General features: G+C 39.4%; 7 protein-coding genes across 11 annotated transcripts in view; 3 read left to right on the top strand and 4 right to left on the bottom strand.

The window, feature by feature from the left end:
* Positions 1-25,525: 25,525 nt before the first annotated feature.
* Positions 25,526-27,334, top strand: LOC136666241 (rhamnose-binding lectin-like). The gene is made up of 6 exons (XM_066644328.1): positions 25,526-25,687; positions 25,944-25,979; positions 26,345-26,389; positions 26,489-26,618; positions 27,050-27,159; positions 27,261-27,334. Exons 2-6 carry the CDS (start codon positions 25,949-25,951, stop codon positions 27,332-27,334), a joined length of 390 nt encoding a protein of 129 aa, XP_066500425.1. The 5' UTR covers positions 25,526-25,687; positions 25,944-25,948.
* Positions 27,335-37,546: 10,212 nt separating this feature from the next.
* LOC136665989 (rhamnose-binding lectin-like) lies at positions 37,547-43,713 on the bottom strand. Its single transcript, XM_066643912.1, has 12 exons — positions 43,596-43,713; positions 41,877-41,911; positions 41,625-41,660; positions 40,835-40,879; positions 40,600-40,729; positions 40,190-40,299; positions 40,043-40,087; positions 39,561-39,696; positions 39,359-39,465; positions 38,706-38,750; positions 38,065-38,188; positions 37,547-37,969 (listed from the first exon to the last, which is right to left on the bottom strand). The coding sequence occupies exons 2-12, from the start codon at positions 41,905-41,907 to the stop codon at positions 37,861-37,863; spliced, it is 918 nt and encodes a 305-aa protein (XP_066500009.1). The 5' UTR covers positions 41,908-41,911; positions 43,596-43,713; the 3' UTR covers positions 37,547-37,860.
* Positions 43,714-64,211: 20,498 nt separating this feature from the next.
* Positions 64,212-71,072, bottom strand: si:ch211-218o21.4 (protein FAM107B). 2 transcript variants are annotated; one of them, XM_066644252.1, is made up of 5 exons: positions 71,011-71,072; positions 70,022-70,261; positions 69,221-69,332; positions 67,901-68,048; positions 64,212-65,842 (listed from the first exon to the last, which is right to left on the bottom strand). In XM_066644252.1, exons 2-5 carry the CDS (start codon positions 70,251-70,253, stop codon positions 65,726-65,728), a joined length of 609 nt encoding a protein of 202 aa, XP_066500349.1. In that variant the 5' UTR covers positions 70,254-70,261; positions 71,011-71,072; the 3' UTR covers positions 64,212-65,725. The 2 variants fall into 2 exon arrangements, with proteins under 2 accessions (XP_066500349.1, XP_066500350.1); XM_066644253.1 differs by having other exon boundaries at positions 67,907-68,048.
* Positions 70,867-87,984, bottom strand: LOC136666180 (5'-nucleotidase domain-containing protein 2-like). Of its 3 annotated transcripts, none has more exons than XM_066644251.1 (15): positions 87,419-87,984; positions 84,699-84,883; positions 83,710-83,784; positions 83,143-83,198; positions 82,951-83,044; positions 81,950-82,078; positions 79,445-79,505; positions 78,947-79,049; positions 78,344-78,445; positions 77,232-77,313; positions 77,041-77,127; positions 75,159-75,299; positions 74,854-74,918; positions 74,276-74,542; positions 70,867-71,216 (listed from the first exon to the last, which is right to left on the bottom strand). In XM_066644251.1, exons 1-14 carry the CDS (start codon positions 87,765-87,767, stop codon positions 74,281-74,283), a joined length of 1,791 nt encoding a protein of 596 aa, XP_066500348.1. In that variant the 5' UTR covers positions 87,768-87,984; the 3' UTR covers positions 70,867-71,216; positions 74,276-74,280. The 3 variants fall into 3 exon arrangements, with proteins under 3 accessions (XP_066500348.1, XP_066500347.1, XP_066500346.1); XM_066644250.1 differs by having other exon boundaries at positions 70,867-71,213; XM_066644249.1 differs by lacking the exon at positions 70,867-71,216 and having other exon boundaries at positions 74,020-74,542.
* A 1,418-nt stretch (positions 87,985-89,402) lies between these two features.
* Positions 89,403-108,345, bottom strand: zgc:162200 (uncharacterized protein LOC558638 homolog). Of its 2 annotated transcripts, XM_066644248.1 has the most exons (11): positions 108,154-108,345; positions 107,411-107,516; positions 105,343-105,620; positions 101,175-101,387; positions 100,428-100,580; positions 99,294-99,746; positions 97,250-98,134; positions 95,837-96,016; positions 94,340-94,491; positions 92,769-93,108; positions 89,403-91,254 (listed from the first exon to the last, which is right to left on the bottom strand). In XM_066644248.1, exons 3-11 carry the CDS (start codon positions 105,565-105,567, stop codon positions 91,249-91,251), a joined length of 2,607 nt encoding a protein of 868 aa, XP_066500345.1. In that variant the 5' UTR covers positions 105,568-105,620; positions 107,411-107,516; positions 108,154-108,345; the 3' UTR covers positions 89,403-91,248. The 2 variants fall into 2 exon arrangements, with proteins under 2 accessions (XP_066500345.1, XP_066500343.1); XM_066644246.1 differs by lacking the exon at positions 107,411-107,516.
* A 5,617-nt stretch (positions 108,346-113,962) lies between these two features.
* On the top strand, positions 113,963-121,243 carry ren (renin). Its single transcript, XM_066644121.1, has 9 exons — positions 113,963-114,024; positions 115,352-115,514; positions 115,942-116,065; positions 116,167-116,285; positions 116,511-116,707; positions 117,053-117,175; positions 117,562-117,706; positions 119,993-120,091; positions 120,209-121,243. Exons 1-9 carry the CDS (start codon positions 113,963-113,965, stop codon positions 120,368-120,370), a joined length of 1,194 nt encoding a protein of 397 aa, XP_066500218.1. The 3' UTR covers positions 120,371-121,243.
* Positions 121,244-132,605: 11,362 nt separating this feature from the next.
* The window catches only part of csf1b (colony stimulating factor 1b (macrophage)), a 6,540-nt gene continuing 453 nt past the window's right edge, over positions 132,606-138,692 (top strand). Inside the window, exons 1-5 of the mRNA XM_066644327.1 lie at positions 132,606-132,671; positions 134,317-134,379; positions 134,952-135,122; positions 136,505-136,691; positions 136,772-136,908. Coding sequence (XP_066500424.1) covers positions 132,606-132,671; positions 134,317-134,379; positions 134,952-135,122; positions 136,505-136,691; positions 136,772-136,908 — 624 coding nt within the window. The remainder of the gene's footprint in view (positions 132,672-134,316; positions 134,380-134,951; positions 135,123-136,504; positions 136,692-136,771; positions 136,909-138,692) is intronic.

The following is a 138,692-nucleotide window of genomic DNA, read 5'->3' as shown; positions in this document are numbered from 1 at the left end:
CGGCGCCGAGGACGCCCCGCAATGGCCCCCTCACCAGCTCAGTGCCCCCTGCTGGTGCCACAGATCTGGCTCTTGTCTGCACTACTGGGCCCGACCCTGCCCTGACTTCCGTTTTTTTTCTCATTTGTCTCCCCTTTTACGTGCTTCCGATCTTCCTGCTCTCTCTCTCTCCCTGCTACTACTACTTCCACCTACACTTTTTTTTCCCTTATCATCCCAACCCCCTTCCCTTATCATCCCAACCCCCTACCCTTATCATCCCAACCCCCTTCCCCTCACGGGCACGCAGTATCCCGTTGTTTATCATAATGATTCTCTCTCTGCAGGTTTTGCATGTCAACCTCTTGCTCCGGCGCCCCGAGCTCCTGACGCCACATTCTCTCTGTTCACCACTGCTCCAGCTCCTCCTCCTCATCCTCCCAATGCTCGTGTCTTCAATCCACCCCTGGTGCAGCCTACCCTTCGTCAGCAGATTCTCCAAGGTGCGGACGTTGACCTGTCCCCTCTATTGCTTCCTGTACAGCACCCCGCTCCATTGACGTGGGGGATGTGAACCTTTCACTGAAGACTTCAGAGCACAGAGCTTCCAAGCTCCTCACAACTTCCGAATTTGCACTCGCATTTTCCCTCTATCGCAATGTGGTGTGCTCCTCCTTCCCTGTCTGCAGGCAGGAATTGGACGATTACCTCTCCAACACCCTCGACCTCACAGTCCGCTTCGGAGGCTCTGGTTTTTACGACTACCATCGGCTCTTCTCCGCACAGGCCACCGCCTGCTTGCAACAGTGGAATATTCCATCCTACTGGGGTGCACTCGACTTGGAGCTCTACTGCCGCATTTTCACTGGCCGAACTGCACTTTCCTGTGGGTTATGCGGAAGTCATCCCAATATGCGTGCTCCCAGGTCACCCCGGCGCCCACTCCGGGCCCTAATTTTTCTTTCATCCCTGACCAGGCCCCCAATTAGTGTATCACCTGTTCTAGCTCCCGTGATGCCCGCGGTAGACGCTTGTTCTTTCTTAATGGCTCTATGATCTGCAATAATTTCAATTCCGCTGGCTGCTTTGTATCTTCCAGCAGGTTCATTCATGTATGCACCTCCTGCGCTCAAGCGCACACTCGGCCAAGCTGCACCAAGTGGCCGCCTAAGTTCGGTAACAGCTGACTGATCCGTTTTCTCTCCACCCCTGTCAACGTTCCTGAGCTCGCAAGCTGCCTCTCGCGCCACCCTGACCCCACATTCGTACGTTATCTCCTTGATGGTCTATTGTTTGTTTTCTCGCCAGGTTTGGTGGTTCTGCCCGTCTCCTCGTTCCATGCCTCCAACCTTCTCTCTGCTGAATCAGAGCCTGATGTGGTTACGCTTTACATCGCCTGGGCATTCCCTAGTCTTCCAAGAAAACTATTGGCCCCGCTACCTCACTTGAGTTCTTGGGCATCTTTCTGGATTCAGTTTCTTTTCGTGCTTCACTCCCACACGACAAGCTGGCCCGCATTACTGAATTCCTCCCTGAATTTTTTACTTTTCAACGTGTCACCAAACGACAACTCCTCTCCCTTTTGGGGCATCTTAATTTTGCTATGAGTGTTGTCCCACAAGGTCGTTGCTTCATCTCTCATTTGCTGCACCTAGCCTCTTCGGCCTCTTCTCTCTCTCATTTAATCTCCCTGGACCAAGCCTGCGCATCAGAGCTACAATTCTGGTTGCTCCTTCTCCACAGATGGAATGGCATCTCTTTCTTTTATAATGACGCACTAGCTAACCCAGAGGACGTTTATTTGTTCGTCGATGCAGCCGCATCCATGGGGTGTGGAGGTTTTTACATGGGACACTGGTTTGCATCTTCCTGGCCTAATCAATTCACCCGTCTAGCGCTAGACTGCGGTGACTCCATTGCGCTCCGCGAACTCTTTCCCGCTGTCATTGCTGCAGTTCTTTGGGGACATGAATGGACTGGCCGAGTCATCCTTCTCCATCCAGACAATGAATCAGTCATTCATATTATTAATAAAGGACGCTCCAGTTCACTCAGTCTCATGCCATTCGTGCGCCGCCTCACTTGGCACTCAGTCGTCCATCAATTTCTATTAAAAGCAGTTTACATTCCTGGTCACATTAACCCTATTGCTGACTCTCTGTCTCGTTTCCAATTTCACAATTCTTCTCAAATATTTCTCTTTAAACTCCCTTCCCCTATGAACCTCTAACACGCTACCTCCAGCTTAGATTATCTCAAGGTACCTACCAATCCGAACCATTGTTTACAACTAAATCAGGTTCAGTCGGCACTCGCCACTGGTTTCAGTCCCACTTATGACGAATCCTTTCATGTAGTAATCTTAACCCATCACATTTTCCGCTCACTCTTTCAGGATCGGTGCTGCCTCTACAGCTTACCATCAAGGCCTTTCAGATCATACCATTCAGACACTCGGCCGATGGACCTCCCAAGCACAAAATTTATACCTCCGCACCCATATCCGTGATCTCTTCGAAGCTCACCAACGTAATGCTTTCCTGTAACTTTTGGGGGCCTGGTTCTACACACGCTCAAAACCGCTCCGAACTCCATCCCAAATTCCTCTGAGTTTGCCCCCCCCGATCCAAACTATAGGGCATGGCCCATACTAGCAAAGTGAAGTTATACTATAACAGAATTTTGGGAGTTGGGCCACGCCCACGCTCCTCCCCCCAGGCCTATTTATACCCTTCAACCTCACGTAATCTCCGTGACAATCAAGTCGCTCCCACCTCCTCCCCATCTCATCCCTCTTCTAAATTTAATCTTCTAACAGGGGGGCCTGGTTCTACACATGCTCAAAACTGCTCCGAACTCCATCCCAAATTCCTCTGAGTTCGTCCCCCCATTCCAAACTATAGGGCGTGGCCCATACTAGCAAAATTGATGATGTCATGCTTACTTCACCGAATAAGGAAGTGCACATCAATGAACTTGTGGCATTAAAAAATTGTGGCAACACATCTCAGTGCACATGGTCACAAAGCTAGTCTGGCCAAAGCAGAGTTAGACAAACCTTCAGTGCATTATTTAGGGCAGTTAGTAACTGCTGGACAAAGGTCCATTCTTCCTGACCGTGCTTCTGCAGTTCATGCACTCCCAGTACCAACCAGCATCAAAGGGCTTAGGTCATTCTTGGGCTTGTGCAATTATTGTCGTCCATGGATTCAAAATTATGCTCAAATTGCTCAGCCATTATATGATATTTTGAAGGGAAGCCCCAAAGAAACAGACAGTGTTCAGGTTTCCAACACGGCTGAAATAGCAATTAAAGAGCTTAAGGATGCTCTGACATCTGCCCCAGCATTAGGTTTTGTTCAACCCGATCTGCCCTTTACATGTTCATGAACATGATGGTTTTATGACAGCATGCCTCATGCAAGATCATGGTGGTCAGTTACGGCCTGTAAAGTACTGTTCAGCTAAATTGGATATAAATGCAACTGGGTTTGGTCCATGTTTGCGTGCCGTGCAAGCAACATATTTAGCCATTATTATGTGTACTCCAGTGGTCTTATCACAGTCACTCACAAGGCGTTGTCCACATGCTGTTAAATCTCTATTGTCTTCGGCTCGTGAAATTACAGTTCCTACTCAGAGATGGGGTAACTGGCTCTCTGCACTCACAGCTCCTAACATTTGCCTGCAAAGGGCACAGATCACTAATCCCTTGTCATTAATGATGACTGCATTGTCTGATACTTGTAATGAGGGTGAAGATGATCATGACTGTGTTGTTTTGTCACACAGTCCACATATGGATATTTCTGAAATTCCATTGGAAAATCCTGATTTGATTTTGTTTACTGATGGTTCAGCACAGATTCTGAATGGCTGTAAACATGTTGGATGGGCTGTCTGCTCGCCACATGCAGTAATTGCTCAGGGTCGTCTTCCTGATCATTTTTCTGCCCAAGCTGCTGAATTGGTGGCCTTAGCTAATGCTTGTATGCTAGCTTCAGGTCTAACTGCAACACTTTATACGGATTCCAGGTACGCATTTGGTGTCATTCATGATTTTGGCCATATTTGGCATCGTCGTGGTTTTCTGACAGCTGCTGGTACCCCTATAAAACATGCGTCTTTGGTTTCTGATCTCATGCCAGCTAGTGAGCTTCCAACAGAACTTGCAGTTGTTAAAGTAAAAGCTCATAATTCCTCTGACACAGATGAAGCACGAGGTAATGTCATGGCTGATGCAGCAGCAAAGGCTGCAGGGAAATTACCAGCAGTGACAGTGGCTGTAACAAAAACTAATGACACTAGTTTAAAAAACTGTACGTTCATCACTAATGCATAAGCACATAAGCTTCTTCCCACATGCTATCAGACTCCTGAACACCTAGAGACTGAGACTGGACTGAAGGAGCACACACACACACACACACTTCACACAAACACTGGTCTGTTGGACTGTAAATGAGTGTACTGTTTTCACATATCCGGTTTACATCATGTTTACATCCAGTTACCGTTTACAGCACAAATACACTTTAAATTGCAGTGTCTCTCTCCCTCACCCCCTCCGTACTTATGGTTTTTGCCTTGTCTTGTATTACATTGTATTGTATTGTACTGTAGGGACATTGTTTTGTATTTTTCTTAGCCATATCTTTTGCACTTTAATGTGTATGCAGTGTTTTATGTTGCACTAGATTTGTACTAGTTGCACTTTAATGTTGTGTATTGTTTTGTCTTCTATGTCCTTTGCACTTTAATGCATGTGCACTGTTTCATGTTGCACTAGCTTTACACTAGTCGCACTTTAATGTTGTGTATTGTCTTATGTAGCACCTTGGTCCTGGAGGAACGCTATTTCGTTTCACTGTTTACTGTAAACACTGTATACTGCTGAAATGACAATAAACTTCTTGAACTTGAACTTGAACTAATGCAAATGTACTCTGATGGTCCTGCTATTGAAGTGTGGTCTTGGATGGATAAAGGTGCGTGTCTTGATTCCATTGGGTTTTGGACAAAGGGAGTGAAGTATGTAGCACCTGAGGCACTTTTACCATACTTGGCTCAGCAAATTCATAGTTTAGGACATGTGGGTGTCCACAGCATGGTTCACCGGTTCTCCTCAGTATGGTGGAGTCCCAAATTCCACTCCCATGCATCTGATGAAGTGAAGCGGTGTATATTGTGTCAGTCAAACAATACAGTGGCGGGTATATCCACACCTCCTGTGCACACAATGGCACCCCCAGGACCTTTCACACATCTGCAAGTTGATTACATCACACTACCTCCCTGTCAGGGAAAGCAAGATTTGTTGATTGTGGTTGATAAACTTTCACGCTGGATAGAAGCTTATCCAACAAAAATGGGAACTGCTTTGCACACAGCCAAGGTTCTGGTCCAAGACTATATTCCACGTTGGGGTTTGCCTGACATCATAGAGTCTGACCAGGGAACACACTTTACAGGAAAAGTAGTGCAGGAAGTGATGAAAATGTTGCAGGTTAAATGGAAGGTCCACTGTCTGTACAGACCTCAAGCATCTGGTCAGGTGGAACAACAGAACCAAAATATAAAGCAGCGTTTGTCAAAGCTACACCAAAGTGGGGTTTCTTGGGTGGATGCGCTACCTGCTGTATTGTGTAGCATCAGAGCCTCACCTACACGCAAAATTGGTTTGAGTCCATATGAAATCATTACAGGACGTGCCATGTCTCTACCAGGAAGCATTGACCTTAGACAGGCAGATGTGCATCTTACGTCAGATGCCTTATTAATGTACTGTAAGCAGCTCACCAATTCTGTACATTCTGCTCAACAACGTGTCAAAGATGCTTGGACTGAGCCTTCGAGGGGGGGACATCCAATTGTTCCAGGACAATTTGTGATGATTAAAAATCACACAGCTGGTCCACTTGAAGCAAAATGGAAAGGCCCATTCCAAGTGCTTTTAGTAACAGATGCAGCAGTATTGTGTCAAGGGAAGAAATCTTGGACACATGTGTCACATTGCAAAGTAGTGTTACCACCTAACTAGGGACAGATGGCTGAATTGGTTGGGAGAGCTTTGGGAAGAACTGTATGCATGTAGGCTACAGGGGCCACACCCAAAGTGAAGACACCCTCTTTTCACCCTACGATTAGCATTCCACACTTCCAGCCAGTATCTTAGGAGCCCAGTGTTAGGTAGGGTAAGACGTGGTAATACTCGATGCAATAGTGAAGTGATGCTCCTCAAAATGTTAAAAGTTTATATACAGCCAACATGATACTGCCAAGTCTTCTTGTTTTTTGTATTTGTACCTTCTAGGTAAAGTCAAGAACAACAGTGGATGAAATGAAACTCCCTTGAAGATTTCTGCATGGATGTGTTCATCTCACCATTCCTGATAATCATCAAGGAAGATGACAGGAATGAAAATGGAATTGTTGTTTCTTCTACTGACTCTATGGACTACATGTGCTGCTGTTCACATCTCAGATGTGAGCAGTGACAATGTCTTTCAACTACACTACACTACGCTACACTAACAATTATATCTAATGTAAGATACATTAGGAAAGAAATAAGGCCTATTCCACTTAGGAATATGAAACGGTTTTTTGTTTTGTTTTGTTTTATTTTTCTTTAATTTGTGTGTACGTTTCTTTTACGTACAAGAGGGAGGAATGTTGTATTGTTTTTTTCCTTTGGATCAGAATTGTACCATTTCTCCTATAACATTTTGGACTGTTTTAGAGATCACACATTCCCTGTTTTAAACACCTTTGATAAGAACAGCTGTTAACTTTACGACAGTGCACCAGGAACTCAGATGATGTACATGGCCTAGGTTGTTTATGGCTTGTTCACGACAGTTCCTGGTGCTTCCAGATCCTGTTTTAGGTAAAGATCAATCCATGTGTGAAGTTGTAAAATGGGTATAAATATGTGTGCCTCTAACAAACCATTAGATCAGTCTGAGATTCAGCCTGTGACCAGATCATTCTGAGATCATTCTGAGGATCAACCAGAGCACTCAATAAACAGCATTATATCCAGACTGGTCTCCTCTCTTCACTTTGAAACCACCAGAAGACAAGTTTACAACACTGCGCTTAAGGCCTTATGTTTAAATATACCTCATAATTTCCTTCCCTTCCTTCAAACAATTTAGACAGGAAAAATTCCCTCACAATCCCTCTGCCTAGGCGATCACTTACTGTACTCCAGTCCAATTAAATTTACTCTTTATGTGTAGGGAGTTGACTTAAGTAAATGTGTATAGCAATCTCAGAAAATAAAATCAAACCAATGTCCAAATTCAGGTTTCAGGTATCTTTTGCCAAAATGACAGATGCAAATTAACATCAAATACAACTTAATAATAGTAATACTAATAGATTAATACGTGTTATAAGCTACAGTCTATATTTCATCCTACAATCTTTTTAATTGATTACTAAATAATAAACCTAACAAAATAATAGAATAATGTCATAATTGAATAGTAAAAATATATAATAGTGGATATTCAAAATGGATATCTTTCTATCAGGTTGTTTTCCAAAATTTCCTCATGTTTGTCTGAGTCGGTTCTACTTAATAATGGCATCTGTACTTGATCTCCAGGCATTACAACTCCAACCCATTTCAAAATGATAGCCTTTGCACAAGTTAACAACAGTGTACAAAAACAAAACATTATACACACTGCTAAAAGAGCTGCTCCAAAAACTTGAGTCAGCGTTGCTCCTAGTGGTCCTAATTTCTCCAATAACCAAGCATTCACAGACCATCCAGCTCCTTTTGATGGACCAAATGCCTCCCTTATATGTTTCAATGCTTCTATAACACTAGTCATATTATCAGAATTATCTGGAATCAAGGTATAACAGGCATACCCTGTTAGATTGAAAGCCACACATAAACCCCCTTGCTTAGCTAAAATGTAATCCAGAGCCATGTCATGTTTTAACAATGTTAATCTGTGACTTTTTTGTGTATTTGACAAATACTGAAACCCTCTTATTGTTTCATTAGCAAACCCTTGTAAAGTGTACGTAATATTATCTATATGATCTGCTAAAAATGTCACACCATACCAAGGGAATAATCCTATACCCCATTTTTCTCCTATACGGTTTCTCCAATGGTAGGCCTCCAAACTATGAAGCTGAGCCATTTCCCTTTTCTTTCTTCTCCCAGAAATACCTTCAGAATTCCCTTCATCAGTTGCTTCACCTTTTTGGAGAGTATAAACCTCATAAGGAAGCTTTAATGTTGCCACATAACAACAGCCTGTCCACCCTTATGGTAGAAATATGTATGCTTTATATCCACAAACCCACGAAATATCCTTCAAATTTCCTATAGTCACATTTACAGGCAAAATGTCATACTGCACCATTAATGTTCTACTTTGCATGCTATCTGGTGTATGAAAATTCACTTTTAACAAAGCATCCTTAGGTTTAGGTACCTTAAAATTCATCATATAATGAGCACAATCAGATATTCCCATAAACATCCCCTGTCCATTGTGAGTATCATTGGAACAAAAAAAAAGTCTTTAGTCTGCACAGATTTTACTTCCATCGCATCAGGCAGTGCTGTCAGTATATTTTCATGCTGATCAAGGAAATTCACATACGGCAGCTTCATCAACCAAGTACAATTTAATCTAAGTCTAAACAAATGCATTGATAAAGCCATTATTCTATTTTCTTCAGAGTTTTGCTGATATAATGACCACGATAAAGCATATGATTGACACATAGCATGCAGTAGTTCTGGTACTGTCCCTAAAATTGATGGCCATGTGCTTGGTATTGGAACGTTCACCACACATGGACCAGTCATTCTTACGGAATGGGTTATTTGCTGAAACCATAAATTTCTAGCTGCCCATGGGTCTGTGATTTGTAACACTGAAGAATCAAATCCATATGCTTTCCATTTTGCTTCTCTTTTCTGTAATGCATGGTAATGGTCAGTCATTTCTTCAGAGGTCCAGTCAAAATCAAAAAAACTCTCTCTGCCCTTCTACAGTGATTTTCTGAGTGGTTACTAAACCATTTGAACAATGTCTTCCATTGGGTTTCTAGCTTCAAAAGTCACTTGACTAATATTCACTTCATGCTCTATATTTAACTATGGTCCCTGTGCTATGTTTACTTTCTTCTGCGATGGAAAGGACATTACTTCCGGAGTCTGGGTTACTTTTACAACATTATGTGATCTTGTTATTTTTTCATTTTCAACAGTTGTGATAGATTCAGATGTACCAGAAGCAGAAGTTATCATTGGCAGTGTAGTAATATTCATCTCCTTTAATGGCATATCTAAAGTAGTAATCTGAATTGTTACATTATTTCCTTTACTTAATTCTGGAGCTAAAGTAATCGCCTTAATTTGTTCTTTAGTAACCTTCAGAGTCATTGCTATAGTGGCTTGGTCCTGAACTTTTTTAGTAGATGTAAAAACTTCAATAGGACTCGGGTCCTTTATTATAACTATCACCGTACGAGTTATGTACCCTTCTCACCACACATTTTGAAATGGCACAAATTTAAGCTCTGGCTCCAAATAAGTACAAGTGTATTCTCCTTGATCTTCCCATGTAACATTACGTAAAATAATTGAACAATCATCTCTAACTTTGAACCACCTAAAGGCATTAAACAAAAGATACTTTCTCTGGTCACGAGGCAAATGATCAACTTCATGTCATGTTAACACCACTTCCTCACCTCGACTATTTTTCCACTTAGGAGGACTATTACTCCCTGTATTAAATCTTCCACATTTACAGGGAAGATGAACTGTTTTACCTAATTTAACTTTAATCACAGTCTTCAAAGGGGATGGCGTTGTTGAAATTATCAGAGGCACTAGTGTAGTTAGATGTGATGCATTTACCCCCTCAGTAACTTTTGACACTGGAAAAGTAAAATTCTCTAAAGTTTCATTCTCTTTAGTTCTCATACCATTTAGGTCTAACTTTTTTCGAACTGGTCTTGGATTCTTTTCTTGATCCAAGTCTCTGAACTGTTTTGAAATGGAATTACTGCTTTCTAGAATGGGATTGCTGTTTCTGGGACATATTGAAATTCAATTTCTCCAAACTTTTTGTCTTGTTTACAATCTGCTGTGTCATGTCTGGCATCGTCAGAAATATACCCAGAGTCATCAGCATCATCCAAATCAGGGACAATATCCTCTTCAGGAGATTTACTCTGGTTTGTTTCTTGCATGTTATTTTCAACCTGTTCTCCCTCATGTTCTTTTGGTTCTCCTGAACCTGCAACCTCTCCTCCCTTTGAGAAAGGCTTCTCTTCACTTGGTGCGAGACCCCTTAACTTGAACAGCCGTTCCAGTACTACGAACAACTTCAAAAGGTCCTTCTCTGCGTTCGTTATACCATTTTCTTCTAAATTCCTTTACAAACACCTTGTCTCCAAGCTGCACTGTATTCTTCCTTTGCTCATCCAGCCTCTCCTGCTCCTCCTCTTTTCTTTGCTTTTCTGAAACGTATGTGGATATTATTTTATGTAAATTAGCTAAGTATGAAACATATGTCCGCATGTCATCTTCTAAAAGGGCTAAACTTGGACCTTTCCCACTTGTACGTAAACATGGCGTTGGCATTTGTCTGCCTGTCATTAACTCATGAGGAGTCATGTGTAAATCACGCAGCTCACTTGAGCGACACACCATTAATGCTAATGGAAGTGCTGCTATCCAATTTAAACCTTTGTGCTGACGGATTTTAACAATCCTTTTTTTCAAGACACCATTCATTTTTTCACAAATCCCTTGGCTTTGCAGATGGTACACAACTCCCAGACGCTGTTTAATTCCCAATTTTTGCAAAATTAATTTCACTGTTTCATCCACAAACTCTTTTCCATTATCTGAGGATATTCGATCTGGAAGTCCCCACCTGCTTATGACTTCTCTACACAAAAACTTGGCAACAGTTTGTGCATCTTTACACATAGTTTATGGCATGTTTCCTCATCTGGTGCACTAAGAAGAATATCATCCATGTATTGAATGACAGTACTTTTTAACTTCTGATCTACCCCAACTAGATCATCTTTCAATACTTTATTGAAAATGTGAGGACTATGTTTATATCCCTGTGGTAATCTCTTATACTCATATACTGAGAATATACTCAGATAACAATTTGGTTTGGAACAAGACCTTCAATTTCTGGTTCAATCCCTTTGATTGCTTCTTCATTCAAAGGATACTGAGGTTTCCGATTGTAGCAGGATGGAGTTCTGCCATTGGTTTTACCTCCTATACTCCCCAGTCTGAGGATTTTGGGGTGGGACTTTCAAATTAATGAGGGGGGCGGGCCTTCCTTGCGCTATATGTATCGGCAGTGGTGGGTTGCTTGCCAAGGCATTTCCTGTTTCTCTTCCGGCGTCTGATCCCTGTATTGGCAGTGTTTAACGTCGCTGAAGTTTGTGGCTTGCTCCGTGACGATCGGAAACCGTTGGCTTGTGCTTGGATTGCCGGTGTCGGCTGGTTGGATTCCGGTGTTTGCATCATAGCGAGGGTATGTTAACGCTAGTTGACCCGTTGTTTTATTAATGATCAGACTGGGAGATACTAATATTTCTTTTAATCTGGTGGGTGATAGTAGCAATCGTGCTGCATGGTTGGGTCGTTACTGCTGCTGTACTCTCTGATTTTGACCGCAGTGGGGAACGCTGTGCTACTGTCTGTTGGTATGTATGCCGATTATCTTACTTTTAAAAATGAGATTTTAGTCGAATGTATTGTTTAGTGTTTGTGTTTTTTTTAGGTTCCTGAGCCTGGGTGGTCCTGGCTTTTGTCCAGTTCCTGCGGTGCTGCTGTTTTGTCTTGGGTTTTTTTGTTTCAAAGACTACATTGTTTTGCCTTCGTTTTGTTTCAAATACTACATTGTTTTGCCTTCGTTTTGTTTCAAGGACTACATTGTTTTGCCTTGGTTTTGTTTTAGTTTGTTTTGTTTCTGTGATTTCTTCTGTATTTTTTTCATTTGAATTTGTTAGTTATCACCATTACCCGCAAGCGCTCGGTGTGTGTGTGTGTGTGTGTGTGTGTGTTTGATGTGAAGAGTGGTGTTTTTTTTGAAGTGAATTGAGTTTTCTTTTATTATTTTCTACATTTGTGTCCTCTGATCTTCTCTCTCTCTCTCTCTCTCTCTCTCCTGTTTAGACAGGAGCTGTGGGTCACGGCAGGAGGTTATAGGGTTGGTTTGTGGAGTCCCGGTCATTCGTCCTGCAGTGTAGAGCACTGGGTGTGTAACCTGTGTGGTGTGATTACATATGGTGGTGGTATAGGGGACTCCCTCTGAGCTCAGTCTCTGCCGTGGTAAGCCCAGCCCTGTTCTACTACTTAGTCTTGTCTAGTAATTATTTTACTGCTGATAGTTCTCCCAGTCCTGTTGGTTACATGAAACTGTTTTAAAACCTATTGTTAATAAATTTGGAAGTGTTGGAAATACGTCTCTGGCCTCTTGGTGTGAACGAACCTGAGTGTCTTTCTCATTTCTTTTCTTTCCTCTGGGCCTTAACGCCCCCTTTTTTATTTCCTAGGGGTGAAAGTCCCTTAGGTGGCGTAGTCGTGCTACATCACTTTAGTGTATATTCCTCCTGACCACTACCACCTCGCCACATCTTGGCGTAGTCGGCAGGATCACACTCTGAGAGCAAGAGACGTACTTCCTTCCTGTTAATTTTGGGTTTGATAAGTATTTAATATATAGTTTTATTTAAGGCAAAGCAGCAGCATTTGTTGAGGAACTGAGAGGAAAGTGTATAAATATATTGTTTTTTTTTCTTTCTTGACCTGAGACTTGGTGCAGATTTCCCTAGGTGGGGATGGAGGAGGAGGTGCAGCAGCTTAGGGAGCTGGTGTTGCAGCTTAAGGCTGATAATGAGCGGTTACATCAAGAAATGGCCGCTGTTTCCACTGGCTCTAATGCATCTACCCCAGTTGTTTCTGTTGCAGTGAGTGATGTTTTGCCTGCTGTTTCTAGTGCTGTTACTGAGCGTCTGGTGGTAGTTCCTCGTGATCGAAAGTGCCCATTTTTTAATGGTAAGACTGGGATTGGGATAACGGAATGGGTAGAAGAGATACAGGGTTGTATGCGAGTCCGTCACCTCTCTGGGCAAGATCAGGCGTTCTTTATTTTTGATCATTTAGAAGGAGAGGCTAGAGAGGAGATAAAGTATCGTCCTGGTGTAGAGAGGGGAGACCCTGAAAAAGTTCTAGCCATTTTGAAAGAGCTTTACGGCTGTTCTCAGTCTTATGTTACCTTGCAACAGGCCTTTTTTTCAAGGAAACAGCAGGAAGGAGAAACCTTGCAGGAGTACTCATTGGCTTTAATGGCCTTAATGGAGTCTGTAAAGCAACATGCACCTGAGGGGACTATGAATGTAGGGGTTTTACTTCGAGATCAGTTTGTGGAGCATGTTTTGGATGGTGCTCTTCGTAGGGAGTTGAAACAGTTTGTTCGTCAACGGCCTACTGCTACCCTACTGGAGGTACGAGGGGAAGCCATCCGATGGGAGAGGGAAGGGTTGCCTGGCAGTGCAAGGGGACGTAGTTTATCTCTACCATTGGCCTGTGGTTTACAGTATGGCGTACAAGGAAGTGCCTGCCCAGCCCCATTGGGTGTTGTTCAGTCATCAGAATTGGGGGAGTTAAAGGACATGTTGAAACGTCAGCAAGAGCAGCTTAATCAATTAACTCGAACTGTGCTTTCATTACAGACCTCCTCTGGACCTAGTTATTCTCCTCGTCAGGGGCGTGTTATTTGCCGGAGATGTCAACAGCCAGGTCATTTTGCTCGTGACTGTGAGGGGGAGCGTGTTTCCCCTTCTCCTAGGGTCTTGCCTCAGAATCTAGCTAGACCTTCTCGTTCCTGCCAGCAGCCGGAAAACTGAAGCCCGCTGAGCTGCGGAGCCACGGCTCAGAGGGAGTGTCATCAGGCTCAAGGGCAGGTACGGTGGCTAGGCTAATCTCCTCCTGTCCAGTGATTGATGTTTTAATTGGTGGTGTTACTGTTTCTTGTCTTTTAGACACGGGTTCCATGGTGTCTACGGTAACCGAGAGCTTTTTTTCAAAGCAATTTGAACCCTGGGGTTATGAACGTCTCCAGTCTTGTCAATGGCTACAGCTTCGGGCAGCTAATGGGCTTGATATTCCTTACATAGGGTATTTGGAGCTGGATGTCTTGTTGTGTAATAAGGTGATGTCTCACTGTGGGATCCTGGTTGTGAAGGATCCCCCTGGTGCTTTGCCGGCAGTCCCTGGTGTCCTGGGGATGAATGTTATTAGCCGGTGCTATCGGGAGCTTTTCGGTTTATATGGTCCCTCTTTCTTCGATGTGCCTTCAGTGGCACATGCTCCGGGCCCAGTTATTGAGGCCTTGCAACAGTGTCATCGGTCTGCGGCCCAAGTTCCTAGGGACCCGATGGGTGCTGTAAGGGTTCGAGGCCCGGGTGCGGTGCGTATACCTGGTGGTGTGATGAAGGTGGTTATTAGCACTTGTCCGGAGCTATCTGGTGGCTTGTCTGCACTCTTTGAGCCTTCAGAGTCTGGGCTGCCCGCTGGTTTGTTGACGTCTCCCTGTCTTGTCCAGGTTGCTCGAGGCACTGTCCATATTCCAATAGTTAATGTAGGGACCACAGAAGTCTTGCTTTATCCCCATACCTGTCTTGGCTTTTTAAGAAGCGCTCAGGTTGTTAGCCTACCGGCTGGGGTTACGGAGGTTAGAGCCGCTGCTGCCACGGTGTCGTCCCAAGTAGTGGATAGCGAAGTGCAGAAGGGAATAGAGGCTTTAGATTTATCGGGTTTGACAGATCTAGAACAGAAGGGGGTTAGATCTCTTTTACAGAGCTATAGCTCAGTTTTTTCTGCTCATGAGAGTGATCTAGGTTGCACCAACCTCATTGCCCATGAGATTCCCTTGCTAGATAATGTCCCAGTTCGGCAGAGGTATAGACGTATTCCTCCATCAGAGTATGAGTTGGTAAAGGCTCATATTGATCAGCTCCTGGAGGCTCAGGTCGTGAGAGAGAGTAGTAGTCCTTACGCGTCCCCTATCGTCCTGGTTAAAAAAAAGGACGGGAGTCTGCGTATGTGTGTGGACTACCGATTGCTTAATAGTAAGACACGCAAAGATGCCTTTCCTTTGCCTCGTATCGAGGAGAGCCTGGATGCCCTTTCAGGAGCCCGCTGGTTTTCTACTTTAGATCTGGCCAGTGGGTATAATCAAGTTCCAGTGGCCGAACAAGATAAGTCCAAGACAGCTTTTTGTACCCCCTTTGGCTTATTTGAATGGAATCGAATGCCATTTGGGCTTTGTAATGCTCCAAGCACATTTCAGCGGTTAATGCAACGGATGTTTGGAGATCAGCAGTATCAATCGTTGCTTCTTTATTTGGATGATATTATTGTGTTTTCCTCATCTGTTTCCCAGCATCTGCAACGACTGGAACAGGTTCTCGGGCGTTTGCAAAAAGAGGGTTTAAAAGCCAAGTTGAGTAAATGTGTCTTTTTCCAACAAGAAGTTAGGTATTTGGGGCATGTTATTTCAAGCAAGGGGGTTTCCACTGACCCTGCTAAGATAGAGGCAGTAGCCCAGTGGCAACGTCCCCGCAGTGTGTCTGAGCTGCGTTCCTTTCTGGGGTTTGCCAGTTATTATAGACGCTTTGTAGAGGGTTTTGCTCAGTTGGCAGGTCCTCTGCATAAATTGGTGGCTGCCCTTGTAGGTACGAAGACTAAAAAAGGTTCTGGACAGGCCTTGGGGTCAGTTTGGACCCCACAGTGCGAACAGAGCTTTGAACTCCTAAAGGCAAAGTTGGTATCTGCTCCGGTCTTGGCATATGCCAATTTTTCGCAGCCCTTCATCCTTGAGATTGACGCCAGTCATAGTGGTCTTGGAGCCGTGCTTTCTCAGGAGCATGAGGGTAGTGTTCGGCCAGTGGCTTACGCTAGTCGGGGCCTTCGCCCCTCAGAGCGAAATATGGACAATTATAGTTCTATGAAGTTGGAATTTCTAGCACTTAAGTGGGCAATGACTGAAAAATTTCGCGAATATCTCTTGGGGCATAAATGCGTGGTCTTTACAGACAATAATCCCCTGAGTTACCTTCAGTCGGCAAAATTGGGAGCCACTGAGCATCGATGGTCGGCACAACTTGCGGCTTTTGATTTCGAAATTAAGTATCGGTCTGGGCGCAGTAATAAGAATGCTGATGCATTGTCCCGCCAGTATCTGTCAGGTCCCCATTTGGCTGAGCATGTTGTTCCAGGTACTTCTGTCCCTACGTTAGTTCAACAGGCCTCACGGGAGGGTCCTGCGGCATTTGTAACTCAGTCAGTGGTCTCTGTTTTTCCAAGTAACTCCTCATTAGACCTTCGGTCCCTGCAAGATGCAGACCCCCTTCTTGGAGAGATTTTGGGGTTTTGGCGGAGACGAGTTCGGCCCTCTCCGGTGGAGCGACGCCAGGTCTCTAGGCCCGCTATGGCACTATTGCGCCAGTGGGATCAGTTGGTGGAACGTGATGGGGTGTTATATCGTCGGGTGTTTCGTTCCGATGGGGGGGAAGATAATTTCCAACTTATCTTGCCCACAGTTCTTAGACAGGAGACCTTGCAACGCCTGCATCAGGAACATGGCCACCAGGGAATTGAGCGGACCTCAGAATTGGTGAGGCAGCGTTGTTATTGGCCAGGGATGTTTGAGGACATTAAACAGTGGTGTCAAGCGTGCGAGCGGTGTCAAGTTGCAAAAGATTCTGGGCAGGTACCGCATAGTTTTATGGGACATTTGCTAGCATCAAGGCCAAATGAAATCTTAGCTATTGATTTTACGGTGTTGGAACCTTCTCGAAACGGGTTGGACACTGTGCTTGTGATGACGGATGTGTTCAGCAAATATACCGTAGCAGTTCCCACTCGGGATCAGCGAGCTTCGACGGTAGCACAGGTACTGCTGATGGAGTGGTTCTTTAAGTTCGGTGTTCCTAGCCGTATTCATTCTGATCAGGGTAGGAGCTTTGAAAGTGTCCTGATGCAGCAATTATGTCGCCTCTATGGGGTAGAACGGTCTAGGACGACCCCATATCACCCTGCTGGTAATGGGCAGTGTGAGCGCTTTAACAGAACTCTTCATAATCTTTTGCGTACGTTACCATCTTCCCAGAAGCGGGACTGGGCATCGAATTTGCCACAGGTGGTTTTTTGTTATAATACCACTCCCCATCAGGGCACTGGCGAATCTCCCTACTTTTTAATGTTTGGCCAGCAACCTAGGCTTCCCATAGACTTTTTGTTGGGTCGAGTTCTAGAGCCTGTGCCTGGGGAAACCCAGGATTGGGTGGCAGAGCACCAGGCAAGGCTTAAGTTGGCATTTGAGGGAGCTCATGAACGGTTGTTAGCAGCTGCTGGTCGTAGGAAGGAGCGGCATGATCGGCAGGTTCGGGATGCACCCTTACAGGAAGGACAGTCGGTTTACCTCCGGGATCTTAGTACTCGGGGGCGGCATAAGATTCAGGACGTTTGGAGTTCTGTAGTATACCGGGTGGTGAGGGCCCCTTCAGGTGATGGGTCTGTCTATGCTATTGCCCCAGTCAATGACTTAAGTAAGGTCAGGCATGTCCATCGGAGAATGTTGAAAGCTTGTGTTCGGACTGAAGCCTTTCCTTCTCCTCCTAGGAATTCTCAGGTTCCTATTTCAGTAGTTCCTGGGGACAGTTCCAGCGAAGAGGATGACATTTGCCTCTTGATATCTGAGGGTTTACCACCTCATGAATCTGTTTTAAGTAACTCCAGTCCTACAGTTCCCCTGGGGGGAGTATTGGTAGATCAGCGTCCAGAGGAAATAGCTGCACAGGGAAGTTCTCAGTCTCAGGATTCTTTGTTGCGTTTAGATGGTCAATCATGTTCTGGATTGTCATCTTTGCGACGGACTGCTCGTTCCACAGCTGGTCAGCACTCTAATATTCATCATCTCCCCCGCCCAGCTGGTAGTGTCGATGAGGTGGTAGGTGAACCATTAGGTTTTGTATTGAATGCACAGTCTGCCCTGTTTAGACCTTGGTGTTAGTTTTTTTTTCATCTCGTTCATCGTCGGGTCGACGATGCAAAAAGGGGGGGTGGATTGTAGCAGGATGGAGTTCTGCCATTGGTTTTACCTCCTATACTCCCCAGTCTGAGGATTTTGGGGTGGGACTTTCAAATTAATGAGGGGGGCGGGCCTTCCTTGCGCTATATGTATCGGCAGTGGTGGGTTGCTTGCCAAGGCATTTCCTGTTTCTCTTCCGGCGTCTGATCCCTGTATTGGCAGTGTTTAACGTCGCTGAAGTTTGTGGCTTGCTCCGTGACGATCGGAAACCGTTGGCTTGTGCTTGGATTGCCGGTGTCGGCTGGTTGGATTCCGGTGTTTGCATCATAGCGAGGGTATGTTAACGCTAGTTGACCCGTTGTTTTATTAATGATCAGACTGGGAGATACTAATATTTCTTTTAATCTGGTGGGTGATAGTAGCAACCGTGCTGCATGGTTGGGTCGTTACTGCTGCTGTACTCTCTGATTTTGACCGCAGTGGGGAACGCTGTGCTACTGTCTGTTGGTATGTATGCCGATTATCTTACTTTTAAAAATGAGATTTTAGTCGAATGTATTGTTTAGTGTTTGTGTTTTTTTTAGGTTCCTGAGCCTGGGTGGTCCTGGCTTTTGTCCAGTTCCTGCGGTGCTGCTGTTTTGTCTTGGGTTTTTTTGTTTCAAAGACTGCATTGTTTTGCCTTCGTTTTGTTTCAAGGACTACATTGTTTTGCCTTGGTTTTGTTTTAGTTTGTTTTGTTTCTGTGATTTCTTCTGTATTTTTTTCATTTGAATTTGTTAGTTATCACCATTACCCGCAAGCGCTCGGTGTGTGTGTGTGTGTGTGTGTTTGATGTGAAGAGTGGTGTTTTTTTTTTAAGTGAATTGAGTTTTCTTTTATTATTTTCTACATTTGTGTCCTCTGATCTTCTCTCTCTCTCTCTCTCTCTCTCTCTCTCCTGTTTAGACAGGAGCTGTGGGTCACGGCAGGAGGTTATAGGGTTGGTTTGTGGAGTCCCGGTCATTCGTCCTGCAGTGTAGAGCACTGGGTGTGTAACCTGTGTGGTGTGATTACATATGGTGGTGGTATAGGGGACTCCCTCTGAGCTCAGTCTCTGCCGTGGTAAGCCCAGCCCTGTTCTACTACTTAGTCTTGTCTAGTAATTATTTTACTGCTGATAGTTCTCCCAGTCCTGTTGGTTACATGAAACTGTTTTAAAACCTATTGTTAATAAATTTGGAAGTGTTGGAAATACGTCTCTGGCCTCTTGGTGTGAACGAACCTGAGTGTCTTTCTCATTTCTTTTCTTTCCTCTGGGCCTTAACGCCCCCTTTTTTATTTCCTAGGGGTGAAAGTCCCTTAGGTGGCGTAGTCGTGCTACATCACTTTAGTGTATATTCCTCCTGACCACTACCACCTCGCCACACATGGAAGTTTTGTTCCTGGTCGGAGTTCAACTTTCACTGGTTGAGCTGACTTCACAAATCCAATGTCAGTGCTATGTTGTCACCATAAACATTTTGGAACATATTGCAGCATTTCCTCTTTCAGAGAGTTTGAATCCATCTTCTCATTGCAAAGTGATCCCTGACGACTTGTGGCTGTCCTTGTCCTTGAGCAGTAATCATAATCTTAATAAATCGCTGGTCTTCACTCCTCCAGATGGAAAGATTCTCTTTTAGCAGTTTAAAGACAACTTCTTCTGCTTCTGCCATCATTTCACCTATTTGTTTCTGCTCACAGTCCTTAGACACCAGCAAAGTCACATGTGGTACACTTTTTCCCATATCAAACTCTTTATGCAAGTAATCATTTTTGTCTATCTTCATAGCAGCTCCTTGTGGTCCCAAAATTATGCAACATGAGCGTAATTCAATTTGCTTTGGTTGATGATTCAACCATTGTTCTGCATCTGATTGTTCAGCATCCTTAAAGTATTTCATTGTACAATGAAATGGATACTCTGGAGCCTTTGCATCAGGCATCAGCCATCGTCTGATGGCTGGGTCATATCCACCCATGGCCTCCTCCTGGTCACTCAGCTCCTCATCTCCAATGGTCCTCATTCTCATTCTCAGTTCACCTCTAGTCTGCAGACGTCGAGTTGTCTTCTTGCTTTTGGAACTTGGATACAGTTTTATCATTGTCTCTGCTTGTCCTGTTTCAATGATGCATTCATCTTCATCTTGAATGTAATAACTTCCTCCTTGACAGATCATTGGAAGCTGAGGGTAGACTTCCTACGTTTTCACTTCCTTCTCATAATGTGGTGGTGTCTTAACTGAGTCCACATGTGAAAAAGGCACCTTAACTTCTGCCATTTGTTTTTCTATTGCCTTTGTACGCTGATTTATTGCTCCTGCACCTTTCTCCCTCTTTTCCTTTGCTGCCTTTATCAGTTTCTGACTCTCTTGTTCAAATAACTGGAGAATGCCAAGCTATATTTCTCTTTTTTACTTTCGTTTTTCTCCATGATGCCCTTTCTTCTGTCCTTCTTTGTATGTTGATACAAGTACCTCCATTGTTTTAATTACATCTGGGTTAAGTGTCCCCTCTACCGACCATGGTTGATATATGTCAGGCCATCGCTTATAAATTTGTTTTGATATTTTTGCAATGCCTTTATTAAAGGATTATTTTTCTTAACTATATCAACAGGAGTAACCCCTTTTGGAACATTAGTGCCCATTTTTGGCATAATAATGACTAAATATGTTCCCAACTTACACTTTTTATTATTTCTCTCCCTTTCTCCTCTGTTTATAGGCAACTATATTACCACAATCAATAAAAATTAAACCCCAGTTAAATTTGCCAACTTCAGAGAAATCCAACCTTAATATGCTATACAATTCACACCACTAAATCCCCTTTACTAAGTGATATAACTACTAAGTGCACCATAAACTTAGATTTATTAAGCATTCAATAACTACCTTGTAATTAAAGGATATACAAACTTATATAAGGCTCAACAAGCACTTCTACGTATGATAATTAGAACTAAATAGTTGCTAAATATTCAAAATTCATAACAGTTTTACCTTTCATTCAATATTGTAAACACCTCCAACAAATCTTTTCATTGGCTTAAGGCCTGAATGACCTTTTTCTTAACAGCCCCGAGAAAGGATCTAAAGTGATTGATGGTAAAAACTAAGTCCGTCCTCAATACAGCTTTCTTTTAACATCTGTTTTTGCTTTCCCAGTTAAACATAAACATGTCACATACTATTTTATGACCACTTGATAGTAAATTTTCAACCCTGCATTTCTTAAATGGTTCTTAAAACTCAGTACATCAATCTTATCTATGATTGTCAAGTTATCTAAGTTTCATTTTAACATATAAAAACATTGCAGTGATATGTTTAAAACCCCAGAATGCACTACTGTCAAACACTCAGAGTTTTCCAATATTCACACATAGGCAGTACTTTTACATTTATCAGTTTGCAGCTAATTAATTGTTTATATAAAGTAACAGTTCTTCACAGAGATCTAAACACCAGAGACTATAAGATTCAACCCCTTTTTCTGAGCAACAATTGTTAATTTATTAAACCCAAATGAGCAACTTTAAAGCTCAACATCCAACTAAACAACACCATTCCAACACACTTTATTAATCCAACCCAAATTTCATCTTGTGGCAGCTCTCTCCATATAAGGCCATCACCCAGTTTCACTAGCCAAAAACAATTACCCCATACAAAGATCCTCAATGTTATTTAACTATTGCATTCAAAGAGAACCCAAACAAATTACTGCTCCACCAATTCATTCTCACCCACTATGTTAAATTTATCCTATATTTTCCTTTATTTTAGACCACAAGCACCACACCCATTGGAAAAACTCAGTTCAAACGCACCCAATCCCAGGAGCCCAAACCCCTGCACAGCAATATACATCAATATTTTCATACATTTATATTTTTAATTTGCCCAAATAACTATTAGTTTCTATTTAAACCAAATCAACGTGGCTTTTATCAGTACGTCACAAATTAAAGTCCTGCCATCTCTCTCTTTTTCAAGAGTGAATCTTAGGCCTTACACACTTGTCAGAGGAGACCCCCCAATCAAAGTGTAAAATTTCAAAGCTTCAGTGAAATTGAGAGGAACTTAGACCCGTGATCTCTTTTTTCTCCCGATAAAAGCCAACATATGAAGATTTAAAATTTTCTCCTTTTCTCCAATACTAATTTACCTTTAATTCCCATGATTAAACCTTACAGTTTCCCCAATGTACCCTATTAATTACTCAGCTTTAACACCTCACACTCTTTTTTCCTATTCTCAGTGTCACGCCTGTCTCTGCGGAAGTCTCGCTTCCTCCCTCAGTTCAGGATGCAGTACCACAGGACTCAGAAGACTTCAATTCCCATGATTCAGCTGATGGTCACATGACTTCACCAACCAATAGAACCCCTCTCGCACGCTCCAGGTCACCTGAGTTTTAATTCACAGCTGTTTCATTTTAGTCATAATCACTCACTCACTATATAAACCCGGACTGTTGCATTCACCATTTGCGAAGTATTGCTAACCTTTCCTGTTACATACCGAGCGAACCTTATGAATGAAAGCCAAACCGTGTATGACCCTACCTTACGTTCTTCTCGACTCTGTGTTTTTGGATCCGGACTGCTATTGTTTAGTACATTGTGTTTTTGACCCCAGCCTGTATCTCACTACTCTTTGGATTGTCCCTTTTGCTCTGTTTGCCTTCTCTTTACGGTGTGCTTTGCACATCCCTAAAGTAAATCTCTTCCTGTTAAACACCCGAGAGCGTCTCTCTTGTTTACCAAGCCTGACACTCAGCATCTAAAAACATTTTCTGGAGCTCATTTTCTATTGTTTTCTTAATTTGCGGTCTCTCAGAAAGCTCATTTAATTTTACTTTTTATTTTTAAATTTAAAAACGTCTTTTGTTCAAGGCTCATTTTCATTATAAATAAACAAAGCCCTCAATTTTTTGAGGTTCATAAAATAATTTTACACTAACTGTCCTTGAATGAAGCTCATAAATGTTACCATTACAAATTTCTTTCCCTATTAATTTCTAAATCTCTCATTCTTCATCACATTTCCCCACTTTCTCTAAACACACCCACAGAAAATGTATGGCTCCAAGGGAGAGACCAGCTCTACCCACACACGCATGATGGACCAAAGAAGGGAGGGGGGTGATCATTCCCCCACCTGCACCTTGTACTCCCAAACATAACTCTTTCAGCTGACCATACACATAAACACACATAGTTACAGACACTGACACACACACATACACAGCAAGACACTCCTTTTTTTCTTAACTCAATAAGCACACACACACATACACGTCATCCAACAACCCTCAACAGCGCTTACACACACATCACTTTCAACATTTAACACAATTCTCATTGTCGACTCATTCACACATTAACAGCATGCTTTTTATTACCTGCCGCCCTTATTCCTTTTCCTTTATTTCTTATTCCTTTATTTCCTTATTTTTAATTTATGCTACCTTATGAGGTGTAATAATTCAAAGAGAGGTAGCATCAATACAGTGTTCGTCAACAGTGTTTCCAGTGGGCACCCCTAATTAAATCTCTGTATGACACCTCCAGTTTCTCATTAAACTGACCCAAAACATCACCTAGTGAATTTTTCAGGGTTTACGGCCGGGCTAATCCCGCCTCAACAAGAGGGCTTAATCCAAATCTGCGGCATCCTCTCTTTATTTAACTCACTATTATCTCTTTTCCTTTTATTCCATTTTTCCTCTTTTATTACCTCCTTTTCTCTTCTATTTCCCTCATATTCCTTTACTTTTAACCTTAAATACATTTTAACCAAATGCCACTGGGCCCAGGGCTTCTCACTATTTCAATATAATCCAATTCCACAATAACTCAAAGCTTACTTTCACGCAATGACTGTGATTCATCTCTGACAGTTTTAAGCAAAAATAGAGCCCTGTTTATCCAAACTCGCATGTCATCATCAGCTCACCTCATCGTTACTAATTAAGCTATTCTACACTTATACTTCAACTTTCCTTTTCTTTTCTTTTTCTTCTATTACATCTGTTCCTTTTTACTTTTACTTCATTGTTCCCTTTTATTTCCTTCATTTCTATTTTTCTATTACTGTAGTTAAAAATTTAGAATGAAGAAACTTTATCCAACACCATCATCAACACAATACTGCATACACTAATTAGTCTATTTAGGTGCAACTCTTTCTGCATCAGATAGCCCAAACACCCAACCAGCGCTCAAACTTGTGAAAATCTCACCTTCTATTTGCTGGCTTTAAGTGGGAGTTCGAATGCAGGAGCCGTCTGAAGCAGGAAGGCCACAACTCAGCATCCCATCCTCGTCGCCATCTTTGTTAACTTCGCTCAAATTCTCTCTCCCCCCTCTTGGCTAGGACCCCAATCTATATGGTTCTTTCTACTTTCCAAATATGGTGAACATAGTGGTTGGTTTACATTTGCATGTTTAAGGGACTAAGGGTGGTGTAAAATTTATAGTCTCCTACCCTCACTGACAGCTTATCCTAAACAATTCTCTCTGTGGAGCACAGACACAGAGCATACGTCTAAACATATAAAACAGTGAACATTTCTTAATACTGCGCTTAAGGCATTATGTTTAAATATACCTCAGGTGTTAATTTCATACACCTCATTTCATCTCCTGGACTTGTACTATGTAGTTTATTTTACACAATTCTTCAATTCATTCATTATCTGTAACCGCTTATCCAGTTCAGGGTCGCGGTGGGTCCAGAGCCTACCTGGAATCATTGGGCGCAAGGCGGGAATACACCCTGGAGGGTGCGCCAGTCCTTCACAGGGCAACAAAGACACTTTTCACGGACACTTTTTCAGTCACCAATCCACCTACCAACGTGTGTTTTTGGACTGTGGGAGGAAACTGGTGCACCCGGAGGAAACCCACGCGGACACAGGGAGAACACACCAACTTCTAATAGACAGTCACCCGGAGCGGGAATCAAACCCTCAACCTCCAGGCCCCTGGAGCTCTGTGACTGCGACACTACCTGCTGCGCCACCGTGCCGCCCACAATTCTTTAATGAAAGGTTACAAATATTCACCCCTCCTTTTGGAGAAGAGAATGTAATGTACCTTTAGGGAACACAACTGGATTTTAACACCACTATTTACCTTTAAATGTACATTTAGACTGTTTGTACCTTTAGTGACAAATAATGTTCTTTTACCATACTATGCTTCCTCCTCCTTCAAACACATTCCCCTAACTGCTTCCTGGTTACAGAGGTATGTGCAGGCTGGTATATGTCAGCTGAATTCACTAATCACTAGTGTGTGTGTTTTCACAGCCAGGCATAGGCTAAATGTGGTCAGATGAAATTTTGTTATAATTCCTACGTGTCACATTCAGCTGTGAGTATATAAAAAAGAACAATGAGTTGTTCCTCATGCAGTAAAATCCTGAATTTCTGGAAATGTTAATTGATTTGTACCCTATAAATGCAGATAAGCTCCAGTGGCTATCAATGCTTCAAACCTTAAGCTTCTTACACCTCCAGCAGCACCATATTCTTCCTGAAGCTCTCTCTACTCACCTGTAAGTTTGCATGGAATAGCATAATATTTGGATTTGCACCTTACGAACAGAAAAAAAATATTAAACTATGCAAAACTTTCATGAAGACAATAGTAGGTGTCTTTAGGACAATGTTTATGAATTTTCATGCATGAAAGCAGAGTAAACAAACTTGAAATTAGAAATTCAGTTTAGGGATAAGGCACAATTTCCCTTAAAACTGACATTTTCATGCATTTCAAATGTAGTTAAAGAGATGTTTGATTTTGACTCACAGTTCTGATGGCAGTGTTGGGAATGTTCACCTATGCAGGTAAAAATGAATATGATATCTACCTAAATAATACACTGCTTCTTTATGTAAGTTATTGTTGTATTTAAAATGTATTATTATTATTATTATTATTAATAGGTGTAGGCAGTAAATCGGTAGATTGTTTTTGTGGATGCAGCTACAGCTACTGTATATTTAAAGTAACCATTGCTTAATGTAATTTTGATGCTTATAATTGTGGTGTTCAATACAATACTGTATATATTTTCTTGTATTTACTAGCTTAGCTGCTAACAACATACTTTAAATATTTAACAATGTTGTTAACACTGTGGTGATATTTTGCAAGGGTCCCTTAACAAATGCAAAGGCTTATTTTGCTCAAAACTGATTTATGATTTCAGAGAATGTAATCACATGTTATGGCTCAGACCAGCGCCTCAGTTGTGGTAAGTTCAGACTTACAACTTTACCAAAATCATGTCATTAATCAAGTCCTAATATAAATAATTAACTCCCCGTTTATTTCCATATTTCTATGGTTTTAGAGAGCGGACTGATACGAGTGAAGTCTGCAATTTATGGCCGTACAGACAGCACTGTGTGTAGTGTTGGTCGCCCTGCTTCAGAAACTCAGAACACACAGTGTTCAATGAATGTTTCACTCATCTCTGACATGTAATGATTCCTTTTTCAAAATAAAGATCTTTTACTGCTCTACACAATACAAAACAACTACAAATGTAAAAATGCATGGCCCCTTGTTCCTCCTGGGGCCCTAAGCTACTTATAAGCTACTTATAAGCCTCAAAACTTGTTAATGTCTAAAATTCATGCAAATAATTTTGGTTATTTCAGGATATTTTCCCCTTACTATATGGGTATACAGCCAGAAAAGTTCTCTCATTGGTCAGGACTTCAGGTTGCCACTGTTCACAGCACAAATAGCAAGAAATGTTTTAATTATTCTAATTGAAAGAGCAGGGCATTTTCATCCAGTGAAAAGAAAGTGAGCTGCAGAGATCTATTGCTTATTCTAAATGCTTAGAACCAAACACCTAACACTGACTCTCCAGGTAAATATCTTCTGCTGTATTTGTCTGAAACAGGTGCAGTGGGCGAAGTGTATGTGAGTTTAGGACTGATACTCTTGGCCTTCCTGACCCGTGTTATGGAACTTTCAAGTACTTCAACACAACCTACGACTGCGTTACAGGCCGTAAGTAAACTATGGAGAGGTGTGTTCTATTAAACTACACTGTGATAAAACTAGTACTGAGTTCACAAACCTGATGTATTTTCTTTCATTTTTTTCTCTAGGTTCCATTGTGTCATGTGAGGGTAGTTACATTTCACTGGACTGCGGTGAGAGCTTTATAATTGGTGTTCTATAATAACTTACCAACATCAAGGATAGATTGCTGAATCAAAGTGAAAATTAGTTGAAATTTAACTAATAAATAATTATAATAATTATTTTTGAATTAATTAGCTTATACTTATTTTACGATTTTCCTCTGTACCAGCGGTGTTTTTTTTTTATTCTGGCCACAAATAAGTTTCACCTGCTTTGATCAGTCGTAAAATTAAACTTGGATTCGGCTACAAACACGAACACAAATAAAACAAAGAAAAGATTACTGACAATTATGTGACATTACTCTGTAGTTTCTGTATTGCACTGCTAACTGACACAAGGTGTCCCTTGGAAGTTGCGTGAAGTTCTTTTCTTAAGAGTCTTTTGAGAGTCGCCTTGTCGGCATAGAGAGAAGACAAAAGAATGAGAGTACGAGAAGAGGTCCAGAAGAGAGGAACCAAAAAAGAGCAGAAGTGAAGAAGTGAGAGCAGTTTCCTTTTTCATAGGAGGCGCGGTCACGCCCATTTGGGAGGTCTCGTTCTCTGATTGGAACCTGGGTCTGAGGTTCACGTGGCTTTCTTCACGTTTCAGGGAGGAGAAAGAGATCACATATTTTTGGCTAATACAAAATAATGAATAGAATATACTTCATACATACTTGAATATAGCATAATGTGTGTACAGGATTATTTTTATCAAATATATATATCTATCGAGTACATTACCAACTATTCTAGATGTTAGAAATTAATTTGTCTTTCTAAATGGAGACAGGAATTTTTCCTCATGATTAAAACAGTAATACACATCACGTTAGTTAGTAGACATTCACCTGAGAATAAACATTTAAGCAAACATTTAAGAACAATGGGTCATCCTATGTACTGCACCCACTTAATAATATATGCCTATGTAAACATTAAATTCTACTTCATTTTAATATACTTTACCTTCATTCAAGTCCATATTTAAATAATATTGTGCTTATTGGTTGTGGTGGCTTAACTGCTCATCCAAAGTGCATATACGAATTGAATGTTGAAATGTGGATTTATATTTTTAGTACCTGTTTTAGTTGTCCCTGGTCAGCGTGACGACTTTATAATTGGTACTAAAGTGATAAAACCTATTATTCAGAAGATGAAGTCTGATGAGAAATACTGGACACCCATCTCATCCAGTACAAGTGATTGAGTGTGAGCGACTATTCAAATTACTAATCTGCCTTTCACGTGCATCAAACATGGAGTCAGTCAATAACGTTGGTACAGTAAAGCTGCAACAAGCAGTTACTCTGCTCCCAAAGAAGGAATATTTGGTATGGGGGAAGCTGCCAAACAATGTGTGTCCCCTGGAGCCACAGTCATTGTCGAGCCTACTTCATCTCGAGCAGGTACTAGGAACATTCTGGTGGGCAGGGTCTTAACACTCATGTGGCGTGACCACTGGGTACCAATGAGGTTTCTGAATGCATCCCTGAAGCCTGTCACACTGCGACATAACACCAAGCTAGCAGATGTGTCCCACTGTCTTAGTAACCAATGTGGTTCAGGTGCAGCAAATGAAGACGAGGTTAACAAGACTCATCATGATATTTCAAGACAACCCAAACTCCTGGCTGCTGTGTTCATCTGCAGTCACCTATAAACAGAAATAGTAACATTTATATAAGAAAAATTCATTTTTTCATTCATTATCTGTAAGCGCTTATCTAGTTCAGGGTCGCAGTGGGTCGAGAGCCTACCTGGAATCATTGGGCGCAAGGCGGGAATACACCCTGGAGGGGGTGCCAGTCCTTCACAGGGCAACATACACACACACACACACATCTATGTACATTTTTTTTTGAGTCGCCAATCCATCTACCAACATGTGTTTTTAATAAGAAAAACAAATATATTAAATTAATTAAGTAGAAGTAAGTGTCCTTATTATGTGCATTGTGTCTGAGCAACAAATTTTTTACTTGCATTGCAAATTAAATTTTGTAGTACTTATTTTTACAATACATTTTATAAAAATTTTTAAAATATTAATGATATTTTTCCTAAACTTAAACCCCACACTAACCTCCATATATCAATATAACCACATAAAAACCTAACTCTGATGCTACATCAAATCCTGACCCTAACATTTTTGAAAATATACTCAACTACGTACAGGTGAAGACCACCACAGGAACCCCACAGAGCAGGTATGATTTGGGTGGTGGATCATTCTCAGTGCTGCATTGTTATTGATGTAGTGGAATGTGCTGTGCTGGTGTGAATGGATCAAACAGCAGTGCTACTGGAGGTTTTAAACCCTTTAGTGTCATTGCTGAACTGAGATTTGTCTACGAACCAAAAATATCCAGCCAGCAGTATCCTATGTCCACTGATGGACTAGAGGATGACTCGTCTCAGCCACAGAGGCTCGCCCACAACTTTGTCTGTTAATCTGGCTTCATTCAAGACTCTGCCAATTGCATTCTGATTGGCTATCTGCTGCCTTTTACACCTCATGTTAAAATAGCTGACGTGATTGGTCCTTGTGTGTGTAAATCATTTCTTTTCCTGCAGTAGTTGGTGGTTCTTGACCATGTTAAATGGTGAATGGTACCAGACTCTCCCAAGAGACTAAGGATGAGAAACAAACACTGTGCAGCAATAGATGAGTTACTGTCTCTGACTTCACATTTACATGGTAGTTGTAATACATTCAGTATTCCTTGTAGAATAAGAAACTAATCATCTAAACAAAGGTCATCTTAAAACTCCCCAGAATGTTCACTATATGCTTCCACTTTTAGCGTGATTTTAATATAGTATCTGTATTTCTCTTAAGTGTAGGTTACTCATTCCAAATATTTCCACCACAGCTTAAGTTTTGCAAGATTTTCTCCTGTTGTTTACTATTTAGTGGTCAGAAAGTCTCAAACAAAATATGCTTTTTAGCAGGTTAAATGGATTTTAACCATTCAGACCCTTAGTGTTTGATAAACCATCCCGAGAACACCTGTTTAAACACTGTCATGAGCACTTCTATTTTTCTATTTTACCTGACACAGTAGAGCACGTCCTCTGTACACCCGCTTCCCCATGCCCCAAGCCAGTCAACAGTCTTTGAGTTAAAACCATCAGTTTATGTTCTCCATCTGCACTGACAGAAAGCAGACTGCTTGTGTGAAGGGATTTTTCCAGACACACTAGAGTTATATATAGAGTTATCCATGGCTATACTCTGTTGGATGTAGAATTGACAAGTCAATGCTTTTCCTCCCCCATGCATCCACAGCAATTGCAGGTCTGCACAGAAAACATGTATAGCTTCCTCATTCAACATAAACCAAAACAATGTAGCTGATAGTTTAAGCAAAACACAACCTCTTGTAAAATAAAATGAAAAGAATTGAATGGTCTCATAGACCTCTGCCAATTACACCACTGCCGCTAACTGACATTACATGAAATGTACCTACTCCACTCTTGCAATGTTTGTTTTTGTAATCAGAAACTTCTGACTCTGAACGGCCCTCTAGTGTAGTGCTTAACATCCACTCCAGCATAATGGACACAGACGTTTGATGGCAGTGAGGGTTACAACCTTTGAACTGGACATATTCATTTGCATAGGTAAAGGAATATAAATTAGCCTTTACATAATTTTCCAAACTCCTGTTAGCGGTTTAAACAGGCTCTTTCTGTTACTGTACTTCAATGCATATCTATTCATACAACCAGTCATATTATTATGACCAACTCCTTGCATCTACATTCACCCTGTGTCTGCAATGGCTCGCTATATTACTCACTATACAGTGAGCTATTACAAGGAACTGAATTCAGGAGGGTAGTGAACAATTTTAGAAACTAACTCATGACGGATTTTTATCAAACAGCACAGTTCATTGTGTGTATCGGCTAACCACTAGTCTCATGTAGTGTACATGTGTTGTACACATTTTGTGGTACACTGTGGGATTGTTTGAGTGCACTGAAAATTGTACACGATGTTTATGGACACTACTACAAAATGGCAGAACCCGAAATAGGTCATAGTTTTGGACACATTATCACTCTCAATTCTCTCAGCTCCACTGATCATACAGGATCACTCTGTAGTTCTACAAATACATAATGTAGTCTATCTGCTGCCGGGAATACTTATTTCCCCCTGTTCTTCAGTGGTCAGGACCCCCACAGTGCAGGTGTTATTTAAGTGGTGGGTCATTCTCTGTGCTGCAGTGACACTGATGTGGCATGCTGGAGCAAGCAGATCAGACACAGCGGTGTTCCTGGAGTTAAACACTCCTACATTGCTGGTTGTTTGTGTTGATTTTGGATGTTTTTGGTTAGTGGACTATTTTTCAGTTTAGCAGTGATAATGAGGGTTTTAAAACTGCAGCAGCACTGTTGTAGTGTGGTAACAGTATTTGAATTATTTATGCTTAATGGTGATTATCACTTTTAATTATTATTATTACTACTGAATTTAGATAACAACAATATAAATAATTCATCAGAAATTGGGATACTGTTCACACTAGGGAGTGAGTTTCAGGACTTTCAGACTTTTATGAAGAGACTCCACACACAGTATTATTTCAAATCAAAGAAAGCTTTATTAAAAAGGAATAATAATTATTTGACACATAGCATAATTATTCTCCCTGTGTATGAATGGGTTTCCTCCGGGTGCTCCGCTTTCCTCCCACGGTCCAAAAACACATGTGGGTAGATGAATTGGCAACTCAAAAAATTGTCCCTAGGTGTAATTGGGTGAGTGAATGTGTGTATGTGTGTGTCACGCCGTGAAGCACTGGCACCCCTTTCAAGGTGTTCCTACCTTGTGGACTTTGTATGACCTATGCAATTTTTATTTTTTAATTGTTAGATTATCAAGAATCTGTAATTGTATGACAGAAGGTTTAGTACAAATATAATATCCCAAGGTGTAGAGTTTAATTCATAAATGTGTGTTTGTTTAAACACTGAATGTCAGTGTGTATACTCACAATGCCTTGTTATTTCCAATATTATTATATATTTATTATTATGCCATTTATAGCAATTAGTCAGGTGGCGCCCCGTCCAGGGTGTATTCCAGCTTTGCGCCCAATGATTCCAGGTAGGCTCTGGACCCACCGTGACCCTGAATTGGATAAGCGGTTACAGATAATGGATGAATGGATGGATAGTCAGGTTGCCTGGTAACATATTAAGATAAAAGAGGGACTTAAATATGAAAAAAGAATTAGCACAATTTAGGCAGCTTAGCCCAGTGAGGCTAAACAAGGCATTGATAAGATTAAGACTAAGCCCTAAAGCTTAAAATGTAAGGACGTTTATTTAAAGGGCATTATTGACCATAACCATATAGAAATGTTTAAAATTGTGAAAAGATCATTAATTAGATAATTTCACAATTTTAAACATTTCTATAAAATAATACTCTGATTCAAATGTTGGTCTTGATTGACCTTAGAGGGGTCTTACAGCCAAGATGTGCTTTCAGTAATATTCTTTATGTTAACAAGGCTTTTACTGATGCACTGGGCATAATTGTCATCAAAGTGTGAGTATCAAAGTGTTAAATTTTATGAACCAACTTTTAAAGTTTCTTACACACCATGTTCAAAATCTTCATCATAATCTTCATAGCTCAAGACATGACAATGTATGAACATAGTTATTTATCATGATTAAGACCAGCTCTCAATAGTTATGGTCAAAAATGTATTTTAAATAAACTTTCTTTCATTTTTTTTTACTCTGTAAATAGACACAAAGTCAGGTAGTCCTTGTTTAACCTCACTGGCCCAAACTATCTAAGACTCAGTGTGTACTTACACCCACACCCTATTAACTAATGTTACATGTATACATTTTTCTCTTGGTACATTGACTGTTTGGGATGTAATTTCTATTCACACATAGGCTTGGCCTTTAGGCCTTGTACTTGCAAACTTTGCCTTGTTTATCCTCACTGGGCCAAGCTGCCAAGCCAAGATGTTATTCATATTTAAGCCTTTCTTTTATGTTAAAATGTTGCCAGGCAACCTGACTAATTAAATGGCATAACATTATGCTATAAAATGGCATAATAATAATAAGAATATAATAATATTGGAAATAACCAGGCATTGTGAATATACACATTGACATTAAGTGTTTAAACAAACATACTTTTATGAATTAAATTTTACACTTTATGATATTAGATTTGTACTAAACCTTCTGTAATATGAATTGCAGATTCTTGATAATCTGACAATTAAACAAATATAAATGCCATAGTACATATACCCAAAGTTCATGTTTCTACACATTCTGTCATGTCATGTGCTATATTCACAGGATTATGACAAAGCAATTCCACAGTGACATTTCTTCATCTTTAGGATTCTATAGTCTTTTATACTGTGTCTTCAATAAGTCTTTCAGATTTTTGAGACACTTTAAAAGTAAAAAAGATAATGTCCAATGAATTAAGCCAAATGCGCAATTTCCCCACACATTTACATACAATAATATGCTCACAGGGAAATTACAAAAACCAATTCTACTGTAAAATCTCTTCATATTCAGGATATCAATAGTCTGTTACATTGTGTCTTTAGTGAGCCTTTCAGATTTGAATATAAAGAGATAACATCCGCGGAAGCTAAATGTGTAGTTTTTCCACTGTATGGAATTTGTGTTTGTATTTCGCCATCTAGCGGCGACAGATTGCAACTAGTGCACCGTTTAAGGTGAAAGAGAAAATCCAAATGAATCGATTGCTCTTCCTTGGTGTCCCGGATGTGTATCTGAAATTTGTGTAACTCGTATTTTGGTGTCTGAATTTCGTCCAGCGAATTTGAGCAACTTCGAAATATACTGTTTGAATTTTTTTGAGCATGAATTTTTTTATATGAAATTATTAACCTTGAACAGTGAAAACGTGTTCTTGAAAATGTATGAGTTCTATTCAAGAGCAATTATATTCAGATGGCGTTGTTTCAGTGCAAAAAAAATAAAAAATTAGTGCTACAAATTCAAAGGTGGTAATATAAGTCTGATGAAACAGATTTGCTTCTCAAAATCCAAAAACCCGCGAGAGGAAATGAACAAATGACATAACGGAAAACACATGAATGACTTGATCCACAAACGCAGAATCTGCATTTTACAAATACGTTTTAAATTCGCATTTTTTAATTCACATATTTTCGCATAAAATTATTCATTTGTGAACAGTGAAACATATTTGTGACTTAATTAGCATTAGTAAAGTATTTTGAGACTAGTCTCTCATATGCTTGCTCATATACTTTCGTACATGAGTGTTTAATTTGTACACAAAAAAATGTGTTGTCAAAAAAAAAAAAAACATCACTGGACACATAGAGCAGAAGGCCCATAGATTCGATATATTGCGCTTGCGTGGTCTGCTGCGTCTTGTTTTGAACTAGTGGGAGAGGTGTCAAATGAAAGCTTATGGTGTCCCCTTGTGCCCAATATATGTTATTTTACGATTATATGGTATTTACATGGATTGAAGTGTATTTACATATTAGAGCCTCATTTCTATGTTATATTTGGTTTTCATGAGGTAACTGATGAATGTAGTGGAACAAGGCGAGTTGTAGACAGACAGATGAGAGCTTGTTAGTTTCGGGATAATCTCAATAATTCAGTGATGCCAGATTTATACATACAAGTTGTATAACCACAGATATATTTTAGTAGAGGTGATATGTTTTTTGCCCAAATCAAGGGTTATATATATATTTTAAATCTGAACACTTCACTGAATAATACTTTGTCAGTTCAAAATCCCAAGAACCAGCCCATTGATTTGATGAATGATTTATAACTTTTATTTAGAAATTATTAATACATTCTCCATTTTAGGCACTGGGGTGATAAGTGTGCAGTCTGCCATTTATGGACGTACAGACAGCACTGTGTGCAGTGCTAGGCTCCCTCCTTCAGGGACCACCAACACTCAGTGTTCCAACAGTGTTCCCTTTGTCTCTCAGAGGTAAAAACGAAACTTATTCCCTGTTCATCTTTATCAGACATGCCAGAATGTAATGTCTGTTCAACTTCTTCCTGCAAACATGGAAATGAATGGATACATTTTATGAGCATCGCAGTCATTTAGATGTGCATTTTTCCTCTAGTGGCTGAAGTCTGCACACAAACTAAACCCAAACGCTTCCTGGCTGATGTGGTTGGCTGAACTGGTTTTGCATTAAGAGGCGCAAAACTTGACCGACATTATCAGGTAAATCTTGTTGTTTATCCTGGACAGATGCAATGGGATGGCTGCGTGTGACTTGCAAACTGATCAGCTTGGCCTTGCTGATGCATGTGTGGGAACATACTAGTACTTCAACACCACAGTTGCTTATGAAAATTCATGAGTATTGGGTGACTGTTGTGTATATGAAGGGGACATCATTGCAATGGCTAGGACTTCATTTCCCCAAACAATTTGTCTAGAACTATTATGCTGAGTTTTCTGTAAAGCTAAACCAGATGTAGAGTTCAACCTGTGTGAATAGGTTTCTAGGGTTTTTTTTTTTATTATATAAATAAATATTTTTTTTAAACTATGAAAGTTCCAAGTTGAAATGTACTATTGTCTAAAGCCAATGTGAATTTCATAACCTTTCCCTCCAGGTCTCAGTGTGACATGTGAGAATCATCAAGGCACACTGAACTGCATTGAGAGATGTATTTTATGTGCTTATGCCCTTTGGCTTAAATGCAGATGTAGGTTTAGTATTCTTGCTCAAGTACATTGTGCTAGAGTGTGGCAGAGTTGCTCAGGTTGGGAATAAAACCCCAGATTTCCTTTGGAGAGCAGTGATGTTATGTATTCATCTTGACAATCAATATTGTTTTTTATCTTGTGAATTTCTGAAACATCAATATATCATGTCATCTATTCTGTGATTAAATATTTGGCTGTGATGCTTCCATTTGAAAAAAAAAATGAATGTTGGGGGAGTGGGGTTTGTTCTGTGGTTCTCTGTGTAACAATGCCAATTCCTTGTTAATAGTGTTCAGTTAAAGTCTGTCTTTATCTGTTATTTTCATGTTTATTTATGTATAATTCCACAAAATCTATTTGTTTATTTATCTTACCTGACGTGTTTGTGTAACTCCGGTTGGTGTGTGGAACCTTTCTTTTGATGGTTGTTTTTTTTTTTTTTTTTGTACCCCTATGTTTGGTTTCCGGGGACAGCTCCTATAAGGAGTAGTTTCATGCCGATCCTCCGCCTTTTCTCTGTGACATTTGGCGGGAGCGGTGAGTGAAAGTTTGGGAAGTTGAGTAATTTTAAACCATCTGTAATAAACAATAATATATTTGTTTGGTTTGTGTAAGGGCTTAGAGTGAGTGATCGCTAACCGGAGTGTGATATTTTGATCATTGTTTTGTCAGTTAAGTTTTATATAATCAGTTGTTGTATTCAGTGCATTACTGTGTGCGCCCTCCCCGCGCCCCCTTTCTCTGTGACATTTGGCGGGAGCGAGGCTTAGAGTGAGTGATCGCTAAACGGAGTGTGATATTTTGATCACTGTTTCCTCAGTTTTGTCAGCCAATAAATAGAGATGCACTTCAAAACACGTCGGTGGTCTGGTCATTATTAACCAACACAAAGCAGAGAAAAGAAGAAGAAGCCACCGGTTACATCTGCTTATAACTATTTGGCACTTTCGCTAAAGAAAATGGAATATAACTTGAAAGAGAAATTTTGTTGATTAACTAGAGAAACTATAAATCAGTTTCCTCAAACTATTCTTTAAAAATATTGTTGAGGAAACTGAATTTCTCTAGTTTCAGTGAAATGTCTCTTTCATTAAAGCAAGTGGGGTGTAAATTAAGTTTCATGTATCATGATTAAAACTGAACAGATTCCACACTCGAGATTCATTCACTTTTCAAAGAAAACCTGCATATGTTTCCAATGGTTTGTCCAAGTTCAGGCTCAAACTGGTTACATTTTCTTCATCTCTTCATTAAATTTGCGCTAGTGGCCAGACAGAGCCCAAAATGCAAATAATAAACATTGAGAATAAGGTGTTGATCTAAACACTTGATGATAAGCAGGTGAACTGAAAAACCCGTGTGAAATGAAAGTTAAACGCCGAGGATCTGCAGCAGCAGAGTTACAGATTCCTTTATTAATCCCACAGCAGCAATCATTCGCAATGATACAGGAGTACAGGGACCACAAATATATAATCAGCTAAGCTTAAACATCCCAAGTTCTAAGAACTGAGTAGACACTTGCAAGTAGCGGGCATTACGGGCAAAGCTCAAAATATCCAAAGTTCTAAAACCTGTTGGCTTTTATATTAGGCCAGTGTTTGCTCATTTAAATCAGGAATTCCACAAGACTAAGGATTTAAATGATGACATTTATACATTTTATTGCAAGCTCAATTTTTGCTTGTATGAAAGTCTTGTGACTCCTACCTTCAAGAAAACAAACCAAAAAAAATTGTAACTTTCACACCTCAGTTTTAACAGGGAACAGTGCTCTTTAAAGCCCTGTCACAGGCCAAACATCTTGGACACCTTTTAGTAAATACAGGTATAGACAACTTTCAGATATTTGGAAGTGCCTGAACAGGGGTCAGAGAACACATTGTTTGTGACAGGGACAGCGCAGTTCATTTTGCCTTCACAGCTGTGGGGGGAAAAAAGAGAAAAAATGAAACAGGAGTACAAGAGAACAGTAAACGTACAAGGATATTTTACCTTAGATTACTTTATTTTCTTTACCGATTTTTAACCACAGATAGTGTGTCGGATGCAACACACGTAGTGTAGACTGTATCCCCATAAGTACATGTGGTGGAGTCGGTTCGTCCATAGTTAGCGCTCAGGATTTTCAGAATCCCAGACTCTGAAAATGTAAGATTTCATCATAATGAACATTATGGTAAAGAAACAGATTGGTTATAAAGGGAAAATATTCTTGGAAAATAAATTTCAGCTACTATTTGAGACAGTAAGAGCTTTTACTGCTTTTGGTTATTTACACATGCATTTGCTAACTTTTCATATACTGTAAAAAAAAATGTAAAAATCTGACATTCTAAAAATTATATTTTACTTAATAAAGATGGTATTGAATATCACACAGCAATGACGTTTCTTTATGAGACTATGTAAAGTTCACTCCCAACAATATCCATTGAGATTAGGTCATATTTCCTCACACAGTAATCCCCTACCCCATGGGACACGCTGTTTTGTGTAGCTTTTTTTTTCTTCTCTTTTTTGCACAAACACTTAAAATGCCTTAAAATATATAGAGGTGTGTTTGTGTAGACATTATCAGTTAACAGAAAATCAACAGGAGGCAGTGTTTTTGATTATATATTATGTGAATGTACATTTAAAAAGAGGTCTATACAAACCACATGAGAGCATAGCTGTACCTCCTTCACAGGTCACACTCGTGTCTGCAGGAAACAATCACTACTTATTATTTAATACACAGAGGATCCATTACCAGATTGTTTTGTCCTTTATACCAAGCCATTAATCTCAGAATGATCAGAGCCACCTCTACCTTCATGTATGTAAATTTAATTTAAAATCCAGTAAAAATGATTAGTTTCTTTACAGAGAATTAAAAACAGGAGAAAACTACAGCCACCTCAACAACTAAAAGGTTTCCTTTAGTTTGTCACGCATAACTCTCTACACATTTGTTTTACCTCTCTTCCAAAAAACTACTAGCATCTAGCAGTTGAAGCTATTAAAGTTTTTAAATTAGTTGAAACTATATTTAACCCTTCTGTGCTATGTTCACTGGCTGCTCTCATTTTTTATTTCTGCTGTCTTGTTGAATTCTTGTTTGTTCTGTGACGTTCTTTACGCTTTGTGTTGTTTCATAGGCACTTTGATTTCTTGATACGCACATATAAAAACATTTTATTAATATATATATTATTACAATTATTATTAAGGCAGTGGGGTTACTCACTACATTTGCTAACTTTTGTAGGTCACACTAATTGTATCCTCTATCACCAACAGGAATTGCACCAACTACAGGCAAACTCACGTTCAGCCACACAGGTGTAGGCAACGGTCAGGTATTTATAAGTGCCAACACAGGGATCAGAGAACACATTGATTGTTGTGACAATGCAAGAGGTCTTCCCTTGACATCTGCACAGAATAAAATTTCAATAAAAGTGACCACATGGGGAAAAGCAGGGTGTGTGTAATAGCTTAGTGCTTCATGCTTTGACAAAAATGCTCACCTTTTTTTAACTTCAGCTAGAGTGTTGGCTTTATAGCAGTTAGTGTTGGTGATCTCACTGGCGGGGCGTCCAGCAGAACACGTGGTGGAGTCAGTTCGTCCATAGCCGGCACTCAGGATATTTAAAATGGCACCTCCTAAATTTAATTGAAAGAAAATAGATCATTTACAGCGTTTGACATCCAATTGTTTTCCAGAGAGATTTATTAATATTAGAATGGAAGTCGAATGCAGAGATAAGGATTTTGTAAAGAACTCTTGTTATAACATGCTCTTCCTGCTCAAGCAGAGAACTAAAAATTGTCTGTGGAAGTAGGCAGAGGTGTTACTTCTGCACAATTTAAGCTATAAATACAGTTAATTGGCTGAACTGAACACGTGAAATTTAAGAGTAATTACTTTTAGAGAAATTTGACTCATAAACTGGCACAAATTATCCATGATGTCTGCAGGTTATTAGGATACCAAGGATAGAGCTCTCACCACAGTCCAGTGAACTGTAACTACCATAACATAACACAGAAGAATCTACAGAAAAGAGACAAGAAAATATATCCAGTTAGTTAGCTCAATAGTAAATTTTAATCACAGTGTAGTTTTATAGAACCCACCTCTCCATAGTTTACTTACGGCCTGTAACGCAGTCGTAGGTTGTGTTGAAGTACTTGTAAGTTCCAAAACATGGGTCAGAAAGGCCAAGAGCATCAGTCCTAAACTCACACACACTTCGCCCATTGCACCTGTTTCAGACAAATACAGCAGAAGATATTTACCTGGAGAGTCAGTGTTAGGTGTTTGGTTTTAAGAATTTTGAATAAACACTTGATCTTGCACACCCTTTGTTCTTGCTATTTGTGGTGTAATTTGTAGCAAACTGAGATCCTAACCAATGAGAGAGCTTTCCTGTCTGTATACCCATAAAGCAAGAGGAAAAAATCCTGAATTAACCAAAATAATTTGCCTGTATTTTAGAAGTTCAGCAAGTCTTTTGTTGTAAACAGAGCAGTAAAATATCTTTATTTAGAAAAAGGAAACATTACTTTTCAGAGATGAGTGGAACATTCATTGAACACTGTGTGTTCTGAGTTTGTGAAGAAGGTCGATCAGCACTACACACAGTGCTGTCTGTACGGCCATAAATTGCAGACTTCACTTGTATCAGTCCCCTCTCTAAAACCATAGAAATATGAACATAAAAGCAGAGTTAATGATTTATATTGGGACATGATTAATGACATAATTTTGGTAAAAGTATAGATTTGAGTCTGAACTTACCACAACTGAGGCGATGGTCCGAACCATAACATGTGATTACATACTCTGAAATAATAATGAATCGTATTTGAGCAAAACATACAGCACATTCACCAGTGTTAAATCAACACTATTAGAGTTAAATTAACACTGTTAGAGTAATAATTTAACACGCTCAGTGTTAAGTTAACACTAATACAGTTGATTTAACACTGGAGAATGTGCTGTGTAAGCTTTTGCATTTAAGGGACCCCAACAGAATATTTCCACAATGTTAAGTCTTACCAGAATGTTAATTTACTGTAAAACTAGCAGCTTAACGAGTAAATAAGAGCAAATATACAGTACAGCAAATAATTAACTGTAATTCTATAGCCTTAAAAGCACATTATAAGGGATGACAGAAACTTCAGATTCACTCTACACTCTCAGATAAAAAGTTACAGTAGAGGTACAGTATTGTTCCTAAAGATACTAGAAGGAAAACAATCTGCTTATTCACTGAATACACCTTTATACATCGGAGACTAATAATCTAATTCATGATTACTGTCACAGTTTCATTCTCACTGAAATTATTTCTAAGTTTAACTTAGGCACTATGTTTTGTATTTATGAAATAATTATGTGAAAATGTTGTGGAATTTGAAACAATGCTTATTTTCCCATGTTTCCAATAATTATCTTTAACAAGCTTACTGTAAGAAACTGAAGTAAATTGTTCAGAATGGATGTGTGCTATCAGTATTCATATTAAATGCAACAATATAACAATTTAAGAATTAGAGGTAGATATCATATTCCTTTTTACCTGCATAGGTGAACATTCCCTTCATTCCCATCATTACTGTAAGACAAAATCAAACATCCTGATCCCTGATCTTTAGCTTTAATTTCTAAAGTTTATTTAGTGTTTACTCTGCTCTAATGATTGAAGATTTGTAAACATTGTTCTAAAGACACCTAGCATTTTCTCTATGAACATTTTGCATAGTTTGATGTTAAATATTTCTGCAAATGCTAAATATTATTGCAATAATTATGCTATTAAATGCAAACTTACAGGTGAGTAGATAGAGCTTCAGGAAGATCATGGTGCTGTTGAAGTGTCAGAAACATAAGATTTCAAGCATTAGCAACACTGGAGCTTATCTGTATTTATAGAGTACAAATCACTGTATCAATTAAAGTCAACATACATACATCTAGAAATTCTAGATTTTATCTCATGAGAAACACTCTTTGTTTCTTGTTATTTACCCAAAGCCGGATGTGCCATGTGGGGACCTGTGTTTTACTTGATTTGGCCTCCATATTTAATCTGTTAATGGCAGTGAAAGCACACACACTAGTGATTAGTGAACACAGAAGACTCGGTTGTGTAGGTATGGGAGGTAAATCCTGCCAAAAAAAGGAGTTTAAAACCAATATGAAAACAATAAAATGAAAATGCAAATACTGTTTTGCCATTCATTTTTCCAAAAGTGCGCAAATATAAAAAAAAATAAAATTATAAAAAAATAAAAAAGTATTTGTTATTTCATTTTCAAAACTATACTAGTCTTTCATTTCAAATTTAAAATTTAAAATGAAAAAGTAATGAGGAAAAGAAAATTCAAATACCACTTTGGCTTTGCTTTTTCTTTATAACTGGATAAAATAATCAAAATTAAAATGAAAATGAAATTTGCATTTAGCTTTTCATTTTCAACTGCAGTATGCAACAAATGGGACAAAATTTAAATGAAACTGGAAAAATAAAATGAAAACAAAAAGTGGCACTACTTCTTTTTGGGGTTTTTTTGTAGGTGGGTTCAAGTAAAGTGTTAAAAATATGTCTTTGTAATTTATATTAATTATTAATTAATAACAAAAAATTACTTTGTTAAAACATGAATTACATGCCACTCTCACAGCAATTTTAGGAACTGAACAGAACATATTTTGAATACGTTTTCAGGACTTTCCATACATTACATGACGCGTAACATTTAAATAATTAAAAATAGACTGGGTACCACACGTGTTGCACCCCATGCATGGTGTGTACGAAAACGCTTACTATCGTTTCTGAAATAGTTTTCATTCAAGAACCTTGATGCTAACATCCTAGATTTGCACCAGTATTGACTGGAAGAATGTCTCACTTCACAAAGCTGCTATCTGTTTTAGGACAGCACTAAAATTAGTGCGAGTGAGCATGGCTGCTATGCCACAGCGAAGCCGAGGCCAGTCTGTTATAATTTAACGGTTTGTACACTCACGTAGTGCGTTGTATGTCGAAAATAAAATATTATTAACCTACTTCCGTAGCAAGAGTTATGATCAACAAATCCTGTTAAATTCAGTCATATCTAAAATAATATTGAATGTGAACTGCACATGAATTTTTTAAACTGCAATCTAAAACAGGTCAAAAAGCTTTGAGTCCTAAAATGCTCATACATCAGTCTGCCATGTCGGTAAATGAAACCTGTTAAAAAAGGAGGGGCACTGATTTATGATAACTTCCAAAGGGGTTTTTATGTTCTGATAGCATGTTCTGTTCCACTCATTGATTGTAAATTTCCGCAGCTTAATTGCTGTAATTACCAGCGTGATATGAAAGATATAGTTGTGCTAGTGTGGTTTGTTCTAGACTGCTTTGTCAGGACCAAGACCTGGTCAGGCCACGTTACTGAATAAACTGAATTTTGCGAATAGTCCTTTTTTGGTGCATATTTTGGTCTTAATAGTTACATATGTAACCCATCATCTTAGAGCATGTGGCAGTGACATTTACCTTTTAGGGTTCTCTTTCCCCTGCCGCAGCGTATTCTTTTTGATGCGTGAAAGAAAGACTGGAGACAGTGGGTGCACTCTTCAAACCTTTAATGGCCAGAGATCTCTGGAGATGTCACTTCACAGCGCGGTGCGAGTGAGATCTGACAGGCAGTTGTTACACACACACATATATCCTCCCGTGACTTCCTTCCACCTTGTGACTGGGATCATGTCCTTTTTTCTGTGACTGAGTTCATGTCCTTTTGATATAAGAATTGACCTTTCCTAAGCAAGCAAGCATGATGTATATTCTTTGGTAGCAAAGCAATCTACTTATTCAAAATAACCATAGAATTCCTACACCCCCCTCAAAAACATTTTACTCTAAATATAAACATTAAGATGAAGATTTCTCTTGGCCTAGCAGTAATTCCAAAACATTTGGAATTCATCCATAAACCTCACCAGAATTAGCCATCAGGGAGCTTGAAATAGAAGGCCAAATATCAAGGCCGGTTAAGTTTACTGTAAGGAAGGAGTGCAGGAAGCACGTAAATGCACGTTTAGGTGGAATACCTGCATTATTGCTTTAATGTTCACCTTTCTCAGAATGCAGCTGGAGAGTTCAATCTGGGTCAATCTCTGGCTAGTGCTTTTCAGATTTGCAAGCATGGGATAAACCTTTAAAGACCTAGTGCAATAGAAACATGCTGCCCCCTAAGTGTCTTTGAAAATGCCAGAAGATATAATCATAAATTATGAAAACCAAATAAGTCACCTGGGTACAGTTAGATTAAAGGCTAAGAAAACTAAGCATGCAAAGGACATACACACTGCATGAGGTGACCTAATTAATCAGCAAGAGGAGTCAGGGCCAGTTTTGAAATGGAATGAGGATTAAGAAAGGTTTACTCAAATCTTGGGCCAAAAGTCCACAGTCAAACAGCTAGTTTATAAATTCGTCAGATAACAAATTTGATAAGAAGCTCCAAACTTTGTGCACATGCCAGTTACTTGCAGCCCACATTCTGGATGATGGCTTGGAAGTGGGCACGACAGCTTTTACAGCCACTGTCACATGAGGGAAATTACAGGTCAGTGGAGCATCACAATGATTTTGAAGCTGTCATTTTAAGTTACAATATTACATAGTGTTTCTTCAATACAGCAACCTCTAACACATTTGTATTTGAACTGGAATAATACCATGGATATAAAAAAATCCCCATAAATTGATGCACTTCTTGTGCAAACATTGCAGAAGGTTTTTCCCGTGAGTGTTTCTGTGCTTTAGGCCACTGCCAATGCTCTTTATATATAGATCAGTATCAAATCAGCTTCTCAGGTTGCACCATGTTCTTCCTGAAGCTTTTTCTACTTAGCAGTGAGTTTCTTCCTGGCTTTTGACTATGATATGTAATGGAAATTTTTATATGTCTCTGTTAAAGACCCTGTCTGCTTGTTTTGTCTGTATATTCATTTCTAAAAATCCACAGAACTCAGAAACAGAAGTGTATGTCAGGCCAGTTTCGAGGTCAGTGCTTTATCAGAACAAAACATTTTGTCCTTCGTCTTCGCAACCTGGGATGCCATCTCTCTATGAAAACATATTCTTTGTCCACATTCACATAGTGCTCTGTGCTATTGTGTGTTGACCACCTTAAGGTTAATAAACTACTTTCTGATTGCAAATGCTCTGTTAGATTTCAATTCTTAATACTTGTATTTATTTTCTCCACCACAATTTGGCGTAGTCGCCAGGATTTCACACTGTCTTGGAGGAGGGGATTGCTTCCAGTGGAAAGGGACTAATCACCCCTTGAACCACATCTCACCTCTTCGAGGAACTGGACACGGACAAACCTCCCATCCCTGACGTGCTGAAATTCAGGAAAGAACCTGGTGGTTGAAAAAAAATTTTCAAATACTTTGGTGAGTATCTTGCATTTCAGAAAGTGTTTATACATGTGACGTCTGTAGAATACTGTCTGTGTGAAGGTAATCAATTGTCGGTCGATCCAAGAATCTTAGAAATGGGTCAAAGTAATTCAAAGGGAGGGAAAGGGAAACCATTCCCAGCCCCAATAGTACATTGCAATGAACCTCTTTTTGGTGAATTAATAAAGGGCATAAAACAAAGGGAACCAGATAGATGCTTTCAATTAGATTAATGGGTAAAATACTGTCACTTTCCCCCCAAGGGGACATTAAATATAAATGAACTAGTCAACTTTAAGCAATAATTACAAGCTCAACAAGACAGGTATGATAAAGCTGAAGAACATTGTAATAGTAACAAAATTAAAAATAAACCAGAGAATTTCCCATGGAAACCAAGTTGGCATGCTTATGGTAAGTGGAGAAAGGCAGTGCAGAAAGAGGCAGATAAGGAAAAGGCCCAGGCGTGTAACCACACATCAGACACCTCACATAAAAAAATAAAAAGAAACAGTAATCTGTGGTCAGTTTTTGAATTTGCAGAAAGAATCCCTGGATGATTGGCCTCCTCCTCCTCCTCCTGAGCCAAATAATGACGCAGATGAAACAGCAGAAGAGGGAGAAGAGAATTCTGGCAATGCAATCATTATCAACCCTCCTCTAACTTCAGCTACTCCATAGCCCCCACAAGCTCAACCCAACACCAAAGTGGTAGAAGGGATGAAGATGAGAGGAATCTTCCTCCATCAGCAAAAGAATGAAGAAAGAAGCAGGAAAAAGAAAGCACAAGACCTCCTCCCACTGCACCACCTCAGGAAAGCCCAGAGGGACCGAGCATCTCGCTTCACATGCCAAGTATCCAGGTGATGGGGCCTAATGGGGCAGATTATGTTTTCAGTCCATGGACAATGGAAGACATAAAGACTGTATGTGAAGATCTCCCTCCGATTTCAGAGGAAGGACCGAAGTTTGTGGTCAAGCTGAGGCTTTTTGTGAATGGGTAGAAACCTTCTGTTAATGAACTGACAAAATTATGTAAACACAAGATGAAACTGGAATGGACAAAAGTACAAGGTGATCTTCCTTTTCCCGAAGACGTACAGTAAAGGGGGGGGGCACCCTGGATCACCCTAGCAAGTCGCAGTGACTGCCCTCTATACAAGGATTGAAGCAGCGTTTCCAGTCAGACTGAATCTGGACAAACTGTCTCAGTGCAAGCAGACAGACTGTCGTTGATTACCTACATGAACTGGAACAAATACACGAAGCTCACTCCAGACTTCAGAAACCCACTGACTATCCCGGAAACGACATGAGCCCGTGGGAAAGCCCCTTAAAAGAACACTTCCTAAGTGGTTTGAAATCCGACATTCAGACAAATGTGAGAGATGATTGTGTGGAAGTGGACACAGGAAGGCTACAGGCCATCTTGGCCTTTGCGTGTTGAAAAAAGACTGAATGAGAAAGTGAAGAAAGGACAACAGAAGAGAGAAAAAGATCAGCACCAATTGCAGTGTGCTGTGCTGGAGGCGGCAAAAGCTGGTTTCAGAGGAGACAGAAGAGAAAGAGGGCGAGGAAGAGGTAGAAGATGTGAAAGAGGTGGCACTGGCTTCAGAGACTTCTCTCAATACAAGTGTTACAACTGTAACGAAATGGGATACATTGCTGTTAATTATCCTGAGAACCAACCGGCAAGAGACATACGTTTTGAGGGAGAGGAGGCGTGAATCAGAACACACACACACACATCTGGATGCTGGTAAGATTGTTTTAAATTATCAAATGCTTCAAACAAAACCCTCTGCCTTGCCGACAATTGAATTACAGATTGTGGGCCAAATTTTAACTTTTTTGGTTGACACTGGGGCTACAATTTCTGTTCTAAAAACAGGGGCCTTACACCCCGAACCACGTTTATCAGGGAGGAAAACATCTACATTGGGGGCGGGTGGAGTTCCTTTTAATGGAATCTTACACTGACAAGCTTTGGTGTCACCATGCAGGAAGTGACACAACCCTAAAACATGCTTTCCTTCTATCATCAAATTGCCCTGTGAATCTTTTAGCTAGGGACCTAATGTGTAAATTCGGAATGAAATTGTCATGCACAAAGGAGGGTATTGAGATAAGCATGTTAAATTTGCCACAAATTCCATCCAATTTTACACTCGTGTGGATGGGATGGCGTTCAGAAAAATCAAACCTATGGTTACCCTTGTTAAATAATTTACAGGCAAAATTTAATTATGATAATGTCAAAACCACAGGGGATTTGCATTGCACTGCTAGTGTGGAAACCTGGCCTGTTGATATGGAACAAATGTGTGTGTTCCAAGGTAGAGACAATGTGTTAGTCTCTGCAACTACCCTATTTGCTGGAGAGCAATGGACAGGCAGTGCAGTAAATTTAACCTCAGATTAGAGTCAATGGTTTCGAGGGGAGGTATCTCACATTTCCTTAGCAAAGGTAAAAAAGTAAACAATGGAAAGACATGTCAAATTTCATTTTAACTTGTTTAAAAATCACTGATTGGCAGCCTAGTGAAATTGAAAATTGGGAAAATTCAAAGACATCCAAAACATATAGAACAACAGTAAATTTGTCATTCTCAGCCCAAGGTGAAGTGTCACTTTTGTCTCAACAAATCAGCATCATTAATGAAGCAGATTTTCTAGATGCCATTGAACCTTGGCTGTGGTCCAAAGGCAAATATGATGTTGGTCTTATGAAAGGAGCTCCAGAATTAATAATCACTCCAAAAAGTGATTACAGGCCGTGTACTACTCAATATCCTCTGAAAAAGGAGGCCATCGATGGAATAACCCCTGTTATCAACAGTTTGTTGGAAAGAGGGATTATTATAGAATGTCCGGACTCACCGTGTAGATCTCCAATTTGGCCTGTAAAAAAAGCCACAGCTCCAGGAAAACTGGAGCAGTGGCGCTTTGTTGAAGACTTCAACAAGTCTTGTTGAAGACTTGTTGAAGACTATTCTGAGTCTGGTGCCAGAAAATTCATAGTGCTTTTCAGTGATAGATTTGGCAAATGCTTTTTTCAGTCTGAAAGTGCACAAAGACTCAATTTTGGTTTGCTTTCTCTTTTCAAGGGAAATCATACACATTCACATGTTTCTTTTTTCAATACAGCCCAGAAGGATAACTTAGTTAAGTTCTCTTTCCCAGGTACTAGAATATTTCTACAGTACGTAGATGATCTTCTGGTATGTTCTCCTGATCAGGACACCTGTGTAACTTACACTGTCTCTCTGTTTCTTTTTCTAGCACAGAATGGCCACAGAGTAGACAGGGACAAGATGCAGCTTGTGCAACCAACAGTCACATATCTGGAACATGATCTGTCAACAAAGGGAAAGTCACTGTGTGCAAAAAGAGTTTCTCACACATACCAAAACCAACTACAAAAAAGCAACTTTTCTCTTTTCTAGGTATGACTGAATACTGCAGAATGTGGATTCCAAATTATGCACAAACCTCTGCTCCACTACACAAAAGAAGAATCTAACAACCTCGTCCAAAGTAACCTGGACCCCTGAAGGGGAAGAGGCATTTGTAAATCTAAAAATAGCCTTTCAGAATACACCAGTGTTAGCTCTGCCTAATCCAGAAAAACCTTTTGAACGATTTGTAGATGAAAAACAAGGCTACATGACATCTGTTCTCTTACAAGAACATGATAACAAACTTCAACCAGTGGCCTATTTCAGTGGGCAGCTAAACACTGCAGTTCAGGGCTTTCCCTACTGCTTAAGAGCAGTAGCAGCAGCAGAGAAGGCTATCATAGCTTCTAGAGAGATAGTGGGGTATGCAAACATCACCCTACACCTTCCACATGCAGTGTCTATGATCTTGCTGGAAAAACAGACAACAAATCTTAGTGCAGCCAGGTGGCTTAAATATCACACATTATTGACTGAAATGCTAAATGTTACCGTAAAAAGGTGTACAGTGTTGAACCCAGCTACTCTCCTTCCCACAGAACAGGAAGGGGAGCCCCATGACTGTCTGCACACACTGGACCTTGTCTGCTCTCCACGACCTGAAAGATGTTCCACTTGTTAATCCTGATTTAATCCTCTATGTAGATGGATCCAGCTACAAAGACTCTAAAGGCGTAACAAAAACGGGGTCTGCTGTTGTTACACTAACAGACACTTTGTTTACAGGTTGCCTACCTTCCAGTTTTTCAGCACAGGCTGCTGAACTAGTTGCACTGACTGAGGCATGCAAACTAGCCAAAGAAAAAGCAGTCGCCATCTACACAGACTCCAGGTTCAGTTACGGGGTTGTTCACAGCTTTGGGACCCTGTGGAAACAAAGAAATTTCCTAACATCACCAGGTAAGGCAATTGCACATCACATGCTAATGTCAGCACTTCTGGATGCCATTCTTTTACCAAAACAGGTGGCAGTAGCACATGTTCACGCACATACAAGTGATAAAAACCCAGAAGCATTGGGTAACATGAGAGCAGATGCTGCAGCTAAGAAGGCAGCATCTGACCCTGGGGTGTTTTTAATACAAGCCACTATTGTTGAACCTCAGGATATTACACCTGAGGAAATTCAAAAATCCAGAACAGCTAAAGATGTGAAAAAATGGCAAAACTCAGGGTGTACGTTTAATGGGAAAATCTGGTTGGGACCAAACAACAAACGATGTCTACCTTCCTACTACTTTCCTTACTTTGCGAAAATGCCCCATGGGGTGGACCATTGTTCGAGGGGAGGAATGGTAGATGCAGTAAAACAACAGTGGTTTGTAAAAGGCTTCTCAAATTACTCACAAAATTTTTCAAAAAAGTGTCTCACCTGTCTGAAGGTAAACTCGACAGGTGCCATTTCATATGAACACACACATGGACATCCAGAACCTGACATGCTTTTTGATCACCATCATATGGGTTTTATTGAATTAACACCATTTCAGAAAAAGAAATATGTGCTTGTGATCGTTGACATGTTTTCAAAATGGGTAGAAGCTTTCCCCACTTCTCACCAAGACGCACTAACAGTAGCAAAAATACTGTTGAGGGAAATTGTCCCTTTTGGTATTCCTAGGAAAATCTCATCTGACAATGGGCCATCATTTGTTAGCAAAATTTTAACACACATCAGTGAAGTAATTGGCATACTACTACACAAACACTGTGCCTATCACCCTGTGAGTGCAGGGGTGGTAGAATCATAATGTGTCAAGAAACAGGGCTAAATCGGGTGGAAGCCCTGCCGCTGGTGTGCATGAGTATGAGACAAAGAGTGTTGTCCAGGACAAAACTCTCCTCTTTCGAGATAATGTTTGGCCGTCCACCAAATACATGTGCTCCCAAAAGTGAAACACTGGCCTTGGAAGACGATCACATGCAAAAATATTGTGCAACATTGTGTTCTGTTTTGTCTGATGTGCACAGGAGGGTGAAAGAATCTCTACCAAGCCCAGCAGTTACAGGACACAGGGTGAAGCCAGGGTATTGGATCCTGACTAAAGTCTATAAGAGGGCGAACTGGAAAGCGTATCGCTGGCAAGGACCATTCCAGGTGCTCCTGACTACTCACACCGCAGTGAAGATTGTTGAGAGGGACACGTGGGTCCACATCTCACACTGCAAAAGAGCCCCAGCCCCAGAATAGACACAACAAATTCACCATGGCAGGAAAATTTTACATCTTGTTCAACCTTTGCAAGGTGACAGCATTCATCTTCGCCAGCATCATCCTGACAGCGTCCATCTGGATGGCAGTGAAAATATGCAGGCAAGCAAAACCTGAGACTACAGAAAGGTTCATAGACTACATTAAAAATGTTTACTGACAATATGCAAACTTCACAGTGAAGACAACTGGTAATGTAAATGACGCATACATTGTATGTTCACTAATGCCACATTCCAGTACTGATCCTTTTGAATATTCAGTTTCTGAAAATACATATGATGAAGTGAATAAAGCTTGGATGGGTTTAGACACAAATTAGTTATAATCTTACAAGCAAATTCATGCAGGAACATTTAATCCCCATTCTCCATTCTCAATCCATCTTGTTAACTGTACAAAAAGGTTCATATTCATTCATTATATTAACCGCTTATCCATTTCAGGGTCGCGGTGGGTCCAGAGCCTACTTGGAATCATTGAGTACAAGAATACACCCTGGAGGGGGCGCCAGTCCTTCACAGGGCAATACAGACACACTCACGGACAGTTTTGAGTCACCAATACACCGTATGTTTTTGGACTGTGGGAGGAAACCGGAGCACCCGGAGCGGGAATCGAACCCACAACCTCCAGGTCCCTGGAGCTGTGTGACTGCGTCACTACCTGCTGCGCCACCGTGCCGCCCAAAGGTTCCTATATGAGACAGAATTCTTTAAAACCACCTCCTATATCGAAATTGAACAAACAAATAACTCAGTTTAAATGTGATGACTATTACAATATTTTTAATATGAGAATTTATGAAACTGTTGCAGAAAGTCTAACATGGAATAGTGGATATTCATTTCTTGTTTTTTTTTTTTTTTTTACATATTCTGTAAACGTTTTATATATATACTTTTTTCCTCTTTTAACCTCTGTGTGTAGTAATATAAGTTTCCTTGTGCAGATCCTAGAATTTCTGTATGTTCTTAGTGTCCTTAGGGACAAGGGGAGGATTGTAATGGAAATTTTTATATGTCTTTGTTAAAGACCCTGTCTGCTTGTTTTGTCTGTATATTCATTTCTAACCGTTAACAGAACTCAGAAACTAAGTGTATGTCAGGTCAGTTTCGAGGTCAGTGCTTTATCAGAACATGTCTCTAAGGAAACTTTATCATGGGATGTCTCTAAGGAAACTAAGCTTGCAGAAACTTGCAGAAAAGAGTGATTATCTTATGCTTATGACATATAAACTACCTATATAAACTCTCTGTGAAAACATATTCTTTGTCCACATTCATACAGTGTTTGTGCTATTGTGTGTTGACCACCTTAAAACTAATAAACTACCTTCTGATTGCAAATGCTCTGTTAGATTTCAATTCTTAATACTTTTATTTATTTTCTCCACCACATGATACATTCCAAATGAAGTCATGTAAAGTGAAAACATCTTGAGTGTAGTGGATCTTTTATTTTAGATTTGTGATTGTTGTAAGTATATTATAAATATTCTATTATAAAGATGTTATCCACGTGTTTTATATATCAGTGTAAATGTATGTAAAAATATCAGCTGAAAGCATGTAGTTAAGGGGTGGTGTGTTTTATCTTACAGTGCTGATAGCAGCTCTGGGCTGGGTCTCTGCTACAGTTAAATAATAATAATAAAAAAGTATGCTCAGACACTAGAAATAAAAATATGTAAAACTGAGCATACAGTGTCTTAAGTCCAAACAACAGCATGTGGCTGAGTAGCTTGAAATATGAAAATGGTTATTTCTAAATCACTGTATATTATTTCAGAGAATGCTATCACTTGCTTTGGCAGAGTTTAGAGGCTCATTTGTGGTAAGCTGAAATGTTTTACTGTCTACTTGTTTTGCGATATTGCACTATAAAGAACTAGACGTTAAAATCATCTAGATTCTAAATAATAAATATTCTACTTGTTTTAGGGGTGTTATATGAATTATTACACGTGCAAATGTTTAAAGCTACACTGTGTAACGTTTTGGTTAAAATGTGTAATTACATATCTGATGACTGTATATGACTCTGATGATTATGAGCAAGATGGAGGGATTTTACAATACATTTTTAGTGATTGGTGTAATATAGTCATCATATTTTCATAAGTATAATGATGAATTTGCATTTGAGACAATGTCAAATTGTGTGACTATGTGTTATATTCACATTCATGTATTTCAGACACTGGATTTATAAGTGTGAGGTCTGCTATTTGCGGTCATACAGTGCTGGTCACCCACATTCAGAAACCCAGAACACCCAGTGCACCAGCAGTGTTTCCCTCATCTCCCAGAGATAGATATGAATCATATTTAACCCTAATTATCAGGGATTTTGTTTATTAATTATATCTACATTATAACAAGCTTTGCAAGTGCATTGTTAATCTAGTGTCTGAAAAGACTTTATACATATAACCAAATACATAACATTTCACATTTACATTATTATTCTTATATACTTATGGGTAACCTTAGGGGTCTTGCCCAATTAGTGACTTATGCAAGTTTACATAGCATGGATGCCTGATTGAGGAACTGAACACCCATCTAAGTGTATTCCTCTGCTTTATAACAACATATCCAGGTAAATCTTCTGTTCTTTGTCCTGAGCAGGTGTAATGGCCAGACTGCTTGTGAGTTTAAGACTGATTATCTTGGGAGTTCTGGCCCATGTGTGGGAACTTTCAAATACTACAACACCACATAGAACTGCATTCAAGCTCGTAAGTAGACTATCAAGTGACTGGCATGTATTTTTGAAGGCCACAAAATGGTAGTCTTTGAAAACTAATATCTAAAATGTACGAACTTGAACAAAAAGTTCTCATTGTTCTCACTTTTATCACATTTGTAGTCAGTTCACAAGGTCAAAAAATGCTCACTTATCTCCTTCCTACAGGGCTCAGCATGACATGTGAGGGTGGTTACATCACATTGCATTGGTGAGAAGTTCCTCATTCTTTTTGTATGTTCACACGTATGGCCTTTGACTTATCACATATTCCTTATTCATGTAATAGAAACAGGTCAGTGTAATCTTAGGAGTGTAGTGGAGGAAGGCCCAGGTATGCTGAACATTTTCCTTAAGACTCTGGATCTGGATCAAGAAATGGAGACCTCACATTCCACAGCAGTGTGTGTTGAGGACTACCCCTACACACACACACCACACACACACCTAGTTTGTTGAAGATTAGAAGCTCGTAAAAAAATGTCCGTACCTATACTAAGTGGTCGTCCGAAAGTTGCGACCACCATTAAACCAAAGACAACGCCAACAGAGCCTTGGGAACTGAGTCATAAAACTCACCACGTGAGGAGACCCCAGACCCGGGTCACTCAACTTCGAGCTCAATCTTATCGCAAGATCAGCTGATGGCCCCCGAGAAATGCGCTAATATTGTTCTCTCCAATCTGAGTTCAACCCAGCAGGAAGAGCATGGTCCAACAGTGCCTCCAAGTGGATATTTGTGAGATCATATGTCACCAAAAGCATTCCTCTCTCTCTCTCTCTCTCTCTCTCTCTCTCTCTCTCTCTCTCTCTCTCTCTCTTATTTTCTCTGTCCCAAAAGTAATCCTTGACACTATGCTTTTCTGAATCCAGTTATGCATTGTCAAATGTATTATTATCATTATCATTATTATTGTGAATGTTCTATTCGCCCAAGCAGTATTAAGAATCATGTGATAATATATTATTCTTGGGTGAATGTACGCTAACATGAATTGAGTTGACATGAATGAATGTATTTCCAAATCACGAAGACCAATTCCTTTCTCAAATTTAAAAGAATGTTAATTAATCTCTAATAACTAGAATAGTTGGTGTACTTACATCAGTATACTCAATATGTTATATTCAAGTATATACAAGCTATTCATTCCAAGATGTTCTATTCACCCAAGCAGCAGTAAGCAATTTTATTTCTCTGGGAAACTTGAGACGGTCACGTGTACTTCCCAAACCCAGTAGCCAATCAGACAATGGCTACCTCCCAAGTGGGCATAACGGCATCACATACAAAACAGGAGTTCACTTCGAAAAGGCTTAGCCACTACAGAAGAGAGAGCCGCTACAGAAGAAAGGAGTCGCTTCGGAACAGCTGAACGGAGCCGACTCTCCACCATCAAAAAGAGACTCTGACAACCAAACAAGGAACGCCTTGGGCCAGTTAGCATTGCTTAAAATAGTGATTGAGTCAGATAGAAGCCTGTAGAAATAACTCCGTCAGCGAGTCTCAATTTATTTTATGTTTGTCGTTTTTTGTCGCCCAATCAAAGCCTCGTTTGACGGCTGATCAAAGCAGGTGAACCCTATTTTTGGCCAGAATAAGGTGCCACCTCTGAGATCAGTTGATAATTAGAATATTAACGGTATATGCAGACTTCAAGATGTCACTTCTGAAAATTAGAAAAAAAACAGAGCGCTTCTCTCGACACCCCCCTCATTTGGGGACTCCCCACCAGGACAGAGCCAGAGGAAATTCTTTAGCTGATGTCACAATGCTCTGAGGGCACCTGAAGCGGCCTGCCCCGTAAGTGATGGCTCCTGAGCGAACCCAGCCTCAGCAGCTCCCACGGGGAGAACCGGAAAAGCCAGGCCTGGACTCACAGCAACGGAACCACTGTACCCATCGGTTGGTTGATCTGCGCCAAGAGTAAGCAAACATATAATAAGCAAATATAATTTTCAGAAGCTGATGCCTTACTAAGTCTCTTGATAAATTTACATATTAATTAATTTCATTTAGCAACACATATTAGTCACAACACATATAGCCTGCCCAAATATTAAGTCATAAAATGGGCTTCACCTTCGTTGGTCCCCGTTAAGATTTGATAATCATGCTATGTATCAAATAATTATTATTCCTTTTAATAAGTGAAGTTATGTAATAACATAATTTTGGGAGTAGGACCACGCCCGAACTCCTCCTCTCAGCCCTGTATATACCCTGCATATTCACGTCATTTCCGCTTTGGACAAACTTGCCTCATTTTGTTCAGGAGATGGATCTCGACTCGACTGCTTCACGATGTCAGCTCGCTCCTCCGCGCTGGGTCATTCCTGCAGATCCCCATATTCGGAGCCGCGTTCGGCCTTTATCAAGCCCACTGAGCCTCCTGTTTTAAACTCACTCCGGCTAAACAGCTATGGGACTGCCCGGTATCTGAAGTTACGTACGGCCGTTGTCGCGCCTGCAACTGTTCTATGCTCTGCTGTCTTACCCGCTCCGAATCGGTGCTCTATTCTCCTGCTTCTCCTCCTGCATTCGGCCTCCCAAGTGACCCCCCGCATCTGCCTCCGACGCTGGCGCAAGGCTTCGAGCCTCCCCTTATCTTCATCTCCGGCTACACTGCTACGGGACTGCCTCGTATTTTGGGGAACGCAAATCTACCGTCATCACGGCTGCTGCTCCACAGCTACGAGCTCTACAGCGCCTTGAAACTCACATTTCCTCCTCTCCGGCAGAACAGCCTCAGCTTTCTAGCAACTTGCTTCGAAACAATGGCGTCCCCTTCATTCACTCAGCTAAAGAGAGAAACCCGTCTGCCGGTAAGGAGCCCCTGCGCAGCAATGCGATGACGTCACAACCTTCTATCTCCGACTCAACGCCCCCTGCTGGAGCATTCTTCATCTTTCTGTTACCCTTTCTGGTTGTGTCTCAGCTGGAGACATTAGCCTCAATGTCTTATAGTCTTTGCTGTCTCACAGGTCAGTGCCTTAGAGGGCTGTTTTGATAATAATATAATTATCTGAGCTGAATTGGATAATGGCTTAGAATCTGCAATATTTATGCACATCTCCAGGGCAGTTTACCTACACTGCTTGCCAAGATGGTCCTATCTGAAATGTTGTAAAAGAAAGCAGGCAGCATGTTTAAGCCACCATTCCAAATAGGCTCCTCTTTCAATCTGAACACTGCCTTGATTGACAGCATTGCACCCATTTAGACAGCCCTCTGAGTTCGTTTCGTTCTCTCTTATCCTCTCTATGCATCATCCCACCCCTCGCTTTATCATCCCACCCCTCCCTTTCTCTTCCTCTACATCTTTCTCTACGCATCATCCCACCTCTCCCTTTATCATCCCACCCCTCCCCTTTTCCTTCCTCTACATCTGTCTCTGCATCATCCCACCCCTCCCTTCATCATCCCACCTCTTTCCCCATTGCAGCCACAGCTGCATGCCTCGGACCTTCTAGCTCGCACCCCTCTATAGGTGCTGCGGCGGGCCTGTCTCCTGTCCAGCACTCTGAGCACTTGACACAATCTACTCTATGTAGGTCTACCCTACACATCATCCCACCCCTCCCCTTATCATCCCACCCCTCCCTTCATCATCCCACTTCTTCCCCCATTGCAGCCGCAGCTGTATGCCTCATTCCTTCTAGCCCACACCGCTCTATATGTGCCACGGCAACCTGTCTCCTGTCCAGCGCTCTGGGCACTCGACGCTATCTATTCTACGATCTACTCTACGCATCATCCCACCCCATCCTTCATCATCCCACCTTTTCCCCCGTTTCAGCCGCACCTCTATAGGTGCTGCGGCGGGCCTGTCTCCTGTCCAGCGCTCTGGGCACTCGATGCGGTCTTCTCACTGCATGGCTTCCTCATTGCTGATTAATTTTCTTTCCACCCTCTACCCCTGCTGCTGCTCTATGCCTCCTCTGTTCCAGCTCGCACCCCCTCTACAGGTTGCTGTTGTGGGCCTGCCTCCTGCCTGGTGCTCTGGGCATTCTATGCAGTCTCTTTGCTGCACAGCTTCCTCACCCTAGATTCGCTCTCATCCGATTGTCTCATTCTCCCAGCCTCTACATCAGCAGCTGCCATACTTCATGGATGCTCATCCCAACCTCTTCGATTTGCGGCCACGCCATACCCTGCCTCTAACATTACAATTCTCATTTTTCTATTTTGGTGCTGCTGCAGACCCTCATCCTGTTTCCTCTGCTGATGTGCTTCTCCCACCCTCCGGCTTTCAGTTTATACTCTCTTTTCAGATGCTGCTGTGGACTATCATACCGGACCCTACTCTGTGCTACCTTGCTGCTCACACTCTACAGCTTCTAGCTCCTGCTCTGTTTTCAGGTGCTTCGGTGGACCTTCATCCCCCACTTCTTGCTGCTGCACTACTCTGAGTCTCTGACTTTCCAGCTCATCGTCTTCCCGGGTGCCGTTACAGGCCATGTCCTAATCCTCTCTTTGCGGCTGTCCTGCACCCCGCCTCTTCCTTTACAGCACACCCTCTCTCCTGATGTGGACCTTCATCCTAATCCCCTTCCCCCTCGTGGTTTCGCTGCATCCTGCCTCTACCTTTACAGCCCTCCTATCTCATGCCACAGACCTTCGTCCCAACCCCGTAGCTTTGTGGCCGCACCGCCCACCTCCAACTTCTCAGCTTGTACTCTCTCCTCAGAAACTGCTGTGGATGCTCATCCCTATGCCTTCCCCTCACAAACAAACAGCACCCTGCGTCCACTGTACGGCTTGCACTCTCTCCTGCTGGATCTTACCTTATGCTTCTCCTAGCGATTGCACCTCGCACTGACTCTTATGGTACTGTTCGTACTTATTCTTCCAGCAGCTGCAGGCTTTCAACCTGACCTCTCCTCTTTGCGATCATGCCGCTCCGAGCCCTTAAGTTCCACCTTATGCTCTCTTCTCAGGCATGGCCTTGGACCAGCCCCCCTACGCAGCACTCAGGCCCTTGACGCCACCTCAAATTCAATTCACCCTCTCACATGCAGCCTTGTCGCTCTCAGCATCTAACTTTCCAGCTCGTGCCAGCGAGGACCTTACTCTTTCATCCTCACTCTTTTCATTACAGCACCTCACCCTGCCTCCTATGGTACTGTTCGCACTGATTCCTCCAGGCGCTGTGGACCTTCAACCTGTCCTCCTATCTTCACAACCATGCTGCTATCTAGCCCCTAAGATCCAGCTTATGCTCTCTCCCCAGGTTACCTTGGACCAGCACTCAGGCACTTGAAGCCACCTCTGGCACCTGTTTTTTCATCACCCTCTAGGCATCTTCGTTATCGTGTAATCAACTTTCTACCTTGCCTCCTTGCTTGAGCTCCTTAGCACCTTTTGGATTTTTCTCTTTCAGAGTTTTCTCCCGTGTGACAAAATGCCTTCTCTCTATCTCGCCTTTCCTGCGGTGCTGACCTTTTTGGGCTTATTAACTCGCCTCATCTGTCATCCCTTTAGATCACCATTCCGTTCTCAATTCCCTCTATGCCATTGGAAAAGCACCACCAGGGCACACCTGCCAACGAAGCACATCTTGCTTTATTAACGCTGCCCCTCTGTAGTACTTGACTTAAAGGCTGCTACTAATCCACTTTCCACCTATTGTTGCCAGCCTCAGACTCCTCACTATTACCCAATCACCATCAATTACACTGAAGTAGAAATTGGAATTAGCAACACTGTCCAGTGCATCCAGTCTGATGCACTATCATGGTGGCCCCAGATAAATGTCACTATTATTGTTACACCGTAGCTTAATGACATTTAGCTGGTGATCCTTTAAAATTCGATTATTAGTTGATCAATTTGATTTCTGCCAATGCGATGATCTTGTCCATCTTAGGACCAACTCTGACTCTATATCACTTTTCGCAATCATCACCCCTTTACCGCTGCGGCATCTGAATGCTCGAATTACCAGTCAAGCTAGAATTTCCATGATCAATAAAGGACATTCAACTTACTCATGCTATTTCTCTACCGTCTCACATGACACTCAGTCATGCACCAGTTTATTAAAGGTAGTTCATTCATAGACTCACTAACCCCTTCATTCACTTACACACAACCAGGACACCAATCAAACCCTTGACCAGAGTACCTGAACCTATCCATTCTGCAGCACTTAATGACCAGCATTCCTGTACATTTTTGGGGGTCTGGCTTCATACGCATTTATAAGCCGCCCTGAACTCTTCCCCAAAAGACTTCTGAGTTCACCTCCCCGTTTCAGCCTTTACAGGCGTGGTCCATACTAGCAATACTAGCAAAAGTATTCTTTGATTTGAAATAATACTGTGTATAGAGTTATTCATAAAGTCTGAAAATCCTGAAACTCACTCCCTAGTGTGAACAGTATCCCAATTTATGATAAATTATTATTATTGTTATTATCTAAAATTATTATTAATAATAATAATTTATAATTGATAATCACCATTAAGCAGAAATAATTCAAATACTGTTACCATGCTACAGGAGTCACACCCAAAAGACTCTTATTAGATGGGATTACTTGGCTTGGGGTTCAAACCCCATTCGGCAATGTGGAGAGCAGTGGAGTTATCCACTACTCCTACCGGTCCACTCCTCATACTAATCATCTTTTGTACCTTCAGTACCATTCATTTTCATTCATTTCATTACGGGCAACTGTGGCCTAATGCTTAGGGAGGCTTGGGACTGGAGGGTCGCAAGTCCGACCCCAGTAACAGGCCGGAACATCCACAGCTGAAGTGCAGTTGAGTAAGGCAACTAACCACCAGTAAGAGGATGGCTGCCTGCTGTTCTAGGTGTTTGTGTGTTCACTTACCCTAATCACTAGTTAGGAGTTTTGCCCAAGGGGTCTTACTGCATGAAGGGCTTACTTAGGTCAGGAATCAAAGTCCAGTCTGTTATGTGATGGAACAGTGGTGTTATATGTTTCCCAGCTGCACCAACCAATCTCCTAACTTCTTGATGTTTGTTCAGTTGGACTCCAGTTGAATTTAGTTAATTTGTGTCTCTCTGTAGGAAACAATGTGATTCAGTGGCCGCACTGATAAGACAATTTGCTCAGAAGGACTGCCCAGCAGATTAACAGAAGACACCTTCTGTTTTGCTCCTGACACACTTACTAGTTTGGTTTCAAGGTAATGTTGAATGGCTTTTAATGGTAGCTGATTTTCAAATGGCATAGCTGCTTTGGTAAACTTTTATATTTTACTTTTCTAAAGGTGCAATTACAAGAGAAGTTGTGTTTTGGAGACATTCACACACAGAGTATCACACTGGAATAACATTATTTGGTTTTATTATAATGTTGAGCGTTATTTGTTGTTTGTTTGTTTTAGCAAATAAAACTTACTGCTCAGATAAATAGCTTTTTAAATCTCAATCTCTGGTGCCTAAAACTTTTGCGAGAAAGAGAGAGAGAGAGAGAGAGAGAGATAGCAGAAAAATATGTCATTAAAAACTACATTTCCTAATGAATGGTCTTATGAAATGTTATTAACTAATGATTTTTTTCTGCAGTGACCAGTGTGACCTGTGAAGGAAAATCGGCGACACTCACATGTGGTTTGTGTTCACTTCTTTTTTACATGTGCCTTCGTTTAAGTTTTAATTTAATATTTCATCAAAAACTCTACCCCCAACAATCTAACAACTATAATTTTATGCAGATTGTGGTTGAATCTGGTCCTGTTTTGTTGATTTGCTATAGTGTATCCTCACAGAAAAAAATGTCTAATTTAATCCACAATACTATTTTAACCTTTAACATTTGGGAATAAATAAAACATGTGTCCTATATGTGGTTTTATGAGGAGATATAATTTTATAACCAGATTTAGTTATATTCTTTCAGTCATTTCCATCAGTTAAAATAACGGTTAGATCTTTGATGATTACCAGGGATGCCGATATTTATGAAGGACATTGTATAATATGTAAAGTATAAATTATATTTCCCATATACAGTGGAACCTCTACTAACAAACGCCTCTACTAACGAACTTTCCAAGATACGAACCGGGCATTTGAATATTTTTTGCCTCCACCAACAAACCATGACTCTAGAAACGAACCCGAGCCTCTGCCGAGCCGGCGGCTGGAAATGGCCACTAACCCCAATAGGCGAGTCTCCCAGTGAGCCCACACTTGAGTGAGCTTTTAAGATTAGCAAATTGTAGCTTTAGCAATTAAGCATTAGTGTACACAGCAGACATCGAAATTCGTGCTAAGTTAAGCCGTACCTACTCTCCGTCTCCCCACATTCACCCGCCTACTCTCCGTTATTCCACCCACCCCCACCTCCCGTCATACAGCCTGTGTTACTGCTCCAGCCAGTCGTCACGTCTTCAAGGTAGCAATGTGTAACCACTTAAAACTTTTTTATTTCTTTTTTATTACTGTTACCACTGCATTTCTTTTTTATTTTTAATAATGCTACATGTATTTTTTTTTACTAATTTGAGAGTTTTGTAAACATATATCAGTTGAAAAAGGGTGACTTTCGGGGTGGGGGCTGGAATGCATTAATTGCTTTTCCATTATTTTAAATGGGGAAAATTCAACTCCTCACAGACAGTCACCCGGAGTGGATGGGGAAAATTGACTCGAGAAATGAACTTTTCCACTTACGAAATGGGTCACGGAACCTTCGTAGGTAGAGGTTCCACTGTATTACCCTATAAACATTTACAGATTTACAAATGCCTTAAATTAGTTTTTTTTTTTTTTTTTTACGGTAGGGGGCATTTAAAAAATAACTAAATATGTAGCTTTGGTAAATGACTAAATTGATGAAAGGCATTTGGTAAATGCTTGTGAATGGAGCAATTCATGCTGTTATTCATTTATTTAATGCCTTCACTGTGACAGACCATTAAAGCACCAGTGGCACCCCTCTGATGAGATGGGTCACAGTGCAAACACCGTTAGTTATAGCATTAAGGTTGGCTATTTCATCATGGCTGCCTAGTCTCCATTGTTCAGATGGCCCTGCCATTGATGTAATAAACAGAATGCCCCTTCTGAACAAAGGCCTATGATCCTTTCATAGGACATCTCCCTGTTCTTGAATGCTCTCTTGCAGCCCCTGGAAAGCACAGGTTTACAGAACCTTACCTTTCCATTTAAAGCGCACTGCTGCTTGCTCTGGCCTCTGCAACACTGGGGAAGGAGTTACGCGCCTTCTAGGTGTATCCTGCTTGCTTGCTTTTTTTTATAACATAAAGGCTTTTATACTATAACCAGACATTTGTTCCTCATGCCACAATTGTATGCATACCATATAGAAGCTTATTGTATGGTATTTTATGTACCACTGTTTTATATTCTACTTTTCCTTGTTCTGAATTTACATTTTCAGAAAGTGGGATTCTACAAATCCTGAGTGCTAACTATGGCCGAACTGACTCCACAACATGTTCTGCTGGACGTCCAGTCGGTCAGATCAAAAAAACAGATTGCTATGCAACCAACACACAAACTGAAATGACTAAAAGGTGAGTTATTAACATTTATTTCAAACTTTGTCATTATATTTCTGATTTCTTACACACATTTTTCTTTTTTTACAGATGTGAAGGCAAGACGAGCTGCGTGGTCCCAGCCACAAACAGTTTGTTCTCCGACCCCTGTGTGGGCACCTATAAATATCTGACTGCTGTTTACAGCTGTGTGCTTAATGAAGGGTTTGCCTTTAATCGCTTGGCCAGTGACAGTGCAGTAAAAAGTAACAAGGAAAAGTAAGAACACAACGACCTCTTGTGTTTAATGTTGGAATTGAGTTGTGAGAAATAGTGTTTTTTTTTTTTTTTTGTTTTTGTTATTTTTAAGGCATTTGTGTGTATTACTTAGCTAACTAAGCAAAACCTTAAAACTGGTCTTCAGCACCTGGGGCTCCTGACTCTGTTGGGGATCTCAAGCTGGTCCCAGGGAGCTTTAAAACATGGCTCTACAAAAATGCATAAATGCAAACCAATGTGGCCCACCCTGAGCAGTGGCAGGTGTTTATTTGTTGCCATGATGCACATGATTATTAATCCTGTTTAGACCAACCAACCAATCATCATTGCTCACTAAACCCACTATTTTCGTGTGTATATATTATAGCAAAAGCAGATATTCAAAATGAAATTAAACTGAATGTGCATTTTTAACTGTTCCCATTAATAGCCATCTCATTAAGGAAGCTGGGGGTTTGTAAAATGTTTGTTACATGAAAAAATGAGTCACACTGAGAAGGTTAACCCTTGTCTTAAAATTTAATTAAATGCTAAGTTTTCAGTGAAATTTACAAAAAAATATACTTCTGGATCCTTGCCAGATTTCAATCATACATAAACATTATGGGATATTTTTTAATTAAGGGTAGCTAAATGTTACTCATTTTTTTCCTACATAACTCTCAGTAAATGGAACGTGAACTTTCATTTCACAGACTTTTCACCAAGAAATCATGTGCAATAATAAGTTAATTATGTGCAAAGGAGTTAATTATTCAAATATTTGAGTAGAAAATGATGTCCTCAGGATGGTTTCTTGTAGTATCCAGGTACATGATTTGATTTCAAATGTGTAAGAACAATATGGTGAGGACAAAGGAAAATTCTAAGGTGAAATTGCCTTCAGAAATGTGCATTCTTTTCAATGATTGGCCACATTTTCTCCAATAATTTTTGAGCAAGGTAATGATGGTGACATTAAGAAAGACATGATCCGTTACAAATTGTGACCATCCTCAGCCAATTAGAATTTAGTAGGTGTTTGACAGGACTGTAGAGGCGCTCTATGAATGTTTTTATAACAATATGCCCCTGGGAAATCCACTGATTTTTAACCCATTTGTTGCTGCAATTCAACTAGCAGAAACCAACTCTTCTTCAAACCACTCAGAAGCAGTGAGTAAATGTCAACCATGATCAAAATTACCATACAAAATAAGCATGAATTTAAGGAATACATATAAAGACATTAAGCAAGACTCTCATTTTTTTTCTCTTTTACATTTAGTGAGACAGACAGGTATTGAGAGAGACAGTTTTATCCATACAGGGGTTTATATCATTAGTAAGTACATTTACACTTCCTAAAGAAATGGTTTGTGGCAATATTTAAAACAAATACAAAACATACTAGTTTTGGAAACGTCTGATGTATGACTACACACATTAGATATACTATTTTATTAACCTTTACATATTATCTCCAAACACAAAGCTTGAAAGGTGGTGGAAGAGTGTTCTAAACTGTGATATTGATCAAGTAATATATAACTTCATAATTATCCAGGTACCTCTTCTGAGGAACTTTAAGATGTATCCAATGCTGACACACTTTGTGTTGTGCATACAAAACTGAAACAGTTGTGCATGAGCTGATGGCCACCGTGCCTCAGTACTGTGTTGTGGAGAGATGGAGAACCATCCATTACCATTAGGATGAGTAGGAGTGTTTATACCTGTCCTCACTAATGCTTTTGTGGATTCATCAAATTCTCACTACAGTGTTGTGAGTGTACAGCATCACCAGAAGAATACACACTCTCAGTGCTGTTAGGGACAGACAAAGTTGCTAATATCTATGATTTTAGATGAATGATGAGCAGTTTCAATATATTTTAGTCACATAGACTAGATAAAGATTAGCAAGCCAAAAAGAAACAAAAAAAGTGGTTTCCAGCTGTGTACGTACAGCAGCGTCATGTCAGTGTGATGAAATCCTGTTGAAGTTAAAGTGGCGGTATGGCTCTGCATGTCCAGCTCTGTGGACAGACTTCAGGAGCTGGTGTTCTTGTGTAGAGCTGTGTGGACTTTTTTCAAGTTCTGTCTCACTCTGATGAACTCCAGAAGCTGAATCTCTTCACGAACTTTCTCTTCCTGCTCTTTCTCCTTCTGCCGAATCAAATAACACATATAGGGTTTCTGGTGTTTACAAACTAGATCCCAATGTATTTGACTAGTCAGTAACATGTTTATTTACAAATCCTGTTTTTGGACAGTTGGCGTTTTTGTAAAATTCATTTAAAACAAGAATTTGTAATTAGTTAATCATCCTGACACTTCATATAATTTACAAATATACAAAAATGTCCTGTGGTTTCATTGAAAACTTTGATTGCATATTGTAAATATAAACAAATGTATAATTTGATGTCTGCAACACACTCCAAAAAAAATTATTATAGAATAATCAAGATATCATCGATGTCCAATTAAAAACATGTAACTCCATATTAGTTGATTTTTAGTTTACTACATCATTTGAACACAGCAGCTGTCCTTCACACTGTGTGACAATTTCATGACGAACGAACCAATAAAAATGCGCCCGAATTTCTTGGAATATAATCGTTTTACTTTGACTTCCATTGAAAGTTAAGCCGTTTTTTTCTTCTCCTGTAAGTTACTACAGTGAAACAACTTACAAATTTTCCGAGATACAAGCCATTGCTCGGTCAATGTTTTGCTTTATGGTGCGAGCCCAGATCTGAGTTACGAGTGAGTAAGCTTAGCCGACCCGCCACTAGGTGGCCCGGCGAGTGTTCAGTTCACGCTTTTATCTTGCCATGCAAGTATCCCTGTCGTATCGCTGTTTTTTGTGGCATTGTAGCATTAAGTGTGTAGCCAGTAAGCTAAACGATAGACAAACTCCCCCAAACCCCCTCCACCCCTACCACCGTCTTCATCTGATCTTCAAGTTAAATACATTTAAAAGAACCAGTTAATTTCTTTTGCATTCACTTTTATTATGTATTATTATTTTATACATTATTTGTTATTTATAAAGTACATATTTCTTATTGTGGTGGCAGGTAGTGTCGCGGTCACACAGCTCCAGGGACCTGGGTTCGATTCCTGCTCTGGGTGACTGTATGTGAGGAGTTGGTGTGTTCTCCCCGTGTCTGCGTGGGTTTCCTCCAGGTGCCCTGGTTTCCTCCCACAGTCCAAAAAAAAAAACACGTTGGTAGGTGGATTGGCGACTTAAAAGTGTCCATAGGTGTAAGTGTGTGACTGACTGTGTGAGTGTGTGTGTTGCCCTGTGAAGGACTGGCGCCCCCTCCAGGGTGTATTCCTGTCTTGCGCCCAATGATTCCAGGTAGGCTCTGGACCCACTGCGACCCTGAACTGGATAAGCGCTTACAGATAATGAATGAATGAATGAATATTTCTTATTGAAAAACACGTAACAAAAAATTGGAGTGGTTTTTGGGGGGGCTGGAACGGAATACAATGAGCATCTGCCAAAGATTCAGTATTTGCAAGATATTTGCAAGATCCCAAATTTCATGTGGGAATTTTTAAACAGATAAAAAAGAAAATTTTTCATAGCAGGAATAGAAAATGATTTAGGTCTATACATATTCATGTTATTTTAGCAAGACAAAGCCAGGTTTTATTTAACACATGCTACAACAGACTTTGTTTTTAGACACAGCGAGTGCTTAACCGATCTGCATACAGTCCTGATTGATGACGTTTGAGTGTGTTTAAGGAATCGAGTTTTAAAGGAGTTTATATTTACTAATTGGGTCAGTGAGGGCATTGGAATCTTTTCGTGCTTCAAAATAATGAAAACACAAAGATTCTTGTGTTTGTTGCAGTTACATAATTCAAAGCTTTCTGGAAACAGGGTTTGCATATAAAGCCCAATATTGACTGTTCAAAAGTTTGGAATCATGTGAGGTATTAAGAGTTACAGTGGACTGAACTGACTTGGTAATGGGACTATTTTATTTAATCTCTAGAAATATATGTTGGTATAGTATGGTGAAATATTGGTGATACTACAGTAGTATAATTGGTCAAGCTGCTGCTCTCACTGTAGCATTGTAGAAATGTTTCTGATAGAAGGACGCTTTTAACACAAAAGCTGACCTTAAAGCAGTAATTTCAGTTACATACAGAAACAGTAATGAGCAGTGTAGAATTAGGACTGAAGCTGGTGCTAACCATCACCTCCTCGTGCTTCTGCTGGCGTTTGAGCAGAACCTGCTCCAGGGGGCTCCTGTCCCTCTCCCCTTCCTCCTTCTGGGTCTGCTCTCTCTTCCTTCTTTCTAGAACCATCTGCAGCTCAGGCTTACAGCACACCAGCAGCCCTCTGCCCTCCCCACAGAGTCAAACACAACACAAAATCAAGCAGACACAAGCATACACTATGTCCAAAATCTTGAAAGCACTGCTACTTTCTAAGGTCCACACACTGCTGAGCCAAGCTGCGCATAGACAGCTTGTGCAATTTCAATAGAAAAGCATGAAGTGAAATGGGACATTATAGTTCAGCCAAACATAGATAGAGACACTGATCACCATACTCAATGCCAAGCACTGGCTAGAAAGGTATACATCCCCCAGCATTGGGCTTTGGAGCATTGTAACTGGATTTTGAGGAGTGATGGATCTTCATCCAGTATCTCTGGGATGAGTTGGAGATGCCTGTGTAGTGCAGAACTAAACAGCTTTAATAATAACTGACAGCACAAAAGTTCTCAAAGTTGATTTTAATCGAGTGTAAAGCCTTTCCAGATAATTGATGGGGATAAATGGTCTATAGTTAATATCACTTCACTTGATTTCATAGAAATGGGGAATGAGCAGGTGCCAACAAACTTTAACTAAATAGTGCAGTAACAATTACACAACCATCCATTGAAACATTTCTCATAGAAGTACCCTTTCTGATGGCACAGATAAGAAACACTATGATAATCCTGTTCCAGCCCAAAAGCCAAGACCACGTGTTGGGCTTTAATGCGTGAGGATTTATTTCAACACTGTTCATTTTGCTGGGTGTTGAACAGTGGACACTGATTTGTAAATAACAAAGGCAGTCATGGCCATGTCTTGTTTAGATCTAAACTGAGCCTTGTTTCATTTCAGTCTAGTATTTCTAAGCTCTCTCTATGTTACATCACAGTGCTGTAAAGAAGAACTATCCAGCAAGTCCTAACAGGGTGGATGTCTATCGTTACAGCACGGATACAGCGGCGTAAGTAGGCTATCGGTGAAGCGAGAGAGTGGTGTACGATTGCAGCCCGTGTGGCCACGCACAGCTCCTTGACACAATAGACGACAGAGAGAGAGAACGAGACTTTCATCAATTTTTCACCAAGCTCACTTCACTGGCTCAGCGATTTATGAAAAGGCAGGCAAATCCTTTCGAATGGACCTTGTGTCCCTTTTCATCTTCTGCAGGAGTGTATCTGGGTATTTTGTTACATGTGGAAATGGCCTGATGCTGTAAACCTACGTGAACATGAGTAGTGTTCTTACTTCTTGTGAGCCAGCAGCAGTTCTTTGTGGAGTTCCTGGTGGCTCCTCGAGGCCTTCACTGGGTTGTTCAGGTTCCAAGGACTCTCACTGATGTTGTGTTTATCTGCATTTTCTGTGAGAACATTAAACATGAGATGAGAACTACATTTCTGAGCCAAATCTAAGCAGCTGGCTCTTTATTACATCTGTACATTTTTTCTTACTTCTTTAATTGAGCTAATCACATTCAGTAAATGGAAGCTGCATTAGTCTTTTACTGGAGAAAAGTGATGTTTTTGTGATACAGAGATGGATCTCTCCTCCGTGATTGGGCAACATCTAATATCCCGTTATTCAAAGGATATTATCCCAGTATCAATGCCGTTACTGAACTTGAAGAAGTATCAGTTATCACCAGTGACAACAAAATGTAGATTTCTTACTCAAAGCGCATTGAAACTGAATGTAAATCAAATGCATTTGTATAATATTCTATGTAATTAAATGACTTTTGTTTACTTATTGTTTTAATAATTTTACCACTTTTCTTCCCCAACTCGTTCTTCTATCTAGAACGGAATGCACATGCTACCTATGAGATATATGAAGTCAGCCACCCCTTCTTTTCAAATTGCTGCTAATGTAACATTATTAGATAGCTCAACACACTTGGATGAGAACACTAACTCCCTGTTCTTTTATGTTCATGTTGTCTAAAACTACTCAGTAAAGGGAGGGAGAGGAAGTTTCTAAACATTAATAGGAACCACATTTCAACAGTTATTCTATATACATGTAAAGATAGGTCTGAACACTACTGACCTCTGTTGTGTGGAAAAACAGAGCTGTTGTTGAAGGCGTTGTTGGATGTGCGTGTTCGGAGGTGTGCAGGTCTGGGAGAGTTGGGTGTGTTGTTGTTGGACAGAGCATGTTTCAGCTGGTGCGGGGATGGGGGTGTGGCCAGTGGGTGAGATGCGGCTGCTCTCATGGCACAGACTGCTTTGAGCGATGCAAGCACCTGACACTGGGCCCTCAGCCACAGCTCCTGCTGCATACTGGACACTGCGGGAGGGCAGAAGTTTGTGTGTGTGTGTGTGTGTGTGTGTGTGTGTGTGTGTATGTGAATATTTCGGGGTCGTCAATGAAAGCAGAGAGAGCGAGAGGAGTGGAGAGATTGAGTTTCACCTAAGTGGAAATCTATAATTTATTTGCCGGTCAATGGCCTGCCAAAACTGCAAATGATTTATTAGTTATCTGGCATATTTAAGCCAACAGAGTATTACACAGCAAATGTGATTTTGTGCATTTGTATATTAGCTTCTAAACGTACAAAACGTGTATACACACACACTTTCATTACTTATGAGTGTGCAAAGATTATAAATATTATGATAGAGCTATAATGCCAGTATGCAAGTGCAGTTATACTCCATTAAAATGTTTAATAATGGAAAGAAGCATAGTAATTTACATCAGTGTGTCTTAAGCTCCTTTTATAATAACTGAAAATGACAAATATGAGTGTGCATCCAGTATATAAGGAATATAATGAATACATTGAACTAATCCATATGCTAGTAAATGGAACATCACAGCACTAATAATTGAGCCAAGCTTCCAGCAAGTTATGTCAGGCGTCTGTGAAAAACGTGCCCTGCCCTCACTAAATTAAAGATGTTACTACTCACAAACACAAAGGAAACCTAGATGTGGCAATCTCTTTTCCAACAAACAGCAAACAAACACACTAAGAATTCACATAAAAATTTTGCTTCGCTCATTTAAAAAATTAGGGGTTATTCGGAACTCACCCAAAGTATGTCAGCCCTCCATGAGCCAGGTCGCCTCTGAGCTCCAGTGAGTAACAGATATCACCTTTACAGCACAGCACACTAGACACCTGAGAAAGGGGAGCGTTTATCTGGCCCTCTATCTGAACTGCTTTTCCCTTCCCTACCAGTTGGGGGTTGTGTGAAGCATGATTTCTCAAAATGCCACCTCCAGGGCCAGCAGTCTGCTAATCCAAACATAAACAAAGTTGATCAGATTTTTAGAACTATAGGCCAGAATTTTCCAGTAGGTGAATTTCCTAGTTCTGCACAGTTCCTCACACAAACCATCAGTAGAGTGAGTATTCTGGATATATTACATTCAGGCCAACAGGTGTCAGTATAGTGACTTACTCTTAAATAATAACTTTTAAATAATGGACTCCACAGGGTGAGAAGGCATAATGACCAAATGTATTAAAACATAATGATAGTGAAGGAATAACTAACTGTGCAATTCTTACTATCCCTTCTATTAGCAATTCTACTCTGGGTGGTAGATATTTCAGCATTGCTGCCCCCAAACTCTTGTCCTCCTGTTCTTTGTAACTGTTCAAACACGACTCACTTCAAATATCTACTCAGAATGTAGCATCACGTCCTGAACATAATAATGCTTTCAGTTTCCTTATTTTTAGACATAAACATCCTTCTAGATGAACAAAGGCTGCCAGAAAATAGTTCAGCAATATTTCGTCATCTTGTGCTACAGCCAGTGCAGTCAAATGGCCAGGGAAAGAAAATTTAAAGACATGAGGTTTGGAGACCAGTTTTGGCTTCACTCTGCTGCCATGAAAGGAAGCTTCTTTTTTCTACTTTATGTCCTTTATACTTTTTATGATTGTAAATTTGATTTTATGATCGACTGTATCATTGAGTTTGTGAAAAGCACAATATATATGGAACTAGTTTTTGTTACAAGTCAAGATATATGACTGTGAACAATGTAAGGACAGATAAATTGATATTATATACAGAGGTTTTAAGGGTGAAATACAATTTTAGTCCAAGACTAGGCTCGAACAGTGTCCACAATTAATATCACGTCATGTGAAATAGACAAGGAATAACAGCAAGACAAATGAAAAATATTTTATTAAAATTTCAATTGGATAATGGTGGCCACATCTATTACTGAATTTAGAAATATACACATAGACTGAACGTACACACTGTCTGCTACCTGTAACTGGTTGGCAACCATTAAATGCAGATGTCAAAAACATCCATGATCAACAATAATCCCAATTACAGGAGTAAGAGATACATGTTTACGTTTCTAATATTAAGTTCTACCACGACCCTGAAATGGATTAAGTTTATATACCTTCTATTTAAAGTATATCCCCCCTCACTGCTGTACACTGTATTTGAACAACTTTGCACCTTAAATTGGTTTGTCTTAAGTTATTCAACCACTCAATAAATTATATTTCTAAAATGTTTCAGCCTGAAAAAAGGTAGCTTCTGTTAATAATTATATCTAAGAAAACAAGCTAAAAATGGTTGTTAACAATGAATTACAATAAAGATTAAACTTTGTAAGACTTTAAATATTCCATATGATTTCAAAAATGTATTGAGTGTCAAATGAAATATTGTTAAAAGCAACACTATCAAGTTGCAGATAACTCTCTCCTAATCAACTTTAACACATTGTGCGTACCTGCAGCATCACAGTGCTGCTAAAATCTTGTGCGTGAAAACCCTTGGCATCAATGAATCAGAATCTGTAAGAATGCATTTTTTGCTTTGACTACATCTGGGTGAGGCATTTTTGAGATGTTTGAGTATGAAATTACACATACGGTTAACTGTCTAGGAAAAATACTAGGACAAAAAAACAACAACTTTATACTATTTGATGATTCTTTAAACCCTCCCACTCAGCACTTGTTTTATATACATAACGTTCCAATAGAATTTCTTCAACAAACATTTTCTCCAATCTATGTCATTATCTTGTAGGCAATTATTTAAGTCATTCAAACCAAGCAGCTTGAATTTAACAGTAGTACTGTACTGTGGAAAGAACTGTATAATTACTGTAAGAAGTATTGCGAGTAGTGCACAGATCAAATTTCAGGTTAACCTAATGCATAAGTCATGATGAATCTGCCATAAAATATCAGATGCTTGAAACCTACATAAAAAACACAATGCACTTAAGCTGCATGATATTGGGAAAAAACTGAAATTGTAATATTTATATTCTGAGATACTGTGATATTAACAATGTCTCTCACAAAATCTAGCAACTAAATTTGTGTATCCAAGATAGGAGTAAAATAAATCCTATTGAGCATATATAATCTGCCTCTGGAAGATATGGGATATTAGAACAGTGCATAATTTCCTACTGTGTCAAGCAGCAAGCAAGTATGGTCATAGTTTATCACTGCAGAGCTTTAAAACAGTTTGTTTATACTATCAGACAGACACTGTGTGTACGTCTCAGCACTTGGTCCTTGGCATTCTCTGTTACTCCTCAATTCCCCCACCCCATTTGTCTTCTCTGTTCAGGCTGTAGATCAGAGTCTGCAGATGCTGTCTTTGTTTCAATTGGTCAATAAAACAAAAGATGATAGAGATTTGCAGATAAATGCAATGCCAGCCCCATCCATACTGTGTTGTCTAAACCCTTAGTTACACAATGTAAAACAACCTGTAATTTGTCTGGTTCTCAGCTGTTTAACATCTGCTTGTGTCATTTTTAAAAATGGACTCTTTCATGGTTAGGCATCCAAAGTTTTTTTTTTTTTTTTTTTTTTTTACAGATGTTGCTGAGATGCAGCCATTGATAAACACACAGTATTATACAAAGATTATAAAATGCATCCATTATGAAAAAACACCCCAGAAGTTTATATAAGTGAATTTTTATATATATACCAAATTTATATATATATATATATATATATATATATATTTTTTTTTTATATATATATATATATATATATATTATTTATATATATATATAAATTTGGTTGTTATTGACTTGCTTTGTGTAACTCTTGCCCAGAAATTCATCTGTGTGTTACTCAAAGCATGCAACTGGTAGTTTCTGAAAGTTTCACCATTTCACAGTGTAAAACTAGCCTTAGATTAAGCCTTTCACATGTAAATAAAAATTAATTTCACTAGTATATTTCCAGTTCTCTTAGAACATTCAGAGTAGCAGGACATTCCTTAAATTGTGCAAATAACTAAATCCTAAAGTAAACTATATCAACCAAAGTAGTATAACCTCTATTAGCGGATATGTGCCATCTCCTCAAGGAAGGGGGTCTTCATGCAGCCCGTGCAAAGCTGGTCCATCCAGAGAGGTGCCTCATGCTGCAGAGGAGTGCGGCGGGGGTAGAAGGTGTAGGAAATATCATAGTTCAACAGGCAGCTGATAGAGGCCATATAGAGGTCTGAGAAGCGACAGAGACGTCGGGAGAAGTAGGTAGGGTTATGGCATGTGCGGAAGATGCTACCAAACTGTGGATTGAACAGGTTCTTAGTCCTGGAACTGTGGGAAATGCAAAACAGTAGAGAGGTCAAAATAAGCCTATGCTTGGCAGTTGTGAATAATACCATAGATTAACCACATACACTACTGCCCAAGTACCAGAAACACATGGTCCCATTCTGGCATAAAGCATTGCTCCTATATGTTTACATTTCATATTGACAGCACTTCCATATTATTCCCACAAATAAAAAATTACTTTACTTGAGCTCAATTAGAAATAAAAACAGTGCTGTTCTTATTAACCTCCTGGTGGACAGCAATCTTTAAAAAGTAGCTGAGCTCTCAGATAAATAATATTATACACCAACCGTATTTCTTCTCGTTCTTTCAGCCATTCCTGTAGCACCTCTCTGGAATCAGGATCTCGATACATCTAAGCAAGCAAGGAAAGAAAGCCACAAAAATATTTTTCATATCATAGACATTTATAAGATGATAAAATGTTAAACATTGCTTACCAAAATCTGACACCTAAAGAAATGCTAATACAAGTATAATCAGCTAAGGCAGACTTCTTTAGCTTATTACTAGAGCTAAGAGACTAATGTAATTAGCAGGTAATGAACAACACTTAACTACAGTTTGCAAAGTATGTTTTGTATGCTATGCATACTTGCATGCGCTCCAGAAGTCCAGTGAGGGCCTGCAGCCAGGTGAGATTCTGAGCGTACTCCTCAGTATTCACTACCTTGGTTTCCAGCTCTAGCTCAGGAACAATGGCTCCTGTTCGCCAGCCGTGACGTAGCATCACGTCCTGAACATAATAATGCTTTCAGTTTCCTTATTTTTAGACATAAACATCCTTCTAGATGAACAAAGGCTGCCAGAAAATAGTTCAGCAATATTTCGTCATCTTGTGCTACAGCCAGTGCAGGCAAATGGCCAGGGAAAGAAAATTTAAAGACATGAGGTTTGGAGACCAGTTTTGGCTTCACTCTGCTGCCATGAAAGGAAGCTACAAATTAAAACATCAGTATGATGGAGAATTAGGAAAAAAGTGAGCATATGAAAAATATATGAATCCACTTATTCATAGATCAGGTATGGGACATTTCCCCAGAGGCAAAGAATATAGAAACATGTGACTGTAATAAACAAATAATATAAAGACATGAGAATTATTTTAAACAAATAAGTTTTATGGGAAAAAAATTTAAAATGGTCAAAGGGATACTTGAGTTTAGAACTCAGGCCTGAATTCTGTAGAAAAAACGGTGTAGCATGAGATTGTCTGGTACAGTGTGAAATACGACTTCCTTTTTGGGCTCCTATGATATACTGCATCCTTGAGGAGATAAGGGTTCCATTTTGTATCCTATGAAATGCAAACTAATAGGATGGGCGAGATGACCTCACCCCAAAAAGTGTATGTAAACTGTGGTTTTCCGTGTGTCTTTGTGAGTGAGTCTGCAGGAGGCTTCTGGGACTGCTCCCCAATGTTTTAAGAAATTAAAGAGCCTGCTGATCTTCCAAGAAGTTGTCTTCATCTTTCAACTATTTTTTAAAAAAGAACTAGAAACTTTTATTTGAACTTATTCTTTCAAGTATTATAGTTAGATTAGATACAAGATTAACACGTCGTGGTAACAATAAGTAGCTGGCACATCTGATAAGCTAACTCTTTAAGATGAAGGGAGTTCACCTGGGATGAATTAAAGTGGAAGATTCTGATTGGCTAAATCACTATTCATACAAATTTGATGTTGCGTCTGCACTACACACACTAACATGCGACCACGTCAATGTGACTGCAGTGCACAGAATTATCCTTTACCAAATAATAGCTGCTCTTCAAATCATGAAGTTTTAGATGTGATTAATGTTTACAACTCTTATTTTAAAAGCTTTTTTGTTCATTGTATGTAGCTGTTAATATATAACTTCCTAACTGACCTGTTTTAATTATTAAATGTGAATAGTAACTTGTGTTCGAATCAGCAAACAATAAATACATTACTCGTTAATGCATTCAGAAGGTTCTACAGATAAAATGTTGTTTTAAGAAGACGCATAATATGCGGCAATATATACGTTTTCTGCTTTTCCTTATTTATACAAATTCACCTAAAAAGATGAAAAGGTGTTTTCTACGTATTGTAGAAAATAATGTGTGGTCAGGTGATTACGTAATGATTTTGACATATCTGTCAGTCATTTATTTATTAGTTCATTGTCTGTAACCGCTTGTACAATTCAGGGTCACGGTGGGTTCGAAACCTACCCGGAATCACTGGGCGCATGGAAGGAATACACCCTAGAGGGGGTGCTAGTCCTTCACAGGGCATCTGTCAGTCACGTTTTTATTATTTGTAGGAATTGGTTTTTAAATATATGGTGATAAGAGCATAAAGTCTTTGTATGGTATCAGACCTAATGGCTTAAAAAGTGATCAAAAACCTGATTTACACATGAAGGTATTTGTTTCATATTAGTAGGGTGAATCATGCAATATAATAACGATCTTGTGTGTGAGGGTCTCTATTTTGGAATATTACCGCTAGGTCACTGTAGAGATGGTCTCCAAAGTAGAGTACCTTGGACCCTCTCCATCCTGTTAGTCGGAGGAAATCAAAGAGGTTTCCCTGTAACACATACATTTATAACTGTACTGTGTAATGAAATGCAATAAATAAAAAACCAGATAAGCCAAATGTGATAGAAATTAATGGGTCAATAATGGTCATACCTGTTTGTACACTTGACCCTTGTCTAAATTGCCGATCTTATCCCACTGGAGATCCCCTTTATTATCAAAACGCCTGAATGGCCTGTGAAATGATGAAGCATATATTGTCATTTTCTTTTCAAAGGATAACAAAATGGACAATGAACTTAATTTATTCAAAGTGTGAAATGATTACAGCAGATGTAGCAGCATATTATTTTTTAAATTAAGTCTTATTTTGAGGATAAATTAATCATTTTTCCAAAAAAATGTGCCACTATTTCCAGTAAAATGGCAGCATTTTGGCTAAATGGTGCCAAAAAAAAAAAAAAAATTCAGCACTCTTTACATGTTAAAATTAAGGATGAAGTACTTGATTATGTTTTATTTTTTACTGTAAGTACTTAATAACGAAACAAAAAATTGCTACACTTTGAAAGTCGTTAATCGGGTCAATTGTTTTGATTACGTCCATTTATGGTTATTTGAGGATTTCTCCTTACTCTCAGCCTGGGTTCATATTAGACTTACACAGATTGAACTCTGCTCTGCACTGATACACCAAATTAATGTTGATCCAATTGTGTAGCTGTGCTTGATGTGTTGCCTTCTGGCACAATATTCACAAAATATAATGATTGTATCCGTACAAATCACACATTATCCATGATCTGTTACTCCACTGCTTATAATAATTCATCAATTCATTCATTGTCTGTAACCACTTATCTAATTCAAGATGGGTCCGGAATCACTGGGTGCAAGGTGGGAACAAACCATGGAGGGGGCGCCTGTCCCTCACACACTCACACCTATGGACACTTTTGAGTCGCCAATCCACCTGCCAACGTGCATTTTTGGATCGTGGGCGGAAACCAGACCACACAGACACAGGGAGAACACATCAAACTCCTCAGTCACCCAGAGCGGGACTTGAACCCACAACCTCCAGGTCCCTGGAGCTGTGTGACTGCAACACTACTACTGCTGTGAATGCATGCTGTTTCATTTGAAAACATTGACTTCATTCTCAAAATATTTACTTTGAAAATTTTGAATATATACACACACACACATCATCCATAAAACACAGCGGCTTAGCAGACCATAAGTTATTCATAGTGATAACTCACTTGGAACAATCATTGAAGAAATGGGGCTTGTCCGCTTGCACTATGACCACGTCGAAGAAATCTCTCCAGTCTTTCCCAACCATGTATCTCATCCCCTTGTCACTGGCAAGAAGACATTGATTTAATAAAGAAGCAGAAATACATTCCATTTTAACTTTATATTATATTATAGTTTGCTATAAGATGTGTGTGTATGTGTGTGTGTGTGTGTGTGTGTGAATATAGTGCTATTCAATCTAATCTTTACACACTTTACACAATTAAGGACTCTAGAAGATAGTTGGCAAATGCATTAGAAAATCTAAGCATACTATTATTTTTCTAGATACAGCATCAAAATCATTATACAATAAACTGCCAGTGCACAGGTAGGCTTAGTACAGGAGTATTTGGCTTACATGTATTTCTTCACTTAACAAAGATACAGTGTCACTGATACCATACACTGAATATTTTGTTATATATTAATATTTTGTTAAACATTTGAGGAGTGAGTGACTGAGGGAGTAAGTTACAAGCCAGTTTCACAAGGTGCATTACACCTAAAACTTTTAAGCAGTCAGTTTAGATATCTGAGAATATGAACCTTCCATTCCTACTTACACAAAACTGAAAGGACTGTTTGTGATGAGGAAGAGCTTCTTCCCATGACTGACCAGTCGATGTAGCACTGCATAGGTCTCCTCTCCTCTGAGAATATATTTTTCTGGAAGAAAGAAATACAACAGGTAAAATATGACCTTCATCAAATATGATACTTCATCAAATATTTAATATTGCTTAAAATAAAATAACAATATCTAATATAAATTAAGTTTACAATTGTGACAGTGGAAATGTTCAGAAGCCAGAAACCTTATTTTCTGGGAGCTTTTCTTGTGAAACAAAACCCAAATAAATATCAGTCACCCATGAAGCCAAATCTTGTCAATAGGTTTTTCATGGTACACCTTATACATGTGACACAGTGAAGATTCCAAAACACCAAAGTCCACGCATGATGATGATCACAAAACTAATCCCAAAAATGGCATTTTGGATTACAAAAATTTAATTTTAAAAACTTTATTTAGCATTAAGTGTAAGAAAGCTGGACCTTACCCAGATCTTCCATGATCCACTTGTACATATAGCCCTTAATGTGCACCATTCCAATAGCTTCCTGAGGAGGAAAAATAAATTGTGAAACTGTGATCCAGAACTAATCATCCAACAGTAACCCTAAAATCACTAATGTTCTTGTGGCTAAATGTCATCAAATCCACACAAAAGTCATGTAACAACATTTAAAGCTTCCTCAAAAGAGAAAATGGTGTAGCTACTGTAAAGAGGGGATTAATTATTACCTATAAATCTTAATTATTACATTTCATGTTAAATGGAGTTGAAAGATGGGATTGAAAGATGATATTTTTATCTGTATTTTATTCAAATAACAAAAGGTTATCATATCATTGTTAAATATCAATATATTTATTTTATTCCAGAAAGGCACAGTGTTTATGTGACACTAAAATTCTGAACTAAAATACCGTCAATATAATGCTGCACTCAGTTCTAATAGAAAACTGAGTGACTGTAAACCAAGTCTAAAGTAAGACTAAAAATTGCTCCTGTTGGTCTTCTCTCTCTCAAATCATTTTTAAGAAATTCAGTTTGACAAATTAGATTGTTTACATTTCTGTAGACTTTCTCTTTCCACAAGTAGATGATCTTACATCTAGTCTCCTTAGACATAAAAATGAAAAAATAAAAAAAAACCTTGTCCATAATGAGAATTAATTAAATGTGTTCTTTGACTTTTGTAGGGTATCATAAGCTTCTACTTTGCTTTCTATTAGAATATACTGATGGTTTCATTGCTGAATATAAGTTGCATGCCATTTCAAAAGATTTGGCCAGTTTGTAAAAGACAGTTAAACCATGAAATCAAGCTCAAGGGCTAAATGTTTTTGTGTCAAAATGTATTTGTGTCATGTATTCTCCAACATGAAAAAAAAATCAAATAAGAAGTCTTTTCATAATCTCTGTAGTTTCTCTTAAACTACAATGAGATCAGCTACAAAGACTGCAACCATTAGTCTTCTATAGCTTACACCTGCTCAGTAGTCCAATTCCACACAGTGCAGAGATAACACTTGAGTGTCTCTGATGAAGCAAAGCAAATCCACTCTCCGTGGACCATGAACTATCAATGTAACCAGAGAACAGTCATGCTGAGCTCAAGGATCTCTTTACTAACAAAGTGTAATGAGAAAAGGCCTTTGTTTCAAGCGCATCTGCAAGACACCCCTGTCTCCATGCTGGAGAACAGGGAAATATAAACCTGCACAGAGTAAAACACTTACACTTACGAAATGACCCCTGATCGGGATAGAACACTCGATATCTGAGGCTCAGAAACCAGAGCCCTGTCTGCATGGTGAGTGACCAGGGGTGCCTAGACTCACTGCCTAGAAAGTGGTCTAAAGGCTGCTTGAATCAAAGTGGAAATTATAAGCCAGGGACAATTACACCTGAAACTCACAGACAGGACAGAATAAATGTCACATACACTCACTAATACATAGGGATATTTTTGAGTCACCAATCCGCCTACCAACATGTGTTTTTGGGACTGTGGGAGGAAACTCATACAGAAACCTTGAGAACACACCAAACTCCTCACAGACAGTCACCCGGAGTGGGACTTGAACCCACAACCTCCAGGTCCATGGAGCTGTGTGACTGCGACACTACCTGCTGCACCTCTGTGCCGCCCCAAAATTATTACTAGTTCCATTTAGATTTTTACTAGTACAAATATAATAACATAGCTACAGTTACCTTTTTTCTAGCACAAATGATATTGCAGATATCTTGGATTTATGTATATAAAATTAAATTTTAGAGCTCTGAAACCTAACCTGAAATATCCCTAATGTATATTTTTACTTGTAAAAACTTAGATATTGAATTACAATTCTTATTACTCAGAATTCAATTATGTATATGTGGAGCATGAATTTTTATTAGCAAAATATATTTGCAGATATCTCTAATTGGCGTTTTTACTAGTAAAAACTGTAATTACGGATATGAGAAGGTGAAATTCAATGTAAATCAATAAGTCCTCCTGGCAATGTGACTAGTCAGAAATTCTTTATGGATATGTAGGTCTGTGTTCTTACTCATAAAAATGTCATAGTTGATATCTGAAATGAGTTCTTACTACTAAAAAATGGATTTAGGACTTGTATCGCTGGTGACATTTTAGGCTAAAACAGCCTGCCATACATGTGTAACCCCATTTGTTATTGGAATATGTTTAAATCTACTTCCAGATTCTGATGTAATTGAGATCGCACAGTGCCCATGTCTACATATACTGTCACTGTATAGTCATGTGTGGATACCAGTTTCATTCATGACATGTATGCATGGCATCGCTCTTTGAAGGCAACCAGTCTGCTTCTTTTTGAACTGATGCGCATGGTATGGTACATTCGGTCAGTTTTCTTTGTTTAAAAGAAAAATTGATCTTTTTTCACAACAAACAGCAAGCATGGCTCTGGGAATGGACTCAAACAATTTGCTGAGTTTTTGTCATGTTCTGGTAATACTTACTGACACGTCTTTGTACAGGTGGACAGGCTCATACTCAATGTCATTGGAGATGAAGTAGTCATTAGCAACCGCCAAAAGCGTCATCTCAGGCAGAGAGAAGACGTCCATGAACTGCTTCACAATAGGTCCCTGTAGAAATATGATTGTTGATTATACAATGTTTGACAAAATGAACAAGATATGATAAAATAACACAAATTCTAACTCTTTAAGCTCCGCATTTGATGTTTTTTTTTAGCTCTCTTATATAAGCTTCATAAATCAGGTGCTGATCTACACATGTTACACAACCCCGGAACAACAGCAATGACATAAGAATAATCCAAATGACAAAATCTCATTCACAATTTCTTTAGAAATTCATTCAGAATTTTCTCAGTTTCCTTTGACCTCCCTTGTCTCAGATATTTAAATCCATTGTAACAGACTTAAAATACCCCAAAATAATTATCCTGTCTCTCTGCGGGCAGGGATGCGAAATACAAAAACAGGAAAGAGCCGAGAAAGGATGTCTCTTCAGGGGGCGCTTTCATAAGAGTGGAAAGAATTTGAACACAGGACATAGTGTCACACAATCAGGTGGATTAGTCGTGAGAGTCCTCCACATTTTCACTCCGAAATCACTTCATCTTACCTGATATACACTGACACTAAGTCCATGTAATCAACTGCAAACCTGCCACTAGTCGATACAAATTTAATCCCAAATCAAAGTCCTATTACCAAAAAGCTGCATGAATGCCGGAATACTTCTCACTGATTTAATAAGCTTGGAAATGCAGCTAAAATATGCTGGCAGAAATTCAATGTCTGGCACTGCAACTGCTGATCCAAACAGAAAGTTGACTAGAAAGCTAGGCTAGCAGAAAAGGTAGGATTACGCATTCTATTTATATTCCTTTTCCTACAGGCTTCAGATTAGAGTCACAATTCCTAAATGAATTTCCCTTTGTGCCAAAAGACATCAAACTGATGGACAATACTAAAGAATCTCAAATTACCTTTCCATAGAAGCCACTGACATGGTTTAGAGGGACATGATGAGTCCCTTCATACAGCTGGAGCACCTCTTCTTCTGGCAAAGGCTTTAAACCCCTGCAATATCCATTTCAGAGATGTTCAGTGAACAGAACAGAATAACATAGTCTTTCTGAGAATGCAATGAATTACAGATGCAGAGAAACAGCACTCACCTATAAACTGTTCCCTGCTGAATATAATGGAAGGCATCAATCTTCATCAGAAGTCCCTATTGCAGAGCAGAGCAAAATATGAGGCCAGTTTCCAAGACTCATTGTGTGATGACATTCATCACACAAATCACTTAAGTGCATTTTCTTTTGCTGAACTTTCTTTTACACAGTAAAAAATAAATTAAATTTTACAGTAACTCATTATAATCTTTTTTCAAGTTACTTGAAGACATTTGAATTGCAATAATTCAGTCAATATTACTCAAATTGATGGAGCAGCTGCACATCTAAAGTCACCATGCCCAAACCAAGCATGAATCAACAAATATCTGTACACCAAAATCACTTATGCTCTTCTTGCTGAATTCACATAAATCTTACTAAACACTTGCCAGAGGAATACAGGCAGTAACTTCCACGAAGTAGGGAAAAACAGCTTGCTAAATCTCAAATCAGTATTGAGAAATAGGCAACCTTCCAAGATTTCTCAGTCATTTTTTAATACTTGAGCAGTGATTTTTCATTTTCAACCTCCAGACTACTATTTTCCATTATTCATAAGTTTACCTTTTGGATATCATAATGAAGGCCTCTTGCTGCAAAGTTGGGGATGTAGTCATACTTTCTAATGCCTTGTGGGTACTAGGAAAAGAGACAAAAACAGGAAGAAAGTAGTGCCTATGACATGAAGCCATTGTAGAACTAGACATGCAATAAGCTTTACATATCACATATATATTCAATTACTTTTATAAAAACATTATGTCAAGGCAAATGTCTTGATAAAGACCAAGATATTGACAACAATCGTTATATATCTACATATGTTGTTAACCCCCTCCACACAAATATTGTTTATAATATTTAAACCTACAATAATATAGTTATTAAAGTGCATAACACAACAAAAATTTATTCAACAGATCATTGCAAATATTTGAGTGGTTGTATAGTTGTATGCATGTTTAAACACACCAGATATTGTATGTTTTGCTACATTTATCTCACCAACTTTGAAAACTTAATGTGATTTTTTCCCCTGTAAATGTTCTTGCACAATTTTGATGCGTTATCTTTGTTTAATATTCATTCATTGTCTGTAACCATTTCACCCGTATGAGGGTCACAGTGAGTATGGAGCCCACACAGAACCATTGGGCACAAGGCACAAACATACTAAACAGGGTGCCATTGCAGGGCTTGACACTCATTCATTCACTTATACACTCACACCTATGAGCAAGTTCACGGAGCCAGTCAACCTACCAACATATCTTTATGGACCGTGGGGGGAAATCATAGCACCCAGAGTAATCCCACTCAGACACATGAAAAACACACCAAACTCCCCACAGACAGCGATCCGAGGTGAGGATCAATCCCAGGACCCAGAGACTCTGGACCTATGTGGCAGTGACCCTGCTGCCCAATATGCCTAGCTAGTTTAGTAACTAAACATGCATAAAATGTGCAGACATGTGTTGTCTATAGTGTCTGTGAATATATTTTCACCAACTGAAGGGTATGTTGTGCTAATAATATGAAACCTAATTCACCTTAAAGTGCTCGATGAGAAAATCTCGTGCAGTGTTGTAGATCATGGCATCCAGAGCACTGGAGTAAAGGGCAAGTGTGTAGTCATAATCAAAGCCATAGATGTCCACCTCTGAGAGATTGACCTCATTATTGGCGTAGATGGTGGATGGGTTGAGCAGGTTACACACTCCTGGAGGAATCAGGTCTGGATAGAAGCAGAGAGATTAATTATATCATAAAAAAATCCCCAAATGATTGATTTGAGAGAAAAAATGTAGTGGTTCTTGAAGTAAACATCCAGAGTCATAACTATTCAGAGTAATGTTAAGCACTATTTCCTCATTTCCTCAGTCCAGCACATTGCTAAAGCTCAACAACTTTGGAGAAGAACACTAACTGACAATTCTGTGACATAATCTCACAGATGAACAGGGGAGGAGAGGGAGGGTTATCTTACCCACCAGGCGAGATATTAAGAGTAGTTATTCGGTCTTGAACTCCCAGTCATGGATGGCTATGACATTATTAAAACTCTGTTGTGTTATTTTGGTTTCTCCAACATTTAAAACAATTATAAACTGCAGACAGACAGACAGATTGGGAGCTCAAGGCACCTTCAAGGGTGCTCTTGCTTCTCCATAGCTGTGTATAGGGAACCTGATTCTGATTATGTATATAGTGCATTTGCTATAAACTTGCATATCAATGAATTAAGCTTACACTCTGCACTTTAACCTCGCAGTCACTGGTTCATTTCAATATAAGCAATGAAGAAAGCAAAACATCAACGACTCTCACTGTCCACCTGGACCGCACTGTAGCCACCAGTGTAAATACAAACCAGTATCATGCTGTGTATCTGCACAGATCAAACAAAGTCTTCCACCAGATCAGGGATGGATCACATGTAGGACTACAGGGCAAGTAAATAGAGTGGCAAGTAAATAGAAGGTCAGCAAAGGACCCAAAAAATTAGACTGTAAAAATGCTTATACATTTATAAACAGCATTAAACACAAAGATCATTGACCAAAAAAAAAACTACGCATAGCTTAATAATGAAAAGTTAAAGAAGACAAAATGATTGTAATATTTTTTAAGCCAATGTTGACTCAGTGTTCCTCTAAGTTTTGCTTTCTAGTTGTTCTCCCTGAGCAATCATAACGGCAGAGGTTTAGTCAACAGAGAGATTAATAAGGGTCACCTCCTGTTGCCCAATCTGTTTTCAGACTCTGGGCTGGGACCTAGGGATTGGAAATGGGTACAATGAGTGAGTAAGGGATTGGCATTAAAACAGCTATAAAGGCTGCATCTCTATTTTTCTCTTTATCTCCCAATCTGTCTGTATAGTTTTACATAATAGAATATGTCTGTTATGAGATTCAAAACAGATACTGTTTGTATTATTTGCATTACAATGTTCAATCTATGGGCTGAGGGAAAGCAACCATCACACAGTAAATAACACTCCAGCAAATTAATCTATACGCCACCAAACTACTACACTCAATCCTTTACAGTCCACTACAACACAAAGAACTCCACTAAACTTCATTTCACTAGATAACATTCTGCTAAAGCCCATTATGCTCCAATTAATATAACTAAATTCTACTAAAGTTCACTAATTCCTCCCACATCCAGTACCCTCCACTACAGTCCAATACACTGCAGTAAACTCCACCATGTGGATTGACTTATTATTTTTCTTACCCCACCAGGATAACTTATGCCCAAAATAAAGCCTGTCGAATAGGAGAAGAGATAAGGGACTTTTCTACTGACTTGTCCCTTCCTGACCTAACATGACCACTGCTGCTGCATAAATGTTGGCATGGACTAAAACGCTGGCATGGACTCCAGGGCTCAGATTGAGAAATACTGGTGTAAACAAAGTCAGAATCATATCTTATCGTATTCATGTCTGGGTTCTTGTTTATTCTTTTCTGCCAAGTTAAACAAAAATAGGCCATGATAATATTATATGACTTTCATAATAATGAAAGTCATAATAATTGTAAAGTCTCTCATATGCCTTTGTATCTCATAAAAATGCAAACCCAGCCAATAAGGGGCTCATATGTGCAGCCCATCCTGTGTTGAGACTTGTCCAATGGTTTACAATTTGCTTCCCATGTCCTCAAGGGTCATTGATGGGTTTTAACATAGGGCCCAACTGAGACCTACTAATAGCCAAAATACCAACCCCACTCATGCCCAAATTAATCTAGAACCCAGTTAGCCCATGTTTAACACTTAAGGGCCCCATTGAGGTGAGCTTGCTGGGACAGCTTCTCTTACCTATGACCTAGGTAGACAGTATCTTATAACAATACAAAACAGTATTTCAGTTATAAATAAGCATAAAAAAGAGACCCTGAGAAGTCAAGATTTTGAAAAGCCATCTTATTATTGAGGTACTAAATAATTATTATGCGATTGTTACACATAAAAAGGGACATTTTCTCATAAATATGACTTTCTAGACGCCAAAAGGGCTTCCAAACCTAACCAAAAGGGTCTAAAATGCATCGGTGCTCGGGCTGAAAAATATTTTCTGGAAGGTTCCACTGCAGATTTCTATGTTCTGGAAGTAACAGCACATACAATACTTTTAGAGCAGACATTGTGATTTTCTGAATGCTCCAATTATTTTGACTTTGTCATTATTTTACCTCAGTAACAGTACTTTTACTAGTCTAGACCCTTCGAAGTGCAATACTTAAAAAGTGCTTATTACCGTGGACGAGGCGCTTCATCTCGCTGTACCGAGCCCAGAGGTAGGACTTCTGTTCCACCTTTAGCGCCGCGGAGGAGAAGGAGCGCCCGGACACGTTCAGCGCCTCATCCCCGCGGGGTTTACCCCCAATTTGGAGTCTGGGGCCCACGGAGGAGGATGGAGCAGCCAGTCCTGCAGGTGAGGGGAATTTTTTACAACCCCCTCCATCTTGTCCACACTTCTCCACAGCGCAGGATGGGCAGGGCGTTGGGTTTCTGCTGGAGAAGTTTTTTAAGTCTCGGTGTTTTCTTGCTAACGGCGGAGTTCTGCTTCTTTGCCACAACGAGCGTCCCACTCTCTGAACAGACATTTTACAACAGGTTTACATGGTTCTTTATAACTCCCAGCGCACTAATATACACAACAGTGCTTCTGCTGCCCAAAACACCAAAAACATCACACCGTATTTGTGTCAACTCAATCAGTTCCCCAGACTAACGGACGTTGGGCTTTAGGGCGTATACAAGGCAGTGGGAGGGGCGAAAGGAGCGTACTATTGGCCCACAGCGCCGTCAGTCATATATTTCCACATTCTTTGTTCCCGCCTCTATCCCATGTATCCCTCAGACCACAAGTTGACAGGATTGTGATGCAATAAACCCTGAATGTCTGAATTTACCCCTTTTGAGAAGATTTTAGGAACCTGACAGTTTTAAAAAATTACTTGGCCGTAGTGTAACTGTATTTTTCCATACAGATACCTCTTCTGACATTAACAAAACACCACATGGGCTTGATAGCATTATTAACATTTTGATTTTCACTGGAGAGTTGTTTAAAGATGTAAACAAATTTATTCAGAATGGTTTGACGCAAAATGTTTCCTTCTAGAGGGACGTACCATTAACCAGAAGTGGCTGTTACAGAACCCAGGTATCCAACCTCGAACACTGTTTGGGTAGTTTATAATAACCTATTTCCTCTGGCTTTCTTTGGTAGCACCCTGAAAAACTCCTCACTTCTTATAGGTAGTATTGTGCACTATAACATAAGAGATATTAATCAAAATTTTCTCCTACTAATTACTAGTATCCTGTAGACAGGATATTCTTTGATATGATCCAGCAGTAATTGCTTTACAATATATCTTCTGTCTAATATCTCTGTGGTTATGTCTTGTAGCAACCTTAATATTTTGTAATACTGGTTTACAGTGTTACATATTTCTACTTTTGAATATTATACATCACATCTCATACTAATATTACATTTGTGTATTGCCCTAGTTTTTAGTATAGGACCTGCCTGAATATATGATAACATTTTTAAGGAAATCCTGTAGATAATTTTTTTACCATTTGTTAAAAACACAGTAAAACAATATTTTTATATTGAATATTTTACTGACTAAAAAAATGAATATGATAAACTGATTTGATTTTGAATTGGAGGTCTGCAACACACAAAAAGGGAATCAATCCTTAGATGGTAGTTCTTTCAGTCAACAGTAGATCATACTGTGAAGAGGTTCAAAGGACACAGAAACCTCACTCCATGTAGAGCCAGAAACCACATTTAATGTGTGTGACTTTCAAGCCCTCAGATGGCACTGCATGTGAAACAGTCATTCTACTCCAAGACATCCAGCTGCATAAGCAATGCACTTCAGAAAAAAAAAAAAAAAAAAAAAGTTGCTTTTTCACCTTGAAATTCTGCCTGACAGAGAAACGTGAACGTGAATTCTATGCAGAAATACCACTCTACAGGTGTATTTTTAAAAAATTATCTCACCATTTTAAGAGCTTTATTACTTACCCAAAGGATCCAAGAAGAGAACAATTCCGTCTAACAGACCAGTTATGTGTTTTGTAAACATAAAATAACAAAGACTATAACAATGTAAAGACTAAGAAGTTTGATGTGAAAGAATTAAATAAAAGAAATGGAGACATCACAATTCAGCTGGTAATATTTAGCAATGAAACATTACAACGATGTGACATTAACAATTTTATTCTCATACTACACTTATTTCACAAAGTCTGGAACTGGCATACGAAAAATTACATCTTTTTTAAAATGTGTTTTGCATGTAGCAAAGGGTTTCAGAGGGTCAAAAAGTTGGTGAAATTTCTTTAAAAGTTTGAACAGGCAAATTGTTTTCTACTGAGGTAAGACTTCGAAAGAAAAACCTCTAACAATGTACTTTTCTTTTTAAGGAGACCTTTCAATAGTTACTCTTTGTCCAGGACAACCACCTAAATCCTTCAAAGAGCACAACACTGTCTTTATACAGTAATAATTCAGGCCATCTACAACCAATGCACACAGGTATCATTAACACATATTCACATGCTGCTGACCAACTTGCAGGGTGGCAAGCTAGCAGGGTTTAACATGGGCTGACCTTTCAATAATTACATATCACAAATCTCACAGACATCCACAAGCTTGTTGCTCCAATAAGGACAGTGACGCTTTTAAGTTGCTATGACCTACAGTTTTCCACAAATGATGTCAGTTACTGATACATACAGGAAGAACTTATTTAAATAAAAAACAAATTTACAAATAAATTATTGCAACAAATAACTACAAAGTCTCTTTTGTCTAAAAATCAACTGACCCACAGGGAAGGGGGGAAAAAAGTCAATCTGAACATTAAGGCACTGATTTCAGATTCTATTTGTCTCCCATGATGTTGTTCCCTTTAGCATAAACGTAGTGCCCAACTGCACTGAGAAAACGTCAACATAGTCTTACTTAAATAGTTAAAAACAACAAACATGGCTTTCTCACACACTTCTAACAGAAAATTATTTTATATAACAGTGCTTTGCATTTAACCCTGTGCTGAAAAAAATAAAATAAATAAATAAACGGCAGTATCGTTGACTGGAAACCCTTGAGGAGTCATTTTTATGCTTGGTCTGGTAAGCAGCAAGACCTCCATACCTCTGCATAGACAACAGTGTTAGCTACTGTGTTAGATTACTTTGCATTAGCACCCCTCACAATGATTCAGAGGCACAGGGAATTAAAAACAGTTAAAGGGCAAAGCACCTACTGTTGCCACAGGATAGAAAATGGGCATCTTTAAGCAAAAACCCATGGACCCCACGCAACAAGGTTCCATACAGATGACTGATAGACAAAGCATGGGGTCAATGTTAAAGTTAATGATGACATGGAAGCAAGGAATGTAGCGTACGAACATCACTGTGAACATATATCAGTTTTTTCTCAAATACTGTAGGACCGGTCGGTTATTTCAAAAGATAAAGCCTGTTGCTTTTACACCATCATACATCATAAAACCTATCTGAACACTTTAACAGTAGGTGCAGAGATCACAGGAAGTCATGGTTAATCACCTGGAGTCAGTTGGTCTTTAAGAGTGGTTTTTGTTTTAGTACAATGTCCATGCGCAACGGAAGGCAAGTTGTCAAACTTGCCTTGCTCCAGAAACCCCCTCCATCATGAAATGAGATGAGGCTCTGGCCAGCTTTCAGTTCCTCAAAGCTGCACAACACATGAGGCAACTTACCAGAACGAGAGAAAGTGAAGAAGAAAAAGAAGGAAAATGAGGTAGAAGTAAAAGACAAGAAAGAAACGAGGAAAATTGTAATAATAAATCCAAGAGCAACGACAGATGAAGAGTTTGAGAGAGAGAGAGAGAGAGAGAGAGAGAGAGAGAGAGAGAGAGAGAGAGAAAGCAGCCCAATGTGTTGTGGTCTGAGATGAAGTGGATGTCAGGTCAGGTCTGGAGGGTTAAGGGTGGTTCTGAGCTGGGCATGAACACGGTCCACACACACTGGAGTAGGAGAGGAGGGGTGGTGAAGGAGGAGCTTTCATCGCTGCAAAAACAGGCCGAAAGACACAAATCAATCACGTGGTCATTCATTCACTGCAAACAATGACAGCAAATACAGACAGTGATGAAGAAAAACAATGAAAAGACATATTCGTGGTATTAGGAATGGTGGACTGAGTCACCTGCACATTAGTAAACAATACTGTAAATAAAAGCACAGTCAAAGCAGGATGAAAATGAAGATATTAAATGTTGAATTCTTGTGACTATTTCCTTTTTTGCTTTAAGGCACCTCACTTTATTTATTTATTTATGCATTTATTATATAAAGATTGATTTCTTAAAACCTATTTTTCTGCTTTTATTCATTAACGAATGGTCCAATATTTTTCAATGTAACCTCAGTTGTACGGTTAATTAGAAGTGTGCTTGGAAAAATATCTTCTGTAGTTTTTGCGAAATACACTGAAACTATCACCTGTGGTCACTGACTGTACCACACAGATGCAGCAGACAGAGACCAGATTTAAAAAATGCTGGAGTATTTCTTTAACTGATCTTCAGTGCCTCTGTTAAGATTTCTTGTCTTGTGCTAGGGCATCACCGGAAGTGGATGCTGGATTTCTTTATGGCATTTTAAAATTCTGTCTCACATTACAGGCAGCGGTTTCCAAGTCGGTGTATTTATGTAGAAAAGCTTGTTTATTTGATATGTCTTTGTTCACGACTGTTGGCATGATTAGGCTCTGAACTTCGTCTGGTGTGTGTTGATTTGCGTGACGTGTCAAGTCCTGATGGGCATTTTTTGTGTACATCATGCTGCCTTCCCCTCGCTTGGTGGGGATTTGAGACGGTTTCATCCTTATTACTAAACCTAGAATTTGACATTTTTTCGATTCTAGAGGATGATGAAGTTGCATTACTAGAAAGTGAAGATTTTCGGCTTTTGCTGAACTGACTGCTTGAGGACGCTTGACCACTAGAGGATGCTACACTCAAGCTTCTAGGAGCTGGTGGAGACTTTGACAAAGAGCAGTGTGTTAACCCTGTACGCTGAAAACGGTTTGAACTAGTTGCTTCCATGGAACGTGATTTTGAGATGTTGGATTGCTTTTTGAGAACCACCTGCTCAGCACTGGATCGCGGACGAGACCTCGTAACACCGCCCTCCAGTTTCACTTTTTTCTTTTCTGAATTTGTGCAAACAGTGCTGCATTTACAGACTAGATTTTCTGCTGAGCGTGAAGAGGAAGGTGTAGGGCTGCTGGCTGGTAAAGATGCACGGCGCACTTTGATAAACGTATTATTTCGACGTGGTGCAGACAGTTTAATGTTTTTTGCCTGTCCATCAGCAACCTTGGGCTGTCGTGAAAGTATTGCAAATGGCCCTAAACCACCCGCTGCGTCGTCTAACGACCGCGACGAAGCTGATCCGCGGCTACGGACAAACGTGGCATCACGGGCAAGGCCAACAGACGCCAGACTCTGTGTGGAAGTGGACGGTAAGGGCTCGTTAGAGATAGATGATGATGAGGAAGAGGAGGAAGTGTTTCTTACAGGGCTGCCTTGGAGGCTGCGAGACAGTGCCCTCAAATGGCCGCTCATGCCTTGAGGGCCAGATGAGGACACGATCACAGGGCTGGCACGTGGGCTGTTCCTCATGGGGCTACGAGGGGCTCTGCCGGATTTGGTGGCCAGCTGCTTGGTGCGGGAGCGTCGGGGGCTTCCCCCATTGCTGTGGGGGAGCAAGGGAGCCTCCAAATCCTCCAGCCTCTGGGTCAAGGCCAGCTTCTGCTGGATGGCCATACGGAGAAGGGAGTTGAGCGTCTTCTTCTCGTCCTCCGCAGCAGCTAGCTGTCTCTGCATCTCGTCTAACTGAGTCACATACTGATCACATCTGAGTGAGAAAGGAAAAGGGCATGAACATGCTTATCTAAATTAGCCATCAGGTCTGGGATTTCCTTAGGACAACTCAAACAAACAATGCATTAGTAAGTTTCAGAATGGGCAATTGCATTAGGAGCCCATATGGTGGCGCCAAAGACAAAGTTTACAAACACACAAAAAAAAGACATCTGGGATAGTCTGAATAACTAGAGTATTTTACAAGACAGACTAGAATTCACTAGGCATTTTAAAAGTCAAGACAATGCATACTTAACCTACTGTCCTGCTGTGCTTTTTTCCAGACTGAAGCTGATAAAAAACCTAAGGCCCTAAAAAACTGAACCAGGTTTCATTTAATTTTATTGAGGAGGTCTGTACGTACAATTTGAAGTGCATCATCCCTTATAAAGGCTAGCCCAACACTTTTAAGGGGGCTGGGATTAGATTACTAGAGTCACAATATAATTCTTTGCACAGTGCAGTGTTTCACCTCCATATAATACAAGGCAGTCCACAGACTAGTACCATACTTCTCTATTTCTATTCTAATCTAAATTTTATCCATTTCCAAAAATTTTTCGAGTGTCTTCTGTGTTTATAATATCTATGTTAGCTCAGAAATGTTTTGAAATTACAAGTTTGACCAAGATGGCAGTTTAATAAATATTTAAAAACATAATTAAAACTAAACTATTTATAGTTAACTTCTAAAAACATTTAAATAAAGCAAAAGTGCCAAAAATATATTTGCGATTTGCATTAGACGTTATCTGAATTAGTTCAAAAGATCATGAAGAACATTACATTTTTTTGCCTCCACAATAGCACCAGTGCCTGTACGCGATTGTACAAGGGAGGTATACCTAATAACCTGGCAGCTCCATGTTTAATCCAATTAATTTATTCTTAGTCCTGTTACATAACACGTCTCTCCCTTCAGGACAATGCTCCGACATGATCTTTCACCCTTCTCTGCCATTTGCACCCTGACCATGAAGGAAAGCTGCCACGTGTTCACAGCCGGCCAGGAACCATGCCTGCTAAGCTGCATGTAAGGATTGGATTATAATCTGATTATCTCGCCCTTTACACAGATCCATGTGTAAACCACGCGTGCCTAATCTCTGCTGCTTCCCAGACGGCTTCCCACGTGAACGGCAGTGCTGTTATTCTTTCTCCTTCTGTCTGACCTGAATGTCCAGAAGTGTAACTTCTCCTGGAGAAAGCAGAGAGCCCTGTACCTGCTCGCAAACATGACCCGTAATGAGGAGAAGGTAGCAGCGTCTTCCTTCAGTGCCTTCAGCTCATTCCTCAGCTTCACCATGGTCTCAGACACCATGGTCTTCTCTGTCTCATACTTGGTCTTCAGGTTGCTCAGAGCCAGCTCTGCTGTCTGAAAAAAACACAAATACAGAGGTTCAATTAAAAAGAAGAAATCTAGCTGCAGAGATGCACTTTTTAACGACGAGGCAAACAATTGTTGTATAACAGGACAAGCAGAAATTTTAAAACATGCTTGAGACTAGTATTGAGTATACAAAACCTTATAGGAAACCCTTATAGAACTAAAGGGTTCCACACACCAGCCACGGAAATGTCTCCCAAAAGGAATGGAAGCTCTAATAAATTCAAATTGTAATACTACATTTAGATGTTAAAGCTGCATACTCTACAATTTAAATATACTGCCCTTTTTTTAGGCCAGCTAATCACTCAAAAGTAAACACATGGGAGAGCAGGTCAATGCTAACCATAAATAAAACATAAAGCTATTTTGGAAATATGTCTATATTAATAGCATCAGCTGAAACAGCTAACTCTATTACAGAGTTAATAATTTACCTTTATCGTAATGACAAAACTGTTTTATTGTCTGACTACATGGCCCCTGCAGACAGAAAAGCACTGCGTTTTTGCCCTTCAATGATAATATTCCAATTTAACAAGTCCATCAGTAAGGTGTAGCTCTAGCTCTATTCCCTTTTATTTAGAAGCTCATCTTGTGCAGTGCTCTATTATACATTATGATTAAACCTACTGCCTATGAATTTCAGATGTACAGTGTTAAATTAAAGGTTAAATGGATGGTTAAGAAAACAAAAGCCACTCAATATTCCACGCCCAAAGGCAACCAGGAAAGCTAATTAAACCAAATAATTGTCAACATTCATTAGAGGCAGTCCAATGATTCTCAGAAAAATCAATATTGCTCTGTCGACTAGTGTCTCTTTGAGATTTAATAGTTGATCAAAGCAGAGTGGTGCTTTACAACGAAACCAATCCCACCAGGGAAAGATCCTTGATTAGCCTCTGGATCCATAAACAAAAGAGGAGGCTTGACTGTGCACCTTCACATAAAGGGCTGCACAGTGTGAAACCTGAAAAACAAGCTGTCTTTATCCTCAAATGAATTAGCTCCAAGCAATGACTTTCTGATCACCTCAACTGAGGCATTATGAAACGCTTCAGCATCAAGTTTCAATGACCAATGAAAGTCTGAACAGGTTTGGCAAATGCATCTTGTGTACAAAAAAGGTCTCATTTGAACCAATTCAGCAGTCTACATTCAGACTGAATATTCAGGTACTGTTAAGCAAAAAATAGGATTGTAGACAGATCACAGGCCAAACATGTAGAAGGTCTTTTACAGCCAGATGAAGAGAGTCATTATCGTGCCTTAACCGGAGACGACACATGTGGACAGTAACACCCATTGTGTTTTGGAGGTAAAACTATACCTGTTTGTTTGCTTTTAGGACAGTCCTCAGTGTGGCGATCTGTTCTCTCTTGGTGCTTAGAAGAGACTTGAGCTTCAGCACCTCCTCTAGCAATGCCTCTGCATCACGTTCTGACTCACAACTGCTCCTGAGCGATTGGGAAGGCAAGGTCCCACGCTGCCTGCAAAGGTCTACAGCCACCTGGAGAAAATAAACGTTCAATTAATTAACTGTGGATATACGAGTCTCTCCATTTTGTTCAGAACAGACTTTTGGCAGTAAGTCTTGCACGTGGTATGAGAGGCACTGCAAAAGTTTGGCTAAACACAATATAAGTGGATTTTAAGGATAGAGATTTATAAATGATTCCAGATTGATTCATATTTTCTGCTCAACTCCACAAATATCTGCTTAACAGCTTGAAAAAGATAATTTTCTCCAAGGATTACACATCAAAAGGTCCACCACTGAGCTCTTCTCTTTGAATCCTATTTAATATTGAGCGGTAAATTCAGGACAGACTTGCTTAGACCCCTGAATCAATTATATTTTAATCATTCAATAACAGAAATGAGTGCAAATAGCCAGAAAATGTGCAACATGTTACATACTGTAGTAGTAAAAAGTTTTTTTTGACTGATTAATTGACCTCTTCATTTATTCAGGATCTGACATGGGGTATCAACAAACATGTTTTGAGTTTAAACTTGGCTCCATTTCCACACAGATGTTAACTGTGATCTAATAATAGAAAGACTGGGAAATCATACAAGAAAACGAAGCATAACATTTCTTATCTTTCATTTTGATACAAACAAATTGCATGAACAATTTTGTCTATCGAGAACACTAATGAAGGTCATATACATTTCAGTTATGCATATTCAGAGCTAGTAGCAATGTCATTAAACTTTATTCCCTTCGTCAAAATGGAGGACATTTTTGTTACTGTATGGTATGGACAGAAATACCATAGGAACTAGAAAATAGTGCCTTGTAATACTTTAAAAACAACTTAATGCAACATCGTCGGCATGCTTAACATTAGTGTGTTATAATATTGCCATCTGGTTGATCATAAGTAGTCCTTGTTTCATCAAAACATATTACAGATTGTTGGAATATCGTATATCATACCTTCCACTTACTCCAAATGTAGTGGATGAGATGCATTTGGCTTTAAATGTTTGTTTCTTAGATTTTGCACTGCACTTTAGCAACAAAGCTAACATAAAAAGTACATTGTAACCCCAAAACAACTTTAAAGCTCTAAACTAGCCTTGTCCTATCAACTACATTTTAGATGATTGATAACTGGGCAAATGTAATTTTTTATGTTGAACCATTCTATTAACAAACAGTACACAATTCAGCACAAAGCTGTCCTTTTTTATTTTTTTTTAACTTATGTAATTATTTAAAATAAACATCTACCTGGAGGTGTTTGATCTGACACCGAATCAGTGCTACCAGGTTGCGGACGTTGGTGGGGTCCCTGAAGTCCAGTGTGGGTGAGCCAGGACAGCTTCCGTAGGCTGGGTCAGCGTCTCCACTTGCTCCTTCAAGGTCTACTTCCACAGTGTGGGCTCCCTTCCCAAATGCCTCCCCCGAGCGCCTCTGCTTGCGAAAAGCTCCATGGTGATGGTGAGTGTGTGAATGGTGGTGTCTCCCACTTCGTGCTCCCTCGCGATAGTAGTCCAACGTGACTCGCCTGGGTGTAAGGTTGTTGCACACGCACACATGATGATAGAGATTGGCCAGCTCCTCAGAAAAGGCCAGAAGTTCCTCCTGCGTGGCGCTGAGGTGGCCCTCAGAGTCAGTGGCGACCCGCCGCGTCGCCCCAATCTCCCGCTCCAGCTGCCCGATGCGCTCTTGGTCCTGTCGGCTCGCAGTGATGCACTGGCGTATTTTGTCGGCCAGTTCCTGTGCTTCTGCCCTCCAGCGCTCTTTCTCCTGCTTGTAGCGCTCATCCAGAGCCTTGCAGTGGTCTCCTGCCTCCCTTAGCTCATCCCTCAGCTTCATCAACTCAGCATTGGCTGCTCGCATTCGACACTCTAATACTTCCGCGCTTTTGGCATCCAGCTCATAGAAGTCATCTCCGTTTTTTGCTTCCAGACCATTCTGTTGAGGTCCAGCATCCCCCTGCTCACCTACTCTGGACTGAGGAACAGAGGCAGTGGAGCAACCCTGAAGTGCCTCCAAACGCTGAGAGAGCTGCTCTACCTTCACTTTGTGCTCATCCAGAACCACTTTAGAAACTGCCAGCTGCTCCTGAAGGTCTTGGACTGTACCAGCAAGAGTGGCTTTCTCTTTTTCCACCTGAAAGAGGGAGAAAAAATGTTTCTTTTTTCAAAACATGTTTGTCTTAATTTAAGACTCGAGTTTGTATAGGTCTTTTAACATAAACTGAGCCAGTACAGAACTTCTAGTTAACTTACTTAACTGACTAGCTAATCGTACCAAGATGCGTGCATACTATGTAGATTTCTTTTATAGAGCAAATGAAAGCTACTTGACCAATAGACGTTTTAAAAACAACTGCCAAGGCTGATTTTTGAGGCATTCTCTTGTAATGAGATCTTGAACAGGATGTGGTTTTAAAAAGGAAGTAGGTTTCATGCCTCACATTGAGTCACAAGAAGCAAAGTCACTTGATTTAAATAGAGCTTGGCTGGAGATTTTAAAACCACTTTTGCAGGTGTTACATGTTTAAAAGGAAAAAAAAAACACCTTTGATCTGATTTGAGGAGTAGAAGAATTCAGCCTGGTACCTTTGTAGAAATCTGAATAAGCAGAGTGTTCATTTTCAAAAGCAAGACTATTTGCAAAAGCCTTATGTTTTTGTAGCCTTGAAACTTGTTTGCAGCACAGGTCCACGGTGGATTAGAGCCATTTGTGTGAAGTGTGAGAGATAAGGAGTGCAGCTGAAATAAGCCAACTCAAGAGATTAAGTCACACTCCGTTCACAAAGACTTTTTACAAGTAATGAACTCAACTCATCTTTGGAGCTCATGCTGGAAGCCTTTTCAAGAAGCAGGTTTCCTCAGGTAGACAAAGACTAGTACAGCCTTAATGTGAAAATAAAGGGCATTTCTAGTATTTTCGAGGCCTATCGGACCTCTGGATTTGGTTACATTGCTTTGTTAAATGTGAATGGGCTGTGTCTTTAAAAAAAAAAACGGTTTCTATGTTTTTAATATGTTCAGTGTTATTCTGTTGCAAATAAATATTTAAAATATTTGTAGTATGCTAGTGTTATGTAAAACAAATGTAAAATGTTGGCAGCAAAATGATTACGCTCCTAGAAAGACAAAGAAAGGGTTTTTTGCACCTTTTCTATTGGTGCATTCATCATAAAACTCTGAAACAAATAAAGATTTATTTTTATCCATTTTTCAATAGTGTGAAACATATACACACACACACCCACACAATATAATCAAATAATTATATACAATAATTATGATCTTCCACAGACCTGCAGTAGCTGCTGTTTGAGCTTCTGACTGTCGGAAAGGTGCAGCTCGCTCAGCAGGTCAGCCACCAGCCCTGGAGCCTGAGGCCGCAGGAAGATGTCACTGTTCCTGGGTGTGGAGCACCGCTGCTTCTCACTTCCTTTGGAGTTGTTGTAGCCGCTGTCCTGGTCCCCCTCCTCCTCTGCTCCACCCTCTTTTTCTCTTCCACCGTCCAAGCTGTCGTCCAGCTGCAGTTCCAGGTGGACCACAGAGTCGAAGGGGTTGAGGGTATGTGAGGCCAGCTCTCTCTTTAGACTGTTTTTTTGCTCTCTTTCCTCTTTCAAGGCCTCCAGGGCCTCATCCAACTGTCGCTCTGCAATCTCCCGCAGTCGACCGGCCTCCTCCTGCTGGGCCCGCAGCAAATCCAGCTCCTCCTCCTTTTGGGTTAGATCCACCTTCAAAGTCTCAAACTCCACCTGAAGCAGGAGAGGGATCAGAAAGTTGGATATGGAATGTGCAGTCACTGGTTTTTAAACTTGCACTTTAATTGTTTACATTAAATGGAGAGTATACATATCACAACTATTTCATAGAGCTGACTGCAATTATTTGATGACCAATACATTTTTCACCTCTGCCAGCATCAGCCAACATGATTTCCACAATTGAATGGAGACGAAAACAGTAAAACAGACAAAAATTGTAGTAAACACCTTACAATATTTTCTAATTTGTGCAACACTGATTATCCCTGATTCCTGCAGTTCTACAGAGACTGTATTTAAATTCATAATTTAAAATATTCTCATGACAACTGCAGTGCTGCAGGGACCTGGGTGTGGTTCTATGATAACCATTAATATCACCATATTGCTCACTCATAGTTGGCACAAAACATTTCAGTTATGCAGCCAAACTTGTGGAGGACTATTGTTAAGGAACAGCTGAGACAGAGCTCCTACAAAAGAAGCATTTGTATTGCTCTGATCACAGCCACACACACACACAAACACACAATAGTCACAAGACACCTCTCACCAAAGACTGACTTCATGCACCAAACACTGAGAGGCAGATTACAGCACTGACCACACTTATACAGACTTTTCAGTCAGGTTCAGCTCACCACCTCGCTGTTCCATAGACCAAGGACCCACCTGGTTCTCCTTAAGAACAGAGACTTGTTTCTGCAGGGAGATGTTCTCCTCCTCCAGTTCACTGTTGTCTTGAAGCTGCTGCAGTTCCCTAACCTTATACTCCTTCATTTCATCTATCACACGATTCTTCTCCGCATCCAAACACTCACACTCCTACAGTAGGAGGATAAAGAGAGACAGACACAATAAGTTTATTTGGAGAACAAATTAAATTTAATAAATAAATTGGCAGACTGATCCTATAATGAAGTCAATGCTTTAAAGTAGTGCTGTCATTACAGCTATGCAGCTTTACAGAATTTTGTAAAATAAAGTTAAGCACATGCAGCCTAAGGCGAGACTTTTTTTTTGGGTATGCATCACTTGTGTAACCAACACCATCTGTGCAGAGGTAGACTCTTCTTTTAACACATGGATGGTCAGCTGAGACCTCTGTCTCTCATTTGAAGTGAAATTGAAACCAGGTCTGGTTTTGTGTTACAATACCTGCAATAGCTCAAACCCTGCAAACGAATCCAGCATCGCTAGGAGTCTGTCGTCAATCCTATCTATTCAACATTTTAATTGATTTATTTTTATTATTCCAGATATTAACTCCTCACTGATAAGCATCACTTACAAACACTGGGGTAAATCTGCTAGGATAAAAATGTATGAATGGGGTCCATTAGAGCAAAATGACAGATTGGTGAATAAATATATCTTTCAAGATGTGACTGAAAAAATGCTTGATGCTCAATTTTATACCTTCTTCAGTTGCACAGAGAGATTGCTCAGCCTCTCATTTTCAGCAATTGTATTCACCAGGGCCACACGAGACTGCTTTAGCTCTGTCTGCAGCTCTTCCATTCGCGTTGCCATGGCAGCCTCCTTACAGGCCGTCTCTTGTAGCAGACTCTCCTCTCGACTCTCCCCATCTGCAGCAGCACGCTTCTGACTGCTCACGGACTCAGCTAGGGCCTACAAACATGCACATGTGTATATTTTTAAGGACATACAACAATTGCTCAATGAGCGAGTACAGTAGACAGATTTATTTTCACTGGCTGAGCAAAAATATTTCAGCTGAGGCCCCATTTACATCTGGCATTTGTGTGTACTGTTTTCTCAGTACTGAAGAAACTTATGGATGCAATGTATACAGATGTCCACAAATTCTTAATTCTGGCTACAACCTCATAGGTTTGGCAGCCCTTGCTTCCTTCTGAAGTCAGGATTCTTCCACCTGTCACTAAATGCAACCCTGTGTTACAGACACACGGAAACGTGAGTAGTAAACATGTCTTTCTGCGCACTTGTAATCAGATCTCTGATTTAAAGGGTGATTATATTAAAATGTGGGGGTTAAACACTACAAGCTACCGAGACTTTAATATCGCAAAACCAAATGTGTTCAACCTCTGACATGTAATCATGTCACAAATACACAAGTTGCATGTATATCTCCCCCCTCTGTAGGTCTCTATTAGGGGAACAATTGACCAATCAAGGCTGGCATTAAAGGTAAGATAATTGTGTTAATGAAAAACCCTACCTTTACTTATTTAGATGAATCTGCTTCTATCTCTATACCCACCAAATAAACAAAGTAAACTGAGCATTGTGGGTTACTGAAGCGAGTAGAGTCCCCCTCCATACATTAACAAAGCCACTCCTGTGACATCACATTCCTGGTCTGCCGGCAACCAAGAAACCGCATGACGAGGCCCCTTTTGTATTTTGCAAATACTAAACAGTTTACACCAGGTTTCCCACCACTACACAGTGAATTACAAAGAACTGGGCTTAGCTGGGTCACATGCTATAAACATGGCTCTATTCTTTAATGAACATGGAGAGAAACTCAAGAGTGAGTAATGCGATAAACACAGGTTAAGACTGGTGATTCTCATTTATGGCTCAGGACAAGGGAGAAAAAGTGAGACTGTAAACACACACAATTCACTGTATGAGAATGCTGTTTTGTTGTTAATGACATTAAAGCACCTCTTTATTATACTTCTCTCAATATACTTCTACATCATTCAAGAAATTAAACATACAAACAGGATAAGCAACATGATAGTCGGCTGTTTTGGTTTTGAACAGAAAAGCTGCAAAATTTTGAGTGTATTTATGTACTACCTGGAGCAGATGAGGAGTCACAGCCTTTTTATACACACACATCCATGTCAAGGAAGTGTAAGTAATTTGATAATTGGCTACTCAGTCGTTTCTTAGCCATCTGTTTGGCTGCATCATTAGTTCATGCACACGAGAGCTAATGAAAGCTCCAGAGTTGATTCTCGGTGGAGCGTTTGCATGAGGGTTGAGACAAGCATCAGCAACATTGCTGTGTCTACGCCACTCACAATAATACACCACCAACACAGTGTCATTGCACCCAAATTATACCTGCTTCCTGTTGGTCCCGTGGGGTACTGGCCCTTGGAGAACAGGGTGCAAGGGGGCAAACAATGTAGGAGCCAGAGATTTAGTCATACAATGTGCTCCTGTATGGTCAGTGGAGTTGGTCAAATGGTCAATGAGGGTAGAAACAAACAGTTAATTAACAATCTCGTGATTGTAGTTATTTGAGTTTTTCTCAGTTATATTCCCATCTTACGTTTGTGTCCCAAACAAACATGTATGTGAATCCTTGGCCTGTTTATCAGTTGGGATGATACAAAAGCATGTAATTAATGTTGCTAACATTTATTCAGAGACACATCCTACATAACAGGGGACAGAATTTCTGAATTACCCAACTTGATCAATTCAGTATAAGCATCCAAATGGCAATAAATGTATTCACTAAATTCAGCTTTAAATATCATGGAATTAAAGTCGATATCCTTGGTATTTGTGGAGTACAGCTCCAAAACATCAAAATGTCCCACTGCCTTGATAGGCCTTGAGCTTGTTCAACACAAACATGTTGCCTTTCTGCCATGCCTCAATGCACTCCCTGTTCTTCCAGAGATATTTCATTCTACCACGCTCACCTACTTTCTAGATTTCATGCTCTGCTAATCAGAATGACAGAAAGACAGCAAGAGTGTAAGAGGGCGAAAGACAAACACAGTCACCTCTCCACTGGCAACGTAATGCTACAAAGTACGGACATATCTGCACTGGCTGCCGGATGATAAAGATGCTAAATATTTGCACAACCACATTTAAAAATGACCTAAATCTCTAGATACTTTGGGGGAAAAAATAGTGAACAGGGATTCTGAGGACAGATTTTTGCAATAAATCGGATAATGCTGAAGCTTTATATTGAAACATGCAACTGAGGTTTAGGGCTTGTCTGGTCTTGGCTCTGCACCCTAGAATTCTCAACATATTTTAGCCCAACCAAACCCGGGCTGATATCAATATCTCAAAAGTCCTGGGATCTATATCTATAATCACGCCCCTGATTTAGCATAGTATTAAAACTAGAGATTACGGGGTGAATTATGATGTTAAATAGAGGATTAAAGCCCAATAAGAAAACATTCTTGGCAGGTATCCCAAAACCGCTCACATACCGTTCTAAGGTATTGAAGCTGATCATTTTTGAAATGCTTCAGTGTGAGCAGTTTACATGTCTTAAGATCTATGCAACAGACAGCTGGAGCATTGATTTCATAGCATCATCTACTGGGGAGGCAAAAGAACGCTCTGAAAATTCCAGTCAATGCCCAACCCTATTTGAAAGCACTCTCTCCCACTAAATATGGTATCCAGCTAAACTTAAAAGGCTAGGAATTCAATGAGCAAACTGTTCGCCAGCATCTGAAGAGCTGCTGAACGACTGGGAAAATATAACCATACTGACCTTCATTCCAGCTCCAGACCAAGCACAACACTGAGTAGTCACATTCACTGTCATCATCCATCTCCTCACAAGAGCTCTGACTCCAGCAGTGACTCAAAGGAGAGGACAAAATACGGCCTGCTTATTTCAGGCATTGCACTGCTGAGGACTTGATTTATTATAGCTATTAATTAGTGACTCCTATATCTATAGTATTTCCAATACTCAATGGAAGTGAAAAACAAGGACAGAGTGCAAAATCATGCATTTATAAAATGGTAGGAGCAGCCAGAGAAAAGGAAATGAGAAGCCATATTTGGGACAGCCCTCTTAAGAATGATGAATAATGAGACATTGCTCCAATTTGCAGATTAACACATTTGAGAGCCCTGCTGTGTAACAATGTTATAACAAGCAATAAACATGCCATGTCATTGTTTTGCTTAACACATGACATGATGAATGGTAGCACACTGAGATTTGAAAATCAGACAAAATTCAATACAAGAAAAATTGTATGCGCTAACATCATCATCTCTTTAGGGACATCCAATGCATTCTTTAGACACTCAGGAGAAAAATCACCTCTCATTAATGTAAGAATTTGGACTCAGTCAGTGAGTTCAGACAGTTATGCAATGAAATGTCATCTGAAATCCTAAATCTCTCTTTGACAAGCAGGGAAGCATCCAGTACTGTATTAGGCTCTGTTTTCAATAGAATCTCTTGGGGAAAAACTCTCAGCAAAGGGCAAAGCAGTGGCTGACACTGGCTGGGGTATTATTGCCGTAAATGAAAGACTTTACTGTTCGTACATATGATATAGTGTTTCTAACAGCAGTTCTATCCCCACTGTCAAAGCGGAATAGCCAGGTTTGTACATCCAACTGAAAAAGGGATATGCAAAAAGTAGCTACTGCATCGAAAATACAAAATAGATTACATTTATCCCAGCTTTTCCCCTAAAAAGTCATCGCCTGAGTGGACATGGCATCCAGTTCCAGTGCACGTTTAGACACTTGGCTCTGCAGCAGACACGTTAAAATACTATGGTGTAAGGAAAACTAATTATGTGTGAAAGTGAAAATATTACATGTCCTAGCTGTTCGCATACTCGGGATGTGTACTGACCTCACGGAGCTGCTGCAGCTCCAGTTTGAGAATTTCATGCTCTTCTTCGAGCTGGCCGTGTTTGCTCTTTAGCGCAGCGCTCTCCTCCAGCACAGCCAGGCCATATCGAGCAGCTTGGAGCTTCTCCTCGTTGGCCTCCTGGAGCTCGGCCGTCAGCCTCTCCACCTCAGCCTGGAGACTCATTCCTCCTGTTCCTGCAACATCGACCTCTTCCTCCTCTAGCATCCTGCTCCTCACCTTCTCACACGGTCCAGAAAAACTCCTATCCCCTCATAACCCTGCCAGGGGAGAGAGAGAATGTTTAAAATTATTCTTATCTGGAGCTCATGCAGATACAGCTTAATCATGTTACAGAAAAATGCAAATGTGTGGGTGTTCCATGTCACATTATATGCCTTGTTTATTTTCTAAGCCAAAAAGAGTACACTGAATTTCTGCAGCTGAACATCCTGAATATTTAATATTTTGTTTCATTCGCATGTGTAAAATAAATATAAATTGAGTGTAGGGGTTGTGTCAACCTGTTTTTACACAGAAAATAATAATAACAATAATAATAAACATTACTAGGGATGTTCTAACATTTGCATTAAACACTTTTCTATGAACTAAATTAATGCAAATTGACATTGACAGTGACTTAAATTGTACAAACACTGCTAGAGTGATATCGACCCACTGGGCATCTAGATATTTTATATCTTATGTATTCATTCATAATTTATGATTCTTTCAAAGACCAAGTCGTTTTATTATGAGATTTGCCAGGTAACAAAGCTTACATCCTTTAAAGCCTCTTCCGGCCCCATGGGGAGAGGGATTTAGATTAACAGCTTAGAAAACTTTGGTCACTTTCACTAAGATCTTCTCAATGGGCAACAGAGTACAAACAGCATTCACAATTCTATATTATGCAGAAAAACACAGTAATTTTAAGAATCACATTTCTCAGTAATGGCAGCTCAGAGGCCATCTTTCTTTTCATTTCCAGCCAACATGGCCATTAAGTGCAAGCGTTTTCTGACTTAAGAAAAAAAATAAAAGTTTTAAACGTTTAACTGAAATTAGAGAAGCATTACTCACTAAATTCAGAGAAATTCGCTGGATAAATCTGCAGATCAATTCCTTTTCTCTGTTACAGTTTCTTCACCGCTCACCATCCATTCATACCCATAACACAACGTAGCCTTCTCACAGTGAAAGGACAGACTGAATCACTTGTGTAGTTTTTTAACTTGAAGCAAACAGCAGAGCTTCATTTTCTCATTTGTCTCAAAGATTGTCGCTTTAAAGCTGGACAATTTAAGTTAAAGAACCAGCAGCCTTATTGGTTGAATTGTGTAATTATATGAAATGTGAGGAAGAACATTATATAATGTGGGAAGTGCTGTTTCATTTCCCCAAGTGGATTTAACAGAATTTTGAGCATGTTCATGTTGAATGTATGTAGTATGTAATGGACACTGGATCAGAACCCTTTAATGTGACTTTCTTCTACTGTAAGTAGTATTGAAAGTAATGTTTCAAGTATCAAATGAATAAAAATCAAAACTGAAATAGATTACATGAAACGTACACCGAAATTTGGGACTGGTTTTCCAAACAAGCCTCCTTTCATTCATGTTCCACAAGCAGGGGCTCCATACCTCAGAAACCAGCAAAAGGAGGTTTGTTTGGCCACAGCGGTCTGTGCCTTGCATGTGAGTTTGATTCATACTCCTCTGTATCCAGAAAAACCTCCGTCAGACTCTGTATATTGACTTCTTTTTTTTTTTAAACTGTCACACCCCCAGCATCAATTCTCCTGGAACCAGCCCATCCAGCGGGAACATATTTCTGAGTCTGAGTGGGTGACATTAACACTAAAGGACGTCTAATATGGTCCAAAACACTTCTGCCATATCTGACAGGACAGGTCTGAGACTTCACAGGCTATTTCAGAGTTTACAGGGGGACTCACAGCACCAGGACTCAGTAAAGCCACTTCTTTCCGCATTAACAAACAAAACCTTACATGTGCATTTATAAAGACTGTGTATTGGGTGGGGGATGTCTCAACATGGTCTACCCTGGTTTGCATGGATGTTAGGAATCCTGGTCTCGATATCTTTACATCCACTTCTCTTTCTTTTCCTATTCCCTTTCTTAAACACGTCTCAAATCCTCGTAAAACTCTAAAGGATGTGAAAAAATAAAAAAGGGATTATCTATTTTGGTTAGAAATGAAATATATAAAAGGTGGTATCTGCACAACGCTCACAAAACAACACAAAAAGAAATATATTCTGCTAATAACAAATTCAAATATATCGCGTTGTTTTACCATGGAAATGGTGTGAATGGTGTGAATATACACGGCAGGTTGTCTCGGGGTGTTTCCTTTGGGAAAACCGCGCCGTTTTCTGGTCCTTAGCAAAGTAGCTAATCAAAATACCGTTAGTTAAATCAGGCTGCTATCACATTTACTAGTCATTAACGGTATTGGGCGTATTGGTTAGCTAGCTGGCTATGATACAATGAATAGAAACCTAAGACTAGCACTAAAGGCCTGATATAATTAAGCTTTAATCAATTCTGGATATCAACAAGGTGGCTAGTCACACAGAGCAGACGTTAGCTCAGATTATGTTAAATAACAACTATTGCCTCTTTAAGTTCGTAACTTGCAGAAATAGGAGAACAAACGGCGAAAGTTATGAATGACTCGTTTTCTAAGTTGATATATCTAATAAGGAAGCTAACACCGCCGGCTGCTGCTCTGTCTGTCGGCGGTCAAACCGGGAGCTATAACTCAGTACCGCCGGATCTTACCTGATTTTAATAAAATGAGTGGACCATACACTGTCCCAGGCTTCCTCAGACGGTTAGAAATACCACACACACATCGTTTGTCACTAAAAAGCATACAGAGCCGGTACAAGTGCAGCCGCTCAGAGATGGAGACCGTGTTCAATGTTACAGAAGCAGGCGGTTCCTCATCGCGCCGCAGTGAGGTTGAATAGTCACCGCCTCCTCTCTCCTCCCGCTTCCTTCACAACGTAAGAGCCCCCACACTCACGCCAAAAAAGCCTATTAATAATCATATTTCATATCTTTTTTGTAACATTTGTGAGGATATATGTACTCAAAACCGTTATGCGTATGTTTCTTCGCTCTCTTTACTCTCCAGGCTTTGAAAATCAAGGTTTTATAATCTAGACACATACACAAAATAAACAGTCCACACCATGGCTGAGCAAATCTGCTATAAAGCTGCAATATAATAAAAATAAAAATAAAAATACGAGGGTGTGAGTGGTGTAGCGAGTAATGCAGATAAACGATGAGACTATTTGTGCAATTTTAGATCTGTGTGAAATCTACTGAATAAAAGAGAGGGCATAGAGTTATATTTAAGCCCTTTTAAGTTATTACATGTTTTTTTTTACTTTAATAAAAATGTTATTTTGATGAACATAAATAATTTATATATATATGGGTTATTCTAAAACCACAGTATGTAGGTGCCATGCCCATGTGAGAGAACTCTGGGACTAAGTTGATATCCAAAGACAAATATGCGGCCTAGTAGTAAACATGAAATATTTAAACCCAATATGTGCTGGATACCAGTCTTTGGAACGGAATTTATACCCCATGCCCTAAATGACAAGCCCATTAAAGGAGCAACAGTCATATTTAATACATATAGCAAACATTTATAAATATAGCAAAAATGTGTAATATGTACTATTATTAATTTTGAATCAGTTAATGCCCTGCAGAGAATGTCATTCTCAGGTCTTTGAATAAACACTTCAGTATTCACCTGTGACCATTAAAATCGAATATTTACAAGTTTATTTCTAAGGGGAAAAAAATCTGTGAAATTTAGTACAGAATCTCTGACACTTCCAGGCCACTAGGTGTTGTAAAGAAGACACACTGTAGAAAACAAATATTGCTCTGTTAAAAATTACACTATATATTTTTTGTTTGTTTGTTTTGGCTTAGAGATTAATTTATAACACATGTAGGATTTGAACTTAAACATGTGATTATTTGGTTATTCTGTAGTTTGACATGCCCATATCAGGAATTGCAGGACTAAGCTGATTTCTCTAAAAAAAACTGTTAATAAATAAGCAAATAAATAAAAATGCTGCTGTTACACCTAGAGATGTATTACTCATGAACAAACACGTTCAGTCACATTTCACCTGTTAACTGCTTGGGTGTGCTGAAAAGTGGAATCAGCCAATTCTGCAGGAATATGGCTTTCCAAGACCAGAGTACCCCTGCCCTCTATAATGGGAGCAGACATACAGCCATTGAAAGCAAACATTTGTGTGCACTAGACTGATGTCATAAGACTGGCCTGGGATTGATGATGGTCTCATGAGGCCAGAGGGCACAAGTGTCCCTGAAGGTCCATTCCTCACTTTTAATATATATATGTAAAAAGTATGTATATTAAAATGTGTATATATATATATAACTGCAACTGTGGAGGCCGCAATATATATATATAAAATTAGAGTACTATTACATTATTTCCAAGACATATAATAAGACAATTGTGCCTCTTCACAACCTTGAGCACAGTTGGAATACTACTTGATATTAATTCGTATTAATTCTTTTATCATTGCTGGTAATTTGTTGAGGGAAGTTTATTTTGTATGACTGAAATTTACCTCACCAAGTGGTTGTTGATGGTAAATTCACCCAAGCTGGCCTCCATTTTCCCAAACTTATTAACTCGCAGGCATAATACAAGCACATGCAAATGTTGATATTGTACATTTTAGCACATACTATCATTTTACTGTTTGGTTGTCACATACTGGAAAAAAAGTATTTATAAAACATGTGTCCCATAATGCTTGCACATGGCACATTTTATGTTTTATATATATACCTTATTCAATTTTTATATGTTTTGTATATGTACTTAAATTCACATACAAACTCAACAAAATATGCAATGTTTTTTTTTAGGATTGAAGCTGCAAAGCTGACAATTAACCTGTAAATTTCCCATGAAAGTGAGGAGGAAACGAGAGAGAATTGCGGCCTCCACAGTTGCAGTTTTGTACAATCAAGTGCATTATGGTAATTGTCTAAGCATGCTGTAGACTGCCAGAGCACACTCAATCCACACTAAATGTGCTCGGCTCAGTATATATTCCACAGTTTACCATCGTATAGTTTCTGAAATACTGGAGAAGAAAATGTTTACTGCCAGATTGTTGGCAGCAATGTGCCTTGAAATATTTGATTTGAATATACACATTACAAGTCTCACAGTTTTACTGAGCACTTATGCACTTTAATGAATTAAAAAATACATCACATTAGTCTGCACTTAGGCAAAAACACAAACCACAAGTATTTACTTTGGGACAGGCCCAGAGGCTGAGGTTCACCATTAAGTGTGGGAAACTCTGTGCCAGGCTTCCTCACAACCCTGAAGATCAGAAATCAGAGGTCAAAGGGAGCAGGCTACCTCCTGGAACTGATCTCTGAGCAGTCCAGTGAGGAAAGAGAGAGGTGAATGTAACTAAAAACACACACAATTCATGTTCACCCAGCAGCCATAAATCTTGCATCTTGTGATGCACTGTAATGGCCATTGATATAAGCTCATTTATATATGATCAAGCCATATCAAAATGAACTCAATTTCAGTTTAAATTTTTGTGCAGAGTCTGAATGAATCAGTTGCCCACTACAGAGTGACTATGGTGGCCTCTGGCTCATGTGAATGAGTTATACTTGATCTTAGACCCAGTACTCTGGCCATTAGGTCTGGGGTTGACATGAGCAAGGATTTCTGCCCTTGACCATGGGGCTGGTTTGGAACAGAATTGGGCAACGCTGACTGAAACACTGTGGGAACTAGAAATTGCTTTCAAGTTCTGACAGGCAAAAGGACTCATGGATTCACCTATTAATGCTGGTCAACATCAAGGTAAAAGGATAACCAGGGTGTTTATTTTCATGATTCTGCTTGTAGTAACAACTTGACAGTTCAACTGGATAGTTCTTTTATCAGTAGCTGTGTTATAACTGTACACGACTGCAAATTTTACAGAACTAGTTTGAGTTGAATATACCAAAGGATAATTTAAATATAAAATATATTCATTCATTGTCCGCTTATCCAGTTCAGGGTCGCAGTGGGTCCGGAGCGTACCCTGGAGTGGGCGCCAGTACTTCACAGGGTGACACACACACACCTACGGACACTTTTGAGTCGAAAATTCACCTACCAATGTGTGTTTTTGGACCAAGGAAGGAAACTCACATGGACACGGACAGAGCACACAACAACCTCCTCACAGACAGTCACCCGGAGTGGGACTTGAACCCACAACCTCCAGGTCCCGGGAGCTGTGTGACTGTGACACTACCTGCTGCTCTATGTTCTTTTAGTATAAGTCCTATTTTACATATTTATTTAATCCCCTTTCACATTTGTACTCTGTACAGCTCTGTACGCATGCAGGCTAACCCAGAAATGTCCCTGGAGGAGCTGTATGTGTGAATGCAAACCCCAGCAACAGTTTTCCCAAACGTTACCCTGACTCTTGCTAGCCCCCTACTAAACACTCCAGCTAAAGTCAGAGTCAGTGCATCATAACATGTGCATCATTACAATTCACTACCATCTACTACTGCTGTATCTAACAACGGAACATAACTATGACATAATAAGGTTGGCAGGCAACAGAGCCCATAGAAAGCAAGTGTTTACAGTTGGAAACTTTCCTGCAACAACTACTACATCCTACTGTGTAACATGTAACCCACATTTCAGTATAGAGTCCACAAACAAAGAAAAATACACATAAATTCTAATGTCAGATTAAGAAAATAAAAGTGTTATTCTAGTAATGGTCCCAGTAAAACAGATCATAATTTGTTCCACTGTGTAGATTGGACTGGGCACAAGTTCATGCCTGTGGAGTATCTGATTAGCTGCATATACCACATTAAAAGGCAGAAAGTACAAAGCCCTTTCTTACCATTGTTCTAACAGTTTGATTCATTGAGACTGAATGACTTGTGGTGGAAATATTTGCCCATCTTCAAATTCCATTGCATCCCCCCCTGCAGTGTAACCATCTTACAGTTGCCTTGTAATTACTACTTACCCCATTTTGACACATGGCTTCTATGTTCACATTAATTATTAGAAAACAAGGGAGTGCATACGTATCTGCTACTCTAATCAGACATACTCCTGGAGGTGTTGAGTTTGAACATATTCACCAGGATAAAAGCTGAAAGGGAAATGCTTTTTATTACTGTTTTCTTTTAAGACCAACTTTAAAGGGCAAGTGCAAGCAGATGTGAGCTAGCTGGTTAGCTAGCTCAAATCTATGCACATCTGTTAGTCAGACAGAGATGCAGATAAAGGGGAAAAAAGGGAATGAGAGAAAGGAAGCAAACAAAACCAGCCTATGCACACTACAGGCTTCATTTTGGAATCCGGCTTGTGTGGTTCCATTTAATCACAGTTGCATTAAATCTGTAAATTCTGTGGAGGGCTGTGGTTTTACTCTGTTATGTTCTAACAGCTTGAGGTCTTTGGAGTGACCTCAGGATTGAACAATACTGGCATAGCTTTCTAAGAAATTAAAGTTTTTAAAAAGTGGCACAAAGGTCTTTTTGAACAGTGTCATAGGGAACCACTTTTGATTTCCTACAGAACTACTTTGAGGAATAGGTTTGCAAAGGCGAAGGACAATTCATAATGTCAAGGTTCTAGGCCAAATGAGAGATTCCTAGAACCTTTGAATTATGAGGAAATTCTTTAAAGTGTAAAAGGGTTCTTCACACAAACATATAATCCACAAACATCTGTCTCAATTTACATCCACTGAGCCAATGTTCTTTTTTTTTTCAGAAGAAAATCAGATATAGGAAATGTGCAAAAGGTATTCATTTGGCGACAGACTGTGAGGTACAGAACGAAATCAGCCAATCAAACTGGCTACAAATTAATTGAGATTTATCACTGGGGTACAGCTACATTTAGATATTTCTGAAATGCGAGGCATTGTGGTTGTTAATTTGATTACAACTTTATATTAATTTTATACAGCTTTTTTGTTGTTTTACATGATCTATATCTCTGTTCTTTGATCTTCACACTGATGTTTCAGATTATTTCAAAGGGTCCTATTTTTTCAAATGTATAAACTTAAAATAAGGCACTATAATTATAACACTACGATGAGAATCTTTGTTATTGCTTTAATGGCTAACATATTAATACTGCTATACTGAAAACACTGATCCCAAACCTTTTGACCAGTATGTATATACGCACGTTGCTTGTCAACCAGCCAAACACTCTAGTTTTGGATTTCAGAAAAATGGACTCCCAGAAGTCAAAGGTCCTGGGAGTACTTCATCAGAAAAGAGAGAGAGAGAGAGAGAGAGAGAGAGAGAGACCTGCAATTAAGCCCTGCGTCAACCAGGTCAGTTTATCATTAGAGAAACACTATAAAAGCTGATGAAGACGGACAGTACCTCAGAAAAAGGACAGTAAATGACGGAAGCTGGTGAAGAAGTGTAGAGTACAGAGGATACATCCATTAGTTTAAAGTGCTCAACTACACCAGAAGTAATGAAAGTGCACGTGCTGGTTCTCCTGTTGTCGCTGTCTCTGAGTGTGCAGAGCTTAAGGAGGTATGGAAACAGTTCCTGTAATGTTTAGTTTTGTTTTTTTGTTGTTTTTTTTATGAATATGCTATATTTGTTATTTATTGCTGCTGTTCAAGGAAAAACATGTATCCTCTTTTTTACAACACCATTTAAACACAGCTGTCCTTCACATTTCATGAACATTTCTGATCAAAAGACTAGTAGAAATCCTCCAAAATAAGTTTGAATACCATCTATCCACTGAAAGAAGGTTTTTCCCTTCTCTTGTAAGGTTACCATTTTGGAGATACATGTTGTTTTTCGGGCGCTGATGATTGTATTGTATATAACATTATGTGAGAAAACTTTTGAGAATGAATATTGGTGTGTTTAGGCAAATGGTGCCTGGGCGGCTGGTGTCCAGCACAGTTTTGCAATTTACCTGCTCAACCAAATTTGATTTATCTCATCATTTAACTGCCAGGTTTAATTTTAATTTGCATAGGAGAAAGTACCAGGACTGAAGTCATGCACTACAAGTTTAGAGTATGTATACATGACTTGTAAAAAATGATCTCAGCAATTATTCGGTTGTGTTCATCTCAGAACAGTGTCTAACTTACACTCCTCCTTTATCTTGTATCTCCAAGACACTGAGGAGTAAAGAATCAATCTTTATTTTTAATGTTACTTTTGTCAATGTATTTTAATTCATATTAAGACCTTTCAGCAAATGATTTTAAAGCAATTTCTATTACAGACAGTCTCCAGGACTCTCTCACATATTATAAGATATATATAGTGACTCCCTAATGCCCGCAAGTCAGATGAAATCTCCCTGAATCTAGAACGACTGGCCAAGAGCAGTCGGGGGAACACACTCTAGACGAGTTGCCAGTCCATCACACTCACTCACACATAAGGACTCTTGAGTAGCCAATCCACCAATCAACAAGTGTTTTTGGATTTTGGGAGGAAACTGTAGCACCAGGAGGAATCCCACGCAGAGACAGTGTGAACACACCATACTCCTCACAAATTGGGCAGGGTTTAAACCCCAGAACCTTGAGGTTGTCTGACAGCAAATCTACCTGTTGCATCAGAGTGCTCTCCTATTATTATGATTGTGCACATTCTAAGTAGCATTATATTTATGTGAGAAATGGCCCACAATATATTTCCAATATATTTCCAATGGTTAATAAATTAACTAAATAGTTTAGTATGTATCTAGCAACCATCTGAAGAGTGTTTGATAGTTAAAAGTGGTTTTATTTATGTAAAATAATAAAGGGTGATTGATTAATTATATCTTATTGATGTAAAGAAAAAATAAACAACACTGAGTGCTTCCTCTCTCTCACCTTCTTAGGGTCACCTTGAAGAAAATGCCCTCCATTCGAGAAACTCTTAAGGAGATAGGTGTCACTCCGGCCCAAGTCTTTTCTGAAATTTCACAGAAACTGGACGTCATTAACCCATCGCCAAGGAATGGGACAATCCCAACACCTCTACCTCTAACCAACTATTTAGATGTGAGCAGCAACCAACTACAGACACTGTAATACACTTTTAGTAGATCTGAGTAGATAACAATGAATCCTTCTCTGTGGAAGTATGTGGTACAGTCCCCGATGGAATAAAGCCCTCCATTCTAATAGCTGGGACAATAAGTGATAAGCTAATATTAGTCACTCTTTAATAACTTACCTTGATGTTTTTGATTTCTTTGTAATATATCCTCAAATATGATTCCTGTAGCATGTTCTATACGTTGGGACAGGAGCAGGTTTAATACTACTGCATTTTTACCACACTTAATTTTCATTCAGATGCTGATTCCACTTTAAAAGCATTTGTTTTTTCCTGTTATAATTGTAAAACAAATCATTTAATATTCACTGGTTGCAGTGATTGATTGCATTCAACCTACTGCCTTATCTTCTGTAATCTCTCTCCCAGGCTCAGTACTTTGGAGAAATCAGTATTGGTTCTCCAGCTCAGATGTTCAATGTTGTGTTTGATACTGGTTCAGCCAATCTATGGGTGCCATCGAATCTGTGCTCTCCACTTTACACAGCCTGCTGTGAGTAATTTAATTGACACACGCACATACAAAAAAACCTCTTTCAATGTTTACTGGCCCAGTTGATCTCCCCATATTCTTCACTGCTTTCTTTTCTTCAGTCACTCATAACAGATACGACTCCTCAAAATCTTCCATGTACATTCACAATGGAACAGCATTCTCCATCCAATATGCTTCTGGAAATGTCCGTGGATTTCTCAGCAAGGACATAGTTGTGGTGAGTATAAAACGGTAACAATGGCTCAATAATCCTACTTCATAGTTCCAACTTTATTACTGCTATGGCCTCAAACATCTAGCCCATGTCACCTGGTACCATCTGTAACACTTGTGCTAAGAGGCTAAAATGTCAGTGGCACATAGACAGACAGTAGCACATTTTCTGAGTGCCAAACCCAAACCAAAAGTGTAACCTCGTGCTCTTGTTTCCTGATATCCACAGGTTGGTGGTATCCCAGTTATGCAAGTCTTTGCAGAGGCCACAGCTCTTCCAGCAATCCCTTTCATCTTTGCGAAGTTTGATGGCGTTCTGGGAATGGGTTATCCAAATGCGGCCATCGATGGCATCACACCAGTGTTTGACCGCATCATGTCTCAGCACATACTGAAAGAGGAGGTTTTCTCTGTGTATTACAGCAGGTTGGTTGATTGACCAGGCATTCAAGTTGGGGAGCAAATGAATAACCATAGTCTAATTTTTGTTTCATATGTTAACATGCTTTTTTAACACTGTGTGAACATGCTATGGTAGACGGCACAAATTCCAGTCACACACTTTTTTTTTTTTTTTTTTTTTTTTGTGACTTCCACAACAAATGCTGAGTCAAATCAGGTGTATTTGAGCACACAAATGACAAACCTGATGCCTTTTAGGACAAAAACAAATCAAATACTGGAATGTGAAAGGATTCATAGGCAAAAGGGCAAATAATAGATCATTCAAAAGTGTATTTTATTAACATCAAGCCTGTGTGTGTCTATCAGGGATCCCCAGCGAATTCCAGGGGGAGAGTTGGTCTTGGGGGGCACAGATCCAAACTACTACAGAGGATCCTTCAACAACGTCCCCACAAAAGGGGAGGGAAAGTGGGAGGTCGTCATGAAGGGGTAAAAACCATGTTGTCATCATGACATACGCCTGATATTATATCATAAAAACTATAGCGAACACACACATATACATACACACACAGAAACTGAAGTTGTTTCTATGGATACAATGATCATCTTATCATCTTTGGTTTATTTATAGAAATAGTGAAATGAGGCATGTGAACATATAATTAATATTAGTTGTATTTTAATGAGCCAAACTATCTTTTAAATTATTAATATTGGCTAAATCTGATCATGGCCATTTCCAGTCTAAATGCTGTTGAACACATCAGTGCACCTATTACACAAATACCACATACAGATGTTTGCAAATGGTTTATAAATTAATAATTTGTTATAATTAATAAATGGTTAATTTGTGTATGTTTTGCTTGCAGTGTGTCTGTGGGGGGAGATGTGTTATTCTGCACAGAAGGCTGTACAGCTGTGATTGACACAGGCTCCTCCTTCATAACTGGCCCTGCTTCCTCTGTCTCTGTCCTGGTAAAAAAGATTGGTGCTGTTGAGCTTGCAGAGGGTGAAGTAAGTATTGTGCATTTTTAATATCTCATTTAATATCTCATATCTTAGTGGTTCAAACTTTCATAACGACAACAGAAAACAAGCATTCAAAATGATAACAGGCAGGGACAACTTTAGGACTTATTGTTCAGCGCACAAATGACTTAGAAAACATCATCTGCACATAATCCTATAAAGGACAAAATTTATATTGTGGAGCAGCTTACTCTTTACACATCTGGATGGCTTTTGTAACTGAGAAAACCAAAGGAAGTTTCAGCCCACACAGCCTTCTCCCAACTGATCAACATGTTCTTCTGAAAGTATGTTCCAATTTTGTCTCAACTTAGTCTGCCAAAAAAGACAGAAGCTGCTTTAAAAAAATGCAAGGTTTTATTAGTGACATTCACATAATCCTTTTTTTAAGTTTATCATTATTTTGTCTATTACCTTGTCTAAGAGGCTACAGTAAACGAAGGCTACAGTTTTAAGACTACAATTACAGTTGTTTCCACTTAGCTAAGCACTGTATTTTTATTTTTTTTCCGGCATACTTTTTAAACATGAAGAATTTGTTTGTGGGTAAGTGTGGATGAGTTATTTAACCTGGCTGAAAAACACAACCCATCATGGACCCACTGAATCTTTCAGGACAGCTTTCATGTCTAAACCCACGGGCAGCCAGCTAACAACAAAGCACAGCATAAAATTGTTATTTCACGCTTTACAGGACCACAGGAAAATCTCATGGACTTTTGAAGTATGGACCATATATGTAAAGTCTAATGGCAAGCAATTGAAAAAATTTAAAATCCTGCAAAAAATGTAGAATCCTTGATGTGTTTTGTACTTTTAACGTATAAAGGTTTAATTTACCATAGACACTCCCCATTCTTTAAATGCTAGAAGCATGAGACCATAAAAGAGAGGCATCGTAAGATATTAACTATTAGTGAAGGGGCTGCATGGTGGCGCAGCAGGTAGTGTCGCAGTCACACAACTCCAGGGACCTGGAGGCTGTGGGTTCGATTCCCGCTCCGGGTGACTGTCTATGAGGAGTTTGGTGTGTTCTCCCTGTGTCCACGTGGGTGCTCCGGTTTCCAAAAAACCGGAAAAAACACAGTCCAAAAACACATGTTGGTAGGTGGATTGGTGACTCAAAAGTGTGAGTGTGTGTTGCCCTGTGAAGGACTGGTGCCCCCTCCAGGGTGTATTCCTGCCTTGTGCCCAATGATTCCAGGTAGGCTCTGGACCCACCGCGACCCTGAACTGGATAAGCTCTTACAGATAATGAATGAATGACTGAACTATTAGTGAATGATTCTTCTTATGTTCAATATTTATAATAACTCCATATAGGAAGTATATCACAGTAGTATCCCAACTTCCAGGCTATATTACAAAATCACTGTAACTGGCAAAAATATGTCAGATTTATTCATACTTTAAAACAGCATTTTCACTTGGGAATGGCAATCTACACTTGTGCTTTTATGAGTAAAAATGAAATCTTCAAAATCTGTACCTGACCTCACTTATTCACTTGGGTGAATGCCAACAAATCTTGATAGAAATGTTCCAATATATAAATTAAATTCTTCACCGAGCAAAGTGGAACAACTCCCTATCAATACATACATTAAAACATACATTAAATAAATAAAGCCATTGTATGAGCAGGTCTCTATAAACTTCTTCATGTATACTATAATGTAGGACTAATGGAATTTTACAAAAGTCAGGAGAATCAGGACCAATTTCCAGAAATGCCCTTTCTCACAAATAGTGGACAGCTGGAGATTTTCCAAGTAAGATGCGTACTCACAGCTGTAAAAGTTTCAGTCGACTTAGACATGGGGCAGCACTTGTGTAGCATGTGGCATGAATTCACTGTGATTCTCCGGAACATTACAGGCTCTATTCACAGACACGCAGCTCACTCAGACACAACCTAAACGCTGTAATAGGGGACTGGCAGCATAAATCCAGGTGGTGTCTGGTACAAATGTACATCTGTGTTCACACATCCAGCTCCTCCAGGTAAAGCCCAGTAAAGTTCTGCTTTACCATGCAGGTGTGAAAGGGGCTTAACATTGCTGATACTCACCCACTTGACATAATGTATTATTTTGGAACTAGAGAGCTGGAGATACTTTTTTACATATGTCATGACTATGTGTATGTTTCTGTTAGTTTAGCTTGATATGGGTTCTTCAATAACACTTTCAAGTTCTACTTGATTATGGTTTCTATTTATAGGAACAGTGTTTAGTCATAGCCTTTTTTTCTTGTCTGTGTTTTTTTCAGTACACTGTGAACTGTGACCTGGTCATGTCATTACCCAGTGTGGCCTTTCACATTGGTGGCCTGGAGTACCCTCTCACACAGGAAGACTACATCCTCTGGGTATCTCAATCTCAATCTCTCTCCCTATCTGTGAATATTAATCAAACATATATAGATACTATATCAAACACTGCAAGATAATTTTTTACATCCTCCATTTTTTTTCCCAATCTACAGCAGTCTCAATTTGGAGAGGACGTCTGCACTGTGACATTCAGAGCTCTGGATATACCACCTCCTACCGGACCAGTGTGGATACTGGGAGCTAACTTCATTGCCCAATACTACACAAAGTTTGACCGAAGGAACAACAGCATAGGGTTTGCAAAAGCAGTGTGACGGCTGCCAGAACCCACCAGATATTTGCTGCAACTAAAGCATGTGCAAAATACTACCACAGTCATTTTCATCTTAAATCTGTTGAGGTAACCCACATCTAAATTCAGATAATGCCCAAATTGACGATGACAGATGTTGACAATTACTGGTGACTTGTGGTTTTTCTTGCCTTTGTCTTATAACGATCATCCATTTTATTATTCTGCACAATAGGATCTACATAGGCATCAGCTCTAGATCAGACCCAGTGAATTTGGCATTATATGAATGAGGTAAATATAGTTCAAGTTTAAGCAATCAAAAACACTAGTGGACACACAATATTTGGACACCCCTGCTCCAACCCTAAATAGCAACTGACCTCTTTTTTCACATACCTAGCACAGGGCTTCTTCAGACCAAAACTTCTTGTACACAGCCTAAACAATCCATCTGTGCCCAAATCCATTATAGCACCATGTCTACTACTGACAATATTTAGCAAAGAATTTGGAAGTGATACTTCCTCTGAAAACTATGTGACTTCAGTTTTTAATAATATTATCATGGCTTTCTTCGTAAGAGCATCTTCTTTTCATTTTCCAAATTTTGTTTTCCAATGTTATGACGGCAAATGCTTCCTTGCAGGCTCCCACTGTATCTTCTTGCATGATGAGAAGACATAGTGCTTCATTGTGTAGCTGATAACATTTATCTGAGAGCACCTACAGACTGCATGCACTGCTTTAACCCACATGGGTAGATCATTTGCCAACAATTGCTTTTTTTTTTTTTTAAAGACACATCAGAATTCATTTGCCTGAATGAAATGTAATCTGACTTGTATCTCTTTCTTCAAAACAGTCTTACTTACTTAATCTTTTATGTTACGTTACGAATGGACATATTTTATTATGCACATGGCCTAAATAATGCTGTAATTAGTCAAAACATAATCAATATAGAGGCTTGCCTTTGTGTTGTCTCTTATTTAATGTTGCATTTAACACTGATTCTTAAAATAATCTTTTTTTGTTTGTTTTTTTCTGTTGTTTTCCTCTTTAATCAGTTACTGAAATATAGTTAGTGTCTGAACATCACATAGCACAGAGTTTGAAAATCCAATATTGTATTAATAAAGAGGGACTGAATAACTGAGCAGTGATCTGATTCATGAGTCTGCCAGTTCACCTTCCAGCATGTGATCAACTGAAAAGAAACCCATGCAGACCCTGGGAAAACACACCAAACTCCTCACAGACCCACATCACCCAAGGTGGAGATCCTATAGGAGAACCCACAATCTTAGCACCATGGAACTGGGTGGCAGGGACACTACATGTAGTCCCACCATGCTGCCCTTAAATCAGTCATACAAATGCAAACTATTATGCCATATTAAAATGTTCAGAAATCCAATATTACATTTAAATTTTACCTTAACAAATGTATTCTGTACAAACCTTCCATGGGAAATTTAGCTCCCTGAATGAAAAAGCACACCACCTTTCATCTGCAAAAACTCTCTTCCTCCATTATTATTTGCCAGAGGTTTCGGGGTGACATGAGTGAGGTCTTTCAATAAAAGAACTAGCCACACTAGTATGAGAAAAATGATCTGCAAAATTAACCACTAACAGTTGAATTAAAAAAGAAAGTGACTGAGGTTTAAGAACAACACACATACAAGACACACTTTCAGAACTAATTCAATCAAATACAATCAAAATTGACATAAACTGATTTTGTTGGTGTGCACAGAATGTCCTCAGTGTTCAAGCTCCCTGTGCTTTATATGTAACATGAGCATTCTGGTTTTGAGTAAAATCAGCACAAAGAACCCGCTGTCATTACCATCAGAACACTATCTGATGCCACACTGTCCTTTCCAGCCAAGGTAGGAAAATGGATAAAGCCAGAAAAATATTCATATATCACATTATAAATATTTGTTATATTCAGACACAGACATTAAAATATATTTACACAATGTCATGCAGGATTTCCACACAAAGTTCCAGCAAATAGGAATGTCTTCATTTAGTGATGACATCCATCATAATGGAAAAATGAATGACATTTTCTGTTTCTTTGAGTTTGTGTGCATTTGGCGATGGAGCTGATATCACATAATGTTCGCATTAAGAAGCGCTACAAAATGGAATGCGAGGCCTGAACTCCCGCTGTCACAGTCAGGGCAAAGTCGCCGGCTCACAGTTGGAGTTGCAGCTTCTATCAACCTTTGCTATCCTGCCCCGCCCCCACCTCAAATCTTTCTGTTTCCTTGATTGTTATTTGTATTGTTTATTCTCAGCAGAGCTTCAGCTAGATGTCTTCATTGATGTCTTTTCATGGAACACAGTCCACTTTCGGCTACTCATCTAAAATCATCTATGGGGCCAATTCTACCTGTCAGTAAAGCAAGAGGATTATGTGATTCTAACATGAGCACCAGGGCTACTGTTTTTCTGTTTCCTACATAGTTTTTTTCCCTTTGTTTTTAACTTTCCCAGTGTAAAGCAACCTTATGTGTGAGGCACTTAATTAATGTAAATCATTACTATGATGAAACTGCCCACAGTTAGTGAGTGGTTGGTTGAATATGTGAAATTGCCCACAGGTGTGAGTGTGTGACTGAGTGAATGTGTAAAACCTTGTTTCAGTTCAGACTTGGACAGCTCTATTACCATACCAGTCCTAACAAAAACTTCAGGCACAAAAGAAATTTTACTAGACTGGCCTAACCGCAGTGCAGAACTAAAGAGCTGTGTCTGCTAATATCTGCTTTCATACCTGCTTTAGGTGTCTCCATATGTATTTAAAGTTATGCTTTTTAACATGAAAGTTGGAATGCAATTTCTCCCCTGTGTGAGATTTGGTTACCCCACTGTTTAACCCCTATTTCTGCTGAGTTTATGAGGTTCACTTGCACCAGCCCAGTAAATCATTTTTTTCTGGTAACTTTAGATGACTGGAACACAATGCACTCTGACTGCAAAATGTTTAAAAAAGGAAACCCAGGCTGTATATGACTCCTATTCTAGGATCATTGTATTTGGATACTGTAGCTACATTTGTAAAAGACAGGTGTAAACTTGTGCTATGCTGACTGACTGATGATTTAATAATGGTTTGGACAGTGTGCTATGAACAAATGGTCTTCCATTTCCTTTTTGACCCAGGATGAGAAAGGTTCCTATTAAAAATCATCCTGAAAATTTAATCTGATCACCTTAGAACCTTCTTGTCATTTACACCCAATTTTATACATCTACAGGGATATCAAAGTTCAAGATTTGTTATGAATGTGAACATTTGCAGACTCTCACCGTCTGTCTCACATACCAAGCTGAAGTTCTTTCATCACTTTGGGCTAGAGGTGCCCAGAAATTACCAGCCTGCCGAGTTTATTTCCAAAACACCTGGCTTTAATATTCTGATGGTCCTGAAGGCCTCGATGGACAGAGTCAGGTGTGTTACATTAGGGCTGGGACAAGGACCAAGTCTCTGCATGACCCGAGACTTCTAGGAGCAGGATTGGGAAGGTATAACTATGATTATAAAAAAAGAATTATTAATATTATTTTTACAGTTATAATAAATATTTTACAAATACTTGTCCAAAAAGTATGTGAATAACTTTCTAATCTTGCAATATGAGATATCTAAAATACATATCTAAAATAGCAAAGGTTATAGGTTATTGGTCTTGTCTTCTCATTATGAACAAAAACAGGAAAGGCCATCCTTCAAAGGTGACCTCAAAGGGCACACTTACTCAATAAGAGTGAAAATAATTCCCTGTGTTTACTTCAAGTCAGCATAAGAACAGATCAACATGAAAAATCTGTACTTTTCTTTATTTTTCAGCATTAAGAAATAAATCCACCCCAGTGTCATCAGTTTCGTTTTCAAAGGGAAAATCCCATGGAATGTGCCAGGGGTGACCAGACTGGATAGTGCCTCGTGATGCGCTGGCTTTTCGGGTGCATCCCAAGCAATTCCAACACATCCTTCCATTGTGCTGCCAAGTTGTACTTTGTTACAAACACAATTAAAGGTCAAAACAGACAATGGAGTTTGCAAGTTTAGTATATTGACTCTGCAGAAAAGACCGTATTTATAAGCAATGCCAGAATAAAGACGCCAGCATTATGCCTATTATAAAAGTTTATAAATATACTTTTGATAAGGTTGAGTCAGTGTCCTTGTGTACAATTTATCAAAAAACATCAAATTCAACAATACAGGGATGTTTAACATGTTTGTTGTATTTTACCACTTTTATGTTGCATGATGTGCCATGTACAGCTCCAAATTAATGCATTTCTTGAAGATTGTTAATTGCGTGTTGCAGTGTTATTCTTGGTTTTTATTTTTCCAAAAGTGCATTGATTATTTCTCACGAACAAGCAATTGTCGTATCGGTGATTAACTTGCTGACAACACAGATCAGAAAACATTTAAATGCTTCATGTAACATCTATCCAATTACAAAACAAAATTGTAATATTAAAAATTGATTCAATTAAGAATAAATGAGTATTTTTGTTTTATTACTTTTGCATTCCAAAAAATTATATGACATTTCTATGTCCTATTTCAGTTCATAAAAATCGAAAGTGAATCTAGGGACAAACTATATCTCAGCATGTGGGTCCAGGCTCATGTTGGGAGCCCATGCTCTAATAGTTCAGGCATGTTTGGGAATAATGTGTACCACTTTTGGAATTTATAGCTCCATTACAGCACTGGCAATGGCTGGTGTGCCAATCTGGGGCCAAATGTCATGAGTTGGGCTTGGTCTGGGTTACAGCACGTGTTGGGTGGGCAAGACATGGATGGAATCAACATGTTGATTTGGTCCAGATTTGGTCAACATCACCCCGGATATCTGGCCCATATAAGGTGAACTTTGATTAAGTTGAGACAACCTGACTGAGACTGAGTCAACTCAACATTCAAGTCCAAATGTGGGCCATTAGGAAAATGCAGATGCCGCATTTGGGCCAACATTTCAATGCTATCTGTGTTGAGTCACAATTTGATGTGGCATGAATTCATAACATTTAATGTGCAAATAAACTAAGATGAGGCAGGAAGGGTTTTTATGTATGAAGGCTTTTGACTGACAAGGACTTCTGGTTAGATTACTGAACGCAAAATGTCAGAAAGTATGTCCATGCTTTGGTACGTTTCTTTGTGTGAAAATCTTGGAAACATATTTTGAAATTGTAATGTTGAGATTCGGACATATTTTTCTCCACCAGTTTTCCATATTTCTCCATTCTGCTTCTCTTGTAAATTAATTTGTTGCTTACACAAATTATAATGGAGTACTTTTAGTAGCCTTTTAGTAGGGTTTTCTTATTTTACAGTGACTACAGCCTACTTCCATGTGGGCTCACACAGTTTTTGGTCCAGCATGTTTTTAGTTTGCCAGTTCACAGTGGGAGAAAATTCCATGCCTTGAGTTTTCCAGGTTGCATGAGTCCTTCCCAAGAAAGACTTGCCGTCTGTGAACTCTGTCCAACAGAGTGTGAAACAGATCACTTCTGTCAACCACAGATAACGTATATCAAGCACTGAGCACAGAGGGGAGTCTTCACTGGTATACAAGTGTTGCAGGTGACAGATTTTGTAGTCAGACATACATTAATCTGGCATTTTTGTCCATCAGGATAAAGGTAAAACAAGTAATAAGTCAAATAAAATATCTGAGTCTGAAAAAGTACTACACTTCCTGTCCATGTTTCATTGCAATTATTGTGGCATGTATATTTAAGCAACTGAATTTCAACTGAACACTTCAGAGATAAAACCCTATAGTCATTCATTCATTCATTCATTATCTGTAACCGCTTATCCAGTTCAGGGTCGCGGTGGGTCCAGAGCCTACCTGGAATCATTGGGCGCAAGGCAGGAATACACCCTGGGGGGGGCAAAACCCTATAGTCAATAACTGCAAACTCAATCAATGTAAACCTCCTGATCTGATAACCTATCAGTAAAAACTTTGCGAAATATTTTTCTCTGAAATATGGAGGTCTTGCAAATCCACTGAAAGTTTAATAGCTTAGGGAAAAAAAACCCTCCAGGCATCAGTGACAGACTACATATTAGAACCTGCTGCTCTCCAGTATGTTAGCTCTCTGTTGTAGTGCACCATGTGGCGATCTGAACTTGCAAAGCTGCAAAGCTCTACACATATGAAGCATTGTACTTCTCCATATCCAGACCCCTTTGGAAGTTATTAGTGTCACTGCTGTGTTGACAGCTAAGAGATCTGACTCAATTCAAAGGATATGCCTTGAATCTTAAGGATGTTTTTCTTGTTTTACTGATTGTGTTCCTTTTTCAAGAATCCTTTATAGACCTTGGTAAAATGAGTACTGTCTTTTTTTTTTGTTTGTTTTGTTTTGTTTTGTTTTGTTTTTAATTAAAGTTATATAGAACACAAGAAACATGTTCTATATCCATTGTTCATAATGAGTGAAAGCTACCAGAACTCAGGATTATGAAACTGGTATAATTTTAGCCAGACCCAAAATAAAAGCATGCCTTTAAAAATCCAGAAACACATCTGGATAGACAGATCCATACAGCAACGATAAACAATCCCCAAGAGCTCAGAGGACACAAATCCATTCTATCATATATAGATAAATATTCCACTATTCAGTGCATTTTATGGCTCATAATAATACAAACAACAAGAACAACACACTATATGCACATTTTAAAGCATTATAGGTTGTTTTTCAGTCAATCCTTTGGTGAGCTTAGGTTGGTCTGTGGAAAAGCCAATTCACTAACTTATGAACCACCATTCAGTACCTTGTGAATGGCTTCTTGATCTCTCTAATGAACTTATGGCTAAATGAAATAAAATCCCTTATATCTGGTGTAAAGTAGCGGTTGTTCCTGTTGTAAATCCCTATTAAGGCCTTTGATATTTGATTTGGAATGCAATCTTAGATTAGGTGGTGTTCAAAACGTCTGGTTATATAGTACATCACTGTGTAGCAGAATTGCAAATTTAACACAATTAACAAAATGTGTGTGTGTGAGAGACAGACAGAGAGAGAGAGTGTGTGTGTGTGAGAGAGTGAGAGAGAGAGAGAGAGAGGGGGGGGGGGGTACTTAAATGAGCAGTGGGTGTGTAAAAATCAAAAGCAAAGCAAGGAGGGGAGGGAGCGAGGACCAGAGACTGAAGGAAAGTGTTCCTAGAGGTTCAGCACAGGATTTGGTGTTACATCCCTGGATTTTGAAAATGCACAAAGGAGAAACTACTTTTTTGGCTCTGGTCTATATACAATCTCTGACGGTTAACTGCTCTGCATTTTAGCCTGAAACTGTCTTCGTTCACCTGGAACTCCTTACGCCCAACAGGCTTCTAATCTGCTCAAATGCATCTAACCAAGGATTGTAACTTTCTCTTGCTGGATTCATGAGCCAGATGACCAACCACAACCCAGTCCACAAGATCTACAAAGCAAAGGTAGGTGCAGAGGCTTGAAAGAAATGGATGTGCATGAGTTTACCATGTTCTGTGCAAGGTACCAGAAGAGACTGGAAAGACTGGCTACACAGCCTGTAGGAAAGTGCTAAAGCAGATCAGGTATCAAGCATGTGATGTTAGCTGGCTGATCCTTTAAAAAGACATAGGTGAAACTTAAAAGCCTGCCATCCTTCTCACCCAGACCAAGGCTAATTAGTTCCCCTTGTGTGTACACTTAATCTACAACACCTTATTTAGCAAACACCAAATTTATAGAATGTACAGCCAATCATTATGCATGTCTTAAATACTAGGTATTTTACTATTACCCTACCCTCCACCGATAGGAGGCTCTATTCTGCGTGTTATAGGTCAGTGAAACATCACAGTGATTTTGAAGAGATATCATTTTAAGGTAAATTGACTACATAGTGTTCCTCTAATCAGTTAAGACAGTTTTTTCTGCAGTGACATATTTTTGATTTTTAAGCCCACCACTCTATCATTTGTTTCCAAACTCCACTGAAACTTATTTAAAACATTGTAATTCATACATAACTGCCTCTTCTTTGTGCACAAAACAAAATATCTGACAAATCACCTTTAAAGTGGAATTATTACCACTGATTTGCTTTATGTATCCCATACATTTACCTTTCTGTGGCCCCCTGCAATAGCTTCCCCCACTTTGGGAATCACTGAGTTAACATATGTTTGGTGTCTTTTATTGCCTTCTTTAGTACTTCACTGGCGCTATTAAGCTAATGTTACTAACAGTTAATGGAAACTCACAGCCAGCAATGTAGATGTACATATAGTTTGCATAAAGCTATATTGCTGGATATAAAAGTTGGTTTCGTTATGCATTAATTAGACATTGCTTTTACATAGTACTTCAGTGCAAAATGTAGCAGACACCTTAGTAGCCATTCTGCAGGCAGAATGAAAATGGACTTTTTGTGGTGGATTGGAACGCTGTCTGGTGTGTTCCTCAATGATTCATGAATTACGTTCGGTGAACAGATCTAGGACATTGGGTCTTTTGGTGCTTTTCCACCGCATGGGTCAGGCTCTAGACGACTCAACTCAACACAGCTCGGCTCAGCATGTTTAAAGCTTGTCGCTTTTCCACTGGCAGGGGTCCTCCATGAAATGGAGCTGGTGACCTACTCTGCAAGGTTGGAATCCGCAGCATGCTGGGACTGAAAACTTACCAGGTTCCAGGGACTAGAGACCAGATTTGGCCAATGGAAAAGCAAAAGAGCCATGCCGAGTCAAGTAGAGTCGTGTAGGTTCCATGCAGTGGAAAAGCGCCATCAGACTAGTCTTCAGGAACCTCTGGACAATTCACATTTTTATTCTATATCCATGGATTGTAAGTTACAATGAAATAAAATCTGGGACCATGTAGTTTGTGGACACATTTTTAAGAGCCTATTGGGTCTTTGTGTGAAATGCTTTGAGTTTGTGCTGAGGTGCTAAGGAGCAATGAGAGGTTGAAAATTTGAACAGTTGATTAAGGCACCTCCAAAACAGGAGGACACTGCACTACACACAGAGCTTGGATAATTCTGAGAGTTAGTCAAAATTACTCATATTTCTTAAAGCTTACTAAAGCCCTTATAGTCATAGCATTTTGTTTTAGAGCAGAAGAGTGAACATGTAGCTGCACTGAATATTGCTCATGTTCAAATGTGATGTGTTGTAAACAGGTAGCTCTGTTAAACAGCACTAAACTGCTCTTTCCTAAGTCCATCAAAATACATGTGTGTGGAAGCTGATGCTGTTTTATTGGAGGGCTCCAAAATGTGTCTGGGTTTGTTAACATTTTATTTACATTTACCATTTTTTTCATTTAAAGATAGTTCTGAAACCACACAAAACATATAAGGAGCTGACTGAGGAAACAAATACATTTGTTGTAGTATTTATTGTATTCAATCATTTACCACACTACATGGTCAGCTGCAAAAAACCCTGTTAATTAGAACTAAAAAATTGTGATTACCAAAAAATATTCATTACTTATAAACACCTGGCTCTGTACATTTCAGCTTCTCTTGCTTTAGCAATCTCACTTCAGCTTTTGTTAATTAGCTGAATGGTTGGAAGTGGTGAGTTGGGAGTAAGGAAAATATAAAATTCTGCACGTCAGATTGTTCTCCAGGAACAGGGCTGTCTAAACTCAGATCTACAGTATCAATTCCTTACAAATCAGAAGTGCTTTCCTGTTCAGTTTTCATTTCAAAAAGAAGAAACACAGACAAGCCAACTGCAGCAGCCCTGCCCCCTCTTACTCACTTTCATTCCAAATGTAATAAAGTGTTCAAAAACTATTAAGATAATAAATGTGACATAAACACAATGTCCCGAAAAGAAAGAAAACTACCACAATATCTGGTACAAGCATCAAATATTTGACTGAGCTAAAATTAAATGGTCATGTATACCCCTGCCAGCAATATCGGTTGGGAACAAAGGCTACTTGTAAATCCAGTTCAATGTTTTAAAGGGTATTAATAGGTAGCTTGTTCCCCATCGCTGCGGGAAAAGCCTCTACTCTTGGAAGGCTTCACACTAGATGTTATTTCTTTCAGAATGTTATGGCTTTCAGCCATGTGAGCATTACTGAGGTCAGGGAATGATGTTGGATGATAAGTTTTGGATCACAGCTGCTACTCCAACTCAATCCAAAGGAATTGACGGGGGCTCCATCACTCAGACAAACACAGATTCACTGCTCCACAGCCCTGCTCCTGCATTTTAAATCACTGTTAAAGTTGCAGAAAGTTATGCCAATGAAATATAATCACTCAGTGATACTTGGTGAACAGGAAGAAGGTATTCCTTTAAAAACATTATTATGAAGGTTAACTTATGAACCACTTCTTTACCATGAAATTGTACCATGATAAAACAACAATGAAGCACGGAGTTATCCGCAGCTTATAAATGTTTACCAATGTAACACCTATGGTTTCAATGTTCAAAACGGGCTGTGAATTATGTTCATAATAATTTACTCCATGTATCAGAGTAAATCCATTTAAAATTTAACCTACAAGGCCTCGCTGCATTTAACAGCTTAAGCAAACTGTACAATGACACAACGTCACAATGACATATCAGTTTGCATCCCGGACTATACACTTTTTAGATGCAAAGTACCTCATCAAACTGGTATGAAATTCTATCAGTCACTCACTGACTCATACAAATTTACATCTAGCAAATGGCACTATTTCTCACATACTCAATTTGTATGCGATTCCTTGCGTTCCATCAAATTATAAAGTGCCAGCGCTACTTATAATATTTGTTAGTGAATATTCAGTGAGCTGAGACTCTTCAGTCATAACTCAGAGGTATAACATTATAAAGTATTACTCCACCCCACCCCAAATAAATAAATTATTAAATCCTAAACAAAATTAAACTGAATCAGTTGAATCACATATCGGATTCATTTAAACAAACAGAAAGAGTCAGTTCCAGAAAATATGTTAATCTTTCCATCACTACTAGCATGCTTCACAAAAATATTTTTCTAAACAATAAAGTCATCAGCTGTTAGAAATATGACTGAAAAAGAGTCCCATTGCATAAATAAAATACTCACAACACCAAATCATTTGAAATGTTTGGTGTGTCAGTTTTTTTTAGGGGGTTTCGGGGGAAACCTGCGCTCCATTCACTGACTGAAGAGCTGTTATGCAGATCCCTGTAAAAAAAAAAAAAAAAAAAAAGAGCCTTGGCAGTTTTTGTCGGTGATGTTTGTTGCAATAAACACTATGTATATCCTGTGAAGGTTTGTACATTTGTACTGAGATATTAAGCTCCCTCTTGTGGTTCAAAGAGAGATGATATTGACCATGGCATGTACCCTTTTTTCCATCTTTTTCCATATCTATTTGCATAAATATTCTGAATCAATGACTTGACATGTTGACATAACATGTTAAGTATATATATTCTCTAAAACAGTTGGCCAATTTACATATTAGGCATCTTTAAAAACAATTTTTAGGTTTATATATATATATTATGTTCAAACATGTTACTTTTACCTAAAACCATGTTCATATGCCAGATTTCCTTTCCCTGAGGATGAATGCTTTGTATAGGAATGGCAAACAATGTTTCTTTCCTAGAATAATGCTGAATTCACACAAATCACACTCATTATCTTCTTTCCAGTGCCTTATGAGGAACTAACTATAATCACTTGCAAATTAAAAGGAAAAAGTTTTAAAATAGCATTAAAGTATCAATCAAAAGATTTTTTATTGATCATTACAACTAATAATTGATTTAGCAATTTCATTTATAATAATAAAAAAAATCATACTCTAAAATCAAGAACAACATTATTCTGATATTAAACCAGTTAATCTGAACAGTAAGAAAGCTACTGTGTTTTTTGGCTTTTGTTTTTGCCCAAAACATGTCACAGACTTTTTAAGAAGATTCCAGGGAACTGTGTTAATTTTTGGACATGTCCCCTTTAAATAACTCATATCCAAACAGCTTATTATATGCTTATGTAAGCAATAACAAAAAGGAATGTTATTACCTTGAAATATTAGTTTACAACTATAATGTGCTTCTTTAAAATGGGGAGAGGTGTCCCAGCTTTTTTCATGTTTGTTGTTTTCCTGCGAACTCTGTCCTGTAAACGTGTGTAATTTTGTTCCAATATATTTCTAGGTGAAGACAGTGTGTGTTCTTGTGCTCGTGTTTCTTCCCCTCTCTATGATGGACATCCCTGGACCCTGTAGGCACTCCATAACTAAAGATCACCTGCTTCTAATGAAAAAACTGGTGAGGGAACATCCAGATGTGGATATATTTTTGCAAAAAGCACTGCATTAATGCAACAAGATGGGTATCATACTGCAGTTGTGGCTATTAATGTTCATATGACTGACACTGATATATGGACTGGAAAACCCATGTCAACCATTCCGTACGGAACTGCCTTGTTCTTTCCCGCTTGATGCTGAAGGAAGTGATTTTGTAGTGTGGAGGAAGTGTTGTTGAAGTAGCCTCCATTCAGCCCATGTTCCAAAACCACTTTCCTAAAACACGTGGGTTGATAAGTGAGAGAGACGCACAAGGTCTCATCTTCAAACACCTTCACCTACCTCATGTCTCATTCACATGTAACAAAACACCCATCAGTTACAGCGGTGTTCACTCTGGTTTGCCCTCTGGGTTCATCCAGCTTCTTTTTATTTGAAAGTCCTCCCCTCCATCTTTTTTCTTCCTCCTCCTTTGTTTAGGCGCGAGTGCCATGCCTTGGGGGGTATGGTGATGTAGTGCACAGGCAGGTAGACCATCCAGTTCTTACATCCTTTTGCCTGCATAGAAAATAAATATTGTTTATTAATATTGTGTCAGAGCATTTGATTTACTGATTACTATGTACAGGGGTTGGACAATGAAAAGCGCGTTATTTTGCGGGCAATCCAGTCTCTTCGTCTTGGGAATCACATATACAAGTCCTGCACAGTGGTCAGAGGGGTTTTAAGCCATTCTTCTTGCAGGATAGTGGCCAGGTCTCTACGTGATGCTGGTGGAGGAAAACGTTTCCTGACTCGCTCCTCCAAAACACCCCAAAGTGACTCAATAATATTTAGATCTGGTGACTGTGCAGGCCATGGGAGATGTTCAACTTCACTTTCATGTTCATCAAACCAATCTTTCACAAGTCTTGCTGTGTGTATGGTGCATTGTCGTCCTGATACACGGCACCGCCTTCAGGATACAATGTTTGAACCATTGGATGCACATGGTTTTACTGGTGCAATGTAAAGTTAATGAAGATTGGCCACCAGGCTGCTCCAATTTAGCCATGAAACCTCCCACACAAAAATGACAGGTGTTTCAGTTTCATTGTCTAACCCCTGTATATCTGGTGTAGAAAAGAAAGGCTCTGCCCATTGCATAGAGACAACAGTTTAATACATTACTGTGGGGTGTGTTTTATTTAGTGACACTTGACATAAAACAAGATTCATAAATAATTGTAAACAATTGTTCTGTTTGGGCTCTGGTTTCCTCCCATGGTCCAAAAACATAGGTTGGTATATATTGCTATTTAAAAGTGTCCATAGGTGTGAGTTTGTGAGTGAATGTGTGAGTGCTACACGTGCACATATGAAGTTTCCATGCCGTTTTTTGTTTATTAGTTTTTTTTTTCCAGGTAACAGCAAATGTTTTGTAACACTGGGTTGATGAGATTCTTGTAGTAGTTAGGAATAACATGATGATTATGATGTCACATTTTATGAATAGTAAAAAGAAACGTTTAATGAAGTACAGGAAACGCTCACTTTTGTTCAACGTGCTGTTTGACATGAGCTGTATCATACTCTGTTAATATCACTTGAAATCGATGCCATACTATCTATTTACACTGCTCTAAAATAAAGCATTGTCAGTTATTATTTCCTTTGTTTCTCAGATCAATAACCAATTGTGGAATGGATGTTCAATAACCTACAAATTCATAGAGAGGAAAAACCTGGTAAGACTAAAATCAGTCATTTTGAAACTATTGAATAAGTGTACGCCAAATTAGTCTCCCTTCGATTTAACGGACATTGTGTTTCACATTAGCAGTCTGAAAAAAAAACGTGTTACAGGTTACACCTCCGAAAAATGAGTTAATTGGTCTTCTTACCCTTGTGACTAATTAATTTCATTTATAATGTTTTTATTCTCTGTGTTTAAATGAACAGTAAAAGTTAATGTAAAGCGTTTCTACTCCTGCTCCTGAAAAACTTGAGTTTAGTTTTGGAACTTATATTCCTAATTCATGTAATCTTGTTCTACAAGAGCATGGGAATGGAAGTCAGGTGTATTGAGTTACACATGCTGAATCCACAGCAAGTTCTTTGTATGTCACTTAGGGCAGTAAAATGAATTTAGACATATGTGCAAAGGGCAGGAATAAAAATTGTAATTACTGTCATAATGCTCCAGCTCCAGGACAGGACGTTTTGCTCCCTTGACTCTAAATGAGAAATTAAAGAGCATGCATCTGGGAATTAGACTCACTTGTTTACTTGTTTAAACGTGTGCATTTTTCTCTTTCAGAGTGCAGTGTGTTATGTGAAGGCAGCATTGCCATGTGTGCTGGACCTGCTGAGTGTTCATTTCAAATACGCAAGAGGCTCAGACAGTGCTCTTTCAGTCCTTTCACTAAAGAACCTCATCCTTAACATCTACTCACAACGCTGTGTGCCTGCCCTCAATGAGGAACTTGAGGTGTGTGTGTGTGTGTGTGTGCTGTGACATCTCTGCTAATTCATTTACATTCTACATTTGTATTATAGATTTTAATTAAAAGAACACTAGGTAGTAGTTTTACATTACATATTTTCTAATAGGGAGAATAGATCCTCTTTTGTTGCTACTCTGGGCTCGGCATTGCAGACATTCCCCTATGTAACTTTTGGAGGAGAATAGAACACAATCCTGAAAAAAACATAATATATCTGGCTGTTTTAACTTACTTATGTTCAATAACAGGCCAATTACAGGACAAGGGGGAAAGGTAAATAGGAACCAGATTTTTAAAAAGGAACATATATGTTGACTGGACCTATGAGAAAGAGTAGAGCCATAAAGTTCTTGGCTGCAAGTCCACTGAATCCAACTGAACTGAGTACCTGGGCAATTTGCTTAAGCTTTTACTGCTATAGGGCTGTAGCAATGATGCCTTCTTCTCAGGAAGAAAGTCCTCCCCTGGTCCACAGCTGAGGTGCAAAATCCCTATCCATAGTCTACCCATACAAGACTGCTTGTCAACTTACTCAATTAGCATTGCACCAATTTTCAAGACTCATTAGGAAGGGTTGAGAAGAGAAGAGCAGGCCATGTAAATTCAGATTCTCCAACTCACTAGACACAGTAATGCCATATCCTCTGCTATGTCCTCTTCCCATGGTCCAACAGTAACAAAAACAGATATGATGTAAGAATACAGTGTACTTATGGTAGATTTGTATGCTTATTATCAGTTTTAGATATAATGTTGTAGCAATCTCATGTAGATTATAACATTTTTAAACCAGCTTTAAGGTTTTAATCTCTATCACATTCATGTAAATATATTTATGTTTGAAACAGAAGCAGCAGATAACTGAAATGTACCCATTTATAATCTGCACAAGTTTAGAACAAAGGAACCTAACAAACTATACTCACTAGAAACTAGCATTGAATTGTTTATTGCCTTTTACGTGCGATGATATTTTTACGCTTTACTCTAATTTCATATCTGAAGTTGAAAACCACACTCAAATCTCATTGTCAGATAACAATGTATAAAGTATGCTGAGCAACATGTGGGCTACACTGTAAGAATCACATAGTGCTCCTGTATGGTCAGTGGAGCTGAGAGAATATACAGTGAGTGCAGAAGTAATTCGGTGGTCCAAAGGTTTATGCTCATTGGGGCATGTCCGGCATATTCAACATATTCAACCTGGATCAAGTAGAAAATTTAACTGTGACCAGTAATTGCTTCATTTTTTATTACATTCTGTGATGTCTATATTAGTTTACATTTACATTTGCAAAAGCAAATCTTTTTCAAAAGCAATCTTTTTTTCCCCCCCATTAAATTTTCTCCCCTCTTCCTCTAGGAGGACCCTGTGGAATTTGAGAAGGAGTTTACTGATTCTCCTTTGCGAGCCCTGCAGAGAGCTGAAGAGATTCTTGTTCTCTACCTGCAGCTCATCACACAAACGCATACATTTGTGGACTGGACCTGTGAGACAGAGTACAGCAGTCACACAGCTGTGGCCACTACACCGCTGCCCACCAGTACAGGTACACTCAGGCCCTCCGACAGACCAGAACAACAATAATTTCAGTATTAATGATTTAAGTCTTTTATGTGTTAAATCCAGAGGCCTCTCTAGGCCTGCTAGAACAAATTCACCAGACTTCCTCAGAGGAGAGCTTCTACAGACTGGGCTTCATATCGCTATCCATAGTAAGCGGGGGGCTTCTCATCCTCACTGTCTACTGCCTTATTGACAGAAAGGTAAGTCATCTTAATCAAAGCCTTTTAACAGTAGCCAATGCCATTTAGACGTATAGTTTGTTGTAGTAACTATATTTTTTATATTTTCCCAAACAGAAATGCCAAGGTCAACAACAAGACCCAAATATGGATTCAGACAGGTTGTAATTTTTAGAGCTGATTCACTAAAGACTGGTAAAACTTTTTATAACCCCTTATGACCCTTAAAACTTTAAGGCTTCCTAAACTCTACAAAATGGGATTATTTGTCATTATAACTCTGTAACATAGGATTAAAAATAAATAATTAAATAAATGATATAATGTCATCCAACTCATAACTTGCTTATTATTTCTCTGTTGTACTGCTCCATGAGTGACTGGGAAGGGATAAATTAAAAATGTGGAGGGAAAGGGACTCCCCAGGGCTGCAACTGGAGCTAGTCCCATGACAAAATTTCTGCAGCCTGTATATGTTACACTTTTATTTATTTTATTTTATTTTATTTATTTATGTTCTTAGCATAACACATGTTACAAATAAAAGAAAAAATATGACAGGGAAAAACTTTTCTCAGCTCCAAAACAAGATTAAAAACTGATTTATTCATTCCATTGGTTTTGAAGACTGAGAGGTTGCTGTTTCAAGTAGAAAAATCAATATTCTAGATTTTCCAGATGTGATAGATGCTTTAACCTTTTCTGCCAGAGAGAAAATGTTTGGACTTGGCAGTAAATGTGAAAGTAACATACCTAAGGTGTTTCAGGTCTCATTCCTACAAAGCTGAAAGAATTTCAAGTTGGGGCTTCTAATTTTGGACTGTAATATTTATTTCATATTTTATTTCATAGACGCTCTCTAGATTAAACACAGCTATTTCATGGGTCCTCTGTTTTATCTTACATTTATGAAGAATATATGAGGAGGGCATTGTTATCTGAGTGGGGCAGGCCAGTTCTGGTTTTGTTCTCTCATAGAAAAATCAACTTGAATCCAGAATAATAAGATGATGACTGCAGAATAAAGACTGCAGTCTTCATGTGAATATTTGGCTAACAGGTTGAAACTTTCATTATCATATTACCATTCCAAATAAATACAATGTTCAACCACCATCACCTTTAACTTGCATGCTAATTTGTAAACAATATTCAGTAAATTCAGTAGGGTCGCGGGGGGTCCAGAGCCTACCTGGAATCATCGGGCGCAAGGCGGGAATACACCCCGGAGGGGACGCCAGTCCTTCACAGGGCATGGTCACATCCTATAAGTCAGAAAACTACATGAATAAATCTACACTATCAGTGCTACGAATGTGCCAGACTTAATGGTTGTAGCTCGAAAAATGGAACTCACGACTATGTTTACAGAAATTGTGCTGAACAAAATAATAGGAAGAAAAAGAAAAAAAGCTAATTGGCTTTGACCAGCCAACTTAATGATAAAGTAAAATCTTAAAACAAAATAATTTTGGTTGTAAACACAGGTCTGGACAGCTATTTCAATAGCAATATTGGTTGGAAAACACTCAAATAGATATTTCCACCAAATTGTCCTGTCTTTGTTGACAGAGAGCAGTATCAAAACGTTGTGAGGAATGGTTTTTGTGTTGTCTGAAGTGAATGTGCTTATTATATATTAACCTTAATGTAGCATAAGGACTTTGCTTCTAGTCTAATTGGTTTTGTGTGTGACTTAATGATCTCTGACTTTTACATTCACTAAACATTTCCACATGTGTTCAGTACACCCCATAGCTACACAGTCTGGCCAGAACAAAAAAAAGAAAAAAAGAAAAAGAAAA

The sequence above is a fragment of the Hoplias malabaricus genome, chromosome 14, assembly GCF_029633855.1.
Source record: "Hoplias malabaricus isolate fHopMal1 chromosome 14, fHopMal1.hap1, whole genome shotgun sequence".
NCBI lineage: Eukaryota > Metazoa > Chordata > Actinopteri > Characiformes > Erythrinidae > Hoplias > Hoplias malabaricus.
This window is presented reverse-complemented; position numbering and strand designations above follow the sequence as displayed.

Excerpts from the sequence above, each read along its gene's own strand:
- LOC136666241 (XM_066644328.1), top strand. The coding sequence starts at position 25,949 with ATGGCAGTGTTGGGAATGTTCACCTATGCAG. Across the intron at positions 26,390-26,488 it reads AGACCAGCGCCTCAGTTGTG|AGAGCGGACTGATACGAGTG; the intron begins GTAAGTTCAGAC and ends CTATGGTTTTAG. Across the intron at positions 26,619-27,049 it reads GTTTCACTCATCTCTGACAT|GTGCAGTGGGCGAAGTGTAT; the intron begins GTAATGATTCCT and ends TGTCTGAAACAG.
- LOC136665989 (XM_066643912.1), bottom strand. The coding sequence starts at position 41,907 with ATGATCTTCCTGAAGCTCTATCTACTCACCT. Across the intron at positions 38,751-39,358 it reads CTACACCTGTGTGGCTGAAC|ACACGAGTGTGACCTGTGAA; the intron begins GTGAGTTTGCCT and ends TGTTTCCTGCAG. Across the intron at positions 37,970-38,064 it reads CTATCTGTGGTTAAAAATCG|CTGTGAAGGCAAAATGAACT; the intron begins GTAAAGAAAATA and ends TTCCCCCCACAG.
- si:ch211-218o21.4 (XM_066644252.1), bottom strand. The coding sequence starts at position 70,253 with ATGCAGCAGGAGCTGTGGCTGAGGGCCCAGTGTCAGGTGCTTGCATCG. Across the intron at positions 69,333-70,021 it reads TGTTTTTCCACACAACAGAG|AAAATGCAGATAAACACAAC; the intron begins GTCAGTAGTGTT and ends ATGTTCTCACAG. Across the intron at positions 65,843-67,900 it reads AGAAGCACGAGGAGGTGATG|AAGGAGAAAGAGCAGGAAGA; the intron begins GTTAGCACCAGC and ends TTGATTCGGCAG.
- LOC136666180 (XM_066644251.1), bottom strand. The coding sequence starts at position 87,767 with ATGTCTGTTCAGAGAGTGGGACGCTCGTTGTGGCAAAGAAGCAGAACT. Across the intron at positions 75,300-77,040 it reads ATCTCTACAGTGACCTAGCG|GACGTGATGCTACGTCACGG; the intron begins GTAATATTCCAA and ends TATTATGTTCAG. Across the intron at positions 74,919-75,158 it reads GACTTCTGGAGCGCATGCAA|ATGTATCGAGATCCTGATTC; the intron begins GTATGCATAGCA and ends TTGCTTGCTTAG.
- zgc:162200 (XM_066644248.1), bottom strand. The coding sequence starts at position 105,567 with ATGCTAGAGGAGGAAGAGGTCGATGTTGCAGGAACAGGAGGAATGAGT. Across the intron at positions 98,135-99,293 it reads TCAAACAGCAGCTACTGCAG|GTGGAAAAAGAGAAAGCCAC; the intron begins GTCTGTGGAAGA and ends TCCCTCTTTCAG. Across the intron at positions 94,492-95,836 it reads TCCTAAAAGCAAACAAACAG|ACAGCAGAGCTGGCTCTGAG; the intron begins GTATAGTTTTAC and ends TGTTTTTTTCAG.
- ren (XM_066644121.1), top strand. The coding sequence starts at position 113,963 with ATGAAAGTGCACGTGCTGGTTCTCCTGTTGTCGCTGTCTCTGAGTGTG. Across the intron at positions 115,515-115,941 it reads CTCTAACCAACTATTTAGAT|GCTCAGTACTTTGGAGAAAT; the intron begins GTGAGCAGCAAC and ends TCTCTCTCCCAG. Across the intron at positions 116,066-116,166 it reads TCCACTTTACACAGCCTGCT|TCACTCATAACAGATACGAC; the intron begins GTGAGTAATTTA and ends TCTTTTCTTCAG.